A 115846-nucleotide genomic window follows, 5' to 3' on the forward strand; every position below is an offset into this window, starting at 1 on the left:
GTCCATTCCAAAGGCCAATCATTCTTTCTTTAAAGAACTTCTTTCTAATGTCAAGCTGAAACCTTCCCTGGCACAGCTCCTGGGGGTTAGATTTTCCTCTTTTTCACTTACAGATTTTTTTCCCATAAGTTTCTAAGAAACCTTGATGACAGTACTTAGCCAGAACAAAGGGAGTAGTTGAAGGACATGGCAGCACAAGGCTACACCTATTGTTTTTAAGTCTCTGGGAACCTCCCTCAGAGGGGAGAGATAACGCAAGCTTTGGGAAAGGTAAAAAGACAGAGCTGGGGGAGGGGGGCTTCACTCTTGCTCTCAGCATCGAGGAAGACAGTCAAGCTGCCCCTCGCTGCAGGAAGAGTTCACGGCCATCACTCTGCCTCTGCCTCGTCCTGGGAAATCTACCGTCATCTGCTCGTGTACCCAGGAATCCTGAGCTCGCTTTCTCCAGCCTCTCCCCCCACCACCGCTGCTTCTTCGGAGCTTTGAGGCTCTCCTGCTACTCTGTAGCCCTGCACTGCCAAGCCCTGCCGGGACACCCCAGCCGCTCCAGCTACCAGCGCAGAGCTCCTCATCTCATCCACCAGCCTGGGACTTTCCTCCCTTCCAACATGGCCTCTTGGAGTCCTGCAGGGGCACCGAGATCAAACTGCCCCAGGCTTTTGTGAAAGAAAGCCTTCAAGGTTCTTGGTTCTGTTTATTATTACTGCTGTAGTTGTTTGTTGTTTTGTCATATATACTAGTAAAGAACTGTTATTCCTATCCTGTGGAGGCATGGCTGGAAAAGCAGGGGCATGTGCACAATCCTGCTCTTAGCTTAAGGGATGAGTAGAAGATGAAACGTCCTTGAACCATTTCTTAGATGGGATAAGGAAGAAGTAAAGCTTGGAACAATAGCTGTAAGAGGATGCTAGACAGGATGCATTGACCATAAGTTAGGGAAGATTTGCAGCATTTAGCGTCGTGGACAGAGCTTCTGAACCAATTATGTATACTGCAAGGACGTGTGAACACTATGGTTTAACCAGTGATGTTCAGAGTTAAGGGCATGATATGCTTAGCACAGTATAAATGTAAGCCAAATAGCTGAATAAACAAGCAAGACTTTTAACTCATATTGAGTGCTGTCTTGACTCTGGCTGATTCCCCGGCCAAGACTATCCCCATACCTTTGCCTGAAAGCCCCTTTAATTTTCTAAATTGGAATAATTTGGAGGGAGGGGATTTGAATTCTCCATCTCTAGGGAGGTCCTGCCCCCTTCCTAGCAGATATGTGTCTTTCAAACCAAGACAACAGCTTAAGACTGTCCTCTTGTCCTATTGCTGGTTGTGTAGGAGAAGAGACCAAGCCCCACCTGGCTACAACCTCTTCTAAGGCAGTTGTAGAGAGCAATATAGTCTCCTCTGAGACTCCTTTTCTCCCTTTTTTTATTTGACATGGACTGATCCAAACTGCACTGGTAAAGGGTGAGGCTCCACAACACTTGCAGTACATTGATGACGTCACTGTATGGGGCAACACAGCAGAGGAACTTTTTGAGAAAGGGGAGAAGATAATCCAGGTCCTCGTGTGATGCCTTAGGATTTTATCTTTTATATTTTTCAGATCCTGTACTGCTTTAGTGTATAACTCTAAAACTCCATAACCTGTCAGCTACTGTTCTATCATTTTATTCAGACGAAACAATTCCTCTAGGCCTGAAACTCAGGGACACCTTACTGTCTCAGGCCCCAAAAAGTATAAGCAAAAGTGAGTTGGGGGAGGAGCAAACTGAGGGTATATGACTTCATTACCTGAAGCTGTAATTGGAGGATTAACCCCTGATATATAAATGGACCAAACTTATATCTGTATGAACAACTCATGACCATCGTCCATCTTGGATGTAGTTCCTCAGAGTCTTTTCACTGCTCAAGGTATACCTATTGAAGGCCTTTAATAAATATCCGCTTTTATTCTCTTAATCTTGTCTAGCCTCTGTTCTAGGTAGCCACTATAAGGCATCAGTTTCTGGTGACCCACGAAGGGACAAGAAGCTACTGGAAAGCCCTCTGGACCAGGGAAACATCCAGCTTCCTCCCTCCTGTCAGCACTGGGTGGGGCCGTAGCTATGGTCCAAGTGGCATCAGAGCCCAAGAATCCCCCAAGTTCAACACAGAGGCACGTAGGTGAGTAAACAACGTATTTTGTTATTAACACCTGAGTTGGGTGTTAAGAAATCTCTTATAGTTTTCTTTGGTGTGTCTGGGGACTTGAATGGGTCCAAGGGGGTTCTAGCTTGTTTGTTGTTTCCCCCTTTGTTTGCTGTTAGCTCATGAGAGCTTAGCACTGCAATGCTTGAGTTCTTGCCCTGAGACAGTGGTGGTGGTTATGCTACTGTCTGGTAAGTCCCGGCTTGTGGGTTCGAGCTCTCCTTCTTGCGCTCTCTCTTGTTCGGTTTATTAGTGAGTAATTAGATTGCTTTGCTTTACGTCTGCAACCTTTCCTGTTTATAAGTGTTAGACATGAGCTGTAACTTTTCACATGAGACTCAAATACCCAGAGATTCGTGGTTTTGCTTAATATTAGAAAACTGGCAAGAATTGATTGGCAAAGATCCATTCCTTACAAAACCTGAATTGATTGGGCTGTCTAGACTAATCTGGCCAATTTATAAATTAGACAACAATCAGAGGTAGCCTATGTTTGGTAGCTTAGATGAAGAATTAATATTGAATTTGATATCTCACATACGTCAAGACCGGTGTGTCAAAGAAATTGAGTATGTGAAGCTTTTTATAGTTATATCACAGGAGGAACAGCTACAGGGATCTAAGAAGGAGCATATACTGCTTTTAAGAAAGAAAGGGAAAAAGGATGGGAAGAAAGAGCTCATGCTAGATCCATCCGGGGGGGGGGGGGGAGGGGCAGGGAGGAGGTGGAGATAGACCTGGTGGCCCCCACCCTGAGGCCTGGGCTGCCTGCTGCTGTGGCCCCTTGCCCACCACCGCTGCCTGCTTCTCCAGCCCCTCCCCCACAGCCGCAGCCATTGGGCAGGGGCAGCTGAGGGGAAGGAGGCAGCTTTGGCAAAGCCCTTGCCCATAAGAGAAGAGGGGACGGCCAGAGGGGGACAACACAGCTTCAGCAAAGCCCCTGCCAATAAAAGAAGGGGGAAGGGGTGACCATGGCAGCCAGGGATGAGGCAGGTGTTCTCATCAGCTTCCGTCTGGATGCACTTCCTGTTTCTGTTCCTCCCCTCTTCCGGTCCCTCCGTGGTGGGGAGGAGCGAAAGGAAGAGACAGCCAGCCTGTGCAACCAACAGCACCGCCCCTAGAGGTGGAGCCAGAGGGCAGAGCATCCCACCAAGAGGGCAGAGAAGGGACCTCTCACAAAGGGAGTGGAGCCTCTCCTGCTCTCAGGATCTTGAGTTTCCATGGCAACACCCCGCAGTGGGAGCTGGCTCAGAAGATGACACCATATTCTGTGACAACAAAGCAAGCAGGACCAGGGTCGCTGCCTGGCTCCTACAGCGGAGCAAGTTGTGCTCAGCGATTAACACCTGTTGTCGTAGAACAACCTTGTTCTACACCATTTTCCAAGACTCCTGGCAAATTTGGGAATGGCCCCTGGCACAGCCAGGAATCAGAGCTAACTGGGGTTCTACTGACTCGTGGCAGCTGGTGCCCATCGCCGTGGGGCAGTAGGACCCTAGACAAAAAAGACTGCTTTGGAAAAGCCGCTTGCCACGGCGGGAGAGCTGAGAAGCCACGCCGCCCCGGCCACATGCAAGACAGCCGTTGCCCACGCAGTGCACCGCCGCACTGCCTGCCAAGCCTGCTCGACTGCTGCCACCACGGTGCCTGCCCGCACGGCCACCAGGATCACATGTGCTGACCAGCGATTTATTACCTAGCTCTGCCTAGCCTTGCTTCCTATTAAAATGAATTTGTCAGTCTTTCGGCGCTTGCACAGTGCCCTCTGGTGGTCGTTGGTGGTCTTCATGATGAAGTAATACAAGTCTTCCTCTTGTGTCCTGGTTTAGGACAAATTAGGGGAAAATCTCCACAACTCCCTCCCCCACCAGTGGGTTCGGGAGGAATTTCCTCAGAGGAAAAGTGGAAAAAACTTGTTTATTAAGAAACAACAAAAAAAACCCCACTCCCCAACACAAGAAAAACAGTCCGAGATGACAACAAATGTTTTCACCAGTCCAAGAGAGGGTGAGCAGTCTCTGCTGGGGAGGGTGCCAAAGCTTCTCTCAGGTGCAGACTCCGGGGGGGGTCCCTTGACGTTCCCGAATCAGGGCCCGAAGCAGGTCCGATGTCTTCAGGGAAGGGGAGGAAGGAAAGAAGGGGAAAAACAAAAGCAGAAAAATGGCAAAAAGCAAGCAAAAAAGCAGAAAGCAAGAGAGCAAAGCCAGCAAAGCGAGCCTAAGCTAGCAGCAAGCAAGCCAAAAGCAAGCAGCCGGGGGAGGGGCTCGGCTATAGACAAAACAAACTGAGAACATGGGAACAGAAACACACGATTTGGGATACAAAGCATGAAAATGTCCTGTCACCCCAGGACATCTTGTTTGAACTTTTCACCTCGCTCTCTTGCACATGCTCACTGGCTTCTTGGTCACATTTCAAGCCGCAAGGCTAGTCTTAGTCTTAACAGTCTTTCTTATCACCACCTCACACAGGCAGTTTCTTTCTTATCTGCTAGCCTTGCATTATTTTCATTTTGCTTTTGCAAGTAATGGCCTTGCCTGCCTTTGCAAGCATAGCAAATTTTAAGCAAGATACTTTGTCTAGACTGTTACCCCTAATTAATCATCCTTTAACTTTTAACCTCCTTGCTTCAGTTACTAGAAATAGAACCCTATACAAGTGCCATACAAGTAAAATCCTATATAAGCGCCTTGTATACTCAATAAAATTGGCTTCTGATCTGAACTCGGATGTCCCCATCTCTCAGTCGCTGATAACTGGTGCCCCCATGTGAGGAGCAAAGACCAGCCTTACCTGAGCTGCTGTCAGCGAGCCCCTCAGAACTGGAAGTGCTGGTGTGAGAACCAGGAGTGGGCCTGAAATAATCCCTCTACAGAGAAGGAGGTGAGCCAGGGGGAACATGGGATAAAGCATGTCTAACAAAGAGAGATGTGGGAACCCTAAAACTCCTCAGGGAAACCTCCAGGCTTTGCCCTGGAAAGATCTACCATAGAGTTTTCCCTGCCTAGGCTTAAAGAAAAGACTTCCCCCATGGTGCTCTGCAGCACTATTGCCAGTCTACCTTAGATTGCTTCCCCCATTGGCCAGTTGACCCTGCCCACCCCAACTGTTCATCCCTCATCCCCCCATAGGTTTGCTGCCCTTTGCCTTGCCCTTTATACTGCTCCTGTGCCCTCAGACCATTGGCTCCTGACTGTTACTTAACCACCAAGCACCACATGGTCTGGGTCTTTTGTCCCTGATCCCCTTTGGCGTGTTGGAATAAACCTTCACTGGAACTTATCATACAGATGGTCCTCCCTGTCTTTCCTCCGCTGAGCTATCTGTGGCGTGTGTGAGCATGGACTTGAAATGACTGTTCCCGTGGCCTTACTCCAAGCAGCTTCTGAAGGAGATGCTTCGAGGAAGGCTGCAGCATTTCTACTGTCCTACCTTGCTGCTACAGAGAGAAGCATTTTTAAGCTAATGCTTGCTTTGCTTGCAAAACATGACAAATCCTTGCCAAAGCTGGTCTTGAAACTTATTCTGAAATGGGTAGCTGTTAAGCATCCTGACGTAACTGCCTCTTCTATTTTCACAACTGCTGTTTGGGATGATGTGGGGATTGAGCTCTGTGATTTAGCTGCTACAGGACATGAGCCAGAAATGCATATGCTCCTGTCTTGGAGGGTGATTTCTGAGACATTGAAAAAGCAAGAGGAGTCTCAAGTTGTATCCTCTGTGGATACTGCCGGCCCCCTACTCTGCTCTGACTCTTCCTGCCCACTTGAAACTGGAGCCTCTGATACTGAAAAGTTGCTGCAGCCATCATCCATCCCCTCAGCCCAGTCAAGGGAGGAGAAGGCATCCTGTCTCGCGGTTGTTAGCAGCCTATATTGCCGATGGCGGCTCTAGCAGTGAGGAGGATGGGTACCCCTTCAATCTGGGACCAATAGATCTAGATGCTGAGCCCTATATGCAATTTATTGATGGCTTAAAACAAGCTCTTGAAAGACAAATTGAGAATGACATTGCCAGAGAGGTGTTGCTTTTAAAATTAGGTGTTGAAAATGCTAATGAGGACTGTAAAAAACTGCTTAAGTCCTTGCCTAAGGAGGAACCCACCTTGCTGGAAATGATAGAGGCATGTAACTGCCTCGGCATGCTTCAGCATAGGGCAGCAGTTACTTATGAATCTGTGGGGGCTGGTATAGCTAATGCTTTTGCAGCTTTGAAGATTATGCCGGGGACCCCTGAATGTGCTTTGGGTATGGGAAATCTGGGCATTTGAAAAAGGACTGTTTAGAAAAGGGGGGGGCAGATCCAAAGCTCCCGATATTTGCCCTCGGTGCAGTAAAGGAAGAAATTACGCTAATCAGTGTTGTTCTAAGAATGATTTTGAAGGGCATCCAGTATCGGGAAACCGGAGTCAGACACAAATGCTCCAGCTGATGCCTCAGAGTGGACCACAGCAAGCCTCTGCCCCGCTGCCACAAGCAGCCTTCACCAGACCATTGCTGATTTACAACCTGCCACACCAGAGAGCACCAGACTGGACCTGGTAACCACCAGCACAGTAGCATTACTTGATTCATCTGTTAAGTTGCTTCCTAAAGGAGATTTCGGACCACCAGGGCAGCGTATATATGCATCACTTTTACGTTGGTCATCCACCTCTTTGATAAGGCTGTTTGTTCTCCCTGGGGTTATTGACTCTGACAATGAGATTATGATCATGGCCTGGACACCTCGACCACCTTGCACCATGCCCCAAGGAACTCGAATAGCTCAATTGATTTTACTCCCCCAAACCAGGATCATACCTTTCACAGACATAATGCGAAAAGGGGGGTTCGGGTCTACTGGAACACCCCAAGTGTTGGAACTCTGGAGGCTGAAAATTTCAGGCTTTCTGAGCTGGGGGGTGCTGACCCTCAGGCAAGCACCACATTTGACTTGAGACCTTGGGACAGGCTCCTGAGATTGAATGATAGCACAGGGGTTGTGGGTGTGTAGTTTGAATAGTATTGTGTGATCTCACAGGGTGTATGTCACCATGAGATTTTACTAGTTGCTGAGCATTCATACTAAAGTAGAAGGTTTGCACCTTCTCACGCTTCTTTCATGTAAACACCAGCTATGTTCTATAAACATAGCCATTGTTTTCACATTCCTTGCTGGGACAAACAAGACTGTGTGACAGTCCCCTTGACCAATGTGGTGAGAGGTGGGAATGCCCACTCCCCAATCCATGGTCACCCTGCTAGAAGTATAAAATAGGAAGTAATAAACAAGGCGGGGGATTTTTTTCCCTGCTGCTCTGAGATACCCAAACTCCGGACTCTGTGTGTCTTTCTGGCGAGGCTCACAGCAACAGGTGTAAAACTTAGATTTAAGATTTTAGTATATAGTAATACATGGGAGACAAGATGGAGGGCTTTGGACATTGTCTGACTTCTTCACCTTCTTCCGTCTTCTTCATAGGTTTAGGTGGTTTTCTGTAATTGGGTGAAAAAGGTCCACATTGCAAGCCTCAGGTGGTCATTATTGGGTCAAAACCATAAATAATATAGGTGTCACCTTGGTATTGGATACTTATCACTTAAATAACCTTGTAAAGAGTTAGAACTCCATTTTGCCTCATTTTCCTAGCATGCTAGTTGAAGCTCATGGTACGTGAGTCTTTACATAGATAAGATATAATAAACAACCAAGTCTGAACTCGACCCCTCATTTCCTGTGTATTATTCATCCCGACCTTGGCAAGGAAGAAGTCAAAAAACTGTCACACCGAAGTATGCTAGGTTCAACCTATATTAGAACAACACCCCATATGCTGATCTACCCTGACATTAAAAGGACAAAACATAACACTTGTCAGTCTCATAGAGACAGGGGCTCACATTACAGTTCTCTCTCAAGCCAAATGGCCCTCACAATGGCCCCTTGCTGAAGTGCCCCAGGCACTTTCAGTCATTGGAGGAAGCAGCCATGGCTATAAAAGCTGCCACTTGATACAGATCAAAGGCCCCAAGGGACACCTGCCTCAGTCAAACTGTTTGTATTACCAGTGCCGATGGTAGTATGGGGGAGGAATGTCCTCTCCCAATGGGGCTTTAGAATTCAATCAGATTTTTAGTGGGGGCCACTGAATCGAGTGACACTTTAAGCTAGAAAGCAGAAAATCCAGTTTCTGTGGATCAATGGCTCCCTTAAGTGTCTCAGTTCAACAGGAAAGGGGAGCTGGAGATGGCACCCCTGTCAAGAGATTGCAGAAATCCCTTTATGTTTTCAACTTTTTGAATTGTTCTTTGATGGACCCTAACCCACCGATTGTTCGACATTTTAATTGTAATTCACAATTGCAACAAAAGGAAAAACACCTTGTTTTAGTGAAGGATCCAGAATCCAGTAAGATATTGGGGCCTTATCCTTTGGCCACTGCATCCCCTGATAATCCTTTTTCAACATGCCTTGTTGCTCTGCCCTTAGACAATTGGCCTTGCCTGAGTCAGGTGAATACAGTATTGCAAAACAGCAACCATGCTGATGCCTGGGACTAATGGACCCCTTATCTTTCCCTGGCGTCCGTTGAGCCTCAAGAGTTAGAACTTCTGGGCTCCATGAAAATGGATCTTTGTATAAGATTTAATTGTTTTGGGAAAATTCAGTCTAAGACTTGGTGGAGGGATAAGAAATTTAAGTAAAATAGGCTTATTATGTATTAGGCATTATATTATGTATTGTTATGGTTATTCTTTGTATTTTACAGTGTGTGCAAAATTAATAGACACGTCACTTAAGAGTGTATTTTTGGTTGAACAGGAAGGGGGAGATATGGAGAATAGAACAGAGAGCACAGTGGAACTGATAAAGGAGCCTGATATCTTGGGCCTGATCGAGCAGAAGCTGTGGGACAGACAAACACACATAGATGCTCTCTGGTGAGAAAGTGACCAGGAAACATGTTGTGAAACTTTGTGATAAGATAATGTTACCGGGTGACGTGATGTCATGAAGAATGTGTAACCAATGGGAAATTGTTACCAAAAATAGAACCCTATATAAGTACCATACAAGTAAAACCCTATATAAGTGCCTTGTATACTCAATAAAATTGGCTTCTGATTTGAACTTGGATGTCCTCGTCTCTCAATCACTGATAGGCAAAAGTATTTCATAACAATGTTTAAGCCATGAACCACAACATTTCAGTCTCTGACAGTTGTTAAAGACTTTAAAGCATTCCTCCCATAGGCTTGGGGCCTCTCTGTAAGCAGGAAAGGGAGATAAGAAGTTTGGAGACTGTAAAACACAGCCTGGTGAAGATTTGTGCATGCTCTGGGCCCTTTGATATATGTAACACAGGGCTCAGGCCCTGCTGCTTTTTGTCTCTGCTAAAATGAGTTTAGCAGTGTGTGTGTCTCCATTTGTTTTTGGAATCCTCCAGCCAGTGAGATGATGGAATAAATCTACTCTTTGCACTTCAGCAGTGAGTCATGCTCACCTTGCTGTTACCTGCATATATTTGGTTCATACAGGGACTCATTTCAAAAACAGCCTCAGAGACACCTGGGCTGGAGAGCATGGTATTGAATGGGTGTATCATATTCCCTATCACGCACCTGCCTCTGCAAAAATTGAATGGTACTTTTGGGAGGAAAGAGTTAAAACCAGAATATTTGGTGAGAAGGGAGAAAGTTATTTTTGCTCAAGATGACCTTGCAGCTGAGGGATGCTAAGAATATTTAGTGTGGGAAATTTCGTGCTGTTTTCTGCCTGTCTTGAGAAGTGGAATTTCTGTAGAAAACGAAAGAATGCTGTAAAAGACCTAAAAAACACTCTTCACAAGCCAAGACCTCCTGTAGGGGGGAAAGAGAGATTAGAAGCTTAGAGATTGTAAAACACAGCCTTGTGAAGGATTGTGCCCGCACCAGACCTTTTTGAAATGTCATGTCTGGAATGGCCCAAGTGCTTTTTGCCCCTGCTAAGATGGAATAAGCTTAGCAGTGTACGTGTCCCCGTTTTGCCAGTGTGGTGATGGAACAAATCTACTCTTTACACTTCTGCTGCGGATTTTGGCCATCTAGGTTACCTACATATATTTCAGTTCACATAAGTACAATGGACTGGTAAAAACCACACTGAAAGCAATGGGTGGCAGTGATGCCTTTTTCTCTGGTCCTAGAATTAAGAGCCAGACATGGTTAAGGGATAAAAGGATTTTTACCTTAGTATTTAATAAGGATCCTTATGGTGCAACAGTTCGTCAAGGTGGAATACGCTGAAATGCACACACACAGTATATCACATACAATTTTATAGACCTTGCAAATTAGGATATCTGACAAAGATTCCCCAGTGAGGGGTTTAAATTAATGGTGTGACATTTCCCTATTCTAAAGTATTCCCCCCCAGATGGGTTTAATCCTAGTTTACAGAATATGTTCTAGAGAGCAGCTTGGTTTCTCAAGATAGCGTAAGGCTTTCCAGCCTCCAACTGTGAGGCCTTTAGGATGTTTGGTCTTCTGGCCTAGCAGAATGCCAGGACTATGCTAAGATATCAGGCCTAAAGAATTACAAGTATGTATGCTAAGAATACTGAGAATATATAAAGGTATATAAAAAGGCAAAAAAACCATCATGGCATCAGTGGAACTGATGCCTTAGGTTTTAGCTTTCATATTTTTCAGATTTTGTGCTGCCTAGGAGTGTAGTTCTGAGCCTCATATTAAGTACTAGTAAGCAATCTCCACAGAGTAGGTGGACAAAACAAATCCTTTTCCTGCTGAAGACCAAGGACAACGAGTACAACTTTCAGGCCCTGTGAGAGTCGGGGTCTGAGGGTCCCTGGTTTTGCCTCATGACCCCTCTTCAAGTACTCCCATCAAGGAAGGGACTGTGTGCAAGGGGCTTGGGCCTAAGCCACAGTGCACGTTTGCCAAGCATTGAACTGCAGGTGTGCCCACTGGACTGGAGCTGGCTCTCGTGGAAACCAACACCAGAACAATGGACAGTTGAACAGCCTGTGCTTACTGCTTGGACCAGCAACCAGGCTGTCATGGTTTGGAAAGACAGGTATCTTGTCAGGGAAAACTGGAGTTTCCCTTGGAATGGAGAATGTAAAACCCCCTCCCTCCAAATTATTACAATTTTGCAATTAGGAGCTTTCAGGCAAAATTATGGGAATAGGAATAACAGTTCTTTACTAGGAATATTAAAAATGCAAATACAGTAATACAAAAAAAAAAACCAACCAAAAAACCAACAAGCAAGCAAACAAACAAAAGTCCTAGAAAACCCTGAGAGAGTCAGGAATATGACCTGACACCCTGTTTTCAGGGTTGGAAGCAGTCCAAATAAGTCCGCCTGGAATGACAGATGTGGTTCTGTTGGAGTAGAGATGATCCTGTAGTGGTGGTGAGATGAGTCCAGTCTTCCTCCGAGAATCCAGTGGAAAAGAGGATTCTCTGCTGTTCTGAATCTCAGGTTTTGTCCAGGTAGGAATGCCTGGCTCCTCCCACTGGGTGGAGAATCTCACAATGGAATGAAGTAATTTTATCAGTCATGTGGTGAGCCTTAATGGCTCATTAACAGCAGATATTGCCCTGGAGGGAGGATGGGTTGTGGAAAAGATAAGGAACATTGCTCCCCCTGGTTTTAACAGCTGGCCCATTAACAGAAGGAACCTGCTCCCTCCACCCCAGAGTTATGAGGAATGGGTTATACAAGAGAAAAAGGAAAACACCTCCCCAACTGGTTTCAACAGATGGCAAAGAGAATAGACATTTTTAGTTAGATATTACAACCCAAGACACAGGCCCAGACCTGCCTGACCCAAACCTGCCTGGTGTGAACGGTTGCACCTGGTTCCCAGAGCAATGGGCCACATCACATTGATTCTCAGGTGTTCCCTCCACGTTGACCGGGTGCCCCCCGCTTCTGAAATGACTATAAAAGCTACCCCCTGCAACTCACACTTTGAGATCTCCCCAGCGAACACAGCGGTTCCATTGGCCAGACGCCACGCCACGAGGATGTTTCTCTGCCACTGGTAGCTATATCCCCCTGCCCCCCCTTTCCTCGCTCTGTATCCTATTTTTCTTTTCTCATTCCCTCTATCGCAAGTGTTGTTGGCACCCAATAAAGGTGCATTTGTTGTGTGATTAAACTATTGTCCTCTCAAGTACTTTTTGCACTGAGATCACACAAAACTATCACAACTCCTGCTTTGATTGTGACAGGCCCAAAAGCATAAACAATGGTGGACTGAAGAGACAAACAAGAAGGATGAGATTTCACGACCTGAGGCTGTTCAAACATTGGGATCTACATTTAGCAAAAGCCACCTGGTTAGTTAACACCAGAGGGTCTACCAATCGAGCTGGCCCTTCCCAATCAAAACCTCCACGTACTGTAGAGGGGGATAAAGGCCCTGTGGTGCATATGACAAATGTGTTAGGGAAGACAGTTTGGATTAGTCCTGCCTCAAGCAAAGGCATAGTCCTGCCTCAAGCAAAGGCAAACCCATCCGTGGGATTGTTTTTGCTCAAGAACCGGGGTGCACTTGGTGAGTCATGCAGAGGGATGGAAAAACATGATGTGTACCTCAAGGGGATTGGATTTTTGGGTGAGAACAGCCTGTAATCTTGAATTTTATGATATTGGTTGCTAAATGACACTGCCACTGTATGTCAGAACTCCCATGGCCAATGAGAATGGACTGCTCCAGATACACCAGTCATGAGCTCCTGATGCAGCAAACAGCAGACAGCACACCAGCCCTCCTGCCCTGGAAGACACCTAGGACGGATAGAATCCAGAGTCATGGACTAAATGAACTCAGTAGAAACCTTGGAGGGACAGCCATTGACTATGGAAATTATACCTGTCCTTGAGTATATTTATATATATGGATATGGGGGGAAGGTGTAGGATCTGGGGGTGAGTAGATGGTATAGAATTAGGGATGAATAATGTCCTGGTTCCAGCTTAGATCAGCGGGAGGGGGCATGGCCAAGACTGTTATTCAATACCACATTACATCATTGCCAGGGGGCAGGGAAAAGGGACTCTCTTCCAGGAAGGAGGGGCATCCCTTTCCAGTGGAACAAATTGTGACAGGGTGGGGAACCCATGTACCAGAAAACAAGAATAGGTGTGGCAGACAATTGTCTGAACAGACCTATTGACAGAAAAAATAACATTATTACATTAGTAAGGCTATTAAGCAATAGCATGAGGAAATAAGTGATGTAAATTTAATTTCAGTTCTTTATATTAAATTAAAAACTATCAGTATTGATGAAATTTGCAATCCTTCTATATTACTGTATTATAAAACACTATACAGATTCTTGGGGATTTCTGTAATAAAGACAATATAAAATGATTTTGAACTGGACTGAAGGTTTCTGATTTGTTTTGTTTGATGTAGGATTTCTATGCTGAATGACTGCCTTAATTTCATAGGCACTTACCGTTTTAGGAGAAGAAAAACATGGTAAAGGTAATCATAGATTTGGCACTAGGGAGAAGTGTTGAAAAAGTTATAATACAAATTCATTCACAGGAATTACATGGCAAGCTCATAACAACATATAGTCATTGCATGCAGAAACTCTTCTGTTGTCATGATTGACATAAAGGCTGAGGTGAACATCGTATCTGTTTTGACAAATTAAATTATTATGCTTATTTGGATTAAGGTTTTAATCTGGTGACAACACATGAAGCCTGGCTGACTATGGATGCCCCTGAAGACTGTGGCCTAGAAGAGAATTTACATTTCATGTTGCCAAAATTCAGACAGGAGGGCCTAGTTACAGCCAGTGCTGCTCACTTGTTACCTTTTCCTAAGGTGCCTCAGCCAAATAAACTAGCAGCTCTGTTGTAACTGTTACATGTTGCTCAGCTGTTTTCTTCAGCTGTGGGGACTTGGAGCTTCAGGAGACAAGCTGGGCACCACTGAAAAGAACAGACTTCCTGAGTAGTATTTCAGTGCAGTTTTTGACACCACCTAACGATATTCAAGTATTACTGAAATTATAAAAGAAAAACAACACTGTGTGCATGTCCTGCATATAAGGCTGGTTATGTAATGAAGGGAGCTGAAGAGAATCATATGAATTGATTTATGTTGGTAAGAGCTGAGGGTCCCAGGCCCTCCACCAGTTAGACTTCCAGAATATTTTGGCATATCACATTAAGCTACATATCCACTTGCACAAAATACAGCAACATAACTTTACAAATCACATCTATAAGAGCAAACATATGTATTTGCCTTCAGCAATCAGAATGCACCCATGTATTTGCTTTGATTTCACAGTTGTGTGATTTGGTATACTACTTATATGGAGCTTGTTTAGCATAACTTGCTTAGCATTAGTAGCTAAATTTGCTGAAGCCTCAGGTCACAGGCCGTGAACTTTTACCTAGATAAGTAAAAGAAGGCCCCAGTTCAAGCCAGAAGATAAGAAAGCTACATTCATTAACAGAAGCTGCAACCTTAGGGAAAAGAAACGGCCCACCTAGAGACAATGAAATGTCTCTGTGAATGTGATAAATATAGTGTTGGCTTTCGTAATTGTGCGAGTGAATACTATGTGTTTTATAATGTTGACTTTTGTAAAAGAAGTTTTGCTAAAGTTTAGAGTTCTTTTAATGCAAATGTTGTGTTGTGATGCCAATGTTGGTGAAGAGGTGTAATGTTAACATTTAACCAATGAAGGAATTGAAACCTGTTGAATGTCTCAAAAAGTAACAAATTACTACGACTAGGACAACTGCACATGCTCTAAAAAGGTGGGACGGAGGAGGAACTATGGTAAAATGATTGAATATATATAACTGTTTGTAAACATGTATTAGGCTGATGCAATATCCAGGGTATATGAGGGGTGTTACTGTGTTGACTGGTGTGCCTCTGGCTGTGGCTAAGCACCCAGTGCTGTTCCTTTTGCTTTAGTGACTTTGTCCCCTATTGTCCCTTATTAAATTTTCTTTAAATTTTAACTGAGGAGTGGGCTTCGTTTCTCACAATGAAGAACCAGAAGACACAAGACCCTAATATAACTACTGGTCTGAACTGTTGCACGAGGGATGGGGAATTGAGATTATAAGGGTATAACTGCCCAGGGATTTTTTTTGTTTCAGGCCCCTCTTTGGAAATATTCATCTTAAGCTATAGTGCTATTAATAAAAAGGACTACATAGAAGAAGCTCCTTTTGACTTATTGATTCAGCAGAAACCTAGAATTGAACCCTATTATGGTGGTTAGCATGTATCATTTCCATAACAAAGTAAAGGCAGTCAATTATTGCCAACACTTGTGTTATAAATTACAATAATATTGGCTTTTGCATTTATGTATCAGCTTTTGCATGTTGTTATTGATCACAAGTATTTTGATATGGTACAATTTATAATTCCTTTCAGCTGCTTGTTAGTATAATATAATCTATCAGTTTATGTATGCACCATATAGCCTATATACATGATAGTATAATAAACAGATATATCATAGGCCTTAGCGAAATATGAAAATAGAGACTATGCAATGTTAAAATGCTTCGATGTAACTAACTTAGAAAATGGTGTAAAACAATTATGTTGTTTCTCACATTTGCGGACTGGCCTTTTCAAGTGATAACAGTGACAAAAAACAGAGCACCAGAGAACTTATTAACCCCTCTTATCAGGGAGTGTGAAACAACAGGATGGAATCACAAGAAGAAATAAAATATATTGACCTAATCTACAGGATGTAATGCGGACAAGTCAGAGGTTAAAACCAAAGAGTCCCTTGAACACCAAAAACTCACAAGAATATTTGAATAATGTATAAACTCATTAATATGTATGTACCCCCAGTGATGTAACAGTATATAAAGAACATTGTTTTAAGTTAACGGCGTGTTCTTTGGCCAATCGCCAAAAAACCCCAGCGCTGGATATTGTCCCTTTATCCCTTATTAAACTTTTAAAAATTCTAAGGAGTGAACTTTGTTTTTCACACTTGGTTACAAGTAATTTGCATGTACTTGTTGGTTCATTTACGAAACTGGCAAACGTAGAGACTTTAAGTCTGGGAAAAAAACCACGGTGTTTAATCTTATCCTAATGATGAATTAAATTGCATTTTTCTTTCATGTTCAGAAAGCATCCGTGCTCCTCTCAGGGGCGGAATAGTCAAAGCCTCTCCCACAGCCAACCGTCCTGCCAGGCGCAATGGCCACCCGCCGGCGCTAGGACTCCCACCACAGTTCAGGACTGGGACTGCGCGAAATAACCGTCGGAGCCGCTAGTTCCCCACCCCACGTGGGCACTACCTGCTCCCCTGCGGAGAGAGCTAGCAACACGGAGGCAGGCCAGTCCTAGGGGAAGTAGCCCTCCTGCCCCCTCCCCCCGCCGTTTCCAGGCCCAACGCATACATCCCAGACTACAACTCTCAGAATGCTCCGAGCAGTCGAACCACGCCCCTGACTACCTGCACACCCTGTCGTGTGAAAGGCGACCCTACCGTCACTTCCGTACGCTGTGCATGCTGGGAATGCGAGTAGCGATTGGCCGGCGCCTGCCCCGCTTTTCAACGTGCAGGGGAGCAGGAAGCGGTAACGGCAGAGCGAGCGCGGCAGGGTGAGGGGCTCCTCACGGTGAGTTACCCACCAGAACTGCCTCCAGAGTGTGACCCGGCCGGGAAATGAAAAGGAATCGATTTAATGCGCCCTTTGATGACGTAATAACGACTAATGTGGTGGCGGTGTGCTAAACGCATGGTTCGGGCCGGCACTGGTTAGGTCCTTTCCTCAGGGGCGCTCTTGTAGGATACATGCGCCTGCCGTAGCATGCCATGCACTTAGCGCTGATTAGCCCTTCTGGTGGCTTCTCAGACTCGGCGGACGCACATTTGCTTCTCCGCCTGAGGCGAGCTCTGCTGCCGCCTTACGATTGGCGAGGTTCGCGTAGACTACTGTCAGCGCCCGCCAGTGAGGCTACGGCTGTCCCTGGGGCTGTGAGGGGCTTTGACAGGGCTGGGCCTCGGCCTCGCCTTCGAGAGCTCCGCGCAGACTCGAGCCGGTGGGAACTACAAGGGGTTTTGGCGGCAGGTCGCAGTTCCGCCTCAAAACTGCTGTGGACAACGTGAGGCCTCCCCTGCCCCTTGGAAGTGCAACACCCCAATGTATGTCCTGCCCTGCTTATTAGGGCATGGGTGCCTTGGTCGCCTCTGTCTTAGCGATAGCAAGGCCTTGTATGTGATTGAGAGGGAACTGAGGGACTGGCTTGTGTCCTTGCTCTGTGGTTGCTATCTTTGAAGAAAAATAAATAGAAAAGTGCACAAGAAATTCTCATGTCTGTGTTATTTTGAAGCAACTACTGCTGTTACCCACCAAACACCCCTCATTCTCCTTTCCTGATGTGGCTACAATGAGATGGCAGGGGTTTGGCCAGTGCTCAGTCTGCTATTTTGTGTCATCTGCTTTGCCTGTCTGCATTTGCATACAATACATATAGACAAAGAAAACAAATATATTTTGCCTGAAATAAGAGGAGTTCCTGTTGAAGTCCAGGAGTGTGGAAGTAATAAGATGGTTTCATTGAGGTAGATTTTTAAGAAAAAAAAATTTAATTGTGTGCATGTTGTGAGATGCATTTAGTGTCAGAAGTTAATAAGGTTAAGTCAGTAGTCAACTGGGTCTGCTGAAAAATCTGGATAAATAACTGAATTAATCCAGTTTTCATCACTCATAAATGAGCCTGCATGTAAGTGTCAACTTGGATCACTTCTTTCTGCCTTCCTTGGCATCTTGGTTTTTCTCTGAGGACTGCATTTCACTTCTTGTTCCAAAGTAGTCATGTTCTCATTGAACATATGCTGTTCTGTTGAGCTTTCTTCTGCAATACCAGAGTTTGAAATGAGATTCAATGAATGCTGCAACTGTATTTAGATGGGTGATGAATTCACTTTTTTTTTAACTAGTCTTGTGTTAATTCAGGACAATAAATTGTCTATCAGAAATTGGTTTTTTATTTGTGATTTTTAGTGTTCTGAGAGACTGAAACTTAAAAATTTCTTTGATTGAGGGGCTTGCTCTGTTATTTTGGGGGTGTAAGATCTCCCTATAAACACAATTTGGAAGTAAATTCTGGATAGGTAGAAATAATGAGATTTGAGGTTGAAATTTTGTTTGGTTTACCTTTTAGGGAATTACACTTTTAACTGCAAGTCATCTATCAATGTACAATATATCAAAAGTGGGCAAGAAAACAGTGAAGTAAATGGCTGACAACTTACTACATGAAACTATGGAATGATAGATGGAAGAAATGCTGATCATCTGTCTTAGACCCATCATTACAGATGAGGTGAAGACAGCAGCATTCTTTTCCTTCAACCTCACTTTCTCTCTTGCCCTCACAAGATCCTGATATGTATTTCAGTATCTGCTTGCCAAAGCAGTGATAGCAGATAGAACTAGATTTTAATAAGCAGTTGCTTCTGCTTGTTGTTGTGATTTTTGGACAGCACAGAAATAACAACATGACTCTCCCTGATGGTAAAGATGAGAGCAAACTTTATTTTTCCAAATTCTACTTTTATAGAGTAGTTCGGTACAAAGAACATGACTGGTTATTCAGCATCTACACGCTTTTGTAAACATTTCTTTTGCCAGTAAACATGTTAGAAAAAACACTACCTGTGGATGGTTTCTCATTCCCAAAGGTTTGTTTGAATTCCTCCTTAAGATTTCTCAGGCTAACATGAGAAAGTTGCTCACCTGCCTTTCACACAGACACTGGCAGAGCCTGAAGCCTAAATTCAGACCAATGTCAGCCCCACATCTGCTCTTTTCCATCTCTTGGCAAAATGATTTGTCTGTGGGACAGTTTTTCTGAGATGCAAGAATGTGTTCTGTGGGAAAAAATAGGAATTTCACAATTTTCTTTACCTGATGTCTCTTAGTTATAAGACAATAACTTTGCTTTTATCATAACCAGGTAATTCTTCAGTATGTGTTTGTTGGAAGCAAGGTGGAATTTACACATCTGCACAGGGGTGTTAGCAAGCATGGTGGCATCAGCTCAGGACTTTTCAATTCCAATCACATACAAAAAATCTGCACAAGTTAGGGAACACTTGCTATCTAGTTTCTTCTAGCACTCTAAAGAAAACTGCTTCTTAGCCACACCTTAATTTTCCATCTCTATATTCAATGTTTGGTTTGATAGTAGCAGCTCTCCTAACTTTCTTCCTTTTGTCCATACTAAGTACAAAAATAAAGGAATTTGAGACATACCCTTCACTATAAAAGTCATTCAAGCTTAATGACCATTTTCTCTCAGAAACCATGTGTTCTTCAAAGTGAGTTAGACTATGACAAGAAACAAAGTTTCTGCATTAATGTGACTGTAAATGTCTTTGCTTTTTCTGTGGCATTCTCAGTGTGAGCTATGTGAATGTGCAAGTTGAAGATGAGTGCTGCTGCACAGATCTGAAGTAATTTTGCCCAGAGTTATTTTGTAAAATGCTTTCATTGAAGCATTGAACTCTCTCCAGAGATTCTTTTGCATCAGCAGCACACCCTCTGTGTCTCATCCACAGGCATAGACTTCTGCTAAACTTTTTCAAGTTTGAGGTTCTCTGCAACTCCCACCTCCAGCTATGTTTGTTGTATAAGTAAGGGAGGAAGAGCCATGAGATTACAAGCCTATATGTCTCTTAAAAGTTGGCAAAAAATATTTCACGTTGTAAGGGGAGAAGTGTAAGAAGCCTGGGTGAATAAGGAGCTCTTTGCTCCTGGGTGTGACAACACATTAAATCCCTGGCAACTCCTGTGTACCCAGAAGCTGAAAAGTGCTGTTTTATTACATCTTGCATTTACAAGATACAAAATGTGACTTAAGTACGAAAAATTTTAGAACCATTCTTTAACAAAGAGGATTGGTAGAATTGCAAGAAGTAACTATAAAGATTGAAATTATGTTACTAAGATGGAGAATAGTTAGCTGTGGAGATGTTACACCCCTGCAGTATTTTCTTTGAGGGAGGTGGGTCCTTGCTGAATTTGTAGAATAAAGAAATGCATTTACCAACTTTGTTTCTTCATGCTGTCTCAGTTTGAGACAAGTTAGGAGGAAACATTCTGAAATTGTCTCCTCTGAAGAAGGCAGGTCTTGGCACTTCCTCCCCCCACCAAAAGGAATTTCTTGGAGGAAAGTGAAAAAAACTGTTTATAAACTGTGCATAAATAAGGCCATAATTCATTAACCCTCATGTTTCCTACCTGGCAGCTAAAATCAGGTAAACCTGTTACCAAGACAGTTTGATGTTTCCATTGGTTTTGTAGTCTCTGAAAAGTGCTAGTTAGTTCATGTCTGTATAATAAGCTGACTGTGCATAGTACTTTCTAAGTGGCACAGTATTCTTACTGTCCTACCACATCTTTTGCAGACTAATCCTTTTGCCATGGAAGCCGAAGAAATTATGGAATGTATCCAGGAATTCCCTGAACACTATAAAGTTATTTTGGATAGACTGAATGAACAACGTGAGCAGGACCAGTTTACAGATATCACGCTGATTGTTGATGGTATGTATACACCTGAGAACCAGTTGGTACCCAGAGAATTCTGAAAGCTGTGCTGGGAAGCTGTTGGGTTTGTCACAGGTCAACTGTCAAACTGGGCTGCTAACATTCTTAGCTCTGTATTGATGTGTGAGTTGCTTGCAGAGTTTCAGTTAATAATCTTGGGCTGAACAGAGTCCCCAGCAGAGATTAATAAATTTGTTTCTGCTTTTTATAGAATCCCAGAATGGCCTGGGCTGAAAGGGACCTTAAAGCTCATCTGGTTCTAACCCCCTACCACAGGCAGGGACACTTTCCATTAGAACAGGTTGTTTCAAGCCCCATTCAACCTGGCCTTGAACACTTCAGGGATGGGGCAGCCACAGCTTCTCTGGTCAACCCGTGCCAGGGCCTCACCACCCTTACATGGAAGAATTTCTTCTTAATATCTAATCTAAATCTCTCCTCTTAGTTTAAAACCATTCCTACTTGTTCTATTACTATCTGCCCATGTAAAAAGTCACTCTTTTTTTTAAGCTCCCTTTAGGCACTGGGAGGTGCTCTAAGGTCTCCTCAGAGCATTTTCTTCTCCAGGCTGAACAGCTCCAACTTTCTCTGCCTGTCTTCAAAAGAGAGGTGTTTCAACCTGTAAGCATCTTTGTGGCCTCCTCTGGACCTGCTATAACAAGTCCACATTATTCTTGTGTTGAGGACTCCAGATGTGGATGCAGTGCCCCAGGTGGGGTTTTATGAGAGCAGAGTAGAGGAGGAGAGTAGGGGGCCCCTTCCAAACAAGGGGATGAACTTGTACAAATATTGGTTGATTATTTAAAAGCAAAACAAAACAAAACAAAAGAAACAACAACAAAAAAAACCCCAGCTTGAAATAAGGTTGCCTTCTTGCTTCTTGGGTATCTGCCTACTATTTTAATCTATAGTTAAAATAGGGTAGAACAACTCATCTTTTTCTACATGTTCTAAAGACATAAGTATTAGTTTAAAAAGAAGATGGAGATGCAAATGCTTATTATCTCCTTAGAAAAAAGTAAGCAAATGAAGAAAAAAATTATTCTTTGGAATCACCGTAGTTTCAATGACAACACTTACACAAAACTTATCCTGAATGTTTGTTCCTGGTCTAGTATTACCAATCCGTGGGTTGAGCTCAAAACTGTTTTCTTGTGCAGCTGTGTATTTCTAATAAATGTTGGTTCTCTTACCTCTGTCCCATGGAGCCTTCTGGATGTTCATGCCTGCACCAGGGAGAAGGCAACACCCTGATGGGAATACACAGTCTGGAAAACAGGAAGAACAGAGTGTCTTGGGTTGAAAAATGTAACCAAAAATGTGTATTCTCTTTTCATCTGTTGAAACTGGTTGGGAGATATTGTGTTTATCTCTTGTAACTCTAGGGGGGGGAAGAGAGCGGATGCCTTCTGTTAATGGGACAACTGATAACACCAGATAAGACAGTGCCTTCTTATCTCTTCCTCCACCCATCCTCCTCCGAGGGACATCACCTGTGAATGGGCCATTTAAGGCCTCTCACAGGATTGATAACATTACTTCATTCCATTGTGAGATGCTCCACCCAGTGGGAGGAGCCAAAGACTTTCCACCAGGATAAAAACTGCAATCACAAACACCAAGATAGCCTGTTTCCACTGGATTCCCAGAGGACGACTGCACCCTTTCTTGAGGATCATCTCTACTTCAACGGAGCCACATCTGTCACTCCAGGAGGACTTATTTTGGGCTGCTTCCAACACCCTGACCAACAGGGTGTCAGGTTTGCATTCTGACTCTGTCAGTGGTCCTTTGTACTATTGCATTTCTCTTATTTTATTTTATTTTATTTTATTTTATTTTATTTTATTTTATTTTATTTTATTTTATTTTATATTTACTTTTTCATTTTTTTCTTTTTTTTTTAATTTTTTTTACCCTTTTTTACCCTTTTTTGTTGTTTGTTTCTTCTCTCTCTATTAAATTGTATTTTTGACTTGGAGTCTCACTGATTTTGCTTTCAAACCAGTACATATTTTTTGGTGCCCAATGTGGGGCCAGGGAGTTACTGAGAAAAGTCAGAATTACAATTTTTTTTTTTGAAGGAGACACCTGTTTGCTATGATACTCAGCATGCTTACATGGGTGTTGTACCTAGCTGTCTATATTTTTCCGCATATGGGTCACTATCTGCTGGTCTTAATGCTCCTGTTAAGACCAGGGTGTGGTATCAAATTTGCTTTATTGGTCTATTATGTCTGTTGCATGATAACCTCCAAGGCAATAAACATAATTTGGAATATATACTCAATTTTGTTTGCTTGTCCTAGTCTAGGATGCGGCGTCTACAATCACACCCAGCCCCTGTGGGGCAGGGTGAAGAATGATTTTTTTCCCAGCCTTTCAGGCCTGACACAGCAGTTCTTGAAAATATTGAGTTCTCTCTGGATACCAAGGACAGCATAGTGTTGTTGTTGGTTCTGCTTTCTCTTCTCTGCACGGCCTGCAACATGCTTAGAAACAAAGTGCTACATGTTGTGATGCGGCGTCTTCTTCAGGAAGAGGAAAAAAGAAGCAAAGCAACAGCATCCATGTGCATACAGGCTGTCAGAAAGGAGAAAGAAACCAAATGCAAAGTAACAGTGTCCGTGTCTATGCAGACTGTCACAGAGGAGGAAGGAACCAAATGCAAAGCAACAGTGTCCATGTCTACGCAGGCTGTCACAGAAGAGAAAGGAGCCAAAAGCAAAAGCATCCATGTCTACACAGGCTGTCACAGAGGAGGAAGGAACCAAAAGCACTGTCAGCATCCCCACAGAAACCATCACCAAACCAGAACAGCCTAAACCAGTAGCAGTTGCCCATGTTCAGAAGAAGAAATCAAAGAGCAAATCAGTCCGCATTGTTGGAGTCCAGGATATCCCTCTGGCTGCCCTGGAGGGTTTGGAAACTGGACAGGGGGGTCTGGGATCTGTACAAGGGGGTCAGCTAGCCTCACACAGAGCCCAGGAGGACACTGCCTCTGATTCCTGTCCATGGGAGTGAATACTCACATGCAGGAAGAATCACAAGCCGAAAGAATTTAAAATAAGTAGTAGCTAGTTTATTATAGAATGTAAATATAGAAGTTAGGATTTTTAGTATATGGGGCCGAAGAGACAAGATGGAGGAATTGGGGAGTGGCCCCTGTCCTCCTTGTTCTTGCTCTCGTCCCCCATCTTTTGCTGAGTTGGATTTTAGAGATTGGTTTAGAGTAGAAATGACATGTTAACATAGGTAGTAGACATTGGTAAAGTTTTGTAAATAAAAAGTACGCTTTGGACGGTGGTTGGGTCAAGGGTACCGTACATAAGGTGTGGGGCTCTCTGATCCGCCCCAGTCCTGCAGCATGTCCTGTTTTGCTGGGGACGCCTTGCAAAGCTGGGAAAGAACTGATAGATAATTAAGAATAAACAACCTTGATAACACGGACTGGTGGACTCAGCTTGTCGTCTCTGGCTCCGGTGTGAAACACTTAGGGCGAAGAGAAGACAGAAAACCTTATTACCTCGGGGAACAGCAACCCCGAGGAGAATCTCAGGGAACAGAAACCCTGAGACGCATAGTGACTGATGAGGATGCGGCAGGACCTTGACACCCAGCAGAAAAGACAGAGCCAGAGATCATCACTCGCTCTCTGTCCCTGAGTGAGCTGCGTGACCTGCGGAGGGAATTCATCCGCCAGACAAACGAGTCCATCCTGACCTTGCTGCTCCACATCTGGGATGCTGCAGCCAATGACACCATTCTGGATTGAAGTGAGGCCAGACAACTGGGATCTCTGTCCCAGGATGTAGTCATTGACCAGGGGATCAGGAGAACCCAAGGAGCTCAGCCTCTGGCAGCGACTGCTAACAAGTGTGAAGGACAGATACCTTTGTAAAGAAGACCTCCAGGTGCACCAAGGTTAATGGAGCACAATGGAACAAAGTGTCCGGTGCCTGAGGGAATTGGCTGTTCTGGAGATCATTTTTTCAGAAGACGAGATTTCCTAAAAGCCCAGATGGTGTCCAGTGCACATCGCAGATGTGGTTGAGATTCGCATGGCTTGGACCAGAGACGTACTCCCGTTACCTGGCAACACTGCAATGGAGGGAAGGTGAGGACAGGGTGGGCGTCTTGGTCAATAAACTAAGAATTTAGGAGGGCACTGTCACCGCCCCTTTTCGCACGCATGTCTCTTCTGTGGAAACAAGACTGTCAGCTGAGCAAGTCAGGAGCTTGATTGAAGAGGACCATAAGAAACTGAAGAAAGAAGTTAAGGAAGAAATTTACCATGTCTTGCCAGAACCAACAAGAGTTTCTGCCATTAGAAGCAGGCGTCCCCCAGCCAGAGAGGCTACACTCCAAGAGGTAACCTTTAGTCTTTTCTTCGGGAGCATGGAGAAGACATGAGTAAATGAGATGGAAAACCCACCTCCTCCTTAGCAGCCCAGGTACGTGAACTGAAAAGAGGGACACACACCATTAGGAGCTCATCTAGAATCAATGCTGCTCCAGTCTCTCATGCACAGAACTCCAGACGGTACAGGAATGATGATGTGACTGATCCTCTTGAAGGAACCTCAAAAACATATTTACAGGAAGAGAGCCACGTGCAGCATAACCAGGAATAGAGGGGCCCTGCCTCTAGCCAGGTGGAGGAAAGGGACAATCGGATCTTTTGGACTGTGTGGATCCAATGGCCTGGCACATCTGATCCACAAAAATATACAGATTTGGTTGACACTGGCTCCCAATGCACCCGATGCCATCAAGTTATGTAGGAACAGAATCCATTTCTATTTCTGGGGTGACAGGAGGAACTCAACAGCTGACTGTATTGGAGGCCGAAGTGAGTTTAACCTGGAATGAGTGGCAGAAACACCCCATCGCGACTGGCCCAAAGGCCCCATGCATCCTTGCCATAGACTATCTCAGAAATGGATATTTCAAAGACCCAAAAGATATCGTTGGGCTTTTGGGATAGCTGCTGTAGAGAGAGAAGACATCAGACAACTGAATACCTTGCCTGGTCTCTCAGATGACCCCTCTGCTGTGGGACTGCTGAGAGTTGAAGAACAACAGGTACCTATTGCCACAGCAACTGTACATGGTTGGCAATAGCGCACTGACAGAGACTCTATGATTCCTATCCATGAGATGATTTGTAAACTGGAGAGCCAAGGGGTGGTCAGCAAGGCTCGTTCTCCTTTCAACAGCCCTATATGGCCAGTACGTAAGTTCAGTGGAGAATGAAGACTGACGTTGGATTACCGTGGTTTGAATGAAGTCACACCACCATTGAGTGCTGCCGTGCTGGACATCCTGGAGCTTCAGTACAAGCTGGAATCCAAGGCGGCAAAGTGGTACGTGACCATGGATATCGCCAATGCTTTCTCCTCCATTCCTTTGGCAGCAGAATGCAGGCCCCAGTTTGCCTTCACCTGGAGGGGCATACAGTACACCTGGAACCGACTGCCCCAGGGGTGGAAGCACAGCCCGCACCATCTGCCATGGACTGATCCAGACTGCACTGGAAAAGGGCGAAGCTCCTGAACATCTACACTATATTGATGACATCATCGTATGGGGGAACACAGCAGGGGAAGTCTTTGAGAAAGGAGAGAAGATTATCCAGATCCTTCTGAAAGCTAGTTTTGCCATTAAGCAAAGTAAGGTTAAGGGACTGGCTCAAGAGATCCAGTTCCTGGGAGTAAAGTGGCAAGATGGATGTCACCAGATCCCAACAGAGGTCATCAATAAGATCACTGCGATGTCTCCACCGACGAACAAGAAAGAAACACAAGCTTTCCTGGATGCCATAGGCTTCTGGAGAATGCACATTCCCAAGTACAGCCAGATTGTGAGCCCTCTATCTGGTAACCCACAAGAAGAACGATTTCCACTGGGGCCCTGAACAGCAACAAGCCTTTGCCCAGATCAAGCAAGAGATCGCTCATGCGGTAGCCCTTGGCCTAGTTAGGACGGGACCAGAGGTGAAGAACGTGCTCTACTCTGCAGCCGGGAGCCACGGTCTGTCCTGGAGCCTTTGGCAGAAGGTGCCTGGGGAGACTCGAGGCCAGCCACTGGGATTCTGGAGCCGAAGTTACAGAGGGTCCGAAGCCAACTACACTCCCACAGAGAAGGAAATCTTGGCTGCCTATGAAAGAGTTCAAGCTGCCTCAGAAGTGATTGGGATTGAAACGCAGCTACTTCTGCCACCCCGACTACTGGTGCTGGGGTGGATGTTCAAGGGAAAGGTTCCTTCCACACATCACGCCACCAACACGACATGGAGCAAATGGATTGTCCTCATTACACAGCATGCCCATACTGGAAAACAGAATCACCCTGGGATTCTGGAAATTATAACAAACTGACCTGAAGGTGAGACTTTTGGATTATCTTCTGAAGAAGAGGAAGTGATATGTGCCGAGGAAGCCCCACCATGTAATGAGCTACCGGAAACTGAATGGCGATATGCCCTCTTCACTGATGGTTCCTGTCGAATTGTAGGTGCTAACCAGAAATGGAAAGCTGCAGTATGGAGCCCCACACGATGAATTGCACAAGCTACTGAGGGACAAGGTGGATTGAGTCAGGTTGCAGAGCTTAAAACTGTCCAGCTGGCTTTGGATATTGCCGAATGAGAGAAGTGGCCGAGGCTCTATCTCTACACCAACTCGTGGATGGTAGCTTTAACCCTGTGGGGATGGCTGAATCATTGGAAAAAGGCCAACTGGCAGCACAGAGGGAAACCCATCTGGGCTGCTGAGGTTTGGCAGGACATCGCCACCCGGGTAGAGAAATTGACCGTGAAGGTCCGACATGTGGCTGCACATGTACCCAAGAATCAGGCTAATGAACAGCATTGCAACAACGAGCAGGTGGACAAAGCTGCCAAGGTGAAAGTATCCCACGTCGATCTAGACTGGCAGCACAAGGGAGAATTATTCCTGGCTCATTGGGCCCATGATGCTTCTGGTCATCAGGGGAGAGATGCAACATACTGATGGGCCCATGATCGAGGGGTGGACCTTACTATGGACAACATCTCCCAGGTCATCCACAACTGTGAGACCTGCACTGCAATCAAGCAGGCCAAGCAGGTGAAGCCTCTGTGGTAGAGTGGACGATGGTTCAAGTACAGGTATGGGGAAGCCTGGCAAAGTGACTACATCACCCTTCCCCAAACCTGCCAAGGCAAGCGCTATGTACTGACCATGGTGGAAGCCACCACTGGATGGTTGGACACCTACCCTGTGCCTCATGCTACTGCCTGGAACACCATCTTTGGTCTAGAAAAGCAAGCCCTGTGGAGGCATGGCACCCCTGAGAGAATCGAATCAGACAACGGGACCCATTTCAAGAACAGCCTTATAAACACCTGGGCCAGACAACATGGCATTGAATGGATATATCACGTCCCTTATCATGCACCAGCTGCCAGGAAAGTAGAACAATGCAATGGACTTCTAAAGAATACCCTAAAGGCACTTGGCAGAGGGACCTTCAAGAATTCAGACATAAACTTAGCCAAAGCCACCTGGATGGTGAACACTCGAGGATCCATCAATCAAGCTGGTCCTGCCCGGTCAGAACCCTTGCACACAGTGGATGCAGATAAAGTCTCGGTGGTTCATATGAAAAGTATGTTAGGAAAGACTGTTTGGATCAATCCCACCTCAGGCAAAGGCAGACCCATCCGTGGGATTGTTTTTGCTCAAGGATCCAGTTATACTTGGTGGGTAATGCAGAAAGATGGAGAAACATGTTGTGTGCCACAGGGAAACCTAATCTTAAGTGAGAATTGTGTATAAGGTTTCACTGTGTATGTATATATATAAAATAGAGTTTATTGATTTGGATATGATACAGATGATAATAGAATAAGGGGTGGATAATGTCTTGGGTTGAAAAATGTAACCAAAAATGTGTATTCTCTTTTCATCTGTTGAAACTGGTTGGGAGATATTGTGTTTATCTCTTGTAACTCTAGGGGGGGGAAGAGAGCGGATGCCTTCTGTTAATGGGACAACTGATAACACCAGATAAGACAGTGCCTTCTTATCTCTTCCTCCACCCATCCTCCTCCGAGGGACATCACCTGTGAATGGGCCATTTAAGGCCTCTCACAGGATTGATAACATTACTTCATTCCATTGTGAGATGCTCCACCCAGTGGGAGGAGCCAAAGACTTTCCACCAGGATAAAAACTGCAATCACAAACACCAAGATAGCCTGTTTCCACTGGATTCCCAGAGGACGACTGCACCCTTTCTTGAGGATCATCTCTACTTCAACGGAGCCACATCTGTCAATCCAGGAGGACTTATTTTGGGCTGCTTCCAACACCCTGACCAACAGGGTGTCAGGTTTGCATTCTGACTCTGTCAGTGGTCCTTTGTACTATTGCATTTCTCTAATTTTATTTTTACCCTTTTTTGTTGTTTGTTTCTTCTCTCTCTATTAAATTGTATTTCTGATTTGGAGTCTCACTGATTTTTCTTTCAAACCAGTACACAGAGCTAACCCAATGTTGTTCTGCAGGGATCTTTATGCTGGCAGAAAAGATGATTAAATACATCTATATGTAAGAGCAGCAAAATCCAAGGAGAGCACTGTTTTGATTTGGCATGGCCTAGTTTTTGTTTGCGAAGGAGGGCCACAGAAGTAGCTTCTGTGAGAAGCTGCTAGAAGCTTCCACCATGTCCGACAGAGCCAATCTCTGATGGCTCTGAAGATGGACATGCTGCTGGCCCAATTAGAGAGATTGGTAATGCCTCTGTGATGACGTATTTGCCAAGAAATTCAAAACAGCGCATGCACAGTTTTTCCAGGCCTTTGTAGGTGCTGCAGCCGTTGCCATCTTGGTGTGGCTTGCAGTGACCTTTGCCTGCCTGGCCGCCCCTAGCTAGGCACACAGTAGACAGAAGGGCAGGGGTGGCAGTGGTGGCTTCTCCTTCCTGGCACCCTGCATGAAGAGAGGTGTTAAATAGCGCTAATGCCATAGCAGCTGTCATTTCCTGTGTGGTGGCAGCGGGGCTGCCTGGCTGCAGACATGGCGAGTGACTCCCTGGTGCAGAACCTAAATGAGATCAACCTTTTGGCACTGTGGGATCCTGCAGGAATCTTTGAATTGGTGGAACTTATTGCCAATGGTACTTATGGACAGCAGTTTTTCTTCTAGTCAGAGAAGAGGAGGAAGTGAGGACATGTGAGAGAAAACAACATGGTGCCACCAAGGTCAGTGGAAAAAGAGAGGGAGGAGGTGGTCCAGGCACCAAAGCCGAGATCCCTCTGCAGGCCGTGGTGAGGACTATGGGAAAGTAAGCTGTCCCCCTGCAGCCCATGAAGTCCACGGGCGATGCAGAGATCCACTCCCAGCCTGTGAAAGAAGTACTCACACTGGAGCAGGTGGATGCTGGAGAAAGCTGTGATCTAGTGGGAGACCTGAATAGAGAGAGAGGGCCTGTGCTTCCAAAGATAGAGAGCCCTTGCTTCCAAACTAGAGCAGCCTATCCTTAGAGGACTGCACTCTGTGGACGAGTGACCCATGCCACAGCAGTTTCAGAAAGACTTTGCCCATGGCAGAGACTCACATTGCCGCAATTTTGGCAGGACTGGTGCTTGTGCAATTGGAGTCATGCTGGAGAAGTTCATGGAGAACTGTCTCCCACTGGATGGACCCTACGGCTTAGCAGAGGAAAGACTCCTCTCCCTGAGCGAACAGAAAAACATCTTGGGTGACAAACTGACCAAAACTCCCACACCCCGTCTCCCTGCATTGTCAGTGGGAAAGAGGGAGGGGGTGTGAGGGAAAAAAGGTGTTTCAAACTCTGATTTTACTTCTCATTATCCTCCTCTGACTGTTAATAATAAATTTACTTTATACCTTTAAATTTGAACCTGTTTTGCCCTTGGAATGTTTTCTCCCAATCCTCATCTAGTCACTTGCTCACCCTCCCCTGCCACAGCTGAGCAGAGGAGGGAAAAAAAATTAACAAAGGATTCATGAGTTGAGATAAGGACCAGGAGAACAACACTTCAAGAGCAAAACAGGCTCAGCTTAGAGGTACAAAGTGAATTTATTCCTAACAGAATCAGAGGAAGATAATGAGAAGATAAGCCCTTAAAACACCTTTTTCCCTCCCCAGCCCCTTCCTCCTTCCCACCGACAGTGCAGGGAGACAGGGCATGGGGGTTTTTGGGTCAGTTCATCATAGACTTTCTCCCACTCTCACGGGCAGCAGTCTTACCACACCTGCTGCAATGTGAACTCCCCTCACAGGCAAACAGTCCTCCCAAAACTGCTGTGATGTGGGTCACTCCACAGGATGCAGTCCGCTAAGGACAGGCTGGTTCAGCCTGGAATCAAGGGCCCTCTCTCTCCACCTGGTCTTCCACTGGATCACAGCCTCCTCCAGGCATCCACCTGCTCTGGCATGGGCACCTCCCCTATGGGGCTGTGGGTGGATCTCTGCATCCCCCGTGGACCCATGGGCTGCAGGGGGACAACCTGCTTCACCACAGCTTGCAGAGGAATCTCAGCTCTCCTTCTCCACTGACCTTGGTGTCACCATGTTGTTTTCCCTCACATGTTCTCACCTCTTCCTCTTCTCTGACTAGAAGAAAAATTGTGTGACTTTTTTTTTATTTTTTTCTTAAATACGTCATCACAGAGGCATTACCAACCTCTCTTATTGGCCCAGTTTTGGCCAGCAGCATGTTCATCTTCAGAGCTATCAGGGATTGGCTCTGCTGGACGTGGTGGAAGCTTCCGGCAGCTTCCCACAGGAGCCACTTCTGTGCCCCCCCTGCTACCAAAACCCAGGCTATATGAAACCAGTACATAATCTCAACTCATGAGCCCTTCGTTAATTTTTTCCATCTCCTCTGCCCAACTGAGAGCAAGAGAAGATGAGTGAACAGCTTTTGTGGGTGCCTGGCATTTGGCCAGTGTCAAACCATGACAAGGTTGGATAAAATCTGAGAGCTTAGCCCAAGACACACAGGAAAAAGTTTGAACAGGAATTTCCCACAACTTAAATATTTGAAAAGAGAAACACTCATGAGAGACCTTCAGCTGATTGAATTGCAGAGGTTCAACAAGGTCACTGATGTCAGCAAGGATCTGCATAAGATGAGACAAGCTAGCTGCAGTGGTATCCCATGTTGCAAGGAGACATGCTAAGTGACTATGTGTAACATGAGCATGACGTGTTATGGAATGAAGTTTGAGCTATCCCAAACTGGGCCTAGGGTTTGGGCCTGCTGGGCCTCAGTCTTAGGCCTGTGTGAAAGTAGATAAGCCTGTGGTGCAGTTAGAATTTAAGTTAAGGTGTGTGCATGCTTTAGATAGGACAGTTAGAGTAGAATCACGGTAGCTGCCTTAAGCTGATTGTTTGCATTCTTTCTCATTGCTGAATGCCAATTAGAAAACACTTGCAACTGTAAACTATCTGAAACTGTATAAAACCAGCCATTTTGAGAATAAAGAAGAGAACGTATGATCTGACCATATTGGTTGTATCGTGCGTTGCTCTGTTCCAGCTTCCATATAATTAATAGAGACTCTGGTTCAACTATGTGCTGCTGGAATAGATTTGTAGACTGGGTGATTCTGCAGCTGTTCTCTTCTTTGCATCTGCACTTATTCTGCACCATGAGTAAAGAAGGTTTTATCCTAAACCAAATTTTTTGTCTCTTTTTGTAGGTCACCATTTCAAAGCTCATAAGGCTGTTCTTGCTGCCTGTAGCCAGTTCTTCTACAAATTCTTCCAAGATTTCACTCAGGAACCCTTGGTGGAGATTGAAGGTAGTCTGATTCATGCAAATCAAAACCTTCAGAGTTGTGTGCCCATGCTCAAAATGAATGTAGTATCCCTGGTATGGGCTTAAATGCATGCTTGATCATATTGATTAGCTTTCTAGCTATCAGGTCTTGAGTTGTCAGGTAATGTTGTGTTTTAACCCTGACTGGCAACTAAGCACCACAGAGCCAGGCTGTTTCATTTTCTTCCGGTGGGATGAGGGGGAGAATCAGAAGTGTAAAAGTGAGAAAGGAACCCGTGGATTGAGATAAAAGCAGTTTAATAATTAAAAAGAAATAGTAATTTTGTAAAAATTATAAGTAAAAGAGAAGAGAAAAAGGAAAAAAACCCAAGGAAGACAAGTGATACAAATTAAAAGAAGTGCTTGCCACCAACTGACCAGTGCCCAGCCAATCCCCTAGCAGTGGCCCCTCCACCTGCTTCCCACACACACTTAATATACTGAGCATGATGTCATATGGTCTAGAATATTCCTTTGGTCAGCTGGATTCACCTGTCCTGGCTGTGTCTCCTACCAACTGTCCACACACCCCCAGCCCGCTCGCTCTCAGGGCACTGTGAGAAGCAGAAAAGGCCTTGGCTCTGTGTAAGTGCTGCTCAGCAGTAACTGAAATATCAGTGTGTTATCAACACTGTTTCAGCACAGGAGGGACATCGACCTCTTGGAGCAAGTCCAGAGGAGGCCACCAAAATGATCAGAGGGCTGGAGCACCTCTGGTATGAGGAAAGGCTAGGAGAATTGGCATTTTTCAGCCTGGAGAAGAGAAGCTTCAGGGTAACCTAATTGAGGTCTTTCAGTACCTGAAGGGAGTCTATGGGAAAGATGGAGAGAGACTATTTAAAAAGGTCTGGAGTGACAAGACAAGGAGGAGTGGCTTCACACTGACAGACAGTAGGTTTAGATTAGATATTAGGAAAAAATTCTTTACTGTGAGGGTAATGAGATCCTGCACAGGTTGCCCAGAGAAGTTGTGGATTTTTCATGCCTGGAAGTGTTCAAGCCCAGGTTGGATGGGGCTTGGAACAATCTGGTCTAGTAGAAGGTGTCCCTGCCCATGGCAGAGGGTTGAAACTAGATGATCTTTAAGGTCCCTTCTAACCCAAACCATTCTATGATTGAGCACAGATGCAAAACATAGCCCCATGCTAGCTACTAAAAAGAAATTTAAATCTGTCCCAACCAAAACCAGTACAGGTAGCTATTGCCACTGGAAAAAACTTCCCCTGAAGAAAAATTTAAAATAAAAAGATACCTTCCCTGGGATGCAAGAACAGGATAGATGTGGAGCAATATCTTCCTGGTAGGTAAGAAGAAATTTCCTGGAGCAATGCAGCTTTTAATAACTTGCTGCTCAGAGATCTCTTGAGAGAGAGATTATATATTTATGCTTAAATTTGAACTTGTTTATTTTATACAAGTAGCTTTTTGTCCATTTTATCTTTCTTTTTATCTTTGTCATGGAATGACTGCAGTTGTTTCAGATTCACCTGTTTCTATAGTAGACTTATTCCAATGTGAGCCTTTCAAAGGTGGCATCTTGTTGAAACTGGCTATTGGAGTACTGTGAGCAGGCAAGTGTGAAAGACTGAGGAATTGTTAAGAGGCCATTTTTCTTGCTTGTAAACAGGTGTAAGTAACATGGCATTTCGTCACCTAATTGAGTTCACCTATACAGCAAAACTCATGATCCAAGGTGAGGAAGAAGCAAATGATGTTTGGAAAGCAGCTGAGTATCTACAGATGTTAGAAGCTATCAAAGCACTTGAAATCAGGTAAACATATAAGCCTCCTTTTCTTCCCAACACTGAAATAGAGAGTCTTAAGAATCCTTGCATGAGAGCTGCCAGTATTTTGCAGTGCTCTTCTTTATCCTGAAACCTCCTAAACTCATGTGGTATCGTATACTCTTCTACTATAATATATGGGTCAGAATTATACAAGCTAAAAAAATGAATGTCACATTCTTTGGGCTAGAACTCGATGACAAGTGACATGGCTGGTAAATGTTGCAGACATTGTAGGGCTGTGACTGTGATAACTAATACCAGGCCTCTACTGACTGCCCGTTCCTGATTGACAGCTGGCTGTACAGTGATGATATTTCTCAGGTAATTAGACCACATCAACAAGTTTGCACTGCTCTTTTGATTTCATGCAGCTTTCAGCTTTCAAGAGAATAGACAGTGATTTTAAAGCTTCCTGTTGCAAATTTAGTCTCTCAAACTTCTTGAACAAATGTAGTTGTTATAACTGGTTTTATATGGGATCAGTACTTAATCAAATGTTGCTGTAGCACCTTATATCCAGTACAAGGAACTGTAATCCATTACCAAACTCCAACCTGAGAAAAGCAGGTGCCATTCCCATCATGCTATTTTTCTTCCCCTTCCTTCTCTTTCACAAAGTGCTGTCATGTTCTCATTTCTTCTGTATGCTATACTGTTCTGTCATGAAGCAGGGGGAGGGGCAATAACTCCCAGCATTAGAGTTATCCTTGCTTTCTCTTCTAGACATGCTGAAAGGTCTGTGTTCAGGCTAAGGAAGACTTGTTTCTTCTTTATCTCCTCATAGACACACTAAGCTAAGGAGAGTGGCTGACACTGAGTTCCTCTAGTAGCCAAACAAACAAAACCTCCATGACATGGTACCCTGGAAACTTGGTTTTCAACATCAGTGTTTTTTTGCTTTTTGGAATCAAGTTATTCTGTTGATTGGTAGCAGAGCTGAATAACTGTGTTGGGGTTTTTTAATAGGAAAGACAGGATTGTGCATTTCTAGTTCTACTCTCCAACCCCAACAATACCCTTTTTTGACATTATTGAGATTAAACAGGGTATCACCAAAAGAACTTTTTTTTTTTATTTATTTAGGGAAAAGCAGACCTTTGCTGTCTGAGAAATTTAAGACACTTGAAAATGAAAAACTATGTTCTAATTGGTATCACTTTGAGTCTCTACACTGGTAGAGCTGTTTAACCAGGATTCAGATCAGTCCGTCAAGCTAAACTGTCTAGTCTGCAATTCATTCCCACTAATGTATAATGTTGGTTATGCAGCACTAGTAAATGCTGTAATTCTTATGTTACAAGGAAATAAATGTTTGGTTTAACACACACATGTGCAAGCCAATCTATTCTTAGAATTATTTCCATTGTTCATAGATTTTTGGGTGGGTGTTTTTGGTTAGAAAAATAAACGAGTACCACTGTCAGTCTCAGTTTTATCCTTCACATTAGGAAGGGGACAAATTGCGATACAGTGCCTCTAGCTGAGCTTTGACTAAAAGGAGCAAGCATCAGATACTTCAGCTAAAGTAGAGGTTATTATAGAACTAACCATTCATGTAATGCATTGAAGAGTTGTGTCACTGAAGGGCCGGTGAGACCCAGCTAGCTCAAAACTCTGGCCCCAGTGCCAGGAGTACCACTCTCAGAATGCCAGCAGTCCAAGAGACGGTGCAGAACAGGCTGTCTCTGTGGTGGTGGTGGTCTTTATAGTGATGAGGCTCTGAACGAGGAATTAGAGAAGGCTCTCTCAGATGTTTATTCTTCAAAGATGGTAAGCAAGAGAGGGCAGGGTCCCACACACTTAACATTTAACCCAGGGGGCAGAGGGGTGGGGCAGGAAGGTGATTGGCCCCAGGTTAACACAGGGCAGGGTCAGGAAAGAGGGACAAAGGACAGGGGAGGGGAAGATCTGGGGCAAACTGGACACCGGGCACTGGGGGAGGGGGGGCGGTTCCAGGAGCAAACCATAACCTATCAAAAGCCCATCACCACAGAATTGCACAGCACATAATCTAGATTTGAAAGAAAAAAACAACTAGCTGTTATTTCTTGAGGTACAGTGTATTGTATGTGTGCATCCTCATTCAGTTTCATACCTGAGCCACACAACATACTCAAGGACAGTAGTCTCTTTGCTGAGCAGATTATTATTTTTGTACGTGGTCCTGGAGCTCCTTGCAGTAATGTGCAAAGTAACTGTCACCTTCTAGGCATCAGAAATATGGCCTAGATTAAACTCTTAAGCTTAGCTGCTGTGTCTTCCTGTGTCTGAATATAATAAGGTGCAGTTTAATAAGCTGTATCCTGCATTAGGTCATTAGCCACAAATCTCTGCTGTATGACATACCGATACTGGAGAAAAACCTTATCACTCCTATTACTAGAAAACCTGAAAGTGATAGGGAGTAGGTTACATAAAAGGATTTATCAGGCTGCAAAGGAAGGTAAAGGTACAAATTACTCTCATTACAGTCTGATTTGAGGGGAAGATAGCCACTCATTTTCAAAACTGATAATCAATAGTTAAACTTCCAGCATGTAAGTGCTGTGGATAATCATGTGTGTGACTTGAAAGCATTGGCCCAGTGTCTTGGAGTGATTTTATGATGATACTTTATTCACTGTCTGCTTTATGACCAGAAAAAAACCTGCTGTAGCTTTAAGATGGACCTGGAGGGTGGGGGTGGGGGGGTGAGGCAGGGAGCCTGGGGCTCCTGCATGGGCTCTGGTCAAGCTCGCTCTCTCCAGCGTGGTTGGCGGCTACACAGATTATTACATTGTTGACTTGTTTGCTGGATTAATTTTCGCCAATTCAGGCAAGAAGCTTCTGGGTGTTTTTTCTGGTTTTTTCCCTTCACCTGGCCTGGAGTCTTTTCACTGGCAAATCCTTTCGGCAGGCTTTTTTTGGGTTTCTGGGTTTTTTTGTTGTTTTGTTTTTTTCTCCTGCCTGGGGAGCCTGCGGGCTGCCTCTGGCCTGTCCGAACTCTGGAAAGACCGAGCCAGCAAAAGAAGGGGCATTAAATCCCACCAACTTCACTGGCTACGAGGAGAAGACCCACGCCAGAAATCCAACAGGTTCCCAGCTGCTTTGTGAACTCTCTTCTCCTCCCCTAACAGAGACAAAAGGCAGTTGCCATCTCTGCCTCTCAGCCACGGGGCAAGGTGGGGGTGGGGTGTAAAGTTCAATTTTCTTTTTTCTCCTGTGTTTTGTGAGTGTTATAAATGCCAAAACAGTAGTCCAATTAGAAATATAATTTTTGGTTTATTAAAAAGGATCGAATTACAGAATTTCGGCAAAACCACCAGCAGCGGAGATACTTTGACGATTGACCCGGGGAATTGTCAGTGGGTGAACTGGGACGCAGTATCTGGCACACTGCCGTCCCCCCTGAGTTCATGAATTGGCCTTGTTCGGGGCTTAGTTTTTATACACTTTATTCCGCCTCTGGCAAAAATTTCCTCATAGTCCTTTTGTTTCCAAGCTAGTTATTCGAATTCATGGTCGTCTTCTTCCGCTGAACTGAAAAGGGTTTCCTCCTCTGCTGCAAGGTGTCAATTTCTATTTTCCAGTGAGTGAATGGACACCAAAGTTTATGAATAGAAAGAGTTCTTCTCTGGAGATTTAGACTATGATGGTGCTCTGATGGTGGAGCTACAACGCTCTGATGATGGTGATGGCTGATGATAATGATCTGATGGCTCTGTCATCCAGGGAGGGGAAGCCTGATAGCTTATCTTAATGTGTCCTTTTCTGATGCCAGAAGGCCAGGGTTTCCCCTAAGTCCTTTGACTCCTTTTTAAATGTAAATTCCAGGATGGTGCCTTCTTCTGTCTCAGCGAATTTTCAAGGCAGACTGAAACTTAAGACTATATTCCCATATAACATATATACAGTGGTTTTTATAATTTCTAACATGCCATAACCCATAAGAACACAAATTAACATCCCATATTTTTCACAGTGAGTATCTTGCTTTGTTTATAGACAGTTTAACCTTTATTTTCATTTTCATCCCCTGGTATCCATTTCTCTCACTGGCAGAAGAAAAGGGAGTTATTGAAGCCCTCTCTCCTTAGAGAAAAAACACTCATTTTAGAGCATTTTTCTCCTAGAATTTGTCTCCAAACTGAGACACCCAGTCAGCTCTGTCCGTGTTTGAGGTGGGATGCTATCTCTGACCTGTTGGAGGAAGGGGGTTTGATTTATTAAAAATATGAATATCGATCTAATATCAATATCCAACTGTGACGGACAAAAAACTCTCTAACAGTAAAGTTAGAAAGTGTATGTTTATTGCGATGCAGGGCAGCGCATGGGATAGCTCCCTAATTCGCACTGCAAAGATCACAGGTAATTACAAAGCCTTTTATTTACAAAAATGTTGAATACACAAAATACAACTGCATATTCATACCCTTGTCACTTCCTCTTCTCTGCTTTGTATGCTAATTGACAAAAAGGCTATTAAGCATGAGTAGTTTGTTCCCTGAAATGGGTAGGTGGTCCTTTTGTGAGGAGCGGTCACCAAAAGGAGGAAGTAAAACGAGTCTTCCTCATTCTAAACTTTCAACCTTTTCAATGTAGATGTGATTGATGGATGGTAGAACTCCCTGTTTCCTGTTTTCCAGGACTACTTCAGTGGGTTTCTGGAAACAGGAGGTCTGGTGTTGTATTGATTAGTTTCTCTGTTTGACAAGCAATGAGTTATTAAATCCGGGGTAGCTTATCTTAAATCTGGTTTCTTTTAACCATCCTCTAATTTTTTAACTGATTTCAGCAAAGCTTATCTATTCATATCAGCTAAATCAGCAACATCTATTGTTAACTATAACCTTAGCTTTTCTCAAATCTTCAAAATTAGTGTCTCAGGTTTTGTATTTATGGTGCAAGGAAAAGAAGAACAGAGCTGGGAGCTGTGCTTAAGTCCAGATAAATTAAATTAAAATACTCTTTTCACATCCAAGTGGCTTTTTTTCTTTTTTACTGACCCACAGAAAAACTCTAAAACTCAGAGACAAAGTGAATTTAAAGTAGGTATGTAGTTTATTCAGCCCTGGGTTCGATGCAGGATAGCTCCCAAAGGCATGCGCAGCCCCTCGCTCATTCCCGTTTTCTTTTATCCACTAGAATGTTACATATACAGCAAGTTTTGCAATACTCCCATGCATATTCATCCCCTGGCTCCCCTCCTCTCCTCTTTGTATGCTAATTAGCTTATCAGTCTTTTGTGCCTTGTAGTTTTCTCTCATGGTCTTCTCGGAGGTCTCGGAGATGAAGGAAATAGTCTTCCTCTTGAGATGAACTTCTGACCCCACTGCCTTGTGCATGCTCACTGATCCCTTGGTCATAGTCCAAGCTATGAGACCAGTCTTATCTGGTCCTGCGGGCCTGAGGAGCCTCGTTATCTCAGTATCTCTGATAATCTTGTATTCTTTTCTCCTGTTTTGGTAAATATCCTTCCCCTTGTCGTACATCCTTGCATTCCTCCTTATTGTTTCCGCGCATAGTCCTATCTCTTCTCTCCTTAGGCAACTGATGCAGCATACAGAGCAGCAAATATTAAGCAACACACATCATCTGAATGCCTATTCTTAATACATATCTTCTAATTTCTATGATTAATATTCTCTAGTTTCCAATCTCATGTTTCATTACTGCAACTGTTAGCTGTGTGTTTTCCTGAAGTACGAGATGTTATAATAATCATTGTGTGAAGTCACAGCTGTAGTGTTTTGTAAGAACCTGTGAGTGCTGCAGGCAATTGCATGCACTCCAGAGCTTGAGAGGTGAATAGTGTAGGAAGAACTTAAATCTTATTTCTGAGTAGGCAGGCCAAAGTACAGAATTTTGCATTTCTTATATAAATGTATGTCATTAGGCTAACTGGCCTTTCTTCTTGATAGGTGCTTTGTATCATTCAATTGGACCCATTTAAAGCACTTTAATAACCTTATGTTAAAGGCTCCACAGCTTTAACTGTGCTGTTCTACAGCTCTACGGAGTATAGATTAAGGACAAATTAACATCTGAAATGGGTGCAGATTATGTGATCGTTCATCATTCAGTTTCTTTGAGAAACATCTAGCCAGTGTTTAATGCAGAAGCTCAGCATCAGGCTGGAATTTTTATGTAAGTGCTTATGGATCTTAACTATGTTTATGTAAATGTTTTGCAGGAACAAAGAAAATCCATCACCTTTAGAATCAAATCAAAGGCAAGAAAAAAATAAAGCAAAAAAGAGGAAGATTGCTGAAACGTCTAATGTTATCACAGAAACACTGCCATCTGCAGAAACAGAGCCTGTTGAAATTGAGGTTGAGATTGCTGAAGGGACGATTGAAGTGGAAGATGGCAGCATTGAAACACTTGAAGTAGCTTCTGCAGAGCAATCTATAAAGTACATACATACAACAGGTACATCAGATGAATCTGCTTTGGCTCTTTTGGCAGATATCACCAGTAAGTATCGTCAAGGAGAGACAAAATGCCAGATTCAAGAAGAAGGTGGTAGTGCAACTGATCCCTCATGCAAACAGGTAGAAGATATTGAAATTGTGGAACTTCAACTGTTGCATGTGAAGAATTTATTCCACTGTGAAAAATGTAATCGTTCATTTAAATTGTTTTACCATTTTAAGGAACACATGAAAACACACTCTGCTGAGAGTTACAAGTGTGACACATGCAATAAAAGTTACCTACGAGAGAGTGCTTTGAAACAACACCTCACCTGTCACCACCTTGATGAAGGTAGTGCTAGCAAGAAGCAAAGACCTGGCAAGAAAATACATATATGCCAATACTGTGATAAGCAGTTTGATCACTTTGGACATTTTAAAGAGCACCTCCGAAAGCACACAGGTAAGAACACTGATATGGTCCTGTTCTTGTGGCTTTGGGTCTAGCATTTTGGAGTTTTGCATGTTTTGGATAAATAGAAAATATGCTGAAGAAAATGCATGAGTCCTGAGTGCTAGAAATACTTGGCTTGTAGTTGCAACTAAAATGCTGGTTTGGTTTTTTTTTTTTTTTTGTTTATTTTACATTGATATAAACTTTGAGGGACTGAGATGGTTAAAAATAGATGCCTAAAACCAGAAAGCACTAATGAAGCTTTTCTTTTTAGTCTATTAAATCTTAAAATATTCCTTTCAAAATAATTTCTTAAAGCATTTGTTTTTCTTGAAAAGTACCAAACTGAGGAGCTGCTCTTATTTTCACAATTCTACTAGTAAATGTTTCTGTTGAAATATGATCTAAACCATGAGCTTCTCAGTGGAATATACATTTTTAAGACTTTCTTATACTAACAGAACATACGAGCAAATGCTTATTAATGCATTAGGCATAAAGTACCCCCTTGCTCTTGATATCTCATCTGATTTAATTTTCTTTGTTAATTAATGCAGCAAAACATTTCTAGTGACTATAGTAAACTTTTATTACTGTAAAATCTGCCTCTGAAATCTGAACAGTATCTTTTGAATACAAAATTACTTGTGCTTCTATATAATATGAAAGGTTAAGATGCTGTTTCTTCATGTCACTGAAAAGTCTGTACTATCTGAATAGGTACTGAGTATTATATAGATAGCTCTCTGAATGTAAAATATATGTTGTCCCGATCTTTCAGACATTTTTGTTTAATAAGTCAGTCATGAATCATCAGTAAGAATTTAATAGAGGGTAGCAGTCTTATTTCTTTAGCAGCTTCCTATTGCAAAAACCTTTTAATTGGAACTTCTTTGCATCTGTATATGACACTGCAATAAATCTACTCCAAACAGCCCCTTAAAAGTTGCATTTATGAAAACTCTTTGGCAAATCCTCCTTCCCTATGAAGCAGGGAGTGTTTCTCCATTATGATCAAGCCAAATGCAAGCTACCTAACAAAAGTCTTTTCAGAGAAAAGTTTGTGGAGGATTAACAGAATAAGCCAAATATAACAGTATATTTGTTGCTGTTGTGACAGAAGGATTTTGGGGATGAAGCAACTTACCATATCACAGGAGGTGCAGAGTACTTTCTAAATATTTATTGATGCAAGTATCACACATGGAATCTAATTACTTCCAGTTCCAGTGAAGTGCTTGAAGCAGCCAAATTAATCAGCCCATGTCTGAAAACTCTGTAATTGAAGTAATTCGTATGCAGATTATACAAACTTCTTGAGAAAAATTCATCAAGGTCTTTGCCGTTCTTCATGAATGCAAAATATGTTTCACAGGAAGTATACTTTGATCTGCAAATAAAATCTTCCATAGGAGTGAATAAATGGACTTGATTTACATACCATGAATAAATGATCCCAAGAAGTTCATTTGATAAATGCCTGCCTTTGTGTTTCTGGGGAAGAAAAAATAAAAGCAAGCCAAACAAAAAATCTCAACAACCTTACTATTTCTCTCTAAACCTAATCTGAATAATGATTTGGCAGCTTTATGGTTATGGGTGAATTCCCTGGTATTTCTTACATATTGGGCAAATAGAAGCCACTGTGTTATTAATAATGTCTTTAAAGAGATTTATTTTGGGCAGTCTCCTTCCTGTGACTGCAGGATTATAAAGGTCCAGCAAAATATTGGGCTGTCTTAGATCAAAATTTCTGTCGTGTGAGTTACTTATGATTGGCAAGTGAAATCTCGTCTGTTCTCATAAATGGAAAAAAATTTATTGTTGGATCAGGCCAAGAACCCTCCCTCTTTAGTCTTATCTAAGTGAGATTTTTTAAACTCAGTTTAATGACACCCACAGGAAGAGAAGCAAGTTGTCACCTTTAGCAGAGGAGTTCAGTTCCCAGCTTGAAAGTGTACTTCTCAAGCTAGAGGCAGGCTGATAGGCTCTCTGTTTTCCATTGCTGCTGCTGAAGTCACAGCATTGATTTGCACTGTGCAAGAAGTCACATAATGTCTTTTTGGCCTTTGGATATTGCCACTGTTTTCTTTGAATTGTCAGTTTCAGATACTTTGGGCAGAATATGAAGATTGTTGAAGAATTAAAGTAAAAATAGAATAAATCTGTCCTTAACTGGGCAGTGCCTTGCTTCAAGTAACTCTTTAAATGTGACCAGATTGCAGAGCAGGTGAAGGTTTGTGGTGTGAGTTTTGTTCTGTAATATTCATAGAATCATAGAATGGCCTGGATTAGAAGGGACCTTAAAGCTTATCTCATTCCAATCCCTCCTGCCATGAGTGCCTTCCACTAGACCAGGTTGTTCCAAGCTCTGTCCAACCTGGCCTTGAACACTTCTAGGGATGGGACAGCCACAGCTTCTCTGGGCAACCTGTGCCAGGGCCTCACCCTCCTTAAAGAGTTTTTCCTAATATCTAATCTAAACCTACTCTTTTTCAGTTTTAAGCCATTCCCCCTTGTCCTCTCACTCCAGGCCCTTGAAAATAGTCTCTATCTTTCTTGTCAGCTCCCTTTAGGACCTGGAAGGTCACAGTTAGGTCACGCTGGAGCCTCTCTTCTCCAGGCTGAACAATCCCAATTCTCTCAGCCTTTCATAGCAAAGTATCTCAGTTTAAAAGACAGATGTCTGCCAAGGAAGGTGGGAATCTTCCTGGAATGGAAAAGATGACCCTCTCCCTCCAAATTATCACTTCGAAATTACGGGGTTTCCAGTCAAAAATATGGGAAAAGGAACAACAGTTCTTTACTGGTTAACATAACACATAACATAACACAACATAACACAACATAACACAACATAACACAACATAACACAACACAACATAACACATAACAACACATAATATAACACATAACCTAACATAACCTAACAGTATAATATAATATAAACAGACCAAACAACAACAACAAAAGCAATAACAGAAGTTTTCCCACCTGTTAAGTAATTTTTTTCCCTTGGGTGTAGTTGCAACCACAACTGGCAGGGAGCACTGTTGGCTCCTAGCAGGGCAGAGAGGCTGCAGTGACTCCCCGTGGCTTTAGGGGATGCTCTGACATGAGCTTAGCAACCTCTTCAGGCGGTGGGAGCTCAGGCAAAGAGGAAGACAGGAGATTGCTCCTTTTGCAAAGCTCACAGGCAGTAGTTGGTCCTGGTACCCCCACTGGCAGCTGGCACACTCTGGGGAGGTGGGTATGGCTTGGTTGCGATGTCAGCCTACTGTGCAGAGAAGTGGCCCAGTGGGGGCGGCCCCAGTCCTGGCGGCATCCCACACATTGGCTCTGGACCCCCAAACGGCTGAGAAACGGAAAACATGAGCAGGCTTGCAGTGTAGAAACTGCAGCGGATTGAAGTCCTGGAGCCTAACACACAGGAGTAACTGCGGCCACCACACTGCAGGCCAGGGTCCAGTGGGACATGGTCCCGGTCCCAGGTGGCACCACACGCGCTGGCTCTGGGCTCCCAAACAACAGGGAAGCAGGGAAGCAAGCAGGCAGGCCCTGGTCGCAGTGCCAGGAAAAAAACACAGGGCAACAGTATTTCAAACCAGATGCACTCAGTGTGTCCCCACATGGCCACCACCTCGATCCTGAACCAGAAGAGAGTGAGAGTGAGAGAGCCCCAGGCCCCACCCTGCCCAGGTCCCAGACTGAGCTTACATCTCTCACGATATCCCCTGAGCTGCAGAAAACCTGGACAGCAAGGCTTTTAAAAATGCCTGCACTGAAACGGGCTCTCCCCACCCCCAGCCCCACACACATCCAGTCCCTTGCCTTAAAGATACAGCAACCAGTTTTTGGGCACAAAGCAGAGGATCAGGAAATATACTATCATATAGTATATCATAACTCACTCCAAGACAGAAAGATGCTCCGTCCCTCGATCATCTTGGTGCCTCCTCTCGACTTGCTCTAACAGGTCCATGTCCTTTCTGTGCTGGGGACCCCAGAGCTGGAGGCAGCACTGCAGATGGGGTCTGACCAGAGCAGAGGGGCAGAATCCCCTACTCCTCTGCTGCCCATACTGTGGGATCAGCCCAGCATACAGGGGGTTTCTGGGTGCCAGTGCACACGGCTGGGGAATGTCCAGCCTCTCACCTACCAGTACCTCCAGGTCCTTCTCCCCAGGGCTGCTCTTGATCTGTTCATCCCTCAGCCTGGATTGATCCTGGGGATTGTCCCGACCCAGGTGCAGCACCAGCACTTGGTCTTTTTAAACCTCATAAGATTCTGATGGGCCACTTCTTGAGCTTGTCCAGGTCCCTCTGGATGGCCCTGTCGTTCAGGTGTGTCACCTGCACCACTGAGTTTGGTGTCATCTGCAAACCTACTGAGGGTGCCCTCGACCCCTTTGTGTGTGTCATTAATGAAGATATTAAATAATACTGTGTAGCACGTTGACCCTGGCTGGATGCCAAGTGCCCATTCAATTGCTCTATCACTCCCTTTCACACTGGGACTGGGAAGAGAATAAGATGGAGAGCAACCAGCAGGGTGAGATAAGGCAGTTTTATTACAGTAAAAGAAAGAAATAAGCAGAGATCTGCATGCGCATGGACTAAAGAGAAAAAAAGTCAGTCTCTACTTCCCATCATCAGTGATGTTCTGACACTTCCTGGGAAGCAGAGCTTCAGCACGTGTAATGGTTCCTCCAGAAGGCAAACATTGAAAACTCATGAATGTCCCCCCTTCCTCCTCTCTCCCTTAGCTTATATATCCAAGCTGATGTCATATGGTATGGAATATCCCTTTGGCCAATTTGGATCAGCTGGCCTGGTTGTGTCCCTTCCCAGGATCTTGCCACTCCCATCCCCTTTGATGGGGGAAGGAATGTCAGAGGGACAGCACAGCTTGGCAGTAGCCAAAACACTGGTCTGTTATCAACACCCTTCCAGCTACCAATGCAAAGCACAGCACTGTAAGGACTGTGAACTTTACCTTGGTCAGACCCAATACAATCTCCATCCTTATTCCAAACCATTTGCGTCATGCTTGGATCCCATATAATCTATATACTCTCATTACTAGGATCCCTAAACCATCTCTATACCAAACATACATTTTATTAACTACTATCCCCTGTCCTTTCACATCCCTCCAGGTGGTCTCCATTCCATCAGAATGTTGGGTCAGAACAGGAGAAATAGTACACTTGATGGTTCATGGTTGGGCACTGCCACCACCCCTGTTCATCATCGCGTTCTTCTTGCTCCTCGCAAAATTCATTCTTTGTCAGTTCATGTCCCTCCTGCTGCTTTACCTTCTGTAACATACAACTTAGACTATAGGTTATTCTTACCTCAAGGTAAATCTCCTTGAGGTACACACCAGGTCTCCCCATCCTCCCGCATCATCCACCAAGTACACCGAGGTCCTTGGGCAAAGACAATCCCACAAATGGGTTTGCCTTTTCCCATGAGGAAAGAAATCCACACTGACTTCCCCAGCCACTTCCCTATGTGTAGCAGGGACCTTGTCTCCTTCCACAGTGTCTAAGGGCTTAGTTTGGGCAGGACGAGGGCGGTTAGCAGATCCCCTAGTGGTGACTAGCCAAGTGGCTTCTGCCAAGTTTGCATCCCAGTGTTTCCATGTCCCATTATCTAATGCCCTTAACATAGTTTTTAGCAGCCTATTATATCTTTCAATCTTCCCAGAGGTCTGTGGATGATAGGGAATATGATATATCCACTTAATGCCATGTCTCTTTGCCCAGGAGTTTATAAGATTATTTCGAAAATGAGTCTTATTGTCTGACCAAATTCTATCTGGGGTTCCATGTCGCCACAAAATGTGTCTTTCAAGACCTGAAATTGTGTTCCGGGCAGTGGCATGGTTTATTGGGTATGTTTCCAGACAGCCAGTTGTGGCCTCTACCATGGTGAGGATATAACTCTTGCCTTGGTGTGTTTGTGGCAATGGCCCAATGTAATCAATTTGCCAGGCTTCACCATACTGGAAATCCAGACACCACCCTGCACTCCAAAGAGGCTTCACTCGTGTGGCTCGCTTGATGGCAGCACGTTTCACACTGATTGATAACCTGTGAAATAGCCTCCATGGTCAGGGCCACCCCTCGATCATGAGCCCATCTATCTGTTGCATCCCTTCCAAGATGCCCTGATGTTTCACGGGCCCATCGGGTTATAAATAGATCACCATTTCTTTCCCAATCTAGGTCCACCTGAGCTATACCAATTTTGGCAGCCTTATCTACCCGTTCATTGTTTTGATGCTTCTCAGTGGCACAACTCCTAGGCACATGTGCATCTACATGATGTATTTTCAGTCATGTTTTCTATTCATGCAGCAATGTCCTGCCACAATGCAGCAGCCCAGATGGGTTTACCCCTGCACTGCCAATTGCTTTTCTTCCACTGCTGCAGCCATCCCCATAGGGCATTAGCCACCATCCAGTAGTCAGCATAGAGATAAAGTATGGGCTACTTTTCTCACTCAGCAATCTCCAGGGCTAGTTGAATGGCTTTCACCTCTGCAAATAGGCTTGATTCACCTTCCCCTTCAGCAGCCTCAGTGGCTTGTCATGTGGGACTCCACACAGCAGCTTTCCACCTCCAGTGGTTTCCTGTCACTCAGCAGGATCCATCAGTAAATAAAATATAGCTTCTTTTGTTTTATGGTAACTCATATGGTGGTGCTTCTTGGCCACAAGTCATCTTCTCAGTCAATGCTCCAAAATCTCTGGCTTCTGGACAATCCAAAATCTCTTCTAGGATTCCTGGGGAATTGGATTTTCCCATTCAGGCTTGTTGTGTAATTAATGCTACCCACTTACTCCATGTAGTGCTGGTTGCATGATGCGTTGAGGGAATGTTTCCTTTGAACATCCGGTGTAGCATAGGCAATCACGGTGTCAACAGGAGACATGCTTCTGTCCAAACAACTTCTGAGGCAGCTCGAACCCCCTCATAAGCTGCTAGTATCTCTTTTTCAGTTGGAGTATAGTGAGCTTCTGATCCTCAATAACTCCAGCTCCAAAACCCTAGTGGTCAACCTCAGGTTTCTCCTGTGGTCCTTTGCCAGAGGCTCTAGGTGAGACCCTGCTCCCCAGCTGCAGTGGAGAGTATATTTTGCACAGCTGGTCCTGTCCAAACAGGCCCAAGAGCTACCGCACGAGCTATTTCCTGTCTGATCTGCTCAAAAGCCTGTTGTTGCTCAGGGTCCCACTCAAAGTGGTTCTTCTTCTGGGTCACTCAATAGAGGGGGCCCACAAGCTAGCTATAACCTGGAATGTGCATTCTCTAGAACCCCACAAAGCCCAGGAAAGCTTGTGTTTCCTTCTTATTAGCTGGTGGAGACATAGTTGCAATATTGTCAACCACCTCTGTAGGCACATGGTGGCAGCCATCCTGCCATTTTATTCCCAAGAACTGGATCTCTTGTGCAGGTCTCTTTACCTTACTTTGTTTTATGGCAAGGCCAGCTTTCAGAAGAATTTGGATTATTTTCTTTCCTTTCTCAAAAACTTTTGCTATATCGCCCCACACAATGATAGCATCACTATATTGTAGGTGTTCTGGAGCGCCAGCCTGTTCCAGGGCAGTCTGGATCAGGCCATGGCAGATGGTGAGACTGTTTCCACCCCTGGGGCAGTCGGTTTCAGGTGTATTGGACACCCCTCCAGGTGAAAGCAAATTGTGGTCTGCACTCTGCCACCAGAGGGACTGAGAAAAATGCCTTAGCGATGTCACTTGTGGCACACCATTTGGCTGCTTTTGACTCCAGCTCATATTTGGAGTTCCAGCATGTCTGGTATAGCAGCACTTTTAGGTGGCGTGACTTCATTCAGGCCCTGGTAGTCTATTGTCAGTTTTCATTCCCCATTTGACTTCCGCACAGGCCACATGGGGCTGTTAAAGGGTGAGTGGGTTCTGCTGATTACTCCTTGGCTCTCCAGTTGAAAAATTGGTTCATGGATAGGAGTTCTAGAGTCTCAGTTTGTGCGATACTGCTGCTGGTGCACGGTCCTGGTAGCAATTGGTACTTGTTGGTCTTCCACCTGCAACAATCCTAAAATGAAGGGATCTTTTGAGAGGCCAGGCAGGGTGGATAACTGTTTGATCTTCTCTGTATTCACTTTAGCTACACCAAAAGCCCATTCACACCCTTTTGGATCCTTGAAGTACCCTCTCCTGAGGTAGTCGATGCCAAGGATACAAGGGGCCTCTGGGCCAGGCACAATGGGGTCCTTTTGTCATCTGTCCCCTGTTAAGCTCACCTCAGCCTCTATTAGAGACAACTCTTGGCATTCTCCTGTCACTCCAGAGAGCCAGATAGGTTCTGCACTCTTGTGCCTTGATATTTACTGAAAGGCCTTTAAGGGTACACCTTGGTCAGCACAAGACCCTGACCAGGGCTACACCCAAGGTGGACTTAAAATGATCACAAAATGGATGACCGGTCATGAGGTCTTACACTTTTAGAAGTTTTGGTCCATTTGCATATTGGGGTTTAATTTTCCAGTTACAGCTTTGGGTTGTGAAGTATCATCCTTCTTGTTTTCTTTCTTCAGTCCACTGTTGCTTATGCTTTTGAGCCTGAAAGTTGTCCTTGGTTCTCAGCAGGAAAGGATTTGTTTTGTCTACTTGCTCTGTGAAGAGAGCTTACTAGTACTTAATATGAGGCTCAGAACTACACCCCTAGGCAGCACAGAATCTGAAAAATGAAAGCTAAAACTTAAGGCATCAATGTGGCCTGTTTTTGTGGCTTCCCTTCCTTCTGACCGGGATTGAGATGAGCGATCTCTTGGGCTGCCCCTAAAAGTTGGGGTACTGGCTCGTAGGGATGAGGGAGTACCCAGAGTTTCTTCTACATTTCAGAACCAGGAGGATGCTACCTCTTCAGCTGGTGTTTCCATTTGCGGATAATACAGTGCTTCCAAGCTGCTGGAATATGATGCAGGGGCACCTTGAATCACCTTCCTCCATATGGCAAGTGTACTAGGGACATCCTCTGGATCTTTAGAGACACTGTCTTTCTTTAGATCACTATAGACACACCTTCCAGCACTGCTAGTTCTCTCAAGTACTGGATACCTTCATCTGCAGTGGTCCACTTTCCTGGGGATTTCTCAAGATGGATATCTTGCCCTTACGCTTGAGACAAGCCATTTCCAAAGGCTGAAAATGGCTCCTTCCTTTCCAGTTCCTCTTTCAATTTCCCGTGGGCAAAAGGACAAGGGTGGCAGGGGCGGCAGCTACTTCTCCTTCCCAGCTCCCCACCTGAAGAAAGGCATTAAATAGCGCCAGTGCTGTGGCATCTGCCACTGCCCACATGGTGGCAGCAGTGCCACACAGCACACGGCAAAAACGTGGTGGGCGACTCCCCGATGAGGAACCTGGATGAAATTAATTTCTCTATGCTGCGGGATCCTACAGGAATCTTTGAATTAGTGAAACTTGTTGGCAATGGTACCCACGAGCAGTAATTTTTCTTCTAGTCAGAGAAGAGGAGGAAGTGAGGACATGTGAGGAAAAAACATGGCAGCACCAAGGTCAGTGGAAAAGAAAGAGGGGGAGGAGGTGCTCCAAGCATCGGAGCCGAAATTCCTCTAAAAGCCATAGTGAGGACTATGGTGAAACAACCTGTCCCCCTGTAATGCATGAAGTCCATGGGAGATACAGAATCCACTCGCAGCCCATGAGAAAAGTGCTCATGCTGGAGTGGGTGGATACCAGAGAAAGCTGTTATCTGGTAAGAAACCTGAATAAAAAGAGAGGGCCCCTGCTTGCAGAGACAGAGAGAAAAGACCCTTGCTTCCAAACTAGAGCAGCCTAGCCTTAAAAGACTGCACCCCGTGGACAAGTGACCCACGCCACAAGAGTTTTGGGAAGACTGTTTGCCCACGGGAGGGATGCCACAGCATAGTAGAGGATAGACTCCTCTCCCTGAGCGAACAAAAAAAGATCTCGAATTACAAACTGACCAAGACCCCCACGCCCTGTCTCCCTGCGCTATTGGTGGGAAAGAGAGAAGGACTAGGGGGGAAAAGTGTTTTAAGGGCTTATTTTACATCTCATTATACTCCTCTGACTCTATTAATAATAAATTTACTTAATACCTTTAAAATTAAACCTGTTTTGCCCTTAGAGTGTTATTCTCCCAGTCCTTAACTCATGAACCCTTTGTTAATTTTTTTCCCTCTCCTCTGCCCAACTGTAGCAAGAAAAGGTAAGTGAATGACTTTTGTGGGTACCTGGCATTTGGCCAGTGTCAAACCATGACAACCATCTGTCAGAGTCCAGGACATCCCTCTGGCCACCCTGGAGGATTTGGAGACCAGACAGGGGGTCTGGAATCTGTACAAGGGGGTCAGCCAGCCCTTGTACAGATACAGAGCCCAGGAGGACACTGCTTCTGATCCCTGTCCATGGGAGTGAATGTCCACATTGTATGAAGAATCACAAGCCGAAAGAATTCAAAATAAGTAGTAGTTAGTTTATCACAGAGTGTAAATGTAGAATTTAGGATTTTTAGTATATGGGCTTGAAGAGGCAAGATGGAGGAATTGGGGAGTGGTCCTGTCCTCCTTGTTCTTGTTCTTTTCCCCCATTTTCTGCTGAGTTGGATCACAAGGATTGGTTTAGAGTAGAAATGACATGTTAACATAGGTAGTAAGTATTGGTAAGATTTTGTAAATAAAAAGTATATTGTGGATGGTGGTTGGACCAGGGAAACGGTACAAAAGGTCCGGGACCCTCTGATCTGCCCAGTCTGCCGCATGGCCATCTCTGCTGGGGACGCCTTGCAGAGCTGAGAAAGAACTGAGAGATAATGACGAATAAACTACCTTGGAAACATGCACTAGCAGACTCAGCTTGTCTTCTCTGGCTCTGGCGTGAGACCTTTTGGGCAAGAGAAGCTCAAAAGCCTTATTACCTCGGGGAACAGCAACCCCGAGGAAAATCTCAGGGAACAGCAACCCTGAGAACCATCCAACCACTTTCTTACCCATCTAAGAGGCCACCCACCAAATCTATCTCTCTCCAGTTTAGGGAGAAGGATGTTGTGGGGCTCCATGTCAAAGGCTTTACAAAAGTCCACAGAAAGGAAATCTGTAGCCCTTCCCTTGTCCACTGATGGAGTCACTCCATCAGAGGAGGCCACTGGGTTGGTCAAGCAGGACTTGCCCTTGATGAAGCCATGCTGGCTGTCCTGAATCACCTCCCTGCCCTCCATGTGCCTTCACAGAGCTTCCCAGAGGATCTGTTCCATGATCTTCCCAGGCACAGAGATGAAGCTGACAGGGTGGTGGTTCCCAGGGTGCTCCTTTCTACCCTTTTTAAAGATGGGGACAATGTTTCTCTTTTTCCAGTCACCTGGGACTTCACCTGACTGTCATGGCTTTTCAAATATCATGGAGAGTTGCTTGGCAACTACATCAGCCAATTTCCTCAGGACTCTGGGATGCATTTTATCAGGTCCCATGGACTTATGTGCATTCATGTTCCTCAGGTGGTCATGAGCCTGATCTTATAGTGGGAGGGACTTTGCTCCCCCAGTCCCCATCCTGCTGTCCATCCATTCAAGAGGTGTGGGAAGAGAGATTGGCATTGAAGATTCAGTAAAAAAAGTTGAGTACTTCAGCCTTCTCCTTGTCCACTGTTACCATTTTTCCAGCATTGTTTATCAGGAGGTAACACCTTCTTTGACCTTCCTTTTCTGGCTGACAGACCTGTAGAAGCCCTTCCCGTTATTCTTTGTGTCCCTTGCCAGGTTCAGTTCAAGCTTCACCTTGGCCTTCCTCACCCCATCCCTACACAAACTCCATTTCTATACTCTTCCCAGAATAGCAATCCTTGTTCCCACTGCCTGTGCATTTCCTTCTTTCCCTTTAGTTTGGCTAGCAGTTCCCCACTCAGCCATGCCAGTCTCTTGCCTTCCTTGTCCAGTTTTTTACTCCGGGGGATCACCTCCTGGGGTATTCTTTAGGCTCACCAATGTATTTGGTTGCTCGAGCAATGTCTGATTTTTGATCTGTGAGAAAGATGGTAGTTCAGCATAGTCTGCATTACCTGTACAAAAGTTTCCAAAAATATAGCCTTTTTTAACCATTAAGAGGAATGTTCCCTCCATTTAATGTTTTTCTGTGGCCTTTGGGTGTCTAAGTGAGAATTATAGGCTACTTGTAGATTTCTTTTCAAAACTTAGTTAGAGTCTGCTGAATATCTTTATTTCTCAAAATACAGGTTTATTTGCTTTCCATCTCAGTTGTCAATAATTACTACATCCCTGAAAATGTAGGCCTTTAAACTGAATCGAGCTAGAATAGATTCTTATGTTACTCAGTGAAATGTCTCAGCATCTTTTGGAGTTCATTAAATAGTTTGTTTCAATAGTGATGTTGGTATCAGTACCTCCACAGATAAATTATCAGACTTAAAAGAAACACACTGTTACTAATTTTTTGTACTTTAATTTCCTTGAATTTCATTGTATTTGTGCATGATGAAATTAGTAAACAGAGACAGCAGTTGTACTTTGTTACTATTTGATGATAGTAATAGCAGTATACTACTTTGGATTAAAGTTTCTGAGCTTGGTTTGTTTTAATACCAATGCATTGTTACTTCATGGTCATTCTGTGCCAACTTCTTTTTCTGGAGCTTAGTTTCAGCTCTCAAGCATAAGCTGTTATTGTTCTTGAAAATAAAACTTTGTATTATTTAAATACCTCCTTTAATGTGTCACTTTGTATATACTAATGTTGAGTCTTTAACTGTTATTATCAGGTGAAAAGAGAGAAATAGCTCCTATTTCTTTAAGATATTTCATCAGAATAATAACCTAACTTTCATAAAAACCTGATTATACCTTAAATGAAACTGGGAATTATGTTACTTTATTATGTCTGTGGGTTTGTTTTTTTTTTGTTCAGTTTGTTTTTATAAATGAGAGTTATTACTCCACATTAGGTTTTTGCAATTTTATTTACATAAAATTTACATAGAATGTCTTTTTCTTCTGTAGAATAGTCCAGTTGGCCACATCTTTACAGCATATTTATCAACCTACACAAAAGGAAGAGCTGGCCAAAATCTGGCTGATTTTATACACTTACAAATCCCTGTGTCTGTCTTAACAGGTGAAAAACCATTTGAATGTCCAAACTGCCATGAGCATTTTGCTAGGAATAGTACACTCAAATGTCACCTGACAGCCTGTCAGTCTGGAGCTGGAGCTAAAAAGGGAAGAAAGAAGCTGTACGAATGTCAGGTGGGTAATAGAAGTAGCAGAGTCTGAGACTAGACACCTCCTTCCTGTGCTGAAGGAGGGAGTGTGAGAATACAGAGCAGGAAAGGCATAAAGAGTGGACTTTTGTCTCCAAGAACTATTTTTAGCAAAATAAATTATAAAGGTTGCATTCAACCATGACATGAAGGTAAATTCTTATATCTAAGTAGTTCTATTTAAAATATGAAATTACTGATATGGAGCTTCATAATAGTTAATCAGTTAAAATCTTGTGAGTAAATAAGTGTTCATCTGCATCTTACTGATCTTTCTGCCTCTTGATGCACAGACCTAGGCCTTTCCTGTTTGTGAGCATGCTTCACTAAAGTCTAAAATATAAAGTACTATTTTATTTCTTAGTTTATTGTTTTTCTGTTTAATACCAGTATACTGGCTAGAAAGTAATTTCAACTTATGATGGCAATCCATAATGTCTTTTAAGCAAATATAAATGCTGTAGATGGATAGCTAGGGTACTTGGTCACTAAGCAACTGACATGTGAAAAGCTGTTCAGAAGACTATTACTTAGCTTTTAAAAGTTGATTCTGAAAAGCTGGAAAATATGAGAGCTGAGATTGGTTGTAGCATTTTTATTTGCTATTTTGTTCCTCCACTGCTGTGACAGTCTCAAATAAGATTCTTACCTTATTCAGTTCACAGAATTGCTGTGGTTTGAGGTTAAATTGGGTCATGTAGTAAAGAAAACTGTTTGATATTGGCTTAATTTGTTTGAAAATCAGGAGTGATCTTATTCACAGAAAGCAGCAAATACTGCAGGAGGTGAATAAATTCATCACTTAATCAGAAGTTTCACTGATGCTGTGGTATTGCTTAGTTGTTATGCTAGACTGAAGTTAATTCTTGGGAACACGCCTTTGTCTTAAAGATAAGTTTGTTTTGAACACAAGAACTACTATATAATGCAAAATTGTACCTAGCAGCTTCATTAAAGATACTGTTTTGTCTCTGTGACCCTTTGGTTTAATTACTTCATGTTGTAGCTTTCTCTGTTACAGATAACTGTGAATGTGGGTTAGTGTTATTTCAGCCTGCAGCAACCACAAGAATTCTTGCATAAATTCTTCTTGATTTTTTTTCTTTTTAGAACAGAATTTGAATAGTGTTCAATAAATAAAATCTTGGCTCACTGTACAAGAAGGAAAAAACAAAATTGCACTTGATGAGCACTTTTGGTGCTCTTCAGTGAATGCCTTGAGTACTGAATTAGGCTCCACATGGCAAGAACAGTAATTATGTGCTTGGGCATTACTGATAGTCATTACCTTTATGTATGACTAATTCATTTTGAGTGCTTATTTATAAGGTTAGTATTTTAAGAAGTCTGTGTGTGCAACTTCTTTCTAAAGCATGAGCCTAGTGGACACATATATACAAAAAGCATGTTACTAGCATCACAAATGTGGTTTTAAGATTTCAACAGCAAAATGGGGATATTCAGCTCCATTACACAGACCTGTTCCTTGAGTTAATCCCTGTCAGATACTCCCATCATCCTTTTGTGCTGTTACTGTAAATTGAGGAGATGGAACATTCTGTTTCAAAATTATTTGCTAACAGTGAAGGGCTTCCAACAGTGAAATGCATGTTCTTTGCTTCTTTCTGAAGCTAAGAGCACTTGTATGGACAAAAACCCCTGACCCTGTTTCTTTATTCCAAGCCTGACTCTACCCTACTCTTCTCTCTCTTCTACCCTGGCACCTCATTTGTTTCTACAGTCTTTGTGTATTGCTTTCAAGCTACTTACCTCACTGCCAGCTGAAGGAAAGGAAGTGTGCTCATGTGCTTTATGAAAATAGTATGTCTGCAGTCAAAGTAGTACTTTTAGCTGGAAGAGACTTAAAAAGATGGAGTTTTAAGAGATTTTTATCCGATAAAATCGCTCAAGTATTTTTTTGAAATGGCAAAATGTGAGAGTTTAGTCTATCCAGGTAAATCTTACAATGCCATGAACAAATGAAAACTGATAAGTAAAAGTTGGCTATTAGTACTGCATCTAGAACTTCAGTAAAAGGACAGTTTGAATTACACTTTGATCATATGATATTATTGCATAAATAGATTTCCATTCAAAATTCTAGCATCAGACATTTATTGGGGGGTGAATCTGTATGTGAATTTCACATAAAGTTAAAATAAGAAAGCTTTTACATGCTGTACTGACTCATTAATTTTTTATGTATCCTCTGTATGCATAACTGAAAATGGCACACTGTATCTTAAAAATTAATGAGTACCAGGTCTTCTGTTCATTTGAAGCTTTCTCAGCTTTTACCTCTAACATACATGATGGGGTTTTTTATACCAAGTAGCAAGAAGCTACGCTATGTGAAGCCATGATCTGAAAAAGGCACTATACTTTGCTATATTTCTGTTGGCACTGTTTAACACACTGTATCTTTTGTTTCAGGTTTGTAACAGCGTGTTTAACAGCTGGGATCAATTTAAAAATCATTTGGTAATACACACTGGTGACAAACCCAACCACTGTACCTTATGTGATTTGTGGTTTATGCAAGGCAGTGAGCTGAGAAGGCATCTCAAAGACATGCACAATATTTCAGAACAAATAGTGACAGAAGAGGTTCTTCCAGTGGAAGCTATGGAAGCTGAACCAGTAACATCAATGACTGTAATGGAACAAGTGGAGCAAGTCCATGTCCTACCAGTAATTCAGGTACAAGTGGATCCCGCACAGGTAACTGTGGAACAGATGCACCAGGATCTCATACAGGACAATCAAGTGAAAGGCACACAGATAGAGGAACTGCAAGAACAGGTGCAAATTAGTTATTTAGAAGTTGAACACATTCAGACTGAACAAGGTGCTGAAGTTCATGTGGAGCAATTACATGTTGAGCATGTAAATCGAATACAGATGGAAGAAGTACAGGCAGAACTTATAGATGGAACAGACCTTGAACAAGTAGAATATGAAAGTGTTGATCAAGGAGAAGCAGAAGAAAATGAAATTAGTCAAGTAGATGATGCAGATATGGAAGATCATGAACAAGCTGAAGTTTTAAAAACTCAACAATTAGTGGACACACAGAATGAAAAGGTGGATAACTAGGACAAATAACCACACTGTGCAGCTTTAGGAATGAAGTACCCAATTATTTTTGCTAGCTTTTACATTGGTTTTTCAACCAATGGTCAGTGGTCACCTTTCCAATATGCTGTCCTTAGGAAGCTGGATAAGTAGACCAAAGTTAGTTTTCTTCATGTACAACTAAACTTCTCATATGTGAAAAATAACTTTACCATTCATGTAATGCCATGGAACAGAAACCACCACAACTTTGTTAGGATTTTAATAATGAATAGCTTGTATCATTTACATCATCCCTGAGTATATGTAACTTTGCCTCTTTTCCTCTTGCTATAGAAGCAAACTCTTGTTATAGATTTGCAGGGTGTCTGTGGCAGAAGAATCAGTTAAATATGGTGGGTTCTAATGTAAGTGGATAATCAGGTGCCTGTAAATTTTCTGGGCAGACTGTTTGCTGTTTCCTAACAGCAGTCCCTAACTTTCAGGCTGGGGAAAAAACATTGTTGCTGGAGGTTTCAGAGCACAGAAATACTGTGCCTTTTCGACAGGGGTGAAATTTCCATAAAGCTCCTAGAGAGAGTGTTCAACCTAGTTCAATAAAAGGCAATGCAGATAATGTTATAGCTCTTTATATTTTTGCTATAAATTGTCAGCTACTGATTTAGGGTTTTTTTTCATTAAATTTAGGAGGGGGTGAGGGAGGAAACATTCCATGTGGAGGCAGCAGGACACACTAAAAGGTACACTTTAAATTAGGAAAAGCTCAGTAGAATCTGTGGTAAACATGAGCTCAAAGAAAGCTACCAGCAGACTCTTCTTTTATAAATTGTCATTTTTGAAAAGGAATATTTTTAAACATATAGAGAAGGCTTGTCTGTATGGTATCAGGTTCCTAACTTTTTAAAATTAAATTCTGACACTTGACACAAAGACCTTGTACTAAAAGTAAAAGCCATAGGTATGAATGCTAAAATGTGAATTGAAAAGTAAGAGTGTAAATATTTTAATCAGTATTAGACAACAAAACAATAGCATCCATGAAATACTGCATTATTTCTTTAATCCAATAAATTATGAGCAACTGAGTGACTGTGAATTACAGTGCCAGATCCTAGTGGCAAGGATCAATATAACGTTAACTTTGCAGTAATGACCTATTAATCTTAAGTTTGTTTAGAAAATACTTGTCTGGCTCTATGTTTAAGGATGCTAAGAACTTCCAATTCTCAATTATTGCCTTGAAATTAGAGGTGCCTCCCTACTTCTAAAAAACTTTGTTTTCAAAGCCCTAAGTAAAGGGAGGAATTTTTGCAAGGATGTTCCCTAATGCTCTTGGTATTCCTGTAGATCTTGCTTAAAATCAGGCTTTTCTATTCAGTCTTCTCCAAATGCAAAATTATTTCTTGAGATTTGTGCTTTTATTTAGTATCATTCAAAATTATTCTTGTTTCATCATAGCTAGCCTTGGAGAAACTGTTGCAAAACAAACATGAATCTCAATTAAAATTTCAAACAATTTAATAACATAACTTACATTCATTTTGTGGTTTTTTTTCTGAGATGCAAATAATATGGGATGAGATTATGTGCAAAGGAATAAATGTGACCTGATGTTAATCATGAAAGTAAAAGATAGCTATTGGATTTATACCTGGCTTCTGATAAGAAGCCTGTCTTTTGATAACATATAGGGGATGTAACTTGCTTAGCTACATAACTCTAAATTTTTAGGCATTTATGCATATAGACACCAGATCTGTATTAGTGGAATTAAAGGAACAATCTGGTTGTGTCTAATTAATTAAACTAACTTAGGCAATTTAAGTCCAGTGTAAATTGAGCAGTTAGGTGATATTGATAGCAGGGCTATAATTTGGTAAGCACAGTTGGGCTATTTTTTTGTTCTGTTTGATCTCCCCTTTTTAATAACAGCTTGCAGATTTGGTAGGAGAGAAATGATGCTTTGTTGTTTTGCCCAGTGCTGCCTCTATACATACTTCTGTTGAGCCTGGGTCGGAATGCAGTTGGGGGCATGACCAATCCTCTTCTCACCCTGAGGGACAGGTTGAAAGGCTCTCCTCAAGTAATAACTCCACTGGGAAGTGTTTCCCTTTGCAACCCCCTCTTCCCTAGAAGTTCCTTCCCAAATTGCTTCTACCAGTGGAGTCCCCCATGCCTCATTACTGCAACAGCAACTGCAACTGTGGGAGGAATGATTGACTTAGAGAGTCTGGAGTCTTAGAGAGACTTGGAAGTTCTGGTTGCCCTCTGTAACAGCCACCTTGCCATCCTCTTTCTGCCACAAATGTCTGTATAGACATACAGATCTCTCCAAACTATATACCTATGCACCATTGGAGGAGTTCTTCACTTTAAATAAGTATATACTGCTGGTCCCCAGAGTGCCCTTTGTTATGCAGGTAATGGTCTGTAGCTTGCAATGAGGCAGCATGCAGCTGCACTTGTTGCCTGGTGCCTGCAGTGGGCCGTGTCACATGAGGTGAATGCTTGAATTTATGCTGAATGAAACTAACTGGCTTAAGCACTGGGGTCTAGGCAGTGAGAAATGGAGAAGTTGGAATGAACAAAACCCTGTGAGGTGTGTCTGGATACAAAATAAAAAGTGAACATTTAATTGAGACTTGTGGATTTGTATACAATATTCATGAGAGGCCACAAGTTACTTCTGAAAGAAGGGCAGGGAGAAGAAAGGGAGCTGATCAATAGTTTGAGATCTGCTAAGTTATTCACACAATATAAGAAAGGATTAGCTGCTTTTTTTTTAAAATAGTTGCAAAGGCATATTTCATCTGCAGGCATATGAGGATGGAATTGGATGTCAGTCCTGTGTGAGATGGTCACTAGAGGAGGATCATGCAGCTTCTGCTGTTTCATGCTTGCAGTGGAATTTTTAATTAGCTAATGGTGCAGAATATGGTGGTCTCTTACACAATTTCTGTAACTCAGTATTATTTTGAATGAGAAAACATTTAAATAGATGCTTAATTTGGTTGCTTACTTTTAAGGACTGAAGTATCTGTTCTATAGGGACTATTGTGAAAATATAACATGCAGTTAGAATTTTTTTGTTGTTTCTAACAAGTTCCTTCTTAAACTGTAGTCTTTGCTTCTAGAAAATAATTTTAAAATTAAAGCAACCTGTTTCCAATGAAAATACAAATAATTTGTAGCTTATTAAACACTTGGCGGCTCAGGCAGGTAAAACAGAAGCTGGAGCTCACTAGCTCAGATCTTGTAAAGCTTCAGCCATTTCTTGACCTAACTGGGAGCATGCCTGTGTTTGCATCCTGGCCACAGTTTTGCAATGTGATGTGAGTAATGCTCTCACAGCTCCCTCATACTTTTTTCCCTAACTGGAACCTTGACATCTATAAATGTCTCTGCTGGGACTTGTCTTTCCAAATCCTTTGAGAGCTTGGTGGCCTGTTGAGGAAATCATTTGTAGCATTAAAAGATCTGAAACTAGAAAGAGGAGTGCAGCATGTAGATACTAGGGTGAGGGTCTCTAACGTGGAGGTACAAGGACCTGGAGGGTGTAAGTGGTGTGCAAGGGGCTGTGTCTGGCAGGTGATAGCTGGTTGTGGCATTGCAGCCCATCGCCGCTGGAGCTGTCCAAGGTTTGTGACAAAGATGGCTGCAGTGACTGCCTAGCCTGGACTGCAAGCCTTCTCAGCCAGGGTGTTGGGAGTTGGGCAAGAGGGCGATGTGGTGAGGCAGGGAGGTCTGTCCCCATCTCATGAGGAGAAGAGTGATGGCAGGTGGTTGGCAGGGGATGCAATGGTGCTGAGGCCCACAAACCCAGACAGCCATCCTCTGCCCAGAGTTAGCCTGCTGGAAGGTTGAAAGAGACAGTGAGGCACTGCAAAGCCAAGGCTGAAGGCAATGCGGAGGGAACCAGTTTTCCAGTACAGCAGTGGAATCATGGCACCAGTGGTGGCCGACTATGTCCCCTGCTTGGGTGGAGATCTGGCCCCTGGAGGTGGCACTGCCTCAGCCAAGCATCCCAGGCTGGTCCTCATCAGATTCTGCCAATAGATTGTTGTGGGAAACAGAGCCTGAGCCACTGCACATTGCCAGCTTGCTGTGAACATGCATGGACTCCCCACACCTGTATGTGCTGAGTTATAATTCTGGTGCTCTTCCAGCACAACTGGGTCTTAAAGCTTTTGCCAAGGTGTTATGGGTTGACCCTGGCTGAACAGGTGCCCAACAAGCCACTCTATCACTCCACTCCTCAAGTGGACATGGGAGAGAAAATATAATGAAAGACTCATGGGTGGAGATAAGGGCAGGGGGAGATCACTCACCAAATACCATCATGGGCAAAACAGCTCAACTTGGGGAAACTAGCTTAATTTATTATCAATCAAATCAAAGTAGGATAGTGAGAAAATAAAAACTAAATCTTAAAACACCTTCATCCAACCCCTCCTTTTTTCTGGGCCTAGCTTAACACCCAAATTCTTTACCTCCTCCCCCTCATCAGTGCAAGGGGACAGGGAATAGGGCTGTGGTCAGTTCACACATTCTCTCTGCCGCTCCTTCCTCAGGGGAGGACTCTTCCCCTACTCCAATGTGGGTCCCTTCCCATGAGGTCATTCCTTCAGGCACAGCCTGCTCTGGCATGGGCTCCTTCAGGGGCTGCAGGGGGTTTTCTGCTCCCCCATGGGCTGCAGGGGCACAGCTGCCTCACCATGGGCTGCACCACAGGCTGCAGGGGAATCTCAGCTCTGGCACCTGGAGCACCTCCTGCCCCTCCTTCTGCACTGACCTGGGTGTCTACAGAGTTGTTCCTCTCACATATTCTCACCCTGCTCTCACAGCTGCTGTTTCACAATTTTTCTTCCCTTCTTAAATATGTTATCCCAGAAGCACTGCCCCTGGAGACGTTTTAATAATTTCAGTAGTATTTGTTGCTGCTGTTTAAATCTGTATGTTAATTTGCTTAGAGAAAGTATACTGGCTAAAGGGAACTTTTTTCTTCGTAAAGTTACATAAGATCCCACATTTTTCTAATGCTGACTTTTCTTTAACATATTTTAAACAAAATAAACTGTTTCCAATTGTTCCCTTCAGCTGGAGGTCTAATTCTGCATATCCTTTTCTGGGGCTGTAATCTGAGTCATGAAAATGTTGTCATATCCTGGTGCTTTGCTCTGAAAAAGGAGCAGAGAAACCCACTGGCTTTCAGGGGCCATGCTGCAAGAATGGTGATTCGTGGGCAGACTTGCCTAGGGGGCACACAAATGAACTACACAGAGGTGAGGGGAGAAGAGGGATTTTTCCTGTTAAAACTGAATAAACAAGAGACAGTGCCAATGTGTTTTTAATTTGTTACTTACATGCAGAATATTTGAAAAACATATTTTTTCTGACACCATCTTCTTATGCTAGGGCTAATTGGAGCCTGAAGCCAAAACATTTTCAGTCTAAGAAATCCCATACTGTATTTAACATAAGAAGCATATGAGTAATTCCATGGAAGAAACTAGAACATGCTTCTGTGTTTTCTGGATTGGGGTATTATTCCTTATATTGTGTTCTGTTCATAAAGCTTTAGAGTGGCTGGCAAAGTTATTGATAAACAGAATATTATGTGTCACAAGAAATTTGTAGTTTCAGGGCTTTCTCCTTGTCTTGGTTTGAAAGACAGGTATCTGCTAGGAAGGGGGCAGGACCTCCCTAGAGATGGAGAATTCAAATCCCCTCCCTCGAAATTATTCTAATTTAGAAAATTAAAGGGGCTTTCAGGCAGAGTTATGGGGATAGGAATAACAGTTCTTTACTAGTATATATGACAAAACAAACAACAACTACAGCATCAATAATAAACAGAACCAGGAACCTTGAGGGCTTTCTTTCACAAAAGCCTGGGGCAGTTTGATCTCGTTGCCTCTGCAGGACTCCGAGAGACCAAGCTGGAACGGTGGAAAGTCCCAGGCTGGTGGATGAGATCAGAAACTCTGCGCTGGTAGCTGGAGTGGCAGGGATGTCCCGGCAGGGCAGGGCAGTGCAGGGCTACAGAGTAGCAAGAAAGCCTCAAAGCTCTGAAGAAACAGCAGCGGTGGGGGCAGGGCCGGCCCAGCAGGGCAGGAAAAGGCGAGCTCAGGATTCCTGGGTACACAAGCAAATGATGGTAGATTTCCCAGGACGAGACAGAGTGATGACCATGAACTCTTCCCTCAGCAAACAACAGCCTGATAGTCCTCCCCGATGCCGAGAGTAAGAGAGAGCAACTGCCCCCCCAGCTCTTTTACCTTTCCCAAAGCTCGAGTTATCTCGCCTCTCAGAGAAAACTCCCAGAGACCAAAAACCAATAGGTTAGCCCAGTGATACAATCTCCTTTGGCCACTTCATTGTTTCAGTCAAAGACTCAGTAGTTAATCTCCTAGCAACTTATGGGGAAAAAATTCTATAAGAAATGGAAAAAAAAGAACAAACAAATCTAACCCCCAATACTCCTTTAAGGATGTAGACTGATGTTTCAGCTGATTCACACCAAATAGGTTTGTTGAAGTCATGGGTATGCATATGTTACAGCATGTTTAGACTGCCCCCTCCACTGTTAAGGAGGGAAATACAGTAAACGAAAAATTGGTACTCATTTTCAGGGAGAGAAGGATGTTTGTCCATGTGTGTGTAAAACCAACCAGAAAAAAAATAATTGTTCTATCAAAAAGAGTCCTAAATTATATATATAGCCATGTCTTCATTCCCTATTTCATCTCTTTTACTAAAATGACCACAGGGAAACATTTTTTCCTACTTTTTTTCTTATAATTTTTAAAAACTATTTTTGCAGTAATTTTTAAAAAATGTATTCTCAGATCTAAAGCAGTTTCAGGGGCTGAGCAACCCCATTGGTGTAAATGGCAGGAAATAATTTTGTTGAGTTTATTTTTCCTGACCACTTAAGTTTTATCACCCATCTTCTAGTGCCTTTAATTCAACTGATGCTTCTTTTCTAAATAGTATCTTATCCCACAAATAGATGCAAAGACTTAAGAATTTTAGTTCTAGACAGTTGATCTGTTTGGGAATCAGAAACTAAAGCCTTTTGGACAAGGACTTGGGGATTCTTGTGGATGAAAAGCTAAACATGAGCCAACAGTGTACGCCTGCAGCCCAGGCGGCCAACCACATCCTGGGCTGCATCAAAAGAGGTGTGGCCAGAAGGCTGAGGGAGAGGATTCTTCCCCTCTACTCTGCCCTTGTGAATCACAGAATCAGAATGGTTTGGGTTGGAAAGCACATTAAAGATCATCTTCTAAGCCTCCTGCCATGGGCAGGGACACCTTCCACTAGATTACGTTGCTCCAAGCTGGCCCTAGCCAACCTGGCCTTGAACACTTCTAGGGATGGGACAACCACAGCTTCTCTGGTCAACCTGTGCAAGTACCTCATTACCCTCAGGGAGGAATTTCTTCCTAACAGCTAATCTAAACCTGTTATCCTTCACCTTAAGGCCTTGTCAAAAGTCCCTTTCTAGCCTTCTTGTAAGCTCCCTTTAAGTACTAAAAGGTTGCTCTAAGGTCTCCCTGGAGACATCATTTCTCCAGGCTGAACAACCCCAAACTCTCTCAGCCTGTCTTCATAGGAGAGGTGTTTAAGCCCTGTGAGCATCTTCATGGTCTCCTCTGGACCTACTCCAACAAGTGCACATCCTTCCTTATATTGGGGGCCCCAGAGCTGGATGCAGTACTCCAGGTGAGGTCTCATGAGAGCACAGTAGAGGGGCAGAATCACCTCCCTCAACCTGCTGGTCACTTTTTCTTATCAAACCCAGGACAGGGTTGGCTTTCTGGGCTTCAAGCATACATGGTTGGGTCATGTCATGCTTCTGATCTACCAACATCCCAAAGTCCTTCTCCTTGGGGCTACTCTCAACCCATTCTCTGCTCAGCCTGTACTTGTGCTTGGGATTGCCCAACCCAAGTGTAGGACCTTGCACTTGGTCTTGTTGAACTTCGTGAGGTTCACACTGTCTCACCTCTCAAGCCTGTCCAGTTCCCTCTGGATGGCATCCCTTCCTTCCAATGTGTCAAGTGCAGCACACAGCTGAGTGTCATTGGCAAACTTGCTGAGGGTGCCCTCAAACCCACTGTCCATGTTGCCAACAAAGATGGCAGCGTCGGTCCCAATACTGGCCCCTGAGGGACACCATTCATCACTGGTCTCCACTTGGGCATTGAGCTATAGATCACAACTCTTTGAGTGTTACCATCCATCCAATTCCTTATCCACTGAGTGGTCCATATAGTAAATCCATGTCTCTCCAGTTCAGAGACAAGGATATGTATTGGGTTATGAAACCAGTTGGCGAGATTTTTTTTTTTTTAACTCTCTTGTAACTCCAGGGGGGAGGAGGGTGGATGCCTTCTGATAATAGGCCAGGTGTTAAAACCAGGCAGGGCAGTGTTTCTTATCTCTTTCACCACTGTCCACCCTGGGGGGGGGGAGGGGATATCTTCTGTTAATGGGTCATTAAGGCTCGCCAGGGACATGACACATTACATCATCCCATTGTAAGATGCTCTACCTGGTGAGGGAGGAGCCAACAGTTTCTACCAAGATAAAAACCTAGATGTAGGAACACCAAGCAGCCTGTTTTCCACTGGATTCTTGGAGGAAGACCGGACCCATCTGGCCAGGACTGGACCCTTTTTCTACAGGATCATCTCTACTCCACAGAATAACATTTTTTACTCCAGGAAAACTTATCTGAACTGCTTCCAACACCCTGACAACAGAGTATCAGGTCCTATCTCTGATGCTGTCAGGGTTTTCTGGGACTTTTGTTTGTTTTCTTGTTTGGTTTTTGTTTGGTTTTTTTTTTTCTTTTTTTGTACTACTCCATTTGTATTTTTAATATTCCTGATTAAGAACTGTTATCCCTATTCCCATATTTTAACTTGAAAGCCCCTAATTTCAAAATTGTAATAATTTGGAGGGAGGGGGTTTACACTCTCCATTCCAAGGAGAGCTCCAACTTTCCCTGACAGATACCTGTCTTGCCAAACCAAGACAGAATTTGGTGCCCAACATGGGGCACGAGGGCACTGAGAGAAAGGAATAACAATTCTTGGCTGACTTAGGTTTTTGCATACTAGATACAGAGGCCTCGTTGGACACACTGTAATCATGTGGTCTAGCTTGCCTTGGTTTGGGTGGCATGTGATTGAGGCTGTGTTTCTGTCATTTGCAGGCCCTTATCTAAACATGGGCCCTATAACTAAGGCTACTGTGGCTGTTATCCAGTTTATTTTATGGGTTAATAAGGTGAGAAATTCATGGATTTTCAACTTCCTCTGCAAGGCAGGCACATGGATACATGGCTATCACACCCTAACTGTGTGGTTTTGGGGTTACTTTAACAATGGTACGTACTATGAGGAAATGACACCAGGGAAAATTTTTTCCCAACCCTTTACTCAGCTCTTTGGGTCTACTCCACCAGTTTTTAATGGTTTAAATCTTCTCTGAATGCTAATGATATCATACAGTGGCTGGTGTTGCTGGTATGCCTGTTCTGTTTAGCATTCAGAGATAAGGGGAGATTAGCCTACATAACCACCCTGATACCTACCCCAGAGAATAAGGATACTGCCCCAGAGCCTGACCTTGCCCCACAGGCCGCCTCAGAGGTAAACCAACCGGACTGGGTGAAGGAGATATGTGAGATGGGCCAGATGCTGAGGGAGTACACTTCCCCTGTGGTAGCCTCATTAGCCCCAGCTGGTGGGAAACCCTCCCCCTGCCCTGAAGAGGGAGTGTCTGAGGGTGCAGCAGTGGAACCCACAGATGTTACAACCGTCCAGGTTCCGGCTGAACCACAGGGGCAGTCACAGCCAGCAGCAGTGGCCCCTGTGGAAACAAAGAAGTCTAAGGTGAAATCGGCGAACCCAGGTAATAAGGATAAGAAAGGAGGGCCCTCACAACCTGCTGGGGAGCCTCAGGTTGAGATCATCACCGAGTCCCTGTTGTATGAAAGTCTCTGCCATCTGCAAAAAATATTGTACGATGGGGACATAAGGCTTATACAGCCTGATTACTTTGGGTCTGGGACCTTATGGGTACAGGGGTGCAACTAGACAGTAGTGAGGCAAGGAATTTAGGACCCAGGACTCAGGTTTGAATCAGGTATTCGTAAGGGAGCAAGGGCCCCTTTCCCTTTGAGAGCAGCTTTTGATGAGTGTAAGGGAGAGGTTTGTCCACAGAGAAAGAATGCAGGAACACCATCATAGAATGCGCTGGAAGACCCTTGAGGAAGGGATCCAACAGCTGAGGGAAGTGGCAGTACTGGAGATACTTTTTGGGAGGAGCAGACAGCATGATAATGACCCCGATAAGGGTAGGTACACAGGGCAAATGTTTTGGAATCTGGCAACTCTAGGACCATCTCAAAACACCACATTCATTGCAACAATTAATGCTGAGGACAAGCAAGACACAGTGGGTTCTGTAGCCAACAAGCTTAGAAATTATGAGAGCATGATCAGTGGCCCGATGTAGGCTTATGTCTCTGCAGTAGTTAAGGAACGTAAAGAGGAGATGAGGGAGATGGAGAAGATGAGGGAGGATATGGTGAGGAACAGTTCCCACGTGGCACTGGTGCGAGTTACAGGCCCCAAAGTCAGAGCCCAACATCCCCCAGCTAGAGAAAGAGCGTACACTCCATGAGCTGACCTGTGGTTTTTTTCTGCATGACCATGGGGAAGACTTGGGAGTGTGGCATGGGAAACCCACTTCTGTCCTGGCAGCACGGGTGCGTGAGCTCAAGGAGAGAAACACTAAGCAAGGGGGTTCCACTAGAATGAAGGTAGCCTCAGCCTCCCATGACCAAGCTACCAGCTATTACAAAAGTGAGGATGCTGTGTCAGATCTCCTTGAAGGAAGCTCTACTATGTATGCACAGGAAGACAGTAATAACCAGTGCTAGAGGGGCCCCGCCTCTAGCCAGGGAGAGGCACGGGAAAACTAAGTGTTTTGGATGGTGTGGATCCAATGGCCTGGCACATCAGAGCCGCATAAATATAAAGCTCTGGTTGATACTGGCTAGCAGTGTACCCTAATGCCATCGGGACATGTGGGGGCAGAAACTATTTCCAGTGACGGGGTGACGGGGGGATCACAGCAATTGACTCTGTTGGAAGCCGAGGTGAGCCTGACTGGGAAGGAGTAGCAGAAACACCCGAATGCGACTGGCCCAGCGGCCCCATGTACTCTGGGCATAGATTCCTCAGGAATGGCTATTATTAAGACCCTAAGGGACTCAGGTGGGCTTTTGGAATAGCTGCTTTGGAAGCAGAGGGCATTAAGAAATTGAACACATTGCCTGAACTGTCAGAGAACCCATCTGCAGTAGGACTCCTGAAGGTAGAAGAGCAACGAGTACCTGTTGCCACCTCGACGGTGCCCCGCCAGCAGTATCAGATGAAGCAAGATGCCATGATCCCCATCCACAAGATGATCCGAGAGCTGGAGAGCCAAGGGGTGGTCAGATAAACCCACTCACCCTTCAACAGCCCCATTTGGCCTGTGCACAAGTCTGACAGAGAATGGAGACTGACTGTGGACTATTGTGGCTTGAATGAAGTGACTCCACTGTCACAGACAACAGGAAAAGAACTGCACGAGGACACACTGCTGAGCAAAGCAGGAAAAGGGATGGGTTTATTTACAAAACTCAATTTTATACATTTCCTATGGTGCCTGTCGATTGGAGGATGGAATTCCACCTCTCAACCCACATTGGTCAAGCCAACTGTCAATCAACTTTCTCCTTCTACCTAAAAATATGTAAACAGTGAAGGACAGTTAGCAAAACACGGCTATTGTTTATAGTATAAAGTGTGATAATGTAAAAATTCTGGTTCCAATATGAAGAAAAATTCAGAAGGCTTAGAAAAGTCTTCAAAACTAGGGCAACAACTCCACCATTAACGCTGCTGTGCTGGACAGACTGGAACTCCAGTATGAGCTGTAGTCCAAGGCAGCGAAGTGGTATGCCACTATTAACATTGCCAACATGTTTTTCTCCATTCCTCTAGGTGAAGAATGCAGGCCTCAGTTTGCTTTCACCTGGAAGGCCATGCAGTACACCTGGAACCCACTGCCCCAGGGGTGGAAGCACAGTCCCACCATCTGCCATGGACTGATCCAGGCTGCACTGGAAAAGGGTGAGGCCCGGAACATCTAAATTACATCGATGACATCATTGTGTGGGGGGAACACAGCAAGGGAAGTCTTCGAGAAAGGAGAGATAATCATCCATATTCTCCTGGAAGCTGGTTTTGCCATCAAGAAGAGCAAAGTCAAGGGACAGAGCAAGGAGATCCAGTTCCTGGGAGTAAAGTGGGAAGATGGATGGCGTCAGATTCCCACTGAGGTCATCATAAGGATCACTGTGATGTCTCCACCAACCAACAAGAAAGAAACACAAGCTTTCCTAGGTGCCATAGGCTTCTGGAGAATGCACATTCCTGAGTACAGCCAGATTGTGAGCCCTCTCTACCGGGTTACCTGCAAGAAGAATGATTTCCACTGGGGCCTTGAACAGCAGCAAACCTTTGCCCAGATCAAGCAGGAGATCGCTCATGAGGTAGCCCTTGGCCCAGTCAGGACAGGACCAGAGGTGAAGAATATGCTCTACTCTGCAGCCGAAAACCATGGCCTGTCCTGCAGCCTTTGGCAGAAGGTGCCTGGTGAGACTCGAAGCCGACCACTGGGATTCTGGAGCCGAAGTTACAGAGGGTCTGAAGCCAACTACACCCCAACAGAGAAGGAAATCTTGGCTGCCTATGTAGGAGTTCAAGCCGCCTCGGAGGTGACTGGCATGGAAGCGCAACTCCTCCTGGCACCCCAACTACTGGTGCTGGGGTGGATATCCAAAGGAAATGTTCCCTCTACCCACCACGCCACCAACGCCACATGGAGCAAATGGACTGCCCTCATCACTCAGCGTGCCTGTACTGGAAACCCGAATCGCCCTGGGATTTTGGAAGTAATTACCAACTGGCCAGAAAGTGAAAACTTTGATCTCACTGATGAAGAGGAACAAGAGCAACTGACACGTGCCGAAGAAGCTCCACCATACAATCAGCTGCCAGCAGAAGAAACACGCTTTGCTCTTTTCACTGATGGTTCCTGTCGCATCGTAGGGATGAACCGGAAGTGGAAAGCAGCCGTATGGAGCCCCACATGACAGGTGTCACAAGCCACTGAAGGAGAAGGTGGATCGAGTCAACATGCAGAACTCAAGGCTTTTCCATTGGCCCTGGACATTGCTGAGGGAGAGAAGTGGCCAAACCGCTACCTCTACACTGATTCGTGGATGGTAGCCGTTGCTGTGTGGGGTTGGCTGGAAAGGTGGAAAAAAGCCAACTGGCAGCGTGGGGGAAAACCAATCTGGGCTGCTGATTAATGGAAAGACATTGCTGCTCGGGTAGAGAAGCTACCTGTAGAAGTCCACCATGTAGATGCCCATGTCCCCAATAGTCCGGCTAACGAGGAACACCGAAACAACCAGCAAGTAGATCAAGCTGCCAAGATAGAAGTGTCAAAAATAGACCTAGACTGGCAACATAAGGGAGAGTTGTTCCTAGCTCGATGGGCCCATGACGCCTCAGGTCATCAGGGGGGAGATTCCACCCATAAGTGGGCACGAGACCGAGGGGTGGATCTAACCATGGACAGCATTTCTCAGGTTATCGATGACTGTGAGATGTGTGCTGCAATCAAGCAAGACAAGCGAGTGAAGCCCCTATGGTATGGCGGGCGGTGGTCCAAATATAAGTATGGGGAAGCCTGGCAAATTGACTACATCACCCTTCCCCAAACCTGCCAGGGCAAGCGCTATGTACTGACCATGTGGAAGCCACCACTGGATGGTTGGAGACCTACCCTGTGCCTCACGCTATTTCCTGGGACACCATCCTGGGCCTGGAAAAGCAAGTCCTGTGGAGACATGGCACCCCTGAGAGAATCAAGTCAGACAATGGGACCCATTTCAAGAACAGCCTTATAAACACTTGGGCCAGAGAACATGGCATTGAATGGATATATCACATCCCATATCATGCACCATCTACTGGGAAAGTTGAACGATGCAATGGACTACTTAAGACTACCCTGAAGGCACTTGGTGGAGGGACCTTCAAAAACTGGGAAGTAAACTTAGCAAAGGCCACCTGGATGGTGAACACGCGAGGCTCCATCAATCGAGCTGGTCCTGCCCAGTCTGAACCCTTGCACATGGTGAATGGAGATAAAGTCCCAGTGGTACACATGAAAGATATTTTAGGAAAGACTGTTTGGATTAATCCCACCTCAGGCAAAGGCAAACCCATCCGTTGTCGCAATAGGACACGAAAGGATAGTACGGACTCCATCTAGTTCATACGGAAAAAAGCTACCTTTATTATCTGACCCAAATATATATAGTATTTTCACCCAGACAATGGATTGGAGGATAAGGTTGCCACCTCACCAACCACATTGGTCAACTCCCATTTTTGCAGTTGCATACAACTACTGGTAGACATTTGGAAAACAACCATGTACCTATAGAAGCTTTTTTTGTTGTCCTTGATGTCCCTAGCCAGGTTTAATTCTCTCAATGCTATGATTCTCCTGACCTGATCCCTGGCTCCTCAGACAATCTCTCCCTCCCAGGCTACCTGTCCCTGCTTCCACCCTCCATCTCAGGGTTGATTTTCCCCGAGATATGTGAGTTTTGAGTTTTTCTTCCTGAAAGCCCGATGCCCGAACCAGAAAAGAAGGATGGAGTCTGCAAGCTCATGTTTCCAAGGTTGTTTATTCTTCCTTATCTCTCTGTTCTCTCTCTGCCCTGAAAAGTGTCCCTCTGCAGAGAATAGCCCGAGCAGATTCCCCCCAAGTCAGGAGGTCCCAGACCTTTTCTACCAGTTCTCTGACCCAACCACCTACTACAAAGTATTTTTATTTACAATTCTATACCAATTAATTCATACCTATTCTAAACACGTAAGTGCTACCTAAACCAATCTTGTGTGCCCTGTCACAGCAGAATATGGAGTCTGAAGAAGAAGAGGAAGAGGACAACGCCTTGATTCCTCCATCTTGGCTTCCCAACCTCCAGTCTAAAATCCCAAATTCTACATTTTCACCCTGTGACAAACTTAATTGCTATTTTTTTCACACTCTTGTGGCTTGTAATTCTTCATGTCATGTTGGTATTTTTTTCCATGGGCTGAGCTCAAAGACAGTGTCATTTTGGGCTCTGTGCCAGGGTCCCAGACCCCCCGCCAGGGTCCCAGACCCCTCAGGGCAACCAGAGGAATGGCCTGGACTCCAACACCTCCATAAGCTTCCTTTTGTGTTTGAGTTTGTCCAGGAGCTCCTTGTTCATCCATGCATCTTATGGCATTTTTGCCTGATTTCCTCTTTATTGAGATGCATCACTCCTGAGCTTATAAGAGATGATCCTTGAATATTAATCAGCTTTCTTGAGCCCCTCTCCCCTCTAGGGCTTTATCCCATGGCACTCTACCAAGCAGACCCCTGAAGAGACCAAAGTCTGCTCTCTTGAAGTCCAAAACAGTGAGCTTCCTGTGCACCCTCCTTGTTGCCCCAAGTGATGCCTTAAGTTTTAGCTTTCATATTTTTCAGATTCTGTGCTGCCTAGGTGTGTAGCTCTGAGCCTCATATTAAGTGTTAGTCAGCTCTCTTCACAGGATAGGTAGACAAAACAGTCCTTTTCCAGCTTGAGACTGACAACTGTTACAGGTTTCAGGCCCAAAAAAGCATTAACAATGGAGGGCTGAGGGGAAAGAACAAGGAGGATGGAACTTCATAACCTGAAGCTGTAATTGGACAATAAACCCCAATATGCAAATGGACCAATACTTATAAAAATGTGAAAACTCATGACCGGTCATCCATTTTGTGGCCATTTTGGGTCCATCTTGGGTGTAGCCTTGGTCAGGGTCTTGTACTGCCCAAGGTGTATCCTTTAAGTTCTTTTAATAAATACCTACCTTATTCTCAGCTCTGTCTAGTCTCTGTTCCAGGTCAGCCTTCTCAAGGCATCACAAGGATCTCAAACACAACCATTTCATGGTCACTGCAGCCAAGGCTGCCCTTGAGCTTCACATTCCCCACCAGCCCATCTTTGTTGGTGAAAAAAAGGTCCAGAATAGCACCTCTCCTTGTTGGCTCCTCTATCACTTGGAGGAGGAAGTTGTCACCAACACAGTCCAGGAACCTCCTGGATTCCTTATGCCATGCTGTATTGTCCCTTCAGCAGATGTCAGGGTAGTTGAAGTCCCCCATGAGGACCAGGGCTTGTGAACATGAGGCTGCTCCTGTCTGTCATTACAGGGTGTGGGAAATCAAGGCACAGAAAATACCCAAAATCTTGTACATACAGGCCTGATCATAGAAATGAATACAGGGTTTGATTTAAGACCTTGGAAGGGACTTTCAGATTTGGAGACCAGAAGCAAGAATGTGGATTTGTAGTTTAAGCAGAAACATGTTAAGCTAGATAGTGGAAAGTTTTAAAGTTTTGAAGTTTAGCTATAGAACTATTTATAAAAGTAGTAAGAAGTTATAAGGTGTAGTAATGTAGGTTTGTGTGGTGTTATATGATTGGTTAAGAAAATCCGCACTGTGGCAAAACGCGTAAGACAAAACAATTAATGATTGGTGTAAAGACACTAACTAACTTTGTGGCAGTAGTTTATTGGTTAATAAATTTTTAAAAGGCATTGTAACTAGAGATATGGTGGCTACTGATGTGAAGATGTTCTCACCCTCTCATAAGACTGATGAAGATAAGAGCAATAAATTATCCTTTTAACACATCTCTCAGTAGTCCCATCTCTCGACTATCCCGATAAGTGGTGCTCCCACATTCACCAGATATTGGGATGCCCTGGAGAATTGCAAAAAGGCAGCTAGAGGAAGCTGGATTTCAGGAAACATAGATCCTGAGAGGAAGGATTATTGGTGCTCCAGTAGCTGTTGAAAAGAAACAGAATACCCGTGCCACAAGTTTGAGTACAGACAGAGCCCAAAAAAAGAATCACCTGACAAGAGAGATGTTCAGATGAGCTCCATGGAACATGGGACAAAGCATGTCAAGGAAACAGAGAGACGTGTATGAATGTTTAGAAGCATTGATAAGATCTAATTCTTGTGCCGTACCCGAGCACGAACTAAAAGATTTGTTATGCTGAGTGCAGAAGAATTTTCCTGACACAGATCCTGACTCAGCTTTTGGTGCGTCTCTCAGGGACTCTGTCAGTGTTAAGCTCTATGATGTGGCTACACTCAGAGATTTAACAGCTGCTAGATTGCTCTCGGTGTGTTGTGTGCTTAATTAAGTTTTAAACAAGCAGTCTAGTTCGGGCATGTTTTTGGTAGTCCCTGTGGACAGCCCCTTGGCCAGCTGCCCCAGCCCTGTGGGCAGCCCCCCGGCTGTGAGGCAGAGTTGTTCGTACAACAAGATGGTGGCTTCCTACAAAGAGCGTGCGTGGATGTACAACAAAATGGCACCTCCCTATACAGAGCATGTGCATTACTTCCTCCATTTTGTGACTCCCACACCCCAAAGCCCCCCCTCCCCCGCCCCTTCCCCCAGTACACCACCTTTGGCCGCTTCTAATACTGCAAGGGAGCGGGGAGATGAGAATGGATTGGGACCTTAGAAAGCAATAGTGAGAAGACAAGAGTGAAAAAATGATTTTATCCCAGCAGAAGGGACAGATCTGCTGAACCTAGGTCCACTGGATCCAGAAAGAGAACCTAACTTGTTTCCTCCTGATCCGAGAGACCCCTCAATTTTATATCACAGGATTTTCCAGGAAACAGCTTAAGATCAATTAATTGGGCAGAAGTGAGGTGGAAAGCATTAAAAGAGGGAGACTTTGACTTGGCAAAAGAACAGCTTTTGGCCATGCCAGTCAGATATGGCAGACAGAATGTTAATCCAAGATGGGAACCTATAATGCATGAAGAAATTAAAGATCTAAGGAAAGTAGTTAAAGACAGGGCTTGGGGTATTTCAGTTATTAAAGGACATGTACAGTAATTATGATTTAGTACCGTATGACTGTAGATACATTTCCTCCATGATTTCAACAGATTCACAGTATATTTTGTGGGACTTAAAATGTCTAAGGCTTCTTAATAAATTATTAGAGAATTATGCTGGAGGTCCAAATCCAGCTCTCACAATGGTCCATTTGGCTGGAGATCCCCTACATGATACACCAGAAGACCAAATGGCTGATTTGCCTTGAGCACTGCTTGCTGATATTACAGATGCAGCTCGAAAAGCAATCCTGCAAATTCAACCAGCACGAAGCCCAGAAGATGTATACACAGAAATATAGCAAGGGATATCAGAGCCATTTACTGCATTTATAGATTGCCTTACACAAACAATAGAGACGCAATGCGAGTATGACTCCTAATGCTCCTAAGCCTTGCCTTTGCTAATGCCAATGAGGAATGCAAATGAATAATTAGAGCTTTACCTGACTCACAGCCAGCCTTGTCTCAAATGATAGAAGCTTTCAGTAAAATAGGTACTCCACAGCATATTGCAATGATACAAGCAGACACATTAGGAGAGATGCTTGAAAGAGCTTTCATGGCTAGCGATGAAGCAGCAGACCAGAGACTTGTAAAAGCCCTCGCTGCTCTTAATGCAATTCCTCAACAGAATAATTCCATTGGCAGTTTTGCAAGCAGAGATCACCAGAAGGTCATGTTACAGATGTGGGAAGCCTGGACATGTAATAAGAAACTGCCCAGAGCCCGCAGAGAGCACAAAATCACCTAATTGCTGACCTAGATGCAAGAAAGGGAGACTATGCAAATCAGTGCTGCTCCAAACTAGATATTAAAGGAAAAGTATTGCCGTCAGGAAACTCAAAAAGGAGCATGCAGCAGCACTTTGTGACTACATAAGTAGTGGTAGCCAAACAACCTGGAATCTTTCCAAGGGCAGAATATATGGAGAACCTCAGTCAGATTCCATCCCCAAAATCATCAGCCACTTTCCCAGTGACCCAGAATTCTTATCCCCAGGGGAACAATGCAAACTGGCAGCTTCCAAATAATTATATTTCATGAATGAGAGTCATGCAGTAGTACCCACAGGGGTTGCTGGAACATTGTGGAAAAGGCAAGAATTTTTGATTATAGGCAAGGACAGAAGCAGAATTCTGGGTCTTATAATTTATCCATCCATTGTTTCAGCAAATTATAATGAGGAATTACCAGTTTTAGCCCAGGCGTTATGTCCTCCATTGGTAATTCTGGAGAAGACTCCTATAGCCAAAGCTATTGCTTTACCAGCCCACACAGCGGAACAAGTCATGTCAACAGAAGGTCAACAGGTGTCACCTGAAGGATATGACATGGACATTAATGTCTTTTGGATAAAGCACATCAGCCGTGATCGACCACAGATAACCTGCAACTGCACATGTAATAACAGGGCAATTACAATTACAGGCATGTTGGACACTGGTGCAGATGTCACGGTTATTTCTCATGTGTTTTGGCCTAGAGACTGGAAGTTAATAACACCTTTGAATGCTCTCACAGGAATTGGAGGAACCACGTTGTGTTTGGAGAGTGAATTCACGATTACTGTTACAGGGCCAGAAGGGAAAACAGCAGCTATTCGTCCCTTTGTTGTGCAAAAACCCATCACAGTGTGGGGAAGAGACCTGCTATCACAGTGGGGAGCAAAAATAGAAGTAGATATTTTAATTGGGGTCACAAATGCACTCACCACTCTAAAGTTGACCTGGAAAACAAATAATCCTGTCTGGGTGGACCCATGGCCCCTAGGAGAAAAGAAATTGAGAGCTCTCAAAAAGTTAGTAGAGGAACAATTGCAGAAAGGTTGCATCAAGCCAGCAAACAGTCCCTGGAATTCTCCAGTGTTTGTCATTCATAAGAAAATTTCTAATTCTTAGAGATTACTTCACAATCTCAGAAGAATTAATGAGGTCATCGAAAAAATAGGACCACTTCAGCTTGGACTTCCCTCTCTTTCAATGATCCCAAGAGATTGGCCACTTATAATCATTGATTTAAAAGATTTTTTCAACATTCCACTTCATCCAGAAGATGCCCCTCGATTTGCCTTTTCAGTTCCAAGTATCAACAGACAAGAGCCTCTACAAAGATATCACTGGATAGTTCTTCCTCAAGGGTTAAAAAATTTGCCAGTGCTTTGTAGCACGAGCCTTTTCTCCAACTCAACAGAAACATCCACAAGCAATGATTGTACATTATATGGATGATTTGCTTATTGCAGTGCCAACATAGAAGAAAATGGAACAAGCTCATGACAGTGTTATCACAGAAGTTCAAAATGCAGGACTAGAGATCTGTACATCAAAAATACAAGAAACCTTGCCATGAATTTATTTAGGAGAATAACAACAGTCAATCAACTAGGCCACAAAAAATACAACTTAGAACCAGTGTTAACAATCTGCAGGATTTACAGCAACTCTAAAAAGCAATTAATTGGATCAGACCAGTTTTAGGGATTACTAATGATGAGCTTGCTCCACTTTTTGACTTGTTGAGAGGAGACTGTGACATTAGATCTCCCAGAACATTTACACCTGAAGGTCAAAAAGAGCTTGCAAAGGTTGCTGAAGCTCTTCAGCAAAGACAAGCACACTATTGTGCAATATCACAACCCTTTTTTCTTGCAGTGCTAGGAGAAAAAATGCAGTTGTATGGTCTCGTATTTCAATGGGATGCTTCTGAAAAAGAGCCTTTGCTGATAATAGAGTGGATTTTTTTACCCTACAGATCCCCCAAAACAATCTTTACAATGCTAGAAATGACAGCTCAAATCATAATCAGAGCCAGAGCAAGATTGTTGACAATGGCAGGCAAAGATTTTGCAGCGATTTACCTACCCTTGAAAAAAGGATATTTTGATTGGATATTGCAAAAATCAGAAGACTTACAAATTGAACTACTGAATTATTCAGGTGTTTGTTCTATCCACTTTCCAAGTCACAAGCTATTGCAAGCAAAATTAAGCTTCAGAGAAAAGCCCATGTTGAGTGAAGTACCTTTGGATGCAATGACATTGTTTACTGATGGTTCAGGGAAAATACACAAATCAGTAAGAACATGGCAGAACCAAACAATGAAAACATAGGAATCAGACATTCAAACAGTTGAAGATTTTCCCCAAAGTGTCAAATTAGCAGCAGTAGTTAGAGCATTTCAGATATTCCAGGAACCTTTCAATTTAATTACAGATTCTGCTTATGTTGCTAATGTAGTTAGAAGAATAGAAGGACCAGTTTTAAAAGATGTTGATAATGATGATCTGTACTGTTACCTTACATATTTCTATAAAATTTTACAGCAGAGAAATAACAAATATTTTTTTCCCATATCAGGGCACACTCTTCACTTCCAGGATTCTTAGTAGAAGGAAACACAAGAGCAGATAAGTTAACAACAACCATTGCAAGTACCTTGCCAAACATTTTTGCACAAGCAAAACTGAGTAATGCATTTTTTCATCAGAATGCACAGGCACTTATGTGAATGTTTTCTATTTCCAAAGATCAAGCAAAAGCAATTATAAATGCTTGCCCTGATTGTCAGCTAGTGCAACCTCCTGTGTCCACAGGAGCTGTCAGTACAGGAGGATTGCAGAGCCTGCAATTATGGCAAACAGATATCACCAAATACCCATCTTTCAGGAAATTTTAAAATATTTATGTATCAGTAGACACCTTCTCAGGTGCGGTTTTTGCCTCCTTACATACAGGAGAAACATCCAAGCATGCTTGTCAACATTTTTGCAAGTATTTGCTTCATTGGCTGTGCCTTAAGAAATAAAAACAGACAACGGTCCTACCTATACAGCTCAAAAATTAGCCACATTTTAAATGGATTGGGGTGTTTGCCATATCTTTGACATTCCTTAGTCTCCCACGAATCAAGCAATTATAGAAAGACATCACACTGAAATCTCTCCTCAATAAACAAAAAAGGGGGGAGGCACAGGCAACGCCACAGATGTGATTGAATAAAGCTTTATATGCTTTCAATTTTTAAAATAGTTTCTTTACAGAACCAAATCCACCAGTTACTAGGCATTTTTCTAATAGCACACAGGCAAAGTTGAAAGAAAATCCTTTAGTTTTGATCAGAAACCCAGAAACAGGACAAATTGAAGGTCCATTTTCATTAATAACCTGGGGCAAAGAGTATGCTTGTTTCCACAGGTTTAGGACCAAAGTGGATTCCAGTGAAGAACATAAAGCCATATCAAGAGAAAAAACATGCTGACAACTCCAAGAGCAGAGAAACGGGCACGCAGACGTGAACTGCACAGAGACTACAGTTGATGACAGACATCCTTTGTCCCACATGCAAGACCTGTGAACCTTGGGGTTTATGTCCATGTAAAAAGTGTGGGAATAACTGGTATCGTAGAGCTCTATTGGCAGAAGTGTGGTGTGCATCGTGTTATAATTTAGAATCACAAATGAAGTATAAAGCCATTGAATTTTTAGTTGCAGTAGGTCACAAAGAAGGAAATAGCCTCCCTCTTCCTATTGTTAGGGAGGAATCTAGAAGGGAATTTTTGAGAGACTCAGAAGAGATTGAAATTTGTAGAGTTGAATGCAAACAAAATAACTTAGTGCCTTATATTTGGTCTGTCCCCGAGCAAATTTGGGATAAAATGAAAAAAGAATGTGCTAAAACATTTGCTTGGAAATTAAGAGCTAAAAAGTTGCCTTAAATCGAAAAATAGCCAAAGCATGCAGTTAAGTCAGTTGTTTTGCTTATGTCTTTATATTTTGTTTGCCTTTAGCAGCTCATTTTTGCCCAGTAATCAACCAAAACCAAATGTTTGGGTGACTCTAGCTAATGCATCAGTCTTAGTCACTATATGCTTATCCACTGCAACTCCATAAAATCCATTTTACACATGTTTACTAGGATTGCCCACAGACACATGGCCAGTAAAAGAGAAAACCTTTCCTACTTTAAGAACTAGAAGCATGAGCATTGGCCCCATATGTGATTTGGAGCCTTGGTATTCTTGAGCAATCGACCTTCCTCAAGCATCTTTAGAGCCTCAGGAGATAGATCTCCTTGGTTTGGTAAGAATGAATGCTTGTATTAAATTCACTTATGCAGGAAAAAAATCATTGCCATCCAAAGATGTTTCTCCCCATCATCAAGTGTAGAAGAATCAGACTTCTTGGTGCAATTGTACTTCTCCAGTACCTGCATGGTCCCTTGACATACCTTTACAGTTGCCACTGGGGATGTTTTTAATTTGTGAGGATAGACCTTGGCATGTCATTCCATTGCACATCCAAGGTGGTCCATGTAGCGTTGGAAGGCTTACTTTGCTAACACCTGGTACAAAAAATATTATAGACCATAGACACAGAAGAAAAAGGTTTATTCAGTGTTGGGGGTTGAGGTTGTTTTTTTTTCTTTTCTTTTCTTGTTACCTGTAGAATTTTTTCCCATTGTGTTGCTGAGAAGCACTGATGGCTGGGTGCTTGAGATGGTGGGGCAGGCAGGGGAAACTGGCACTCACTCAATCTGAAACTTTGGCGGGGAGCGGTGTAGCTGCGGTTTGGGGAAAGCAACTCACTCCTGCTGCAAAAGTCCAGCCTGGTCCTGTTTCTTCTGGTGTGGGGTGAGCCTCTGCTCCTAGGAGCAGCCACTGAACTGGGACTTTGTTATCTCCTGCCTCACTAAAGAGGGGCCTGTCGCTGTGCTGGGAGCAGGGTCGCTGCTGTCCTGCCCCCCTGCTGCTTCTTCCTCACTGCTTTGAGGCTTTTCGCTACTCTGTAGCCCACGCCCCCTGCCTGCCGAGACCTCCAGCGTCTTCAGCCTCAGTTCTGGAGTTTCTGATCTATCCCTTCCGATCTGGGACAAAGCTGCCATTACCGTGTGGTCCCTGAGCCCACACCACAGCACCCCCTGCAGCTGCCTGGGGATCATGGCACCTGCCCTGCCCACTGGGAGCCCTGTCAGCTTGCCGGCTGTCACCAGAACTGCACTGAAGAGGAAAGTGCATGCGGTCAGGGAAGCTGTTACTGGGTTCCTGGTTCTGTTTATTATTAATGCTATAGTTATTCTTGTTTGTTTGCCTTGTTATACATACTAGTAAAGAACTGTTATTCCTAACCCCATACCTCTGCCTGAGAGCCCTTTAATTATCTAAATTATAATAATTTAGAGGGAGAGGGTTTGAATTCTCCATTCCAAGGGAGGCCCTGCCTCTCCCTAGCAGACACCTGTCTTTTAAACTGAGACATCCATCAATATAAATCAGACTGTAAAGATGATTTTGAAGCTTGCTGCTTTTGAAAAAGATTTACAGCATCTTTCCTTCTACCCCCACTTGCCCCTGGAGTAGTATTAAAGCAATTAGATTAGGTTGCTGGTTAAGCAAACAGACCAATGCTACTTCTCTCGCACTGAGTGTTTTGTTAGCAGATGTCAAAGATGTAAGACATGCAACTCTGCAAAAGAGGAGCAATAGATTTTCTTTTATTAGTGCATGGACATGGGTGTGAAGATTTTCATGGAATGTACTGTAAGAATCTAACTGATCATTCAGAATCTATTCATAAGAGCATACAGCATTTGAAGGAAGGTGTATCTAAGATCAAAGTTGATGATGGAACATGGTTAGATGACCTGTTCGATAAATGGAGCTTTGCACTGTGGTGGAAAGAACTTCTGAAGATAGGCCTGTATCTATTTATTGTCATCATAATTATACTAATAATGGTGCCTTGCCTGCTCCAATGTATATGACAGATGATTGATAAAGCTATCAAGGGAGTAGTCACAGTTCAAAAAGAAGGAGGAATTGTGGGAAATCAAGGCACAGAAAATTCCTAAAATCTTGTGCATACAGGCCTGTTGCTGTTGCATTAGAGACGGCTGAATGAGTGATACAAACTCCAATCTTCTTGGAGGACATATAGCACTGTTTATCAGAAATCATTTCTTTTTATAGACTGTTCTGATACAGCTGGACATGATTGGTCCTTTAATTAACACTCCTCACCATCATTGGCTAATTAGAAACAACACCCCTTTGTAACCATCTTGCAAATCAACAAGTGCAAACACAGGTGCAAGGATTGTTTTGAATTCTTTCACCAAGCTTTCTCACAGCTCCCCAGACCAGCGTATGGGAAAGTTATTTGACTTTCTATGTTACAGGCCTTGCTGCTGTCTGATGCTTGAAAATTTCTCTCTGACCAGACTGTCAGCATCCACAATTCCCCCTTTTTGTCTTAAAGCAAAAGGCAGCATTTGTGATCCCCTGCAGGGCCCTTCGCAGAAAGGAGAACAAACACATTACAAGGCGTTCCTTTAGTAATTCATCAGTTACTGAACAGAACCTTAATCAGACATTGACTTAGAGTGATCAGGGAGATTCTCTAGCACATGCCATCGAATTCTTCACTATCACGTCCATGCACCAACATCAAGTCTTGATGTTCATTCTTGCAAAGTCACTTACTAATTCTAATACAGTAAACAAAACATGGTTAGTCTGATCAAAGAACTGGCAGTCTAACTTGTCAACACTCACCATTCCAGAAACAAAAGAAAAGATAGAATGCTCATTCTCTACTTGTAAAAGGGTCGTCCGACTGATGATCGGCATCCTGATCATCATTCAAAGGTTGCCTGTTGGCCCCATTCTGCTTTCAGTGTTGCAAGTCAGGGCAATCGCACCTTGTAGGTATCCAGCCTACCCTAGTATCTGTGGAAACGCATGCATACCCACGACTCCAAGTGATAAGCTCACACGGGCCTTCCCACTTAGTGGTTAGATCCTGTACCCAGACTTGCGCTCGAGGCAGGTGCATCTTGCCTGAAGACTGCAAAGAAAGAAAGTGATTCAAAATGACAGGATTGTTTGAATTTTGTGGCACTGTAAGGTGATTAATTGTATATAGTGCCTTTTCCAATTGTTTGTGCTGGGTTTCTCCAGGCATTACCCCTTTTTGTTTTTCCAGAACACGCTTTAAAGTGCCAACAGTAGCTTGACCAGTTAGAGAATGTGGAATACCAAATTTGTGCTACACTCCCCATAAACGCAAAAAATGCCACGTCTTCTGTGAGACGTAGGGGGGGCCATTATCAGTTTTCACAGAAGAAGGAATGCCTAAGATCCCAAAAGCCAGCCTCCAATGGGCAATAACATCACAACCCTTTTCTCCAGTATGAGCAGATGCCCACATAGCAGAGGAGAAGGTGTCAATAGACACGTGCACATATTTAAGTCGGCCAAATTCGGCAATATGAGTGACATCTGTTTGCCAAAGCTGCAAGGCTTTTAGGCCTCTGGGGTTTACCTCTGCTGGTAAAGGTGCAGCAAGTCCGTGACAGTCAGCACAAGAACTGATAATGTCACAAGCTTCAGTTGGCGTTAACTGAAGCTGCTTTTGCAGAGTATGTGCACTTTGATGGGAAAAATCATGCCACGCTTTGGCTTGTGCAATTTTGTCAGGCTGAGGTGCTACCTACACAGGGTTAGCTAACCTGTCAGCCCTTCTGTTATGAAACCTGGTAAACTGGTGTGACTCCGAATGTGCAGGACGTAATATGGATGAACTCAGGCCTGAATTGAACACCACAAAGTTTTCAATAACTGAAACAAAGTTGCATTATTGACTTCTTTCAAAAGTGAACAATCCAAACATTTAGTTATGTCTGCTACACAAGCAGAATCAGTGATGAAATTCAGAGGTATAACTACACCATAAAATTGCATTTCTATATGTATCTAATGTCTCTTAGGGAAATTTAAATAAATGATCATTGCTTAAAAGTCCAAATAATTGAAACCCAAGAAAAAGTCCATCAGCTGAAGATGTTGATCTTTGACCTCACTGGATATCTTCATGAATCCTGAAACATGGAATAACTAAAGATTAGTAGGAACACAGTACTATGATGTTGACATAGGGCTTTTGTATTCAAATTGTCTCTGTAATTTCTAGACATAACTATGCCTATTCAAAACTATGTTTTGAATTCTTTCACTGAGCTTTCTTACAGCTCTCCAGACCAGTGTATGGGAAAGTGTTGTGTCTTATGATGCCTGATCAGAAGAGTTCATTCCTGTACCCCATTTGCTGTTCATGGTTGTTCCCTGAACTCTCCCCTCCCAGGTTTGGGTCAGTCCTCCCTTCCCCCTTCCCCAGACCCCCAGAACTTTCTTCGTCCCCTCCCCAGAGCCCTGTCTATCAACAAAAGGGGTTTTCCCTCATCAGAAGAATTCCAGAAAAGAACGTCGAGTGATTGGAGGAAAACAAAGGAAGTCCCTCCCCAGAAGAACACTGGCCCCCCTGGGTGTCTTTCTACCTAGGTTCACTCCCCCCATTCTCCCTCGTTGGTGGGCTTCTTACCCCCTTCCCCCCATCCCTCCCCCGAATAAAAGATACAGCAGACCACGTGGTCAGTGTTCTTCAGGGGCTGCAGACTTGTTCAGATGCCCATGCTAGGGCTCCAATAAACTCTGGACTAAGAAACCCCCCCACAGATCTGGCTTCTTCTTCTTCTCCTCATCCAGTCTCTTGGGCAGGTAAACATGAGAGAAAGTGGTCCCTTTTCCCCGGCTTCCTCAGAGGTCTGCCTCTGCCAGCCGCCCTTCCCGGTCTGGGACAAGACAGGACTTGAACTAACACATGGTCTGCTGCTGCTGCCCCCAGCCAAGGAACCAAGAGAGGCATCTCGGTGGGTAACTGCAGCAGCCATCTCTCTGTGGTGTCCACTGGGGATCACAACAGCCTGAGGAGGTCCTGTCCCGTTTTATGGTCAAGCAACATGGCATGAAAGTTATTTGACTTTCTCTCTCACAGGCCTTGCCGTTGTCCGATGCTTGAAAATTTCTCTCTGACCAGGCTGTCAGCATCCACACAGGCCCAGTCATAGAAATGAATACAGGGTTTGATTTAAGACCTTGGAAGAGACTTTCAGATTTGGAGACCAGAAGCAAGAATGTGGATTTGTAGTTTAAGCAGAAACATGTTAAGCTAGATAGTGGAAAGTTTTAAAGTTTTGAAGTTTAGCTATAGAACTATTTATAAAAGTAGTAAGAAGTTATAAGGTGTAGTAATGTAGGTTTGTGTGGTGTTATATGATTGGTTAAGAAAATCCGCACTGTGGCAAAACGCGTAAGACAAAACAATTAATGATTGGTGTAAAGACACTAACTAACTTTGTGGCAGTAGTTTATTGGTTAATAAATTTTTAAAAGGCATTGTAACTAGAGGTATGGTGGCTACTGATGTGAAGATGTTCTCACCCTCTCATAAGACTGATGAAGATAAGAGCAATAAATTATCCTTTTAACACATCTCTCAGTAGTCCCATCTCTCAGCTATCCTGATAACAGGGCCTCGGCCTCATCCACTTGGTCATCCTGGTCAGGTTGCCTGTAGCAGACCCCCACTATAACATCCCCTGTCCCTGCCCTCCCTTTAATCCTGACCCATAAGCTCTTGGTCAGCTCTTCATTCATCCTCAGTGTCATGGTCCAACCCCAGCTGGCAGAACTCCATGCACTCAAGCTGGTCACTGGCAGAGAGGAAGACACCCCCTCAGCCTCTGACTTTTCCTATAAAATGGGTAAATTGATTTTTTTCCTTTTATTTTTTAATTTTCTGTACCTTATTATGGTTATACATATTAAATAATACTATAAGCAGGCAGTAGTGGAACTTAAAGCACTGTCCAACTTCCTGATTTTTCTCCTGAAGCATAAAACCAGAGATGCTGGTGGTAGGTTGACTTTGGCTGGATGCCATTTGTTCACCAAGCTGATCTATTACTCCCCTCCTCAGCAGGACAAGAAGGGGAGAAAATAGGGTGGAAAAAACCTCACGGGTCAAGATAAATGGAGTTGAATAAAGCAAAAGCAAAGATCATGCACATGCAAGCAAAGAAAAGAACAAAAGATGTTACTGTCTCCTTCCCATCAGCAAGTGATGTTTGTCTACTTCCCAGGAAACAAGGATTCAGCATGTGTAGTGGCTGGCGGCAGCTGGGCTTGAATTCTGAGTGATGGCCAATTAAACACTAAGCAACAGAAATGCAGAGCCAATGGGGCACTATTATTCCAGTCATGTTCAATTAGAACTACCACGATTATGGATTCACAAACAGTGAGAGACACTATAAGTCTGATTGTGTTGCCAGAGATCAGCCAGAGTCAAGACAGCACTCAATATGAGTTAGAAATCTTGCTCGTTTATTCAGCTATTTGGCATACATTTGTACTGTGCTAAGCATATCATGCACCTAGCTCTGAACATCATTGGTTAAACCGTAGTGTTCACTCATCCTTGCAGTATACATAATTGGCTTAGAAGCTCTGTCCACATGGCTAAATGCTGCAAATCTTCCCCAACTTATGGTCAATGCATCCTGTCTAGGATCCTGTTATAGCTATTGCTAAAAACTTTACTTCATCCTTATCCCATCTAAAGAACAGTTCAAGGATGTTTCAGCTTCTACTCATCCTGTAGGCTAAAAGCAGGATTGCGCACATGTCCCTGCTTTTCCAGCCATGCATCCACATGATTGTGCCCAATGAACTCTCACAGTTGGACAAGAAGTTCAGTTGCATTCAATATGCCAGATGCAAAATAATGTTATTGAGCAACAGAAATGCAAGTTCTTAAAGGATTGCCAATGATAAATACACTGTCTGCAGAAGCACATATGAACAGCTATAAAATATGAATAAAACAGCTGGCAAGGAATACATTAAATTGTAAGGTTAACTATATAGCACTAAAGGTAAGATCATAAACACAAGCTTGCTTTCTGAATTTCCTGAAGAAGCACTCAATATAGCTAAGGGTTTGAGTCTTATCCAATAGGCGGCCATATGGGGTAGGAGATGGGTACAATCCATCAACTGTCCCAGGATACACAGGTGGAATTTCCTCTCACCCCCCTCCCCACTTAAGATGTATTTATGCTGTTCTCTTGGCTGAAGGGGAAAGGTAAAGTCACAGTTGATGTCATTTCATGTTTAGGTGGAGTTTGAGTGACTTTAGTCATTAGCATATGTGAAAAGTAATATGTATTTTGTGTAGTAGCTTTGATTTGCCAATTTTTGATTTGCTGGCCAATGCACCAAATAATGTGGTGGGTTGAGCACTGGCCAAATGCCAGGGGCACCCACTAGAATCACTTACTCCTTTTCTGCAGCAAGATAGGATTAGGAGAAGAGCAAAACAGGCTTAAACTTTAAAGGGTATAAAGAAAACTTTAGTTAAACAGAACTGAAAGAAAAGAAAGAAAGAAAAAGAATAAAACCTTCAGAACACTTCTCCCCCCACACCTGTCTTTTCTTTCCCACTGACAACGTATAGAGACGAAACCTGGGACTTAGGTGAGTTTATCACCTCTAAAATAGTCTTTCATCAGTTCTTAGGGAGAGGAGTATCTTTTGCTATGTCATGGAGGTTTCTCCACAAGAAAACAATTCTCTCAAGGCTTCAATTCTCACGAATAGCAGCCGCCCAGAAATCTGCATTTATGAAGTCCCTTCCATCTCATGCAGCCTTCTCACAGCTGCGTTCATGGGCCATGTCCAACTTATGGGGTACTATTTTAAGGATGAGCTGTTCAAAAGCAAAGGTTCTCTTCATCTATCTCTGAGGTTATCTTCTCTGGGAATAGAGATCTTCTTTCCCTGGGGGCAAAGGGTCTTCATCACTCTCACATCTCTCTCTGTTCAAACTTCTCATGAGACTACAGCTACTTTAACATTTACTTGCTTCAGTACCAATGCCTGTGCTCATGTCTGCAATTTGAACACTCCATCCCCCCATACTTCTTTCATGAATTAAAGGGATATTTCGAGTGAATCACAGTCCATCACCATGGCCTTGCAAAAGAATTTCAGCCTAAGACTAAGGCATCTTCTGATTCTCCTCCCATCTGGGACTTGACTCCTTCTTCACTGACTGGTGTCTTCATGTTGTTTCTCTACATGTCTTCAATCTGTCCTTTTCTTTCACTCAGGAGAGGATAAATGTTCTGCAAGTTTCATCTGTGCAATGAAAGAGTTAAGATCTCACACAGAGACTGTGGAGGGTCATTGATGGTTTATGCTGAGTGGTGGTCGAAGCAAAAATGGTTACAGATTCAGGCCACACTGGGGCTGTGCCAGGATCTCAGGGGACCCGGCCAGAATGGTGGCAGCCACTCTGGCTGCATGGCTGGTCTCCGGCCCCTACTTAATTCAATTTTAGCTGAGGGCTGATGGCTTCCCCTCCCCATGCCCAGCAGTTTCTGGTGAAACTCAGCAGTGGCAGAATTTCAGCCGAGCAGTGCTGGGGGGGAGGAGGGGGGGCCCAGCCTGGCCAGTGCTGCAGCAGAGGCAGTGCCCGGCCCAGACTGGCCCTGCCCAGCCTGGCCCTGCCAGGCCTGTGGGCAATGTGGCGGAGTGGGGCTGGCCGCACCGGTGCTGTTACCTTTTCAAGATCAGGAAGTAAGAGAGCTTTTCCCAGGGTTTGTTCATGTTTTACATGTATGTTCACAGAGGAGTGTTCAGCTTTCTAGTGGTTTAACAAGGTGTCAGTATTCAAAACTAGTCACTGATTGATTTTGTCAGGCACGGAGGAGACTCTTAGCAGGTCCCCTTAGAAAAAGCATTTCCGTGGGTGGCTTCTTCCCTGCTCACTAAATGTCAGTCAGTGCAAAATCAGCACAGTTAATGAAGCAAAGTTCAGCTTTCAGCAACTGTCTGGATTGCTCCTTTGGCTTAGTTCCCATCAGCTGCATTGATTTCAACAGAGCATTGATGCTGCAAGATTTTTAGCTTTTTCATATATTTGTAACTTTGTAGGCTTTTAATATATAGCTGTATAGTTTGTAGCACTTTCTTGCATTTCGGAACAGTAGTTACCCTTTCTCACACATTATGTCACTTGAAATTCTATTTAGTCTAAATTTTAAGAAAAGAATTATTAACAAGGACATCTTGTTTTGCACCAGCACTTGGGAGACATAACAAGATACAGGGCTAAGGATCCCTTGGAGGGACTCCAATGCGGGAGGTCCAAGGTTACCAGGACAACCATTCTCCTACTGGATGTACTTGTTAGATAAACTAATTAGTCAAACTTATAAAAATTGTGAAAATCTAATGTGTGCATACCTATATTTTATACACCTGAAAGCTTTCATTAAAAGACGGCTCTTTATGTTATCATTTCAATATTGTTTGGAAAGTTTTTCTTCTGATTTTAGGCAACACCTCTCGGGTTTAACCCCCTCGAGATTAGGGTGATAAATTATCTCTGCCCTTTGATGAGTTGCGAGCTGGGTGCAAAGAAACACATGGAGTCTTCAGGTTTCTCATGTTCAAGGTCTCACACTCTGTTTATTATTTCTTATCTCACAAGCTCTTCTCGTGCCCTGCGGAGCTCCACTTAGCTGCAGGGGCAACAATGCTCTCCCCTCCTATGGGAGGGTCTTGACTTCTTATACTGCATATTACATTTCTATTATTTACAATTAATCACTAATACCCAACACCTATGCTAGACATGTCATATCTACTTTGACCCTATCCAAACGTGCCACCTTCACAGCAGAAATGTTGGACCAGAAGAAGAAGAAGGACAGGACCATGCCCTGAATCCTCCATCTTGTCCTCTCAAGTCCACACACCCAAAAAGACATGCACCCCCAGTGATAAACTGATTACTATCTATTTCACGCTTTGGTGACTTGTAACTCCTCCTGCAATGTAGGTAGTTTCTCCCATGGACTGAAGTCAAAGCCTGCATCTCCCTGGGCTCTGTGCCAAGGCTTACAACCCCCCTGTACACATTCCAAACCCCCCTGTCCAGGTCGCAGACCCCTTTGACCGGGTCCCTGACTCTCCAGGGTGACCAGAGGGATGCCCTGGACTCCAACAACCTCCATGTGACTCCATCCTTTGTTTCATGCCTCTCAGTACACCAAGCTCCCTCAATGCTCCTCATTGTAAGGTGTGAAGACAGTTTGTCCCTTGTGAGTTATAGCCAAAGCATGCACCCCTGGATGAATTTTGTTTCTTGGTTTCCTCCCCACATTACCCACCTGGTGACTACAGTCAACTCAAACTCCACAAATTCTACATAAAATTGGGACATCAATCCTATATGTTGCATAAAACATCCTGCATATGCGTAATGCATGGAATATCAATTGTTTTCGTGTTATATAGTCTCGGGTTTTTATTCCCAAGATTTGGTGGTAAAGTGTTTTTTGCCCTCTGAAACATCTCGTGCCAGAAGCAGAAGAAGAGTCAGGAGTCACCAGTTCTGGTTTTCCAAGGTTGCTTATTCTTTCTTATCTCATAGTTCTTTCTGTGCTCTGCCAAGGTTCCTGCTGTGGCAGAGAGCTCATGCCGACTCCCCCTGGCTGGGAGGATCTTGACTTCTTATACTACATGTTACGTGTCTATATTTACAATTAATTACCAATGCCTACCACCTATGCTAGCTAAGTCATCTACTTTGACCCTATCCAAACATGCCACCTTCACAGCAGAAATGTCGGACAAGAAGAAGAACCAGGAGGACAGGACCACGCCCCAATCCTCCATTTTGTCTTCTCAAGCTCACACACCAAAAACTACATTCACTCCCAGTGATAAACTAACTACTATCTGTTTCATCCCCTTGTGACTTGTAACTCCTCCTGCAAGGTAGGTAGTCTTTCCCATGGACTGAAGTCAAAGACTGTGTCCTCCTGGGCTCTGTGCCAAGGTCTCCAGCACCCTTGTACAGATCCCAGCCCCCCTGTACGTGTTCCAAACCCTCCTGCCCGGGTCCCAGGCCCCTCTGACAGGGAGGGATGGCCTGGACTCCAACAATATAGAGATAACAAGTAGGTTAATTGCTTCATCATATTCCAAAGTTTTACATGCAACATCATTACTAAAGCAAAACATGGTTAATATTAGGAGGACAACAAGAGGGTAAAACATTCTGCTAAGAAGGCTTGTAGTCGTAGGTGACCATTCAAAAAAGGTGTCCCATCATCAACGGTCTCTGCCTTCCTTCACTTGTGCCAGCACATCATGATGAGCAGTAATTGAAGCCTTTTGTCCATTTTCTTGAGCTTGCTCCAATAGCAGCTTTCTTATCAAGGTGAGATTCAGATTCATTCCAATAGGGCTATCAGTTGATAAGATGTAACAGGAGCAGAGAAACTGAAATCACATCCCACAATGTTAACAAAGTTACAGACGCAAACAGTAGAGTGATTCTTGTATCTGCAACGTGATTATCTACTAATTAAAAATCTTAAGGGGTTCTCATACAAGCACATCCTTTTCCAATATGTATAAGTATGGTTTTAGGGGTTTCATCAGGATGTGTCTCAAAATGACAAACATGTTGTTCCATGTCAAGACAAATGTCTTGAGCTCTGATGGTGTTACTCTCATGAATGAATCCTTGTTGTTCCTGTACAACACATGCATTGACATCAGTAGTTTGACATTTATTTCCACCCCATTGGGCCCATACTCTATGCTCCAGGGAACAGAGTACAGCTTGGTTGGAATTATAATCCTGACAAAATGTTTGGGTATGTCAGATATGCCAAAGCATTGTGTATTGTTAAAACAAAAACTGTGGCTTTACGGTTGGTGGGGTCATAAGTGAAATTAACTGGTTACAAACAAGAGTGAAATTTCCTTTATAATTTAGCTGCATCATCCCAGGTTACCTTTTGAATTTCAGAGGGCAAATTGCCCTTATGTCTTTCCTTTATAATTTCTGCCACAGTAAATTATACCCACAACTGAGAAGCATGTGTGGTGCATAATCTATTATGTTACAGTATTAATTAGCTGTCCTGGAGTGACTGTGTGGTTTGGTATCCCCATGGTCTGCTTTTTTTTTTTTTGTCCAGATATAGGTCCTGTGTCTTTAAGCAAGCTCAGGAGGGGGGGAGGGGGGGCGGAAGTGGTGGAAATTCCTTTCATCGCTTCTATTTAAAAACAGAGACAAGGCTCTCTTGGTTCTCTCCTAGCTCTCAGCTCTGCAAAAAGAGAGAGACGGGGAGTTTTCCTTTGCTTTTCTTTCAGTGGTTTTCCTTGTTAGCTGAAGCAAGAAAAGTTTTCCTGGGACTGTGGCTGCTTCTTCTGGAACTATTCAGCTTTTCTCTGGTCCCAAACACCAGGACATCGCCCCGGGCCCCTGCCCCCCTCAAGCTGCACTGTGTCCTGGAAGGCGCACCCGAGCCCCAGAGAGACTGAGCAAGAGCCAAGCCACACCCACAGAAAGGACTCTGATTTACCAGCTTTTCTTGCAGCAAGAGATTTTATTATTTAACATTATTCAGTTTTTTGCATGCTTGTGAGTACTCTGCTTGTTAAATAAACAGATTTTTTCCACTTTTCTCCAAGGAAACTGTTTTTCCCGAACTGGTTGTGGGAGGAGCTGCTGGAATCTGCCTTTTCAGAGGAGACACCCGTTTGGACATTTCCTCCCAAATTTGTCTCAAACTAGGACATTAGCATAAATAAAAAGTGAGGATCTTCACTCTGTGGGCTAAGATTGTTGATGTGTGAACCGAATTTGGTTCCTGCTGGCAATGATTTTTCCTGCAAGAGGGATAAGCCATCTTTTGATGGTTATAGCTTCATTCTAAGTGGGCGTGTGGTGGCATCATTCTCAGTATCTTTCCTGGTAAAAGAAAACACTACAGGTCTCGGCAAGATCTGTCCAGACAGGTTACTGAAGCCAGGGTCTCTATATGGGGCTGGAAGAAAGCAACGTACCGTCTAACCAATGTGGTTAAAACATACGTTCTCCTCTTTATTTGCGAAATGGCTGGTTTTATACAGTGCAGAATAATTTACAGTTGCAGGTGCATTCTTATTGGCATTCAGAGTGAACAAGTATGTAAACTATCTCAGTTTAAGGCAGCTACCGTATCTTCACTCTAATTGTCCTATACAGTCTATGCCCACACCTTAACCTAATTTCTAACGGCACCACAAAGCTTATCTACTTCTACACGGGCCCAAATCTGAGGCCTAGCAGGCCCAAATCTGAGGCCCAGTTTGGGATAGCTCAAATCTCATTCCACAGCACATCGTGCCCACGATCTCTAAGAAATTTGGTTACAGGTTACCCCTTAGTGGCTGAAAGGAATGAGAAGGAGGTGTCTTTGCAAACAAACTGTGGGCCTGATGGTAGATAAAGCCATATAGTGAGAGGTGAAAGAAGCAATGGAGGCAACCATAAATTCCATAGGAATTCCACTAATTGACACAGACTGTTGTTCACTCAAGACTGTGCTAAATCCCTGGATTTAGAAAAAAAAAATAGAGACACAAGGAAAAAAAAAAAAAAAAAAAAGAGGGGGGTACACATTAGAAAAGGGGTCTGTATTAGGCAATTTGGGAAGCCTGTACCTCTCAAGTACCTCAGCCAATGGGGAAAGAGAGAGGAAAATGTGGCCAGGAAATTAGGAAAAAAATGGAGACTTTTTGAAAGACCCCATGGGCAATGCCCATGGCCTCTCCCTTTATTCAAATAAAGTTACAGGACAACTCTGTTTGGCCTCACAAAATAACAATATTTTACTGTTGTCTCCATAGTTACTTCTGGGGAAATGCGTAATCTGTCCCAAGACCTCAGCATCCTCCCCAAGGGACTGTCCAGGGGTATTAAGGGATCATCATTCCTTTTGCTGGGGCCCCTTCTCAGCTTTACCTTCTCTACCCTCCATGGATTCCCTGTTTTACCTTTGCTACCCCTCCATGGGTGCCCTCCCAGGTTTGCTCCCTGAAGATCCCATTGTACTCACCGGTGAGATTTTCAGTGTTCCATCCCTGTGGACTCTTCACAGACCTCCCTGGTCCACCACTCGTCTGTCTCCTGGACACTCTCAGGAGCCCAATCAATCCCCTGGTGTCGGCCACCCGCAAGGGGAGCTGATCACCAAAACTGGGTGAGGCATGCCTTCAGCTCTGCTCGCTGCCCACAGCTCCTGGATGTTGGAAATATCCCAGACAAGTGCCCTCAAATTTTCAGGAAAATTAATCCACAAACACCAGAGGTTTATGTCCAAAAAGGAGACAGAGGAGTTCTGTAACTTTATTCAAATAAATTTCTGATTTCCTAGCCGCATTTCCCTCTGTGTTTCCTCACTGGCTGAGGTACTTGAGAGGTACAGACTTCCTGAATCGCCTAATACCTAAGACTCTGTTCTAATTTACAGCTCCCCCCCCCTTTTCTTTTCCTTGTGTCAGTCAGTGGAATTTCTATGGAATTTATGGTTCTTCTCACTGTTTCTCTCATCTCTCAGTATCTAATTTTATTTATCAGCAGACACACAGTTTGTATGTAAAGACAAATCCCTCTCACTCCTTTCATCAATTAGTGGAATTCTTCACACTGTTTCTTTTATCTCTCAGTATCTAGCTTTATTTACCAGCAGAACTGCAGTTTCTTTGTAAAGACAAGTGTCTCTCATTCCTTTCTGTCCTGCCATTTGTTGCCTCCTCCTGCCACCTGCTGGACTCCTTTTTGGCTCTGCTGGACCGGGTTTCAGTGCTGCTGTCTCAGGTAACTGCCCTGTTGGGGGGGAGGGGGCAGGAAAATGGTCCCACCAGGGACCAAAACTTGCACCCCCGATCCCTGCAGTTCTGGAGCTGTCACTTTAGCACTGTTCAGCTTGGGAGAGGCCCCACTGCCTCTTCTCCATCCCCTTGTCCAGCCTGAGCATCCTGGAGGGTTCATAAAATGGGAAAAGACCTGTAGCTTGTACAGTGCCAGGGTCTGCTGATCACTTGAGTGAGCCAGACAAATGGATCCCCTTTTGGTTCTGGGGCATTTTCTCTGCTGAAACCATGCCTATGGCTGATGTGAATGGTGTTATAACAAACAATGCTGAAAACTTCATCCCCCTGTCTCTGTACCAAGGACAGCAGGCAATGATAGATCCTAAAGCTCCCATTAACTGTTGTAATTCTTCCCTAGATTGGGGCATCTGCAACTGTTCTATTTTCCTTATGATGTCTGGAGGAATAACCACACTACTATCCATCAAGTACCCAAAAACTTCTTTATATGGTCCTTGACATTTCTCAGGTGGAAACTCAACTTTACTTCCTGAACTGCTTGCCACACTGCTGTTGTAGCTTCCCTTACCTTTTCAGGGGTGTCTCGTCCAAATAGAGTATCACGTTTCATGTCTGGAGGGAGTGAGACTGTCTATAAAAGCTCAATAATTACAGCCTGTGCAATCATGGGTGAATGTTTATACCCCTGTGGGAGTCTGTTAAAGGTGTATTGCTTCCAGGTGAGTGCAAATTGAGCCTTGTCATGTTCCCAGAATGGACTCATAAAAAAACCATTTCTTTTACATCTAGGCTTGCCATCCACAAGAGGGACACTGAATTCCAGTTACCAGTTTCACAGAATTTAGCACATCAGTGGTTAAAGGCATGGTATTGGAATTCAATTGCCTGTAAAACCATAAGCCAGAACTCTTTGTTCAGCTCTTCCTTCGGTCCGGCAGGAGAATTAGAAAGGGAATGTGAGTGAGTGATACCTCTTTTCTCCAAATCTATTACCACCCTGTCAATGCCCAAGTTCGCAGCTACTCATAGTGTGGATGATAGGTTTGCGATATTGGGTACTGCAGCTGTAAGGGAGGCCAAATGAGCCAGAACTTCAAAAATTCTATTTCATGCTACAGTGGAAATTTGGCATTGTGGCACATAAGTAATTTTTGAACTAGGAAGTGCAAGTTCTGCAAAGAGTAAGTGCACTGTAGTCACTGGATTTCTTTTAGGGTTAGGGTCAGCAAGGCTTTGGATACTGTCTCTCCCAGAATCCTTATGGACAAACTGTCCAGCCCACATCTGGATAACTGTGTTACACAATGGGTGAGCAACTGGCTCATGGGTTGGACACAGTTGTAGTGAATGGGGTCACATCAGGCTGGCATCCCGTTACTAGTGGGGTTCCACAGGGCTCCATCTTCGGCCCAGTTCTCTTCAGCATTTTCATAAATGACCTGGACACAGGACTCAAAGGCATACTTAGTAAGGTTGCAAATGACAATAAATTGGGAGGAACTGTTGATTCCCTCAAGGGCAGAGAGGCCCTGCAGAGAGACCTCAACAAATTAGAGATGAGCAATCAGCAACTGTGGAGTTTAACAAGGGCAAATGCTGGATTCTTTACCTGGGACAGGGCAACCCTGGATGTATGGACAGGCTAGGGAACAAGAGGCTGGGAAGCAGTTGCAGGAAGGGACCTAGGGGTCCTGGTTGATGGCCAGTTAAATATGAGTCAGCAATGCCCTGGCAACCAGGAGGGCCAACTGTGTCCTGGGAGGCATCAAGCCCAGCATCCCCAGCTGGTCAAGGGAGAGGATTGTCCTGCTCTGCTCTGCACTGGTGGGACCTCACCTTAAATATAATGTGCAATTTTGGGCACCACAATATAAAAAAAGACACTAAGCTATTGGAGAACATCCAAAGGAGGACATGAGGATTGGGAAGGGTCCGGAGGGGAAGCTTGAGGGGTTGCTAGTCCCCACCACGGAACAGGACTTCTACAGGCTGCTGAGTCCAGCTGATACCCCAGAGAGACAGCTGCTGAAATTACTTGCAGAGATACCTCTCTTGGCTCAGTGGCTGAGATCAGTTACACCTGTATGACGTGTTGGTTCAAGTCCTGACTTGTTCCAGACCAAGGACGGAGGCAGTAGATGCAGACCCTCAGGGAGCCGGAAAAAGGAGACCGCTTTCCTTGGTGTTTACTTGCCAAGAAACTGGACCAGACAAAAGAGCAGGAGCCGGACTGCAGAGGGGTTTTCTTAGTCCAAAGTTTATTTGAGCCCCAGCATGGGCTTTGAACCAGTCAAACAACCCCGGCAGACCCCAATCACGCGGTCTGCGGTCCCTTTTATTTGGGGGAGGAGTAGTGGGAGCAAGGGGCAAGGAACCCACCAATGAGGGGACAGGGGAGGAGACAATTTAGGTAGATGTTATAAATGCCAGGACAATTTATTTCCAAATTCAATAATTTGGTTTATTAAAAATTCAAATCACAAAATTTGGAATCAAATCACAGAATTTTAAGCAATAAAATAAACCCACACAAACAGCGATACCTACTTGACAGAGTTTCTCCCAGGAAAAAGAGAGCCAAGGGTGACCCTTAGACACAGACCCTGGCCGTCTGTGTCTCTAGCTGGGTACACGAATTTGCCATGTTCGAGGCTTGGTTTTTATACTCTTTATTCTGCCTCCGGCAATATTTCCCCATATTTCCCTTTGTTTCTTGGTTAGCTATTCAAACCCTCCCCTCCCAAGTCCATGTGTTAATGTTTACTTTTTATGGATCCTTATAGTTGATGAATGTTCGAGATATGGGTGATATTGCTTGATGGTCTGTGAAAGTGGCTCCCGAGGTGTGAGTTGCTGATACCGGCTCATCTCAACAGGTCCCCTCCCAATACTTGAGAAGGCTGCAAAGTCTTTTGTTCCCTTCTGAATGGAGATGCCTGATTTTCAGGGTGGTCAGTTTCACCATCTGCTGCAGAAACCTCCTAAAACATAGACTTTTACCTGATATAAATTTATACAGCTTTATAATTTTCCAATTTACCATAAGAACACGAATTAATCATCTCACGTTTTTCACAGTAGAGGAACATTCAGGTGAGGCAATGTTCTTCTAGGGGGGATTTACTTCCTTTGTTTTTCTCCTATCATTTGACGCCTTTCTCTGGAATTCCCCTGAGGGGGTATGTGAGAGTCGGGGCCCGAGGGTCCTTGGTTTTGCCTCACGACCTTCATCAAGGTCCTCTGTCAAGGAAGGGACTGTGTGCAAGGGGCTCGGGCCTAACCCACGGTGTGTGTGTGTACCAAGCATTGCACTGCAGGTGTGACTACTGGACCGGAGCTGGCTCCCATGGGAACTTGTACTGAGACAATGGACAGCTGGAAAGCCTGTGCTTACCTGCAACTGGGTCCAGACCTGCTTGTCCCAGACCTGCTTGATCTAAACGGTTGCACCTGGTTCCCAGAGCAACGGGGCTCCTCACAATGACTTTCAGGTGCGTCCTCCCACTTCTGCCCGCGTTGGCCAGGTGCTCCCCGCTTCTGAAATGACTATAAAAGCTTCCCCCTGTGACTCACACTTTGAGATCTCCCCACGGATAGAAGACGGATCCATTGGCCAGATGCCACGCCACGAGGACGCCTCTGCCGTTGGTAGCTATATCCCCCTGCCCCCCCTTTCCTCGCTCTGTATCCTATTTTTCCTTTCTCATTCCCTCTGTCGCAAGTGTTGTTGGCACTCAATAAAGGTACATTTGTTGTATGATTAAACTATTGTCCCCTCGAGTACTTTTTGCACTCTGAGATCACACGAACCTATCACGATTCCTGCTTGGATCGTGACATTAAACTGGAGTCACGGACAGGATTCTGACAGACAGAGGGGTTGCAAGGTTGTGTGTAGTCTGTATCAGGGGGAGGAAGTTTGGGTCTATGTTGCCATGAGTTTTTTTCCTGTGTGTTGAGAGCTTATATTGAAAGAGAAATGTGCAGCTTCTCTCCCGCTTGTTAATGTAAACACTGGCCATGTTTTGCTAACTGTCTTTCATTGTTTACATATTTCTAGTTGGGAGGAGAAAGGTGACTGACAGTTAGCTTGACCAGTGTGGATTGGAAGGTGGGGATTCCATCCCCCAATCGATGGACATTATAGGAAATGTATATAAGTGACTTTGTAAATAAACTTCAGGTTCCTGCTTCCGGCCCTGGATCTGCCCACAACTCAGAAATGTCTCTGGAGTCCCTCTCTTACCGTCAGGCCCTGCAGTGATAGCTCTAGCCGCACCTAGCCCGTCACCCCCCCGGTGAACGTGGTTAGAAAGCAAGGGGGGGTGTCTCTGATTCCTCGCACACTGCACACGCCTAAGGTGTAAAGGCACCCCAAACTCGATTGAGGGTTCTGTTGTCAGAATTCCACAAAAGAACTCTGAGTGCAAAAGTCGGGACTGACTACCTGGTGTTAGGGGGAGACATCCTGCGTTGTAATTGAAGGTGAACCTCCCAGGTAGATAGGTCTCCCCACCCACTCAGGGAAGAAAAGGGAAGACACAGCCCTGCTGTGCGTGTGTGTGTGTAACTAAGCAGTGCCTCCCTGACATGGTTTTGATCCCTACACAGACATGGCTGAGGACCTCCCTGTAAAAGATAAAGCTGCATTTTATGCCTTGTTGGCAAAACACAATGCCCGACCCTCTCCTGGGGGAGAAGAGTGGGCGAAAGATAACTGGTTTAACTTGGATAGTGTAACTGATAGAATATCCTCTTTACAACATGAGATAAAGTATAAATTGGGCAGAAATAAGAATGTCCTTGCTTCAGTTTTGGGAGCTTGTCTTACAGCAGCCATAGCAGAACGTAATGTGAAAATGAGTGAGGAACAAAAAATCATAGACTCTCTTCAAGATTTAGTAACAATTTTGCAAGGACAATTAGATCAGGAGAGGAAAGAGTTAGATCACGAAAGAAAAGAGAATCTTTTACTGAAAACAGTTTTGAAAGAATTATCTGTTAAAAATTCTAAACATGATGACCCACCCCAAATTACTGTGAAAAAGGGATCTCCTTGTAACAATCAAATATATCCACAAAAGGATTTGGAATTGGCTAAAGATAAAACAGATCAGACTGAAACCTTGATGCCAAAATTGAGACCAGTGATTAAAATGGAATGTAATTACATTAATGATGGAGACACTGACCCACACATCACAACTAAAGAAGTCCCATACACAGCTACTGAATTAGCAAAATTGAAAAAAGACTTTAGCCGACTCCCACAGGAATCAGAAACAGAATATATCTTCCAAGTGTCTCTCACCGGAGGAGATCAAATTTTATTATCAGAACAAGAAGTTAGTGGGTATTGGGGCCATGGAGCTTTCTTAACAATGGGAGACAAATGTAACCTGTGGTCCCTGACTCCATGCACAGCTCACTGGGCAGAGGGGATTAGACCCTTAGAAAGGGGAGACCATTTAACTTTAGTTGGTACTCCCAAACAGCCCCTGGAAAATATTCACAAAGCTGCCTGCTTTCACATGATACATGATGAACCACCAATACAATTGCCTGTAAAGCCTGAAATTATGATTCCTTTAATTCAAAAGCCTTTGGAATCACTTGAACCTATAGCAATTGTTTTAAGTTCTGTAGAAAAGCTAGACAGATCCCTCGGAAACCTGAGTGAACCAACCGGATCTACGGATTGCGGTTTTATTTCTTATTTGACCCCCTCTCTGCACCCAGCCCCTCAGTCTAATTCACCTGCCGGTGATCGTAATGTCTGTGTATTGAGTGAAATTGCAGTAGAATTGACCAACTATGTTAAAACTCCTAGTAGTGAAAAATCAGAGAAAAGAAAGCAGATCACTAGCTGTCAACACTTGTTGCTATTAGATATTAAAAAAGGAGTCCCCAAAGAAAACCCAAATTTGCTGGGGCAACCCCTCAGTAAAAAATCACAGCCCAGCACACACCTTTCTTCTGAGAATCTGGGCAGTGAGCCCAGAAACAATCTAACAATTCAACCCACTGCATCCTTCCCCTCTCAGCAAAGCCTTTCTTCTCAAGGGAACCGACATTCACCCACCCTTGCCCACCCTGCTTTAGCCCAAGAATTAGAAAAAATACCCATAACTGACAATGTAGCTGTTTACCAATGCACCAATGATATTTCTGTGGGTAGAGATGATATAAAAGAAGTGGAGGATGCCCAACAGAAAACAATTTCCAAATTAGAAAGCTTTGATCTAAATAAGCATGACAAGCATGTGATAACCTCCTTTGATCAAATTAAAATGCCAGAATCTACGAAGGAACTGCAACAAGTTTTAGGATTGTTAGTGTTTTGGAGAAAACACATCCCTGATTTTGCTATAATTGCCAGACCCCTTACAGCTTGCATAGAAAAGGTAAAATTTGGGAATGGGGTGATGTCCATCAGGAGATTTTAAAGTTGTTAATTTTTGAGGCAACTGCCCACCAAGCACTTGGTTCTACTTATCCTACAGATCCTTTCCAGATAGAATGGTGTTTTGCTTTTTCAGGATTGTCAGTGCAACAACCTGTTCTCCTGAGAGACCCTTTTAAAGTCATTAAAACTGTTATTCCATATTCAACCCCCCCACCTGACAGGGTGGCCGAAAGAGCCTCAGTTGGAGCTGTAAAAAATCTGTCAATGAACTTGGATGGCAGCCCAGACAAACCTGTCTCAGTCACTGAAACAGCCCCTCCCTTTTACCCCGAGCAGCCAGCAACTGACCGTGAGGTCAACAGAATTCCAGTGTGGAAAAAGGAAAAGTGGCAAGAAATTAAAGCATTACAAGAATGGTTTGGAACTTTTCTAAAACCACAGGAAATACAGTCTGATAATGAGTCTCACTTTACTGCAAAAATTGTCCCAGATTGGGCAAAAGGTGAAAAAAATCGAATGGGCTTCTCATACCCCTTGTGGATGGGAGGCTAACAAGTGTTCCAAAATCACTGCTTTTTGCCCAGCAGTTCCAAGCATAAATACACCCTGGATAATTCCTTCATACTAACTTTTCTGCCTTTGGAGGCAGATTTTGTTGTGTTTACTTTTCACAGGAGAACTTTGAGGGACATAAAGACCACATAAAATCATGATAAAACTGGTGATATTTTAAACATTATTTGTGTTATAGGAACAAAATTAAGAATTTTAAATAGTATTGATTTAGAAATATTAATTAATAAATTGGTTGTTATAATTAAGAATTTGACAACACCTTTTACAGTCGTCCTTATTGGTCTTGGGAACCACTCAGTTCCCAAGTTCAGGCTATTATCAAACATATTATCAAACTGAGAACTGGTAAATGTGAATGATCATAAATTGATAATTGATCACAAAACTTTTAGCTATTAGCTGCTTCCTGTTTTAGTTGTGGATGCAGTTAGTTGCTGCCTCAATTATAAAGAAGGCAGTCTCTTTACTGAAATTTGGAAAATAATTTGAGACAATGCCAATAATTTTGAAAGAGATTTTCAATTTTGGTGGAACTTAGTGAATTTTATTTAAAACCCTATTATAAACATAGTCACAGCTTTTGTACTGATCATATGTAATGCTTTAGTATCTTTGATATTTCCTATTGTTGTGTTAAGTTTAAATCATGATGGAGCTATTCTCTATCCTTTCCAGTATAGGGAATGGGCCCATCAAACTGATGAGAAATTGCAAACTGTTAATTTAGAATTTTGTATTGTTTGGGAACAATGAAAGTTATTTGTGCTCACTTGACATGGATATTCCCAAAGTTATTGACACAGAGTGAATTGCACTAACAGCAAAGTAAGGATCTTTTGATGCATATTTTAAATTGATTGTTGTATTTTGATTTTTTTTTGTGATTTGTTTTGATTGTTTGAAAGAAAATTGTTTTATTATAATTATTATTGATTGAAATTGTTTAGCTAGAATTGTTTGATTTTCTAATGATTAATTGAATGTAAACTTAATGAGAAAAAATTATTAATAACAATTTGCCTTGTTTTCTTTTTCTTTTCCCTTTTGTTTTCCTCTTTCCTACTTTTCTTTATCCCTCTATTCTTTTTCCCTGTTTTTCCGGGATATGCTACTGACTGCTTGATGAGTCCTGAAGACTTCACAACCGCTCTGCTGAAGCAACGGAGTTTTCTTGACGACGATCGTGAGTCATGGGGTGGTGTGAGAGTCGGGGCCCGAGGGTCGCTGGTTTTGCCTCACGACCTTCATCAAGGTCCTCTGTTAAGGAAGGGACTGTGTGCAAGGGGCTCGGGCCTAACCCACGGTGTGTGTACCAAGCATTGCACTGCAGGTGTGACTACTGGACCGGAGCTGGCTCCCATGGGAACTTGTACTGAGACAATGGACAGCTGGAAAGCCTGTGCTTACCTGCAACCGGGTCCAGACCTGCTTGTCCCAGACCTGCTTGATCTAAACGGTTGCACCTGGTTCCCAGAGCAACGGGGCTCCTCACAATGACTTTCAGGTGCATCCTCCCACTTCTGCCCGCATTGGCCAGGTGCTCCCCGCTTCTGAAATGACTATAAAAGCTTCCCCCTGTGACTCACACTTTGAGATCTCCCCACGGATAGAAGACGGATCCATTGGCCAGACGCCACGCCACGAGGACGCCTCTGCCCCCCCTTTCCTCGCTCTGTATCCTATTTTTCCTTTCTCATTCCCTCTGTCGCAAGTGTTGTTGGCACTCAATAAAGGTACATTTGTTGTATGATTAAACTATTGTCCCCTCAAGTACTTTTTGCACTCTGAGATCACACGAACCTATCATGATTCCTGCTTGGATCGTGACAGGGTAAAACCCCTTCAGTTGATGGACATATCTCTGGGGAGGGGTGTAGAAGGTTCTGGGGGTCTGGGGAAAAGGGAGGACTGACCCAAACCTGGGGGGGGGGGGACACCCAGGGAAAAACCATTAACAGGAATGAACTCACATCATAAAACACGCCGCAACAGATGCTGTATGAGGAGCATCTGAGGTCACTTGCCTAGTTCAGCCTAGAGAAGAGGAGACTGAGGGAAGACCTCATTGCAGTCTTCAACATCCTCCCGAGGGGCAGCAGAGGGATGGGTACTGATCTCTTCACTCTGATGACCAGTGACAGGGACTCAAGGAAACAGTAGGAGCTGAGTTGTGGGAGGTTTAGGTTGGATTTCAGGGAAAGGTTCTTCACTCAGAGGGTGGTCAGGCACTGGAACAGGCTCTGCAGGGAAGTGGTCACAGCACCAAGCGTGATAGAATTCACTGTGTTTGGAGAATACTCTCAGGCACATGGTGGGATTCTTGGAGTGTCCTGTGCAGGCCCAGGATTTTGAGTCAGTGATACTGGTGTGTCCCTTCCAACTCAGCATATTCCATCATTCTGTGATTCAAATTGAGGGACCACACACTGCCATCCAGCAAGAAACCAGGTTCAACCATTCAGAACCTTGAAACCCAAAGTATTTTCATTGTGATCTTTAATTGCAGAGTGAGTATCCAACATCTGCTCCTCGTCCAGAAGCCATAAATTAACCTCAGCAGCTCAGCAGGTAGCATTTGCTCCGCTTACTCCAGTAATTTTAACTCTGCCATCTGGGTCATATACCCAGCTTCTCAGCCTCCCACTGCATTAATATGGAATGTTTTACTCCAGTATCTATTCAAAGTTTCCTTAATTGTTGACAAGGACCAACTGGAATGAAACTGTATGGGCCATTATTATGTCTGCACTGATAGCATTCTGTGTGTCAGATTTCAGTCTCGCCTGGTTTACAGCCTATAACACTCTTGCAAATTAGCCACCTGAATTGGATTGAATGGGATCTTTTTCAGGAGTGATTTAGTGATTCATCCTGAGGTCCAGTGGGTGCAGGGGGATTTGAAGGAGATGATAATTTTTCTCCAGTTCTATGTTGTCAGGGTCCCCCCATATGTTTCCAACCCATTCTTCAGGGGTTACAATTAGTTTTCTAATCTGTACAATGCTGGATGGATTGGTAGCCTGCATAAGCATAATCTCTACCTTTGCTTCCCATTTTTGTTTTTTGACCTTTTCTTCCTGTAACTGTTTTTGCAGCTGCTCAATTTCCAAAATCAGTAATAATTCAGCTGCTTTGCTGCATTCTATTTCCTCTCTCAGATCTTATTTCTCTCTACTATGATTTTTCCTGCCTAAATTCTCCAATAATTCTTTCCCTGCACTCTGTCAAAGCGAGTAGTGTCCTAAGATGATAATTCTCATTCATAAGCTTATCTACTTGTGTTCCAAATCTTACTTTCATTTCCCTCTCAAACTCCAATCATGAATTTAGCACCTCTTTTTCTGATTTCAAAGCAGCATATTCTACATCTGCAACTTTTTATGAAAAGGAACTCTTTGATTTCCTTTTGTGTGCAAGATAATTGACTCCCCAATATTGATTTCTGAAATTTTTGGTGTAGAGGGCTTCTGATCCTTGATACCCCTGGCTCCAACACCCTAACAGTTGACCTCAAGTTTCTTCTGATGTCCTTTGCCTAATGCTCCAGGTGACACCCTGCTCCCCAGCTGTAGTGTAGAGTGTATTTTGCATGGCTGGTCCTCTCTGAACAGGCCCAAGAACAGCTGCACAAGCAATTTCCTGTTTGATTTGCTCAAAGGCCTGTTGTTGCTCAAAGCCCCACTTGAGATAGTTTTTCTGGGTCACTTGATAGAGAGGGCTCATAAGCTGGCTATAACCTGGAACATGCATTCTCCAGAACCTCATAAAGCCAAGGAAAGACATAGTTGCTTTTTTGTTAATCACCTCCATAGGCACATGATGGCATCCATCCTGCCATTTTATTCCCAAGAACTGGATCTCCAGTGCATGTCCTTTTACCTTTCTTTGTTTTATGGGAAAACCAGCTTTCTTTTTTCTTTTTCCCTTCTCATACACTTCTGCCTTATTGCCCAACACCATGATGTCATCAAAATATTGTAAATGTTCAGGGGCATCACTCATTTCTAGTACAGTTTGGATTAGTCCATGACAGATGGTCAGACTGTGTTTCCACCCCTGGGACAGTCCGTTCTAGGTGTATTGCACACTCCTCCATGTCAAAGCAAACTGTGGCCTGCAGTCTGCTGCCAAAGGGGTTGAGAAAAAAATTTTGGCATTTTCAGTTTTAGCATACCACTTGGTTGCCTTCAGCTCATACTGAAGCTCTAACATGTCTGGTACAACAGCACTCAGTGGCGGCATCACTTCATTCAGGCTGCGATAGTCTACTGTTACCTCCATCCTCCAATGGACTTTTGCACTGGCCAAATGGGAGTATTAAAAGGTGAGTGAGTCTTGTTGATGACTCCTTGGCTCTCCAGTTGGTGAATCAGCTCATGAATGGAAGTCAAGCAGTGTCTCTTGGTGCACTGTCCTTGTAGCAATTGGCACTTGCTGGTCTTCTGTCGCAGTGGGCAGTGGTGGTCAGAGTGCCTCGACCTTCCTGGAGAAGCACCCTTAGAAGGACCTCCCGGAGGCACAGGCACGTCTGCTGCAGCTGAGTGATTTCGAGCTCTTTAGTGAAATCAGCTCTTTGGGGCCACACTGAAGGAAGAGACAGAGCCTTCCTATGGAGTTCCGCAAGAGGCTTTATTCAGCTGCTTCTTTGGAGGGGTCCAGGGATGAAGAGCCAGAGAGTCAGAGGGAGCAGGGATTTATATGGGAAAGGCAGGGGGTGGGGTAGAACATCAGGGCAAATCATCTGAGGGCTCAGGGGTGGAGCAAGGGGGAAGGACCAGTGGGATACAATGGATTAACAAAGGAACAGCAAAGCACACTGGGAGTAACACTTTTGCTCGCCATAACTTAAGAAGCTATCAGTGAGAGTTACTCCCTCAAGGGGAATGTGGTACACTTGAGCCTAAGGACTGTCCTCTCTCCAGGGGAGCGTGGCTTACTTTTAGTTTGGCCTATAGGCCTCCACAACTCCCCCTACTTTGTTAATTAAAAATGCTTCTCCCAATGACTTTAACATGCAATGTTTCAAACAGCTAAATAAACATAAAACTACAAAAACAATCAAAAGAACCCATAAGATGTCTTTCACCAGAGAAGCAATCCATCCTTTAAGCCCCCATCCCTTGAAGAGTTCTTGAAATCAGTTTTTGTCTTCCTTCTGAAGTTTCTGAAATCCTTCTAGCAGCACTTGTATACTTTTATGGATGGACTCACTGTGGTTGGAGAGATTCATGCAGCACATCCCCTCAAAGTCTTTGCGGCTGTACCCATGTGACAGAAGTGTCTACTGCAGCTCTGTTTTGTAGGATGCCGTGTCTGATGGTCTCAACATCGGAAAGTAGGCCACTAAATGCTATGGAACTAGCATTGGTTTGTTTACTTAAGAGGCACGCAAGATGGTCTAATTGGTCTAATGCTTTTGCGGCAGCTACCCAAGCAAGTAACACCAAAGTTCCTATCCTTTTACTTTGACTCCAGTAAGTGATGTTGTCTTTACAATCTGCTTCAAAATAATGAATAGATATTTTTGCTTTACTTTTTTTTTTTTTTGTGTGTGTTCTAATTTTATTTTTGGTGCCAACAAAGTAAGCCTATCAATGCTACAAGGCCTACCTTTAATATGGGAGAGGATACCTGACCATGTTCTATCTCCACAAATGAGAAACGTACCCTGGGGCAGTTGGAGTGGGTGTTCACTGGACCATGAGGTTATGGATTAAGTATAGTTACACCCCTGAGTCTGATTTTTGTATACCGGGTGATATGGAGAGTCAACTTTTCTGACAATCTTCCTATTATTCTCAACTTCAATCCATGTTCTTGGTTGCCAGGTTTTCCATCTGAGCCTATAAAAAAACTTGACACAATAATCCATTTTAACAGAGCCAAGGATTTCTAATTCTTGTGGCTCTTGTGGTGCATGTGGCAATTTTGGGGTCCAGTGATCCCAATGGTCAACAGGGTTATGTTTCCATTTGTCTTTCGGGAGATCACCCTGCATACTAGGGATAGTATCCTCAGTTATTGACCACACATCCACAGGCAGCCCTACTAAACAGGTGGAAAACAGGTCATCAGGGCTGGCGATAGACAGTCTAGGGGTGTCTTGTTTTGCTGTTTTGGCTAAGGTGACCCATACATTTTCTTTGGGTTGTGCTGACAGCCACACAATCACTGTTGGTGACCTTGCAAGTATCCATAGAATTAGGAAGACTGTGCTAGAAGAGGTGTTAGTCATTCTGGTGGTGAGATGCTTCTGTTCTAGAAATATAAACCATAGCTGTTAACTTGTAAAGAGGGATTTTTGCCTTCTCTCTTCCCATTCTGTTTTTCCTTTCTTTATTAACTAAAAACTGTAGAAGGGGGTAGGAAAGAGGGTTTAGGGAAGTTTGGGTTAGGGAAAGGAAGGAACTGAGATATGAGGGTAGGTAGGATTTTGGGGGAAATATTTTGATAGGAACAACTTGTTAAACTTGAAGAAGTCTTGTTTTAGGTGGAGTCATGTTTGGAGTTGTGCTTCATCTGTGACCTGGTGACAGGACGGTTTGATTGATGCTGTTGTCGAGGTTAGCATTGCCTCTGTCTCCAGGCAGTGCTTCTTTGATTCTTTGGTTGACCTGTATTTGTCTCAGACACACTTTGGTTATTGTTTGTGGGAGCAGTGTTTGCAGGGCCTAAGTAGGGTTTTATGTTTTTCCCTGGGAGCCATCTGGGGCTGGATGGCGTTGAGACACAGGCATACCCTCTCCCCCAGGTGATCAATTCAAAAGGTCCTGATATTTTTTGGGTCTCTGGATCTTTGATCAGTACTGTTGGTTTCTCATTGAGCTTAGCTTGAGCTGAATTGGAGAAGTGCTGGAGTACAGGGGGGGTTGGTTCTGAGGAAGAACAATTTAAAAAGTTAACAACATAGAGAGCTTTACAGAGCCTCTCATCGGGGAGCATAGTCTCTGTTCCTCCCTGCTGCCGATCAAGGACTGGCTTGATGGTCTGGTGAGTCCTTTCAAGAATCGATTGACCTGTTGGAGCATGAGGTATGCCTGTGGAGTGTTTTACTCCCCACTGATTGAAAAAAGTCTTAAGTTGTTTGGAGGAGTAAGCAGGGCCGTTATCTGTTTTAACTTGCTCAGGGACTCCCAGGGTGGCAAATGCGAAAGAAAATGCCTGCTGGTAAGTTTGACATTCTCCCCGCATGAGCTGAAGCAAACAATGCTCCTGAAAATGTGTCTACAGATACATGCACATACTTTTGTCTTCTGAAGGATGGAACATGGGTAACATCAGTCTGCCAAAGTTGGCAGCTGTTCAGACCCCAGGGGTTGACTCTGGAACCCATAGAGGGAATCTGATAAATTTGACAATTGAGGCATGAGGCCACAATGGCTCTGGCTTGCTCTCTGGAGAGATGTAAGATCCTCAGGAGAGCTGGGACATTCTTGGTGGCAAAATGCATATGATAACTTTGCTTGGGCAAGGATGTCAGGGACATTGGCAGATTCAGCGGACATTGGCAGATTCAGCAGACATTGCCAGAGTATCTGTCCTCCTGTTTCCTTCTGCAATGGCACCTGGGAGGTTGGTGTGTGACCTCACATGCATTATATGAAATGGTTGCTTTCTGTGAGAGACTAAGTATATTAGTTTAGAAAGCAATCTGTACAAATTTGGGTTAGAGACCTCCTTTAAGAAAGAATGTTCTCCTCTCATAGCTACCCTAGCTATGTAGGCTGAATCTGTGGCCAAATTGATGGGTTGTTGGAATCTCTCAAAGGCCCTGATGACGGCTGCTAATTCTGCAATTTGTGGAGATCCCTCCACCACTTGGACATCAGATTCCCACTTCTGTGTCCTGGGATCCTTCCAAGTCATTACTGATTTGTGGGAGGATCCTGAGCCATCAGTAAAAATGGTCAAGACTTTGAGAGTTCTGCTGTGCAAAAGTTTTGTGACCAGATTGAAAGTCGAATTGAATAACTTCTGGCTTGGGAGGTGTATTGAAATTTGCCCTGGGTAGCTATCGAGAACAAACTGGAGGCTCTCGTTGGTCTGGAGCAAATGCTCCAGGTCCCCTGTTGTCAATGGCAGGAAAATGCATGTGAACTCACACCCTGCAAGAGTGCTGATGTGAGCTCTGGCCTTTTTGATAAGTTCTGCCATTAGTTATTGTGGGGTGGTAATGGTCTTTGTCTATTGATTGTGAGGAAAACTCACTCTAGGATTAGTAAAGGATCTCTTAGTTGAATGTCCCATTGAAAGATTAGTGCATAAAAATGTGGGACCTTACCAAGAATGGCCAACTGGAAATGCAAGCTGGGCTCAAAGCGATGTGCTTGGTGGGAAGACAGGGCCTCCTGGACCTTGATGATGGACACTCAGGCCTCTGGTGTGATGGTACTTGGTGAATCCAGGTCCTCGCTTCCGCAGAGCAAATTGAAGAGCGGCACGAGGTCTTCTGTTGTTATCCCCAGCAGGAGATGTACCCAGTTGATGGACCCGCAGAGTTGATGGATATCCCACAAGATCTTTGGGTCATCCTGGATGCTTCCAGGTGAGTTGAGGAATGGTAGGTGGTGTGCCCTCCTCAGTGGCCCCAACTAAAAATCCCTACAACTGATATGGATGGAAATCCCACATTGGGACAATAGGTCCCTGCCCCTAAGTGTAATAGATGCCCTTACTACAAATGGCCTGATAGTCGCTATTTTGCCCTCAGGACCCCCTATGATGACATTCCTCTTGCTCCTCATCGAGACTGCCATGCCTCCAATCCCCAAGATCATTCCCGCAACAGGTTCTAGTTCCCAATTTGCTGGCCACTAGGAGCGAGCGAGCAATGATGGTAACATTCTCCCCAGTGTCTAGCATCCAAAAATGATGAATCTTTTTCCTCTTGTAGAACAGGCTACACTTTATGATTGGTTTGCTTGTGCCCACAATCTGTGTCCACATGATGGTCAGGTTGGAGGGAACTTGTTCCAGATAGACTATTGGTAACAAGAAGGCTTGAGCAATTGGATTCTCTGTTGCTAAAAAGAACGGTGGATCAATGCACATGATGGAGACGAAAATCTCATCTCCGGGACTCAGAGTCTGTGCCTCAGGTATTAGAAAGATCTCTTCTGGTCCATGTATAGTGTCTCCTATAATTAAAATGTCTCGAGGAGTACCTGGTTGTCCTTTTTTCCTGTTGAGATTCTGTAAATATTGTCGTTATGAAAATTTATTGACAATGAAGTTACCAGCTGGCACTGGGTTCCCACCTCTACCATTCCATGTGCTTGATCTTCTGCATTGTAGGGTGGATCTTCGGAGGCGGTCTCTGGTCCTCAGAGATGGTGGGAAGAGCAGGAAGGAACAGCATCACATTTGATGTCTTTGCTCAGGGCCATCGGGAGCTCGGCTGGAAGTTTCCTGGGCACCATTGGTACCTTGGCTGACTTCGGAGCCAATGGAGGTCCTTGCAGTTGTCTTCAAGTGGCAACCCTTCAGGGCAGTCTTTTAAAGTGTCCGTAGTCACTGCAATTAAAACATATGTTGTTTCTTTTCGCAGCCACTGCTGCAAATGCTCCTGACACCCCTTTGGCAATTCCCTTGGCAACAGCTTGCACTACTGTATTCTCTGTATTAGTATGTTTGGTGCAAGCCTCTACCATTTGATTGTAGGTTCAGTGTCAAGGGGTAGGCTTCTCAAAATCGCCTTGCATTCCGCATTGGCATTTGCCATGACCATTTTATTTAGCACTTCTTTTCTGGCCTCTGGGCTCTCAATTTGCCTTTCTAGGGAAATTTTGAGTCTGTCTACAAATATGATAAATGTTTTATTTACCCCTTGTTTTATATTCATGAAACTGAGTCGGGACAGAGTCATCGTGTGTGAGGAGCAGCGATGTTTTCGCGGCAGAGGCTATGTCAGGAAGTCTGGCTTCTGATAGGTGTTGTGCCTGATCGGTGGGTTTTTGAAAGTCACTTTCTCCAGCCATTTGGTCCATTGTTAAATTTGGTCTGTTTGAATCTTTTGAATAGGTGTCTGATAGGGTTTTGAGATGTTTTTTCCACTGCCTTTCCCACAACATATACTCAGCTGGGGAAAGGAGGCAACTGACAATATTTTTAATGTCATGGGGGACCAGTGTGTGAGCAGAGAAGGTGGCTTCAAGTAAATTTTTGAAGAAATGGGATCCCCAGGCATGCTCCTTGGCTGCCTTGCAAAGCTCCTTAAGTTCCCTATAGGAGCTGAGCTCCCAAGAGGCAGGTGTTTTTGTCCTTCTCCCTTGTTTGTACACAATTGGGAAAGATGAGATTTTATTCACCAGTTCCCAATCTCCTTCCGGAGTGACTTCCCTTTGGGTCTTGGCCCAGTGATCCTCAAACCTAGAATCAGAATCCCAGGATTCTCTGCTCTCATCCTCCGAGGAGGGTGGAGGGCACTTTATTAGGGCTCATGGCCTTTTTGGGCCAACCGGAGTTGCCGAATTGTGGGTGGCAGTGTAAGCCAAGATGGCTTCCTTCCAGTCACCATCATGATCACTTCTGGTCCTGAGGTTTCGGGGGTCGGAAGGTGTAGGAAAGCACCCCCACACCTGAATAGGCATTTCTGTATAAGGAAATAAGTTTCAGTTTACCTCTAGACATATTAGGAAGTTCAGCTTGAACTTTCCATGCCCTTCTCATGACAATTGGCCCCATGCCAGGACAGGAGCACCTTTTGGACCTTCTAGCTGTTCCTCAAAACCTGTAGCTGTTTCTATTGGCAGTTTGCCAATGGATGCCTCCTCAGTCGTTATGTAGATAAGAGAGAGAACAAAGATGCTCGAGGAATTTTCGAGGTGTTGTAGCAGGTGTATAGGACCTGTTCCATACACTGTGTTTGGCTTTGTTCTTTGGTTGTGTATTATTTTCTTCTTTTATTAAAATCTTTTTGATTTTTCAAGACACGGCCAATCATGCTGTCTTGCTAGTTATTTTAAGCCATTTTCTGTAAGGTGCTGGACACCCTCAGAGGTATTGAATCCTCTTAGAGCTGATTCCATCTGGCTCTTCGAGAAATTTAATAGGAAGGGGGCTGACCCAACTGCAGAAGGGGAGGAGACAGAGGAAGGTACAGGGTCCGTGATGAAAAGGGAATGGTCCCGATACAGTTACACCTATCAACAGCGCAGAAGGGAGGAGCCAAGCGCAATGGAAAGCGAGGGAACAGGCGGAGGAGGGGTGAGGAAGTGGCCATTTTGTGGAGCAAGGGCTGGAAAACTTGGACGTAGAGGGGACAAAATGGCAGGGCTAGCTACATTGCTGGTGCCATCTTGAGGGGTAGAAAATGTGGAGGATAGAACCAGGTATATGGGCATTGGAGTAGAGGTTGAGGGGAAACTCCAGAGCGGCATGGCCAGTGTCGTTCCAGCAAAGGAAGAGATGGGAGCGGGAGGCATCAGGGAGATGATAGCAACCCTGAGCTGAATAGCTACAATTGCCTCCCAATCATTTCTCAGGTGGGGAATAGGATTCAGGAACATGGGTAGAGGATGAAAGAGAAGGGGGTTCTAACTGGGGGCCCAAAACCTTTCCTGAAATATTCCCTGAAGCATTCACCATTTTCTCCAATGTTTTAACAAGAGGTTGAAATAAAGGAAAGAATTTGGTGACTGATAAATCCCCATTCATTTGAACAACATTTAACTTTCTCCCCACATCATCCCAAAACAAATTCAAAAGAACAAAATCAGAATTTACATTTGGATATTGCTTAAAAATCCAATTAATAAATCTTTTGAGCTCTCCCTTAGAAAACTTAACTTTTCCTGAAGCAAGAGCACCCGCAACTTGGATAGCAATGTCTCTTTGAGGACAGCTAAGCTTTTGAGGGCTTAGATTATTTCCCATCCTGACCATTCAATCCCGTATCTAGCAGCAAAAGGAATAAAAGAAGGAAGAAAGACCCCAATATAAAATTCACAACAACTCACTCACTGCCTTCAGGCAATAAAACCTTCTGGGTCAACAAAAAACCACTGGGTGAGTGGTCAGCCCATTTGACTGGTCTCTGTCTGATGTTCTTGGAGGTTCCAGTTGATGTCCTCGGATAGCCCTCACTAGAATGTGAGGGGTTCTCCTTAGGGAAGTGGTTGCGTCAAGAGCGGCTTGTGTCCGGCTACACAAAGCAGCTGGAGACGCTTCTCCAGGGGCCTCTGGGCAGTTGCCCCACATTGGGCACCACTTGTCGCAGTGGGCAGTGGTGGTCAGAGTGCTGTGATTTTCCTGGAAAAGCACCCTTAGAAGGAGCTCCTGGAGGCACAGGCACATCAGCTACCGCTGAGTGATTTTGAGCTCTTCAGTGAAATCTGCTCTTCAGGGTGACGCTGAAGGAAGAGATGGAGCCTTCATATGGAGTTCCACAGAAGGTTTTATTCAGCTGCTTCTTCAGAGGGATCCAGGGACAAAAAGCCAGGGTCAGAGGGAGCAGGGGATTATATGGGAAAGGCAGCGGGGAGGGTAGAACATCAGAGCCAGTCATCTGAAGGCTCAGGGGTGGAGCAAGGATGAAGGGCCAATGGGGTACAAAGGATTAACATAGAAACAGCAAAGCACACTGGGAGTAACACTTTTGCTCTCCATAACTTAGGAAGCTATCAGTGAGGGTTACTCCCTCAAGGGGAGTGTAGCCTGCTTGAGCCTAAGGACTGTCCTCTCTCCAGGGGAGTGTGGCTAATTTACAGTTTGGCCTATTGGCCTCCACAGTCTTCAGCTTGCAGCAATCCCACAATGAAGGGAACTTCTGAGAAGCCGGGAAGGGTAGATAGCTGCTTGATCTTCTCTGTATTCACAGTAGCTACACCAAAAGCCCATCAATAGCCTTTTGGATCCTTTAAGTGCCCTCTCTTGAGGTAGTTGATGCCAAGGATCCAAGGGGCCTCTGGACCAGTAACAATGGGGTGTTTTTCCCACTTGTCCCCTGTTAAACACACATCAGCCTCTATTACGGATAACTCCTGGCATCTCCCTATCACTCCAGAGATGCAGATGGATTCTGCACTCCTATGCCTTGATTACATCAGTGTACACTGTGCACTGGTATCTACTAAAGCTTTATATTTCTGTGGATCTGCTGTGACAGGCCATCGAATCCACACAGTCCAATGTGTCCAGTCATCCCTTTTCTCCTGGACAATGGGAGGGACCCTCTATTACTGCTCCTGATCAGAGTATTCACTGTCTGACCTTTGAGATGCCAGATCAGATGTCCTCTCCCCAGGGTCAAAGGAGTTGATTTCAATTCTTTTATGTCTAGGAGATTGTTGATTGCCTTCTTGTCTCTCTGTGGCAACTGCACTGACAGATGTCTGTTATGACCTTCCACTGAGATGTGGTAACTATAGTTCTTGTTTGTAGATCCCTTGGGGTGAATTACAGTGTAATGACACTGAATGACTGGGGCTTATATATATATTTGGCAGGTTTATTTTAGAACAAATTGCTTGCAATGGAAAGGAGGGATGCAGTTGTTTTGGTTATCCATATATAAGTATAAAGATATCACATAATAAAATATATAAAGAAAAGAAAGAAAGGACAGGA

The 115846-nt window shown here is 44.0% G+C and overlaps 1 protein-coding gene across 6 annotated transcripts; it reads left to right on the top strand.

Moving 5' to 3' along the window:
• The first annotated feature begins 16695 nt into the window (after nucleotides 1-16695).
• On the top strand, nucleotides 16696-82063 carry LOC134565266 (zinc finger protein 131-like). 6 transcript variants are annotated; one of them, XM_063424774.1, is made up of 8 exons: nucleotides 16696-16827; nucleotides 20625-20763; nucleotides 32484-32585; nucleotides 34230-34374; nucleotides 40565-41250; nucleotides 54401-54531; nucleotides 56979-57266; nucleotides 79913-82063. In XM_063424774.1, the coding sequence occupies exons 2-8, from the start codon at nucleotides 20640-20642 to the stop codon at nucleotides 79916-79918; spliced, it is 1482 nt and encodes a 493-aa protein (XP_063280844.1). In that variant the 5' UTR covers nucleotides 16696-16827; nucleotides 20625-20639; the 3' UTR covers nucleotides 79919-82063. The 6 variants fall into 6 exon arrangements, with proteins under 6 accessions (XP_063280844.1, XP_063280845.1, XP_063280842.1 ...); XM_063424775.1 differs by having other exon boundaries at nucleotides 56979-57245; XM_063424772.1 differs by lacking the exon at nucleotides 79913-82063 and having other exon boundaries at nucleotides 40565-40925; nucleotides 41028-41250; nucleotides 56979-64563.
• Nucleotides 82064-115846: the final 33783 nt, after the last annotated feature.

This window comes from Prinia subflava (assembly GCF_021018805.1).
Source record: "Prinia subflava isolate CZ2003 ecotype Zambia chromosome W unlocalized genomic scaffold, Cam_Psub_1.2 scaffold_49_NEW, whole genome shotgun sequence".
Classification (NCBI taxonomy): domain Eukaryota; kingdom Metazoa; phylum Chordata; class Aves; order Passeriformes; family Cisticolidae; genus Prinia; species Prinia subflava.

Coding starts and splice junctions, on each gene's coding strand:
- LOC134565266 (XM_063424771.1), top strand. CDS start 20,640: ATGGAAGCCGAAGAAATTATGGAATGTATCCAGGAATTCCCTGAACAC. Junction 20,764..32,483: donor TATCACGCTGATTGTTGATG/GTATGTATACAC, acceptor CTCTTTTTGTAG/GTCACCATTTCAAAGCTCAT. Junction 34,375..40,564: donor ATCAAAGCACTTGAAATCAG/GTAAACATATAA, acceptor AATGTTTTGCAG/GAACAAAGAAAATCCATCAC.